The 138082-nt window shown below is 56.4% G+C and overlaps 6 protein-coding genes and 1 non-coding gene across 10 annotated transcripts in view; 2 read left to right on the top strand and 5 right to left on the bottom strand.

Moving 5' to 3' along the window:
- Positions 1–4497: 4497 nt before the first annotated feature.
- Positions 4498–8820, top strand: NMRK2 (nicotinamide riboside kinase 2). 3 transcript variants are annotated; one of them, XM_065874496.1, is made up of 7 exons: positions 4498–4607; positions 6381–6471; positions 7039–7087; positions 7172–7328; positions 7682–7753; positions 8110–8216; positions 8489–8820. In XM_065874496.1, exons 1-7 carry the CDS (start codon positions 4582–4584, stop codon positions 8572–8574), a joined length of 588 nt encoding a protein of 195 aa, XP_065730568.1. In that variant the 5' UTR covers positions 4498–4581; the 3' UTR covers positions 8575–8820. The 3 variants fall into 3 exon arrangements, with proteins under 3 accessions (XP_065730568.1, XP_065730567.1, XP_065730569.1); XM_065874495.1 differs by having other exon boundaries at positions 4582–4607; positions 7012–7087; positions 8489–8574; XM_065874497.1 differs by lacking the exon at positions 7682–7753 and having other exon boundaries at positions 4582–4607; positions 8489–8574.
- A 13451-nt stretch (positions 8821–22271) lies between these two features.
- DAPK3 (death associated protein kinase 3) lies at positions 22272–34064 on the bottom strand. The gene is made up of 8 exons (XM_065874158.1): positions 34003–34064; positions 26906–27266; positions 26491–26620; positions 26195–26243; positions 25522–25548; positions 24262–24414; positions 23283–23328; positions 22272–22808 (listed from the first exon to the last, which is right to left on the bottom strand). Exons 1-8 carry the CDS (start codon positions 34062–34064, stop codon positions 22272–22274), a joined length of 1365 nt encoding a protein of 454 aa, XP_065730230.1.
- A 3884-nt stretch (positions 34065–37948) lies between these two features.
- On the bottom strand, positions 37949–47578 carry EEF2 (eukaryotic translation elongation factor 2). 2 transcript variants are annotated; one of them, XM_065875068.1, is made up of 15 exons: positions 47498–47578; positions 46263–46477; positions 45173–45354; positions 44870–45081; positions 44191–44369; positions 43991–44096; positions 43365–43478; positions 42978–43116; positions 42663–42858; positions 41769–42027; positions 41233–41340; positions 40070–40423; positions 39650–39832; positions 39435–39567; positions 37949–38667 (listed from the first exon to the last, which is right to left on the bottom strand). In XM_065875068.1, the coding sequence occupies exons 1-15, from the start codon at positions 47498–47500 to the stop codon at positions 38474–38476; spliced, it is 2577 nt and encodes an 858-aa protein (XP_065731140.1). In that variant the 5' UTR covers positions 47501–47578; the 3' UTR covers positions 37949–38473. The 2 variants fall into 2 exon arrangements, with proteins under 2 accessions (XP_065731140.1, XP_065731141.1); XM_065875069.1 differs by lacking the exon at positions 47498–47578 and adding an exon at positions 47092–47224.
- LOC136121780 (small nucleolar RNA SNORD37) lies at positions 44447–44511 on the bottom strand. The gene has a single exon (XR_010655791.1). It is a non-coding gene; the product is annotated as a small nucleolar RNA SNORD37 (small nucleolar RNA).
- Positions 47579–63138: 15560 nt separating the features above from the next.
- Positions 63139–87437, top strand: PIAS4 (protein inhibitor of activated STAT 4). The gene is made up of 11 exons (XM_065873558.1): positions 63139–63209; positions 68228–68654; positions 79857–79941; positions 80649–80690; positions 80993–81083; positions 81196–81324; positions 81419–81524; positions 84138–84211; positions 84302–84462; positions 86487–86617; positions 86939–87437. Exons 1-11 carry the CDS (start codon positions 63183–63185, stop codon positions 87205–87207), a joined length of 1542 nt encoding a protein of 513 aa, XP_065729630.1. The 5' UTR covers positions 63139–63182; the 3' UTR covers positions 87208–87437.
- A 7825-nt stretch (positions 87438–95262) lies between these two features.
- ZBTB7A (zinc finger and BTB domain containing 7A) lies at positions 95263–101012 on the bottom strand. Its single transcript, XM_065875234.1, has 2 exons — positions 99748–101012; positions 95263–95838 (listed from the first exon to the last, which is right to left on the bottom strand). The coding sequence occupies exons 1-2, from the start codon at positions 101010–101012 to the stop codon at positions 95337–95339; spliced, it is 1767 nt and encodes a 588-aa protein (XP_065731306.1). The 3' UTR covers positions 95263–95336.
- Positions 101013–134767: 33755 nt separating this feature from the next.
- Positions 134768–138082, bottom strand: part of MAP2K2 (mitogen-activated protein kinase kinase 2) — a 23071-nt gene continuing 19756 nt past the window's right edge. The window contains exons 9-11 of the mRNA XM_065874050.1: positions 137824–137885; positions 136846–136891; positions 134768–135022 (exon numbers count right to left, since the gene is read on the bottom strand). Coding sequence (XP_065730122.1) covers positions 134912–135022; positions 136846–136891; positions 137824–137885 — 219 coding nt within the window. The 3' untranslated portion in view covers positions 134768–134911. The remainder of the gene's footprint in view (positions 135023–136845; positions 136892–137823; positions 137886–138082) is intronic.

Here is a 138082-nt window from a genome sequence, read left to right as displayed (position 1 = left end):
CTTTTTCTTTAGTTGCAGCATGCAGGATCTAGCTCCCTGACTAGGGATCGAACCCGGGGCCCCCCCGCATTGAAAGCGTGGAGTCTTAACCACTGGACCACCAGGGAAGTCCCTGTGCTTCTTTTAAATGCAAATAAGAATGGGGAGGCATGTGGCAAAGGAGAGTTGAAACAGAGGAAAGACAGCCCCTGGTCTGGGTTTTTACAAAGCTCCTCTCCCTGGCCATCATACAGAGGTAGTTGGTTTAAAGAAAAACCAGTGCCAGACAGTTCAAGCTGTAAAACCGGATTGTACTCAGGAGCCACTGCAATGGCTCCACTCCTAACACAGCACAGGCAAGCAGGTTCACAGTGAAGGAGCCGGTGGGGTCGGTGGACAGAGACTCACTAGGAGGAGACGTGAGGGGTAAGGGGGGGGATTCTGGCTACACTGACTTAGCAGATTCTTGCTGAAACACCCTCGTGTTTCACCCGGCGGCTGGATTCAAAGATCTCCTGCCCCTCCCTGTTTCATTCATTCCCTCTGCTACCATTTAGGGAGCCTCTGCCTTTTGTGGACCCACCCTTGTTAGGCACCCGGGACACCTCAGAGAACAAGACACATCTGGCCCTGCCTGCCCCGGAGGGAACTCACAGTGTGGAGGGAGGGAATGGGGATCCAGAAAGGCTTCCTGGAGGAGGGGACTGATGTCCAAGGTGACACAGGATGGCTTAGTCAAAGTTAGCCAAGGGGAGGAGGATTGGGTAAGAGGAGAGGGGTTCCTGGAAGAGAGAACAGCATGTACAAAGGCCCTGTGGCAGCAGCTCTGGGTGCTGAGGGACAGGTAAGTGATGGGTAGGGCAGGGTATCCTCCCTTCATAAAGCCTCCTGGAGGTGGAAGCCCAAAGCCAAAGAGAGCCTCCCTCCCTTGGTTGGGGCCAGCAGCCTCCCTTTATAAAGATAAGAACAGGTGAGGCACAGAGATGCAAGGGTGGGGCCCGAGCTCCCCCAGGTGGCAAGCGGCAGAACCAAGATTCAAATGCAGGATTCTTAACCAGGGCTTCTTAAAGTGTGTCCAGTTTGGCTGAGGGTGGTGGTTGCTGAGACGCTTTCAGGGGGTCTTCAAGGTCAAAATCACACATGAGCAAAAGATGCATTCAAAGTGCAAAGACAGGGACTTCCCTGGCGGACCGATGGTTAAGACTCTGTGCTCCCAATGCAGGGGAGCACGGGTTGGATCCCTGGTCAAGGAACTAAGATTCCACATGCCGCACAGTGCGGCCAAAAATAAAAATTAAAAATTAAAATAAAACAAAATGCAAAGATAGACAAATGGCCTTTAATGGAGCAGAGAATGAAAGAGAACAGGCCACCTTCATAAACCTCTACCTGTCCAGTTCGGGTGTAGGACAAAGAAGACTACCCATGATGACCTAAAAAGGCTAAAAATCCTCCTCTCTCCGTGTGAAGCTGGGTTTTCTTCCTATATATCAACCGAGACAACTATAGAAATGGGCTGAATGACAAGCATATGTGAGAATCCTTCTAAACCAGATATTAAAGAGACTTGCAAAAATGTAGAATATCACTCTTTTACCTAAATTTTTTTTTTTAATTTCAACAAGATGAATTTATTATCTGACATTTCTGGAGGTGAGGAGTCTGACACGGGTCTCACGGGGCTAAGATCAAGATGTGGGCAGGTGGGCTTCCCTGGTGGAGCAGTGGTTGAGAGTCCGCCTGCCGATGCAGGGAACATGGGTTCGTGCCCTGGTCCGGGAAGATCCCACATGCCGCAGAGCGGCTGGGCCCGTGAGCCACGGCCGCTGAGCCTGCGCGTCCGTAGCCTGTGTTCGGCAACGGGAGAGGCCACAACAGTGAAAGGCCCGTGCACCGCAAAAAAAAAAAAAAAGATGTGGGCAGGGCTGGTTCCTTCCGGAGGCTGCACGGGAGCATCAGTTCCCGCCTTTTCCAGCTTCTAGAGGTGCCGCATCCTTGGCTCACAGCCCCATCCTCCATCCTCACAGGCAGCAGAGGGGTATCTTTCTGAACCTTCTGCTGTAGCTACATGTCCCTTCCCTGTGATTGTAGCTGGAAAGGTTCTCAGGTTTTTTTGTTGTTAATTGAGGTGAAATTCACATAATACACAACTAGCCATTATTGTAAAGTATACGATTCAGTGACATTTAGTGCATTCACAATGCTGTGCAACCATCACCTCTAATTCCAGAACATTCTCATCACCCCAGAAGAACACCATATAAGTAATCACTCCCTATTTTCCCTCTCCCAGCCCCTGACAACCAGGAACCCACTCTCTGTGTCTGTGGATCTGCCTGTTCTGAACGTTTCCCGTCAATGGAATCACACCCTGTGTGTCCTTCTGTGTCTGGCTTCTCTCACTGGGCATCGTGTTCTCAAGGTCCATCCATGTTGCAGCGACTGTCAGTGCTTCACCCCTTTTCACGGCTGAATAATATTCCATGTGTGGATGGAACACAGTTTGTGTATCCATCATCTGTGGATGGACACTTGAGTTGTTTCTACCTTTTGGCGCCTGTGAATTATGCTGCTGTAAACATTCATGTACAAGCTTCTGTGGGCACATATGTTTTCATTTCTCTTGGGTAGACACTTTGAAGTGAAATTGGGTCATAAAACCGTTAACTGTTTTCCACAGCGACTGTCCCATTTTCCATCCCCACCAGCAACACACAGGGTCGCCGTATCTCCCCATTCTCACCAACACTCTTTATCGTCCATCTCTTTGACTATGGCCACCCTAGTAGGCGTGAGTGTTCTCTCACTGTGGTTTTGATTTGCATTTCCCTGAGAATCAGTGATGCTGAGCATCTTTTCATGTGTTTGTTGGCCGTGAGTATATCTTCTTTGGAGAAACGTCGAGTCAGATTCTTTGCCCATTTTTAAATTGGGTCGTTTGTCTTTTTGTTGTTGACTTGTAAGAGTTCTTTATATATTCTGGCTAGTAACCCCTTACCATATATCAATATATGACTTGTAAAAATTTTCTTCCACACCCTGCTTTGTCTTTTCACTTCCTTAATAACATCGTTCAATGCACAAGACATTTTTAATTTGATCAAGCCCACTCCCTTTTTTTATTTTAAAAAATGTTATTATTTTTCATTAAAAATATTATATTTGGGGCTTCCCTGGTGGCGCAGTGGTTAAGAATCCGCCTGCCAATGCAGGGGACACAGGTTCGATCCCTGGTCCGCGAAGATCCCACACACCGTGGAGCAACTAAGCCCGTGCGCCACAACTACTGAGCCCTTGTGCCACAACTACTGAAGTCTGCGTGCCTACAGCCCATGCTCTACAACAAGAGAAGCCACCGCAATAAGAAGCACGTGCACTGCAACAAAGAGTAGCCCCCGCTCCGCGCAACTAGAGAAAGCCCGTGTGCAGCGACGAAGACCCAACACAGCCGAACATAAATAAATTAAAAATATATGTATTATGTTTATGTGACCATGTAGTGATCAGTTGTCTTTTTTTTTTTTTAGTTGCAGCATGTGAACTCTTAGTTGCAGCATGCGGGATCTAGTTCCCCCACCAGGGATGGAACCCAGGCCCCCTGCATTGGGAATGTGGAGTCTTACCCACTGGACCACAAGGGAAGACACTGGTTGTCATTTTTTAAAGTTAACAAACCTTTAATTTTTCTCAGTTTTAATGTATAACGTGGTAAGTATTATCCATGACGATAATCCGTTTAAACAAAAGCTCCCCGGGGCTTCAGTCCTTTTCAAGAGTGGAAAAGGGGTCCTGAAACCAAAAGGTCTCCTCTGGTGGGGAGGCGGGGTGGGGCATGTGGTCCCATCTGGTCAGTAAGGGGGCGGGGATCAGCAGGGCCCTGCCTACCCCACCCCCTAGCTGCTGAGAGGCCTGAAGCCAAACGCAGTGACGCTAGCTCCCACGTGGGCGTCCGCTGAACAGCCACTGGTGTCACGCTGAGATTTCCTGGCGGCCAGGGTCACGAGAACAAAGCTTAAGTTCATCTTGGCATCAACCCCCTTGGAAAAGGAAGTCCCCTGTCGTGTGGTACCTCTGGGACTGGCCCGCTGCTGTCGCTGGAGACGGGGAAGGGGGGGTGAGCTCCTTTTTTCAGCCCCCAGAACCGGCCTTAATGTCAGGGTCAGGCGAGGGTACACACCGGGCTGGATATTTTTAGGGAGGGAGGAGGTGTGGCTGGTTATCTGCCCCGTGGGCAGTCTGGCTAGGAGGGGGCAGGCGGGGAGGAGGGGGGAAGAGGCAGCGGGGTGACTTCCACCCGCACCCCCCTGCCCGGCCGACCCGTGACTAATTTAGGCAAAAGACAGCGTGGAGCTATTTCCATCCAGTGGGAACAGGTGCGGCGCCCCCAGCGCTCCCCGCCCAACACTTCATCGCGCCGCCGGCCGCGCTCCCCATAGGCCGTGGGCCGCCTCCCTGGGGGCGGCCTCCGGGCTGCTCCAGCCTATAAAGGCGCAGGGTTTTCTCAATGAAGCCGGGACGCACTGCGGGGTCGGGCCCAGCCGGGTACCAGGGAGTCGGGAGTTGGCCTGCCAACCGCGGTCCCCGCCGCCCCTCCGCGCGGAGATGAAGTACATTGTGGGCATCGGAGGGTGAGCGTCCAGGGCCCCGGGCGGACCGCCCCGCGGGGGCAAAGGTGCCGAGCTCTCGGGAGAGGCCGGCCGGGTGCTCTCCTGTGCGGGCCGAGGTGGCCTGGGCAGGAGGCCGGGGAATGAATGGAGGGCTGCCTGGCGACTGGTGTCTCAGGGACCCGATGCCCAAGGTCGGAGTGCGGGGAGGGGTCTCTGCCTTCTGTTCGGCACAGGGCCGGGCGCGGGGCCCAATAAAAAATTCCAAATGTAAGTCACTTCCCCATGCCGCACCCCTGACTAGATTCAGGGGGGCATAGAAGACTTTATAAAGCCCAGGCCGACCTTCCTTAAGGCGCGCGGGGGAGGGGAGGGCGAAGGGGAGGAAGGTGGGGAAACTCCGACCCCAGGGAGGCACGTGGGCAGGTGCTGCGGGGTCCCCAGAATGGCACTCCCCTGACTGTGTGGCACCTGCCTTTGCAGCCACTTCTGCTGACCCCAGGCAGGGGCCTTGCCTTCCCGGAGATTTATTACCAGTAACCAGGCCTTTTTAAGATGATGCTCGGGAAGCATTTAGCATAAGCAGGGCTGGCTTGGCGCTTCCACCTGAGAGGTCGCCCTGGGTCCTCCCCCTCTTGGTTTAATGCTCCATCACCCTCTTGAAATTCCTAATAGAGACCAGGGCCCTCCATTTCTGCACGTTCTGTAGCCGGCCCTGAGAGCACGGTGTGTCTTTCAGCAACAAGTCAAATTAACATCAGGCATGTTCTAACCTGCTCCCCTTAATGTATGGGGGTCACCTTTCCCATTGGCCCTTTTAAAAGGCTGCAGGTCCCCCCCTTCCACACCCAGCTTTCCACCCCTGATTCCTAGGAGAGGGACAACCAGGTCAAGGGGACACTCATTCCCAGAAAGGCCTGACAGCCAGCCTTCTCTGTCCTTCAGCGGCCCCAGTCCAGAGTCCTTAGGGTGACCATCCGTCCTGCTCTTCCTGGGACTGAAGGGTCCCCAGGATTTGGGACTTTGAGCACTAAAACCAGAGACGTCCCGGGTACACCAGGATGAGGTGGTCACCCGGCTTTGCCCATTCCTTTTTTTAATAATCCTTTCCCTTTGTCATAAGGTGATTATGTCTTCCCGGTTTTGCAGTGAACTGCCGGTTTTCCTATCACAAATATCTTTTTCTCCCCCAGTCTGCACTTGCTTTAACAATTTGGCTTTTTTTAAAGCCCTGCTGAGGCTAAGTCACACGTGGGCCTCAGTTTCCTCGAGCTCCGGACACCACCTCCTGGGTTTGCAGTAACACTGGATGAGTCTGAACACAGAAAACAGTGCTTCCATGACCCCAGCCAAGGCTGTGTTCGCTTTTTTGGTTGTTTGTTTTCATACCCTCTGCCCCCTTTCTCTGTTTCGTCAGGCAGGTGAGCACAGGCCTGTGCCTGGCCCCAGCGGGCAGTGGGCAGTAGTGGGCCAGGCAGCCCAGATCGGCTGATTAGAAAGCCTCCTCTGACCTAACGTGAATAGAAATACCCTCTTAGCTCTACTGTTTTACAGGCCTGTGTTTGTTTTGCTTTGTTTTGTTTTTGGCCACGCAGCTTGGCTTGCGGGATCTTAGTTCCCAACCAGGGATCGAATCACGCCCCCTGCAGTGGAAGTGCAGCGTCCTAACCACTGAACCACCAGGAAAGTCCCTACAGGCCTGTGTTTTAGATTTGAGTCTGATCCTGGGGGCCCCTCAGAGCCAGAGAGATCCAGAGAGGGGACCCAGGCAGCCTCACGTGTATGCTCTCTCCACAGCATGACCAACGGCGGCAAGACCACACTGACCAACAGCCTCCTTAAGTCACTGCCCAACTGCTGTGTGATCCACCAGGATGACTTCTTCAAGGTAGCTGCCCCGGCTGGGGACAGGGGGTGGCTGCCCCGAGAAGGAGACTCAGGGGAGCAGACCCCTCCCGGGGCACCCTGGGCTAACCCGAGTTGGGAGATCGAGGGACTGGCGATCTCGGTTACTGAGCACCTACTGCGTGCCTGGCACGTTCTCACGGCACACCCGTTCCCCATGGGACAGATGGGGAAACTGCGGTTCCCAGAGGGTGCCTGCCACCTGGGTGGTACCCTTTATCCTCTGCAACTCCACTTTCCCATCTGCAGAATGGGCTCTGAGCCTGCCCTTGATGCTTTGTGGAGGGTGAGGGGGTAACTAGATCATAGATGCAAAATCCCCCCGCCCCTGGTCCCAACAGTCACAAGGTTGGGGAGGGGTTCTGAAGGCCAGCCTGGAGCCACCCACCCCCGCCTGGGACCTCGAAGCCTATGACTATCAGCTGCAGGGGGCCGAGGCAGGCAGGGGCACCCAGACCCTCACTGGGGGCTCTCCAGGCGCTGTCACCCCAGGGTGGGGTAAGGTGGGAAGGCGGGCACTGAGCCCGCGGCTTGGGCTCCTCTGTTTCAGCCCCAAGACCAAATAGCAGTTGGGGAGGACGGCTTCAAACAGTGGGACGGTAAGGACGGACGGCAGCCCCGCGCCCCCTGCCCTCACTGCCCCATGGCCCCCACCCCACCAACACTCGCTTTCCCGCCCCCAGTGCTGGAGTCCCTGGACATGGAGGCCATGCTGAGCACCGTGCAGGCCTGGATGATCAGCCCCCGGAAGTTCGCCCGTGCCCACGGGGTCAGTGTCCAGCTGGACGCTTCAGACACCCACATCCTCATTCTGGAAGGCTTCCTTCTCTACAGCTACAAGTGAGCGTCTCCAAGTCTGGACCCCGGACAATCCGGGCCCTCCCAGGTCACCAAGTCTCTATTTTGACAGACAACCTTGCTGGGTGACCCTGGGCAGGACATCGTACCTCTCTGGGCCCATCCAAATTGGGAGAGAGGGAGGATTCCATCCTCAGGGTGGGGGGCTAATGCGGGCATAGTAGGAGGCTGGCCGATGCTGGTCCCCTCACTCATCCCTAACCAAATCAGCCCAGACAAACCGCACCCCCCCCACAACCAGTCCTCATCACCCAGGAATGTCCCTGGAGGCCAAGGCCATGGGGGGTTGTGTCCTTTGACCCACGGGCGCTGACCGGGTCCCCTACCCCTGCCAGGCCCCTGGTGGACTTGTATAGCCGACGGTACTTCCTGACCGTCCCGTACGAAGAGTGCAAGTGGAGGAGAAGGTGAGCCTGGGGGCCCTGTCTGCATTCCCAGGTGGGACCAGGAAACTGGGTAATGCCTGCTGGACATGGCCACCCTGAAGCTGCAGGCTGACGGGCAGTAGGCACCTGGGTGGTCAGTGCTGGGTTCCAGAGGCCCATAGCCTGAGGCCTGGAGAGCGTGGCCCACCCATGCCCTACCCTGGGCATCTCCCAGGCCCACCGGGGAAAATGCTGGAAGTTGGGGCACACAGGCCCCAGCACAGGGCCCCTGAATCAGTGGTGCCACCCCAACCTAGTTCCCTCACCCCAGGCTCTGCTTGTGGCACAACCCTTGGGCGACATGGGTGGTGCTCATTCTTGCCCATCTCCCTCCCCAGTACTCGACGCTACATGGTCCCCGACCCCCCCGGCCTCTTCGATGGCCACGTGTGGCCTATGTTCCAGAAGTATAAGCGGGAGATGGAGGCCAATGGCGTGGAAGTGGGTAAGTCCCTGAGTAAGATGAGGCCAGCTCCTCCCCACTGGGACCATTTGGGAAACCTGAAAGTCCCTCCTCGAGTCTCACCACCAGTCTCTCTCACTTTGGGCCCCAGAGGCTGGTCTGTTCCCGCAGGCTGACTCTGCAGGCCAGCTTCCTCCTGACCTGCAGTCCTCTAGTCCTCTGTGAGCTGGCCACCCGCCTCCTGGCAGCAGCCCCAGTGACCCGGGCCACGGTTGGGCCCCCAGGGCCCCTGAATGTGGCCTTTCTGATTTCAGTGTACCTGGACGGCATGAAGTCCCGCGAGGAGCTCTTCCACCAAGTCCTGGAAGACATTCAGAACTCACTTCTGAACCGCTCCTAGGTGTGGCTGGAGAGGAGGGGCCCAGCCCCCAATGCAGGGACCCAGACACAATTCCGGCCACAGTACGGCCAGGCTGGCGGCATCCCAGCCAGACACTGCGTGACCATTTCCCTTTGGGGAAGTCTGTACATATGAGAGTGGAGGCCCCACTCACAGCCCAGCATCTCAGGGCCCAGGCATTCTGTCCCGAGATGCTTCTGTAACCTCGATGGCGGCTTACGTATTAAACCTGATCCTGTTTTTTAATCATTGGGGTCTAGCCTGTTGTGTTCGAGGTGCTGAGAGGGACCCTCCTGCCCCATCTCCTTGGTGCATTGGTGGCATGTGGGGGGGGAGGCGACACCAAGGGCTCTGGGCAGTTACAGTCTCCACCTGTTGGATCCATGGCAATGTGACCCTGGGTGGCTGCTTGAGGGTCTTTGGGTCTAGCTTCCTCAAAAGGGAAATTTCCTGCCAGCTTTCAGAAAACAGCGCAGCATGGCCCAGAGCAGGGGCTGGGAGGTCAGCCAAGCCTGAGGGTGCCCCTGACTCTTAGCTGAGCCCCGCTGTCACTGCATCCCGGCGCCTCCTCCGTGACTGGAGCTGACACCTACTTCTCATGACCCAGGATGCTCGTAAGGACACACTCCCTGTCCCAGTAACCACATCTCCCTGAGCCTTCCCTAGAATGTTGGTGAGGCAGTTTATCGTATACACCCATTTCACAGATGGGAAGACTGAGGCTCAGATATGGTCAGTGGCTTGGGAGCTAGTATTGGAACTCAGGTCTCCTCAGACCCTGTTCTTTTTGCCCAAGGGAGGTTGGAAGGCTCCCGTGGAGCCTGAAGACAGGGCGGGGAGGGGGAGGGTGGACGGAGTAGGGGCAGACAGGAGGAGGACAGAGTACCCCTTGACCTGAGGGTGATACCCCAGGGCCAGCCGTGGAACTGTAGCCACCCACCCCACTCAGTCCAGAAGGGCAGGAAAAACCTGAAGTGTAGACAGGTTTGGACAAAGCCATTGAACATTTGGAAATTACGGGGGGGAAAAAAAGCAATTACCATATGACCTAGCAATTCCACTCCTAGAGAAGATAACCAAAAGGATTGAAAACAGGTGTTCAAACAAAAACTTGTACATGAATGATTCAAAGTAGCACTATTCACAGTAGCCAAAAGGTGAGAGCAACCTAAAAAGTCCATCAAATGATGGATAGATAAACAAAACGTGGTCCATCCACACACGGCCTTAGGAAGAAGGAAAGTCTGATACTCAGTACAACATGGATGAAACTTGAGGACATGATGCTCAGTAAAATAAGCCAGACACAGAAGGACAAATACTGTCTGATTCCACGTATATGAAATGTCCAGAACCGGCAAATCCACAGAGATAGAAAGTAGACTCATGGTTGCCAGGGGCTGGGCTTCGGGGGAAGGGGTGGGGGTGTGTGGGAGTGACTGATGATAGGGACAAGGTTTCTTTTTGGGGTGATTTTGGGGTGACAACATTGTGAATGCACCAACTGTCACTGAATTGTTCACTTAAAATGATTAATTGTATGTTATGGAAATTTCACTTCAATAAAAAGAAAAGGAAGGGATGCAGGGAGGGAGGATCAGGGCACAGGGGCAGTGAGGGTTCTGTGGGCTTTCATGTTTGTCGGTGGCAAGAAGGCTGTGGGGCGAGGAGTGTGGGTGTCCAGAGCCCTGCCCCTCACTTGCCACACAACACTCCCACTGTCCTCTGAGCTTCCTGCAGTGGCATCCATGGAGTGGGGTCTCCGTGTGCCCCAAGGCTCCCTGCCCTTCACCACAGAACGAGCTGGGCAGCAGGTCGGCGCTACACGTCCTGTCCTGCCCTGGACTCGGGGTCCCAGGCTCCTGGAAAACTGCTCACTTCCTGTGCCCCAGCTGCGGGGAGCCTCCTACTCAGCTGCTATCCCTTCTAAACACAGCCTTCCTGCCAACAGAAATCACCTAGCGGTGCAATCACCACTGCCCTTTGCCCCTGTGGCCTCACAACCCAGCACAGAGCAAAACACAAAGGAGAGAGTGGTAAGCAGATGGACAGATGGATGGCAGCAGAGCCAGGAGGCCCCGCTGGGCCTGGGGCTCATCCCTGGCACTAGCTTCAGCTAAGGCCTCATGCAGCCCTTTCCCCACCAACCTGAAGACCCAGTGCAGATCACTAGTAGGGTGACCAACTGTCCCTATTTTCCAAATACTTTCCCTTTACTTTTTTTTTTTTTTTAATACGTTGCGTGCCTTGTGGTATCTTAGCTCCCCGACCAGGAATTTGAACCTGCGCCCTTGGCAGGGAAAGCGCGGAGTCCTAACCACTGGACTGCCAGGGAATCCCCATCCCTTTACTTTAGCATGGAAAGTCCTGCCTCCCCAGAAATCCCTCAGAACCAACCAACCGAGATGGTTGGTCACCGTACCTGCTAGTCTGCTGGGGGCTGCAGAACAGAGGTGAAAGGGCCCACAGGCCGAGAGTCAGGAGGGGCTGGGTTCCCATCCCTCCCAGGCCATTGACAAGCTGTGTACCTTATGGCTCAGAACACGATGTCCTGGTATGTTTGAGCAGGATTTGAATCTGTTAAGACTCTCCTTGCTTCAAACAAACAAAACCAAAAAGCAAACGACACTATTACGGGCTGAATTGTGTACACTTAAATTCGTATGTTGAATCCCCTGACCCTTAGGACCTCAGAGTGTGACAGCATTTGGAGGTCACTAAGTTAAAGTGGGGTCGTGAGGATGGGCCTTAATCCAGTATGACTGGTGTCCATATAAGAAGAAGTTGGGACACACCGAGGGAAGACCATGTGAGGACACAGGGAGAAGATGCCTACCTGTAAGCCAGGGGGAAAAGAGGCCTCGGGAGGACCAACCCTGCAAATCCAGAGAGACAGAAAGCAGACTCGTGGTTGCCAGGGGCTGGGGAGGGGTGGGGGGTGGCTCCTAGTGGGGATAAAACATTCTCAAGTTTTTTTTTTCTTTTTTCGGCCATGCCACGCAGCTTGTGGGATCTTAGTTCCCGGACCAGGGGTTGAACCTGCGCCCTCGGCAGTGACACTGCAGAGACCTAACCACTGGACCGCCAGGGAATTCCCAAAATATTCACAAGCTGATCGTAGTTGATGGTTGTACAACCCTGTGAATACACCTCCAAAACTGAAGTTTACATATTAAATGGATAAATTGAACGGTATGTTAATTCTATGTCAATAAAGCTGTTTTTTAAAGTCCTCTGGGCCGGGAATTCCCTGGTAGTCCAGAAGGACTCAATGCTTTCTCTGCCGAGGGCCTGGGTTCAATCCCTGGTTGGGGAACTAAGATCCCACAAGCCTCGAAGCCCCCCCCACCAAAAAAAAATCACCCAATGTGACTTTTATTTTATTCGGTGGCATTTCCAACACTTGTGACTTTAATAAAAAATGTACAAAAATAAATGTACAAATGCCCATATGCTCGCTAACAGCACGTAACTGTCACGCTAATAAATTAGTGCCTGCTTTAATGGGGCACTAAACATTACTCACTCAACAAATGTTTATTGGGTGTGTAGTACTTAAAGTATGGCCCATGGGCTAAATCCAGCCCACTGCATGTTTTGGTATAGCCCTCGAGCTAAGAATGGCTTCACATTTTTAAATGGTCATGGGGAAAAATAACAAGAAGAGTTAAATTTCGTGACAGATGCAAGTTACATGGAATTCAAATTTCAGCATCTATAAATAAAGTTGTCCTGGCTGGCAGCCACGCCTACTTGAGTACGTGTCAGCTGTGGCTGCTTTCAAGCTACACGGCTGAGCCGGGGGGCTGGGGTAGAGACCCTCATGTCTGCATGGCTGAAATCACTCATTTCCTGCAGCGTCTGCTTATGGCGGCAGTGTATGCAAGGTCTGGGGTGGAGGGTGGCGGGAAGAGCCCACTGTGTCCTGGAGGGCAGGTGGGAGCTGGTGCAGGGCGCAGAGGGAGCCTCGGACAGCCTGCCAAGGCCTGCCCTTTGTCACAGTCACGGAGCACGGTGAGGCTGATCCTCTGGTCACCAGGCCCGAAATAGTCCAGGATGGGATAGGGACACGGGAGAGGTGGCTCCGGGGCAGCCAGAGCCCTGCCTGGCCACCAGACACCTCGGTCACTATGAGAACAGTAGCGGGACGGGGGACCACCTCATCCTGATTGCACAGCACTTTCCCAGTTTCAGCACTGAAAGTTCCCCATCCTGGGAAAGGCCGGGCCCAGGCAAACTGAGCCAGTTTGTCACCCTGATCGGGGCCGACCACCTTGAGTGGTCGGATTATTCTATGACCCGCCTCTCTAGGGCTTAGAGAGGAAAGGGACCTGCCCAAGGTCACTCAGCGGAGCTGAGATCTGAACACGTCTGTCAAATGCTGACCCAGGACCATCTCCAGCCAAGGGGGTGTGCCAGGCGGCTCACCCTCGCCCCATCCGCCTTCAGTACCCATATCCCGGGAAGATTCTCTCACTCCTCTCACAGCCACCTGATGGGCCCAGTGAATCCGGCCCCACCTGCCCCTGGCTGGGCGGCTCTGGGCACAGTGTGGACTCCAGCTGGGCTAACCTGTGCGTTTCCTGCAGCCCCTGCCCTCCCCAGACAGAACCCCAAGACTAACCTGATGTGCCCCTGTCACATCCACCAAGCACCCCCTAGGTCAGTGCCTGGCAGTCTTCCCAGGCCCCAGGACGGGACACCCTAAGACCGGGCAGCCTAGAGCGTGAGTGGGCGGCTCCAGAACCCGGCCGTCTCAGCCCCTTCCTAGAGAGAGATCCCGGGGCAGGTAACGTGCCACCTGCGCCTCAGCGTCCTCCCCTGGGCTTTGGATGCCCGTTGCTGCTGGGTTTTTGTGGCAGGTGTTGCCACTCACTGGGACAAGGAGCCCAAGGCCCGCCCTCCCCCCCGCCCCAGGCCGGCCCCCAACCCCGGGGAGGGCACTCACACCTGCTGGACCCCTGTCCCGTGTTCAGGATGGGGGCTGGGAATTGTCTCCCATGCTCCTGTGACCAGTACAACCGACTCCTTTTCCGCAGATGAGGAAACTGAGGCTGCCGGAGGTGGAGTCCCTTAGTCGCAGGCCACAAAGGAAGGAGACAGGGTTCCAGGCCAGGCTGGTGCGCCTGGGACGCAGCTGTGCCCACTGTCCTGCCTGGGATGGCGGCAGGACCAGTCACCGCCAGGCTCCCCTGCGACCCCGGGCCCGGAGGAGGCCCCCCAGCTCCCGATGCCCCCAGCGCCTCCCTCCGAGGTCCCTTCTGAGGCCGTTCGTTCTCCTCCCACCCTCGTGACAGGGCTGGGGCCGCAGACTCCTCCATAATTACTATGGTATTTATTAGTTTTCTTTATGAGTCTCCCTCATTTGATGGATTTTAACTAAATTCGTTGGAAGAGGAAACTTCATGGCCTTGCTGTGGATGGGAAACCTTGAATTTCCTGAAAGCACGTTGCTACAAACACTAAGAATGCCTGCCCCCCATCCCTCCCCTAAAATCATCCCTGGGAGGCCCAGGGATAAGCACTCCACCTTCCCGGAATGCTGAAGGCTAAGAACAACCTCAGGTCAGTGCTTCTCAACTGGGGGCGACTCTGCCCCCCGCCCAGGGGACACTGGGCAACGTCTGGGGACATCTATGGTTGTCACACTGGGGGACTCCTGGCATCAAGGGGGTGGGGGCCAGGGATACTGCTCCACACCCCGCAGCGCCCAGGACAGGCCCACAGCCAAGAACAATCCAGCCCGAATGTCAGCGGTGCCGAGGGGAGACACCCTGGACTAAGGGCAGAGAATTGGCTCAAACCCCCATCCCCCCGGGACTCCCCTGGTGGCGCAGTGGTCAAGAATCTTGCAGGGGACACAGGATCGAGCTCTGGTCTGGGAAGATCCCACATGCTGCAGAGCAACTAAGCCCGTGAGCCACAACTATTGAGCCCTCGTGCCACAACTACTGAGGCCTGCGTGCTTAGAGCCCGTGCTGTGCAACAAGAGAAGTCACGGCAAAGAGAAGCCCGCGCACCACAACGAAGAGGAGCCCCCGCTCACCGCAACTAGAGAAAGCCCACGTGAAGCAATGAAGACCTAAGGCAGACAAAAACAAATTAAAAAACAAATTAAAAAAAAAAAAAAACACCCCCTGGAGGCGCCCCGAGTGGGACTCGATGTGCAGAGAAGGCTGAGAGCCCAGGATTGGACAGACCCTGACACACACCCACGTGACACGCACACACTCACGTGCCAGTCATCCTGTGGCTGACACCTTGCTGGGCCAAGTCATTCCCCACCCCTGGGGAAGTGGGCCTGGCCTGCCCGCACCAGGGAGCTCACTCCGTGGGGGAGGAGGTGTGGCCTCGGGACTGCTGGGGGCCCAGGCGGGTAGGCGGGACCCCACGGGCCTCTCACTGGAACCTGGCTCCTCTGAGGCCACCCCAATTCGGAAGCCTTGCCAGGGAGACCCTACCCCACCTCAGCTCACTGCATACAGACAGGCGGCCTTCCATGTGAAACGTCCTCACATGGGCCCCTGCACAGTCCCCCCCACCAGAGCTCTGCCCTGGGGCCCTTCCCCAAATGTCCTAACAGCCATCGGGGGAGAAAGATGGAGGGAGAGGCTCCAGGCGGTGGGGCAAGGCTGCAGAGCCGGCTCCCGGGGCCCTTCTTTCCTCATTCTATTTCAGGACCCCCCCAACCCCAAGCACTTGCCACTCACATCAAGTAGCACTCAGGGGCCATCTTAATCAGCAGTTACTCTGCCTGCCCTACCCACGTCCCAACAGGGCCAGGGCGGTCACCTCCAAAGGCTGCCTCCACCTCAGGTGCCATCTGCCAGGCCCCTGAGGGGGCATCCTTGGGGCAGACTAGGGGGCCAGCCGGTGCCTGGGGGAGGAGCAGGCTGACCGGCACAGACAGGGGCAGCCATATGCCCTCCGCTGCCACTCAGGAGCCCCCCCCCAAGTCCTCCCAGCACATTCTGGAGGGAGCCTGGGGCGCCCAAGAAATGTCCTCATCACCTCCCCATTCCCCTTAAGTTTCTCTTCAACAAGCCCGGGAGGGGAGGGGGCGCAGAGGCAACTTTCAATCATGCAAACAGGGCTCACTTCCGCAGGGGTCTGGAAGTCCTCCCATACAGGGACCCTCAAAAATGCAAAACCCCAAGGGGTGGGGTGGGGGACACCGGGGGAGTCGGGGTGGCAGGGAGAGGAAGCCACACACTCCCCGAGGGGAGCCGGCACCACGGCCATCACTGCAAGACACACATGCATCCTGGGGTCACCTGGCCAGGGCAGGGGTCCCCGGCTCTCTCCCCTCCAGGACAAGGAGAATCAGGGAGGAGAAGTCCCAGCCCCCTCCTCCTCCTCCCCGCCCCTCACTGCCCTCCTCCCACCTGGGCCGGTTAAGTGCCCCCTAGGCTGTGTTTCAGACGTCCTTTGCATGGGGTATGTCTTTCACCACTGTTCTGTGTCTCACTTTTCAGGCCACAGAGTGGGGCCAGGCAGAGGGACAAGGGGATGGTTTCGGTACTTACTTTTCTTTTTCTCTCTGTACAACAGGGGGGCTAAAGGTCTCGGGGGCTGAAGGAGCCTCTCAGGGCTGGTGGGTCTGGCTTTATAGACCACCCCGTGCCCTGGCAGCCCCGCTGGTTATTAATAGCGGCCACCGCCTCTTGCCCAAGTATGGTCATGAGCACAGCAGCTGTGGGTGCGCAGCCCCTGGGCAGGACAGGTGGCGCGAGGACAGCCCTCTGCCCTACGAGAGGCGGGCAGCGCTGCAGGGGACCCAGCATGGCCTGGTGACTCCTGCGCCCGAGCCCCCGAATCTAACAAGACACACTTAGTGAGGGTGCGCCCAGAGTGTGCTAGACCCTGACACACCCTTGCCTCCAACCCTTGCTGCCACCTTAGAAACCACTGTCCCTAAGGACAAAGCTGGCACACACACAGAGGTGCCGTGTCTGCCGAGAGCCAGGAGCCCAACTGGGCTGCTCCAAACCCAGGCCTGTCTGACTCATTTTGCAAACGGCGCGTGACTAATGTGAGCTGTGGTGAAGGCCTCGATTGAGGGTGAATCTCACACGCTAGGACAACACGGAGGGTCCCCCACAGCTGCCGCCAATGAGGTCGGATAGCCCAAGGCCCTCCTTCTCGAGGGACCGAGGGACCGGCTGGGCTCCTGCTGTCACTGCCCTGCCAGCCCACAGAATGATTCAAGCAAGTCAGCGACATCCTCCCACAGAACTGGAGGCCACCTCATCCTCTTGTCACTAAAGTCTGCCTGCACACCCTGCTCCTGACTGCGCCCCAAGTGCCCTACAGGGCCTGCGGCGTCCTTCTCCCCGGGGCTGTCGGTCCTTGTGCCTAGTAAAGAGCCGTCTACTCATCTGTCCGTGTCAGACGTCCTGCATCCAGCCACCCCTTTCCCCACAGTGGGACTCCCGCCCTTTCTAACTGGTGACAAGGAGGCAGTTGAAACACAAGTCACTGAGAATCCTCGGGTGGACCAGTGGTTAGGACTCGGCACTTTCATTGCCGTGGCCCGGGTTCAATCCCTGGTCGGGGAACTAAGATCTCGCATGCCATGCAGTGCGGCCAAAAAAAAAAAAAATACAAGTCACTGACCCAAGAGCCTCTGGCTCAGCAGCCCAACCATGACCAGCAGGTCTGTCCCTGCCCAGCCCAGGAGGGCATTTTGCCACAGCCCCAGGCTGCCTCACCAGTGATGCACCCGGCCTGAGGGAGGGGATGCAAGCAGATATGGTACGGTCCGAGAAACAGAATCAGACGTGGCTTTCTTGACATCAGAGAAGCCATTTTTTGGCCTAAGCCATTTTGGGATCTAAGCCTGGCCACAGTGTTTGTCCTTGAACAGGTCTTAATAACTAATGAGCTTAAGGAAACAAAAGAATGCAGGGATGAAAGACTGTTATCAGACAAGAGAAGTAACAATAGCGAAGATAATAAACCAGTTGTAAAGACTCGCCAGAAGCACTTTCTTGAGCTGTTCTGCCAAATTTATTTATTTACTGCCTACCGCAGCATGCGGGATCTCAGTTCCCTGACCAGGGATGGAACCCGTGCCCCCTGCATTGACAGCATGAAGTCTTAACCACTGGACCGCCAGGGAAGTCCCTGTTTTGCCAAATTTAAGCCCCCACAAGAGCTTAGCCACCAGATCAAGCTGGAACCTAAGCGATAATGATGTTGACCTTCTCTGACCCTCGTGATTTCAATCTAATAAAGCTTGGAATCTGTCGACCGCCCAAAATCTGAGCCCTCCCAGACCCTCTCCCCTCCCCAGCAGCGGGGGTGTAGGGCTGAGTGGCTCTAGAGGCACGATCGTGACCCCTGTGCCTGCTGCTGTCTCTCTCTGCAGCTGGTGTCACAATGTCCACTTGGAGAACTTGACCTACCCGGGGACACGAGCTCTGCTGGTCTGAGGTCTCATCCCTCTGACCTGATCAGCTTCCACAGTGCTCTCCAGGTTCCCGGTTACTCCTCATAGCGTCTCGGGGGGTGGGAGGGACGGGCAGGGGGCACCACCACCGTGCAGCAGACAGGGAGGGGGATCACCAGTTTCGGGGTGGAGCCGGCGGTGGAAACTCAGCCTCCCTCACTCGCCATCCTCTGCGCAAGCTTTGCTCTGAGATAAACACGGGCTTTCAACACCTTCCTTGCAACGAGCTTCATGCACATGGCAGCCAAACCCTAAGCGAACCTCGGGGCAGGTCCAGCCTGACTCTCGCCAGCTGCAGGGACAGGGTTCACAGCTCCCACGGTTCATTGCCCCCTCATCCGTCTCAAGAAGCAGGCAAGAAGACATTTCCATTTTGCATAAGAGCAAAACCAGATGCAGGGGGGATTTCCCTGGTGGTGCAGTGGATAGGACTCCGTCCTCCCAATCCAGGGGGCCCGGGTTCAACCCTGGTCAGGGAACTAGATCCCACATGCATGCTGCAACTAAGACTTCGCATGCCACAACTAAGGAGCCCGTGTGCTGCAACTGAGCCCACGTGCTGCAACTAAGACCTGGTGCAATCAAATAAATATTTAAAAAACAAAAAACAGATGTGGGGAGGCTTCGCTCTGCAGACCTGCTGGGAGCCCTCTCTCCTCAGAGCAGAAGGTGCTAACATGCAGCCCCCCCAATCACACCCCTGAAAGAAAAGGGGCTGAGGGCGTGGCAGAGGGACAGGGTACCAAAAGAGGGGAAGCGAGAGTTGAATTGCTCGGTGAACCTGTAAGTGGATGCAGCACACCTTCATCAGCATGACTCAGCTACTGCTGTGTAACAAAGCACCACAAACCTAGTGCCTTAAAGCAATACACGTTATCATCTCACAGTAGTGGGTCAGGAGTCTTGATTGGCTTACCTGGGTCCTGTGCTCAGGGTCCCTCAGGAGGCTGCAATCCAGGTGTCGGTCCAGGCTGGGTTTTATCCAAAGGCTCGACTAGGGAGGGGCCCACTGTTAGGACCCTTCACGTGGTCGGTGGGCTTCGCTGCTTGCTGGCTGTTCCTTGCCACATGGGCCTGTCCAATATGACGGCTCACTGCATCAAAGCCAGCAAGGGAGTCAGCTGGCAAGATGGAAATCATAGGCTGTGCAGCCTAACCACGGAAGCGACTCCATCACCTTCCCAGAGTTCTGTTGGTCAGAACCTGCCACGAGGCCAGCCTGCTCTCCAGGGGGTGGGGAACAGGAGGCGGGGCTACATGGGGGCCACTCTGGGGCCTGCCTGCCACAGACAAGATTAATAACAGCACGTCAGCCCCAGGGGCTCTACAAAGAGACAGCACTATTTGTAAGTGCTTGCATGGGCCAGATACACTGGGAGGTGCTTTATGACCACAAAGTGGTTCCCTGAGCCCTTAACTGACAGATTGAGGATGCCGAGGCTGCACTGAGCAAGATAACCCGGGTCAGGGGGCAGAGGTAATCTCCAAAGCAAGGACACCTGCTCACGTTACCCACTGAAGACGCTGGGGAATTTGCCCTCAGCACAGAGGTGCTTTGGATACTGAAAGGGCAGGTGTGAGTCCAAAGGGAAACGTGCTTTCTACCCGCAAGTCTCCATCAGAAAGGCTGGATGGGTGAGGGCCCCGCCCCTGCCCCTATCGAGACAGACCATTGTGTCCACCTCCTACTGCCATCTCCCAGGGCCTGATGTGGGGCCCACAGAGCGGCATGACTGGGGAAATGACGGCTGGATGAATGCTATTCACTGGTCCCCTGAGGCCTTCAGGGAGCCTCCGGCTCACACCCCTCGGGGTCTGGAGACCCTCTAGCACTGCACGGAAGCTCCTCCCTTCCCGTTGGAGGCACCCAGACCACAGCCTACTGATGTTATACAACTATCCATGCTGGGTGCCCCTTTCCTGCCGCGGGCCGACCACGCTTTGCAACACACCATCGGGGGATCTGCTGCTCAGAGCCCTGCCTTGAAGGCCTAATAACCAGGTGACAGCTGTGGAGGAATCACAGACCAACTGGAGAAACCTGAGTGGGTCCAATCATTCGACAAACTGAAATTTACTGAGATTTTAAAAGTGGAAGTTGTTGGTCAAAAACAAATGAAAAGGGATGAATTGTACAGTAAGCCTTATCTCAATTTTTCTAAATTTAGTTTTAAAAAACCGGTGCGGGGAGGGATGCATGGAACGAGGCAACAGAAGGTCGAGCAGGCCGCTGGGAAGGAGGAAGAGGGTCAGAAGGGCCCTCTTTGGAACCACGCTCCAGACCCAGAGGCCGAGGCGAGTGGGAGCAGGAGCGGCAAGGACATCTCCTCCGGGAGGGCCCAGCGCGGTGCAGGGCAGCCCACATGTGATCTGGCAGCGTCTCAGGAGGAGCCAAGGGACAGGAAACCCCTCCAAACCCACTCTAGCTGCCTGGACGCCTCCACCTCACAGCAACAACAAGAGGCCCAGTCCACCTGAGCCCCAAGGTTGGAGCAGCCTCCAAGGCCCCCCAGGGCTGTGGGAGCAGGCAGTGACAGAGAGAGGGAGATACAAGAGGGCGGAGAGGCCGTGGCACCAGGTGACTGCCAAGGCTGGCCGCCCCTGCCCGAGCCCAAGCAGAGACGAGCAGGACGCCAGGGAAACCACGCTTCACTTCCTCTGACACACACGCCTCCGAGCAGCACACATACACTTAGAGGCGTGTGTGTCATGCAGTGGAGCTCGCGAGGGGCGTACAGCCGGCCCACCCCCACCCACGCCAAGCCCACATCTAGGTCCCAAGGCCTCCTCGGCCCCGCAGGGTCCTGGGCCTGAGCCCCAGCCAGGGCCACAGGTGGAGTACCCGCCCGCCTGCCCAGCTCCTCCCTGCACTCAGCCTGGGCTGGCCTCTGTCCCGAGGATTCCTCTCGGGCCAAGGGGGGCTGCACAGGGGTCCCTCAATTAACACAACCAGCAGCAGAACACTCCGAGCTCAGAGTGGCCACCAGCCGGAGACCAGACCCACGTTCCACTGAAGCCTGGCTCTCAGGGCACTCTCTCTGGGGCGCAAGGACCCGCTCCAGGGCAGCACCTAGTGGCGCACAGCGGCACTGCCCGCTGAAACCCTCAACCCTGTGGTCCAGGCCAGCACTCGCCAAGGCTCCACCTCCACCGGAGAGGGAGTCCCTGAAAACACCAGGCCAGCAGAGGCAGTCAAATGGGCAGCACGGAGCATGGGGTGGGGTGTTTGTAAGGGGCCCTGGGGCTCTCCAGGGAGGGGACGCTGGGAACACGGGCCTCCAGCAGCTACTCCGTGGGGCCCACCCGAGAGGTGCTGTCCTGAAGGCAGCACTGGGGGAGGGAGTGACACGGGGCAGGGCAGTGGGTGGGACCCCCGCCGAAGAGTCAGCGCTGTGCGTTGACAGGGAGCTGGAGAGGAGGGGATGGTTCCACAGCCTGCGGCTGCGGGAGGCTCCAAGCGGCCACAGCTCTTCCCCCCTTCCCGGCCCCCAGCTGGCCTGCCTCAGGGAGGGAGTGGAGACTCAGCTTTGCAGATGTTTCCTTTACTGCATCCAGGCGCTGTGCCCTGCCACACACTGCCCCCAATACAACCCCTAGACCCACATCTCCTCGAGGGCTGCGTCATCTCCTCAGTTCTGGCCCTGGTGCCCAGCCCCAGGCTGGGGGCCCTGCGAGGGGCTGGGGGATCTGAAGAGCTGGGCTCAGAGACCACCTCCACCACGGACCCTGGAGGAGCAGCCATCCGTCTCCAGAACAGGAGGAGCCAGGGTGTCGAGCAGAGGCCCCTCCAATTCTGAGCCCCAGGGGCAAGGCCGAGGCACTCAGACACCCCCGTCCCCACACCAAGGCTCCACGCACTCAGACCACATGGAGGTCCTGCAGCCGCTGACCCAGGCCCTGCACATGGAGGCTGCCACCCCTACACCCTGCCACGTGTGAGGCATCTATGTCCACCACGGCCAGAGCTGCCTTGGTGGTGTCAACCTCTTGCAGAGTTCCTGTGGTGATGCTGCCCCAGAAGCCCCCAGAGTCGAGTTGCAGGAGGGAGGGGCTGAGCTGGGGCCTGTGGGGGGAAGACTCGGGTTGCACAGAGAAGGCCCACATCAGCCACATCCTCCCGGTGCAGAGCCGGGCCAAAGCCCTCCCCTCAGCCGTGGACTCCTGGGCCATGTGGAGCGCATCCAGGGCCACACCAGGGTGACGGAGGGCTCCCCCCGGGGTGCAGGACACCGTGCCCCGAGCGGCCCTAGCGGAGGCTGCACTCCCCCCCCTGCAGCTTCTCCTGCTCCATGGCACGCACCAAATCCTGCACAAACAGCATCTCGGAGGCCACCTGCTTGGCCAGCGCCTCGTAGCGGTTCTCGAGGCGGCTGAAGCGGCGCCTGAGCCCGCTGGCCCCCAGCAGGGCGCCCTTGGCCTCCTCCTGGGCCTGCCGCTGGAGCGCCTCCGTCTTGTGCAGCTCCTGGCGCAGCCGCCGCAGGTCCTGGCCGATGCTCTCGTTCTCCTCGCGGTACCAGGCCTCCTTCTCCTCGTAGATTGCCGTCAGCGCCTCGATGTCCTCGTGGAACAGGCGCCGGCTGTGCTCAAGCCCACGCAGGCCCTCCTCAGCCACCGCCACCTCCTCTAGCACCTTGGAGAAGCGCTCGAAGTTGACGTAGGTGTTGTTGGGGGGCATGCTTGAGTGCGACTTGATGGTGTACTCCTTGAGGCGGGCTGTCTTCAGGCGCCGCCGCTCCGGCTTGCGGCCACTGTCCTCCCGCCGCACGTTCCGCCGCCGGATCGCCTGCAGCGGGAGGGGAGGGTGCCTTGGACTGGGGGGCCGGCAGGGGGAGACCCCCCCCGGCCCATGCCCGGCCCTCCGCTCACTTTTCATCGGCACTCAGCCCTGCCCATTCACGTACACGTGCTCCTGGTGCTTCCACACTCTGACGGCCGAGCCGAGAATGGATGGCAGACTACCTGGCCGTGCCACAGACCACAGAGCCAAAAGCATTTACTCTCTGGCTCTTTACAGAGGTTGCCAACCCTAACCCGGGCCTGGAGGTGACCCCTTTCTGGGAAGTTCTGGGGAGGGAGCTCTGCTACGTGCAGAGGGGCCGTGGACTCCAGCCGGCGCCTCCGTGAGATGGCTCCAACACCACGTCCATGCACACCCCGCACCCCACACCGTCCGGGTCCGCTCCCCTGGGGACCCTCCCCCATGCCAGGGGCTGCTCACACCTGCCATGCCTACGTGGGGGCAGCCCCACTGCCTCACCTTGATCCAGGAATGCTCCAGGCTCTGGGCGATGGTCATTCTCCTCCTGGAAGAGCCCCCAACCTTAGTTAGTTGCACGTGGGCCACTTTACCATCCTCCCCAACGCAGAGAGCAGGAAGGGGTGAGCCATACTCTCCCTGCTACAGCTCTGGCTCTCAGCCCCACCTGTGGCTGACTCAGGCACCCGCCCCTGGGGACCCTCCCAAGTCCCTAAAGTCACCCTCCAGCCCGGCAGCAAGTCCCTGAAATGACCGTGAAAATACAGGCACCATGAAGAGCTTCCACTCTGCTTGGCCAACCACAAGGAGCCCATCAAGGGGACTCCAAGGTCTCCATGTTTTCTGAGGGGTTTCGTTCACAGTGTTGACACCTAACACTGGGGTCTCACAACTCAGGCACCTAGAGGGGGAGGCTGGGGAGCACTATGGCCCACGGGAGCACCTCTGTGTGAATGAAGGCTCCGTGCTGCCAGCACAATTAGATTTTTTTTCTAGGAAAAAAGACAAACAGTAATCTGGAACCTTATAAAAAAACCTCCTATCTTAAACGTTGGCCACAGATTAAAAGCTTAAGAGACAGCTTCTTAAGAGGGCCGACCGGGCTTCCCTGGTGGTGCAGTGGTTGGGAGTCCGCCTGCCGATGCAGGGGACAAGGGTTCGTGCCCCGGTCTGGGAAGATCCCACGTGCCGTGGAGCGGCTGGGCCCATGAGCCGTGGCCGCCGGGCCTGCACGTCCGGAGCCTGTGCTCTGCAACTGGAGAGGCCGCAACAGTGAGAGGCCCGCGTACCCGCAAAAAAAAAAAAAAAAAAAAAGGGCTGACCTAACTCCTCTGTGCTATCTCCAGCCCAAAGCAGAAGCCACGCCCAATTCCCAATAACAGAAAGGTGGTGGCTTGGACGGATGTGTTACTTGTCCTCGGCCAGAGCGCCCATCCTGGGGGCCTTGCCAGGCCCTCCCTGCCCAGCCCAGCGCTCCTACTTGGGGTCTTTGACGAGCAGCCGGCGGATGAAGTCCTTGGCCAGCTCGCTGGTGTTGCTGAAGTACTCCTCGTCAAAGTCGTAGTTCACGGCCGAGATGTTGGTCAGGGTCTCCTGCTTGGTCTCTCCCAGGAATGGTGACGCACCACTCAAACTGGAAGGCGGACACCGGGCTCAGTGGGGCCGGACATCCCTGCGGTCACCCCACAACCAGGCCACTGCCCAGGCCACCACCCGACTCCGCCATGCCCATAAAGGGGGCAGACGTGGAGGAAGGGCGATGCCGGGCCCCGGGCCACCAACCACAACTGTGCCCAGCCTCCAACCAGAGGCAGTGAAAATCCACTGCCCAGCCAGTGAGGGGTGCTGAAATGAGTGGGCAAAATCTCTGCAGAATCTCTAGGTAGACGCACAGCCTCGAAGCACTTCCCTGAAGCATGTAGTAGTTAGAGGGAAAATGGCTAACTTTGGGGGGAGGTGGCGGGGAGTCCTGGCCGACACTGCAGACGTCATGTGTCTTCCAGACATGCTGCACTGAGGCCACAGCACCACACTGTGAGGTTATGGGTACGTGATGCTGTGACTTAGGGTGACAAATGTATATGTGGTCTTCACTCCAATCCTCAAGTACACAGATCCGAAAACCCTTGTCATTTCCTAAAACCCTAGGTGGCAGCATCTTCTGTTATAATATTTGGTCTTTGTTCCCTTTCCTAAAACAGCTCGGGGTTTGAGACGAAAGGAGTGTTTTTGTTGTTCACAACAAGCCCCCTCCAACCACACCTGAGTTGATGCCATTGAGGTGACTTTGGAACGGCCCTAAGGAGGGGGCCGGTGGCCAGGGAACCAGCAAGTGGGGTTACAGTGATGGAACTTTCATCCTCACCCCTGACCTCCAGGAAGGGGAAGGCCTGGAGGCTGAGTTACTCTCCAACGGGCCCGTGACTGAGTCCACCATGCCTAGGAGCTGCCAGCCGGAGGATGAGGGGGACATGCCGTCCCGGCCCAGGGCCTTGCACGGTTGTTTCACACGATGAGGCCCTGCCTTCTGAACTCTCCTGAACACACCTCTCTCTCCTGCACAAATTCATTCATTCACTCATGCATTCGTCCATCCATCCAGAGTTCCCGAGTGCCGCGACACGTCGGAGAACTGAGGGTGCTGCCTTCCACTCGCTGTCCCCGCACAGAAGCCTCCCTACCCTCCTCTTGACCCAGCAGGGCCCCGGGAAGGGGCAGGAAGCGCCGAGCAGGTACTCACAGGATGTAGGTGATGACGCCAATGCTCCTGGAAGAGAACACACAGAAGAGATGGGGGTCAGCTCAGCCAGGGGCACAGCACCCCAACCCCAGAGCCCCAAGGGGGCTGGGGGGCCCAGAGCCCGGTCGGCAGCAGGCCCATCAGCCCCAGGGACCCTCTCCCTCCAGGGGCTGCACAGCCCCCAGCAAGGCCCTCGCTCTGCTCGGAGGGTCTGAGGACTGGACACGGAAGCGCCTGTGACCACACCTGCCTGTTCAGGCTCAAACTGGCCGGGGTCAGGGCGGTGTGGACAGAGCCCAAAGGCACCACAGACATGCAGACGTGGGGCCCTCGACGGGGCTGCTGTGGCCGAGGGCAGGGCTGGCAAACTCCTTCTCTAAAGGGCGAGACGCTGAGCGGGGCTTTGGGGGCCACAGATGGTCTCTGCCACACATTCGTGTGTTTTTAACAACCCTCCAGAAACGTGAGAACCATTCCGAGCTCATGGGCCTGGGTCGTCGGCCAACCCTGTTCTAAGGCAGCAGTCTGTCCTGCCCCTGCCCCACAGCTCCAAGACAGGAGAACAGGCTACACCCCGGCCTGCGGCTGTGACCGGCAGCTCCTGGGGACAGATGGGGGATGCCCTGAGGAGAAGCGACGAGGGCAGCCCCGGGCCCGCCACCCCCCCACTCACCACATGTCCGCCTCCAGACCCAGGGGCTCGTAGTTGACAATCTCGGGAGCTGCAGAGACAGGGAGACAGGGTCAGGTGCCGGGTATGGCTAAGGGGGAACCAGCGGACAGTGCCCACTCAGGCAAGGCTGGCCCTCGGCAGGGAAGGCCGGGACGGTGACAGCACCAACGCCAGGCCTTGAGTTCCCCGTGTCCAGCGCCAGGGCCAGGAAGGGAAACCTGAGGCCAGTGGGCCTGCCTCACCCCATGCCAGCTGGAAATCCTCCAGTGCCCCCCAAGGCCCACACCGGGCCTTACCCACGAACTCCGGGGTGCCAAAGATGTTCTTGAACTCGTTCCCTGCTTCGATTTTGTGGGCGATGCCGAAGTCGATGAGCTTGATCCGCGGGTTGGGCACATTTTTGTCCAGAAGCATGATGTTCTCTGGCTGGAGGCAGGGCGGGAAGGCAGGGCGCTGGGCGGGAGGCAGTGCTGCTGCCGGCCCGCCACCTCAGGGAACAGCACCAGGTTGTCCCTGAGCACCTCCCAATCCCAGCATGCGGGGTTTGTGCAGGCTGACCCCGCACAGGTCCAGGCCTGAGCCAGTCCGTCTCCCCAGTGCCCCGGGCAAGAACATCCTGTGCCGAGGGGAGGTGGACCCTCTCAGCCCCCATCCTCACCCTCCCCGGTCAGGCTGGTCCCCAGCTTTGTCCTGAGGGCCCAGCGGGGCTACCTTGAGGTCGAAGTGGGCGATACGCTTGGAGTGCAGGTAATGGACGCCGTCCAAGATCTGCTTGAGGAACTGGGTGGCCTCGTCCTCTGTCAGCGACTCCTTCTCCGCCAGGAAATCGAAGAGCTCCCCGCCCGAGACCAGCTCCAGGATGAGCACCACGTCGGTCTTATTCTCAAAGATGTCGTGCAGCGTGATGATGTTGGGGTGCCGGATCTCCCGCAGGATGTTCACCTCCCGCTCGATCTCCTCCCGGCTGACCCCCCGGCGGCTGGACGACAAGCGGCGCTTCTTGATGAACTTGGCCGCGTACTCCTTCCCGGTGCCCTTCTGCCGGCATTTCCGCACAATTGCAAACTGGCCACTGCAGGGACAGAGGGGGAGGGGAGAGTGGGGAGTGGGCGCCGAGAGGGACACAGGACTCTTGGGACCGGACCACGCTCGGATGACGCAACCTCCTGGGACAGTTCGTCCCAGCTCCTGGCGCCATGCTGAGGTGCACCCCACCAGCTGGAGAATGCACCCCACCCAGCAGGGGTGCTCCCACGCAAGTTCAAATTGGTGCATAATACAGTGGCTACCTGGAGTTTCTGCAGCAGTGAAAGAACAGAAACGGCTCCACGTTTATCAAAAGGGAGCTGGACTCCCATCATGGTAAGTCAGGCAGAATTTTCGCAGTCTTGGAAAAGAACGACTCTCCATGTGCTGACCAGAAAGACACCCATGGACTTCCCGGGTGATGCAGTGGTTAAGAATCCACCTGCCAATGCAGGGGCATGGGTTCAAGCCCTGGTCTGGGAAGATCCCAAATGCCGCACAGCAACTACGCCCGTGCGCCACAACTACTAAGCCTGCGCTCTAGAGCCCGCGAGCCACAACTACTGAGCCCGTGTGCCACAACTACTGAAGTCCGCGTGCCTAGAGCCCGTGCTCTGCAACAAGAAGAGCCATGGCAATGTGAAGGCTGTGCACCGCAACGAAGAGTAGCCCCTGCTCGCTGCAACTAGAGAAAGCCCATGCGCAGCAACGAAGACCCAACGCAGCCAAAGATAAATAGTTAAAATAATAAAATAATTTTAAAAAAAGAAAAGACAAGACAGATACCCGTGAAGACCAGCTCAGTGAAGACAACTGCAGGATAACACAAGGAACGAGAATTTTCTAGGTAAAAAAGGTACATGCTGTACCCACCTATACAGGTATGTTTATGTGTGTAGATGCAGGAAAAGAGGTCTGAAGGACACACACCAAGCTGTGAGCAAGAGACATCCCTGAGGAGTGCGACTGAGGGCAGTGAAAAGGGGTTTTTACTTTTTATTTGATATGACTCTACAAGATTCAACTTCTCACAGCATTATTTCATCATTGTTTAAAATCTAAGAAAAGATAAAAAACCACTGAGTTCAAAAGAGCTTCTTATCCAGGGACTTCCCTGGAGTGCAAGTGTTTAAGACTCCATGCTCCCAGTGCAGGGGGCACGGGGCCAATCCCTAGTCAGGGAACTAAGATCCCGCATGCCATGTGGCTCTGCCAAAAAATAAATAAATAAAAGGATGTCTATCACTTTAAAAAAAAAAAGAGCTTCTTATTCAATAGGCAGAGTGAAAGAAGTACACACATTTTCACAACAAGAGAGAAGAGTGAGGATGTGGAGAAACCAGAACCCAGGTGCATGGCTGGTAGGAGTGTGAGACGGGGCAGCCGCAGTGGCAGACAGTCTGGCGGTTCCTCAAAAGGTGAAACATGGAGTTACCATCGGACCCAGGAACATCGCTCCACAGAAGCTTGCACACAAATGTGCACAGCACCATTATTCACAGTAGCCATAAGATGGAAATAACCCAAATGTCCCTCAACGGATGATGGATACACAAAATGTGGTCCCTCCACACACGGGCACATCACTCAGCCATGAAGAGAGAGGCACTGACACTCGCTGCAACGTGGATGGACCCTGAGAACACAATGCTCAGTGAGAGAAACCAGACACAGGACACACAGGGTGTGATTCCATTGATGGGAAACGTCCAGAACAGGCAAATCCACAGACACAGAAGGTGGATTCCTGGTTGTTGGGCTGGGGGAGGGGATGGGGGCGTGCCTGCTCATGGGGATGAGGTTTCCTTTTGGAGTGATAGAAACGTTCTGAAAGTATTTAATAGTGATGGTTGTAAGACCCTGTGAATGTACGAAAGATCATTAAATTGTACACTTTAAATGAGTAAATTGTATGGTGTGTGACTTTTATCTCAAGACCCCTGGTATCTGAAGAGAAAGAGAAACTCTCTTTACTGCACTCCAGGGAGCTGTCCAATGTCCATATTCTTTGGTTATCTAGGAACTTACCTTAACTTGCTTTCACTCAGGAATTGAGTGAAAAAGGCCAAAGGGTAAATATTTTAAGCTTTACGGGCCATGTGGTCTCTGTCACAATTCTTGTGTGTTTTTATAACCTTTTAAACAAGGAAAAAACCATCCTACGTTTGTGGGCGGGCCATACTGAACTAGGTGAGGGCCGGATGTGGCCCAAAGGCCATGGGGTCATGCACCCCAGCCTCCAGAGGATATATGAACACACACGTGAGCAGAGAAACTAATTCTAAGACAGAAGGCACACATTCCAGACAAGAAACATCAACCAGGCACCACTGGGGGTCAAGGGAAAGGAGACTAGGTGACTACGTGACATCTTGTGGAAATGGGGGACGAGCACGCAGAGGAAGGAATTGTGCAGACGGGCCTTGGGGACAGGAGGGGTCTCTTAAGTTGGTGACAGCACAGGGAGGACAGGCCAGACAGAACGAGAAACGAGTGAGGGGCGCCTCTGCCAAGCCAGCAGGGCCCTCAGAAAAGCCAAGGGACCCAACTGGGTGTGTCCCAGTAAGTGGACCTCACTGGGACGCCCAGGACCACCTGTAGCCAGCAAACACCTGAAGCGCTGCCCTCGTGAGCATCGAGACACAAAGGCGCCCACGGCAGACCACTGCAGACATGCTCCGAGCACACTCAGGCAGGTGAGGATCAAGGTGGGGAGTGCAAATTATTACCAACCAGGGTAGGCTAAATAAAGGTCCACATCCGAATCCCCAGAACCTGTGGACACATCATCTCACGGGGCAGAGGGCCTTTGCAGACAGAATTAAGTTAAGGCCCCTGAGATGGGGATGACTCTGGATTCCCTGGGGGGCCCAGTGTCATCACAGGGTCCTTGTAAGAGGGAGGCGGGTCAGAGGCAGAGCGAGATGGGAGATGCTGCGCTGCTGGCTGTGAGGATGCAGGAGGGGCCGCGAGCCAGGGATGCGGCGCCTCTAGAAGCTGGAAAAGGCGGGAACCGATGCTGCCCTGGAGCCTCCGGAAGGACCAGCCCTGCAGGTCCATTTTAGACTCCTGACTCCCAGACCTTTATGATAATAAATGGGTGTTCTTCTAAGCCACTAAGTTCTGGTAATTTGTTACAGCAGCAACAGGACACTCAAACACTAGTCTAAAAGCCAAGAGGACAGGTCAGACGAGAAGTGTCAAGTGTCCCTGATCAGGACTCGCCCCCCGCACGGAAATCCACGCTGTGCTCCTGCCCCCACCTCCACATCTTAGCTAACATTCCCCACACCTGAAAGGCCTTTCCCCCTCCCCTCTGCCGACATCAACCAAGCAAGTTCTTCCAGGTCCACCTTCCATCCCACAATGACGCCTGACAGTAATAACTTCGAGGGCTGAGTGTTCGCCACGTGCCAGGAACACTGCTAAGCACTGGACGTGTGGCCTAATTCTCAAACACAAGGATTTTTCTCCCCTGTAGCTTTATTCCAAGCTGAACTAACAAAAAACTAACAAAGAAAGAGTTCATGGGAAGAGGGACAAAGACACTGTTAGGTGCTGAATTGTGTCCCCCAAAATCCTAACCCCCAGAACCTCAAAATGTGAGGTAATTAAGTACAAATGAGATCACTGGCGTGGGTCCTAATCCAGTATGACTGCTGTCCTTATAAGGAGATTATAATAAGGACAGGAGATTAGGATACAGACATGCACAGAGGAAGAAAATGTGAGGACATGGGGAGAAGGCAGCCATCTCCACACCAAGGAGAGAGGCTTCAGAGGAAACCAAGCCTGCTGACACCTCGACCTTGGACGTCCAGCCTTCAGCACCGTGACAGAATCAACCTCCACTGTTCAGGCCCTCCAGTCTGAGGCACTTTGCTACAGCAGCCCGAGCTGACGAATACAGACACACACAGCTCTCCATTACGTGGAAGCCAGGCTGGAGGTCTACAATGACCAACAGCAGATTCATTTATTTCCCAAGACTGTCCAGGTGACTTGAATTAGGAGGAAAGAACCCTCCATACACATCTGCACAGGCACACAAAGAAACTCACTCCCAGTTCATTCAGCCCGTGACTCTTGGGACAAGGAAACACGACCGTGCTTTGCTCGAGACAGGCAGAAGAAGCTGGATGCCCACCTCTGGTTCCAGCACTGGCTCCAGCACGCCTGGGCTTTGCAGCTGGCAGGGCGTGGCCTCAAGGTCTGAATCCTGCCTGGCCACTTCCAGTCTGTATAGCCTTGGGCAAGACGCTTCCCTGCTCTCAGCCTCAGTTTCTTTATCTATAAAATGAGGATAATAACAGTACCTCCCTGGTAGGGCCTTTCACAGATGAATGGAAATGTAACAAAAAAACAGCCCAGGACTCAGATGTCCAAACAACATCTGTAATTTATACAAATTGCAGCACAGTATGCACAATGTTCTGTGGCATTAATCCTTCACCTCATGTGTCTCCAAGAATGTTCCGGATCATTACATAGGGCAGCACTGTCCAAGATGGCAGCTACTGGCCACATGGAAGCTGTCCAGCCCATTCAAATTGACATGTGCTGTGAGTGTACAAGACACACCAGATTTCAAAGGTGCACATCAATAAAAGGCAGTAAACTATTTCATTAGTAATTTCTATAATGATCACAAGCAAAATGATAACAGTTTGACATATTGGGTTAAGTAAAATACATTATTAAAATCATTAAAATTAGGACTTCCCTGGCGGTCCAGTGGCTAAGACTCCACGCTCCCAATGCAGGGGGCCTGGGTTCGATCTCCAGTCAGGGAACTAGATCCCTCATGCATGCCACAACTAAGAAGTCCACAAGCCACAACTGAAGACCCCGCATGCTGCAACTAAAGACCGCGCATGCGGCAACAAAGATCCCGCGTGCCACAACCAAGACCCAGTGCAGCCAAATAAATTTTAAAAATTTAATTAAAAAAAGTTAATTATAAAAAATATTATTGGGGCTTCCCTGGTGGCGCAGTGGTTGAGAGTCCGCCTGCCGATGCAGGGGACACGGGTTCGTGCCCCGATCCGGGAAGATCCCACATGTCGCAGAGCGGCTGGGCCCGTGAGCCATGGCTGCTGAGCCTGCGTGTCAGGAGCCTGTGCTCCGCAACAGGAGAGGCCACAACAGCGAGAGGCCCCCGTAACGCAAAAAAAAAAAAATTATTAAAATTGACAGAGCTACTAGAAAATTTCAATAAACTTCCTACAAGGCTTTCATTATACAAGTTGCTGGGCTCTTTTTTTTATTTAACATTTTCATTGGAGTATAATTGCTTTACAATGGTATGTTAGTTTCTACTGTATAATAAAGTGAATCAGCTATACATATACATATATCCCCATATCCCCTCCCTCTTGCGTCTCCCTCCCACCCTCCCTATCCCACCGTTCTAGGTGGTCACAAAGCACCAAGCTGATCTCCCTGTGCTATGCGGCTGCTTCCCACTAGCTATCTATTTTACATTCAGTAGTATATATAAGTCCATGCTACTCTCTCACTTCGTCCCAGCTTCCCCTTCCCCCTCCCTGTGTCCTCAAGTCCATTCTCTATGTCTGCGTCTTTATTCCTGTCCTGCCCCTAGGTTCTTCAGAACCATTTTTTTTTCTTAGATTCCATATATCCGTGTTAGCGTACAGCATTTGTTTTTCTCTTTCTGACTTACTTCACTCTATGACAGACTCTAGGTCCATCCACCTCACTACAGATAACTCAGTTTTGTTTCTTTTCAGGCTCTTTTTAATGGCTGCATTATATTCCATCGATGAGCCTATGGTGCTGTGACGGGCACTGAAGAGGCTTCTCGTCTTTTGCTCACAGAAAGTCCTTATAGCAACTCTCCCTGTCCCTAGATCCTTACGTCCATGTACGTACTACTTCCACGGAATTAACTCCTAGCAGCAGAATCAGTGGTTTAAAGGGAACATACATGGTATTTTTGCTGACTTTTGCCAAACTACTCTCAGCAGCAGGTCCTAATACATTTTCAACAACAGAGTCTGAGACTTTTTTGGGGGTGGGGAGACGGCCTGCATTCTCTACCACTCTACCGGAGGAAATTCCTAAAGGAGGGACTTCAGAATCCTAAATGAGCCCCATACACTCTCTCAGCAAAGGCCTGATGAACAGCTCAGTTATGGCTCAGTTATTTACATTCCATTCTGGTGACATCATGGGGCTGGCCAGCAACAAACTCACCAAATAAGGTCTGAAGCTCTGTGGGTGTGGGGGGGGAGGATGGTGCCTGGCAGGTCTTGGGGGGGGAGGGGGCGCTCCCAGGGGACGCTCCAAGGCCCAGCCCAGCAGGAAATCAGCTGCTGGCTGGATCGGGAAACCTCTGCTCTTTCCCACAAGAATGCCAACCATTGGCAAGGGTGTAGGCCCAGACGGGAGGCCTTCCCTGGAAACGTACGAGAGCCGAGGAGACTCAACTGCCCTCCCACAAGAGAGGATTAAAGAGAGGGACAGACCCTCACCAACAAAACCTGCCAACATCTACTGCTCTCACGCCCATGCCAAGCACCGTATTAGGTGCCATTTGTGCTCAGTTATGTTTCTCCCCAAATGAAATGCACAGAGGATGTCAGAGCAAGAATTCCTGGCCCAGACTGGCTGACTCCAAAGCCCAAACTCGTTCCACAGCACATGATATCGACTCATCCCTTCTTGGAGAGTGGGATAAAGGACAGGAGACGAGATACACCCAGAAAACCCCACAGCGGGTCTCTCCCCTGGTCGGAGCCCCATCAGAGGGGAGAACTCACCTGCCCAGCTCCTCCCCCATCTCATAGTGGTCTTCCACATCTTCCTGCCTGAATGTGGACATAGCGGCCGGTCTGCCTTCCAGCGCCTTCCACTCCAGTGCAAACCCAGTCACAGTGGCCCGGGGGACAGGACCTCAGGGAGTCCTCTAGCCGTGACCCTGGAGGAGGAGACAGGGAAATAAGAAAGGAGTGAGATGCCAGCCATTACTTCTAGGTCAATGGAGTGACCTGCTCCCCCAAAAGAGGTTTCACATCACACCATGCTGAAATTCCACGGTCCTTGTAGAAAGCACTTGCAATTGGTGGGCGGGGCACGTCCATGTTTCGGCTCATTTAGATACCACACCGCCCCGAGGTCAGTGTTAGCCCCGCTGTGCCACCTCCACCCCCATAGCTCCCAGCCACAGACCTCTGCTTCCACAAACAGCACCGCAGTCTTCTTCTGCCTCTCCCTCCTAGGCTTCTCCCAACCTGCTTGTCCAGAGCCCCACACACTCCTGCAAGTTCCCCACACTCTTCACACCCCCAAACTCTGGGGCTCCCTGATTCCCTGCCAGACCTCCAACACGCTTCCATCTCCCTACCCATCAGCGGCCTCAACCCCTCTTTCCCTTACCCACTAACCCCTCCTCCTCGGCTGGTCTCTTAAGACCCTCTGCAGCGCTGTGGGTAATCTCTTGCTCCCCCCAATCCTGAATTCCCCAGGAACTGGACAATGGCTTCCAAGCTCCTCCGAAGGCCCCGACCCGCTCTTGCTTCCCCTGACCTCCACCGTCCTAGCAAAGATAACTTCTTCCTCCCCCCGTCCCCGAAGACACCCCTCCAGGTTTCAAAGGCCCCCATCCCGGTCTCCACACTCCCAAGGGGCCTCCTCAAAGGGCTACAGCTAAGAGTCTTCTCCATCGTCCTTCTCCCCCGACCTTCTCCCAAGCTCCAAGGCAGACCCCGACGGCTTCCTTCAGAGACGCCTCAAAGATCTCCCCAGCCTCTGACGTCCCTGCTCCAGCGTCCCAGAGACCGCCACGCCCCTCACAGGCGCCGGCCCAGCTTCTCTCCCGCCCAGTCATCCCACGGGTCCCCAAACGTCACCCCCGCTAAGACCCCCCAAGGGCCCCCCAACCCGCCAGCCTCGGACCGAGCCCGCTCCGCACCCTCCGTGGCCCCGCGCCGCGAACCGACCCCTCAGCCGCGCTGCCCGCCGCCGCGTCCTCAGGCCCCGCAGCCTTGGCTGCCTCGACGCGCCGACCCGTGCGACGTCACCGCGCCCTCCAGGGCCCGCCCCCAAGAGGTGGACCCCACCACCCATTGGTCAGTGCGCCCGCCGCTCGTGAAGCCCGCCCACCGCCGCCTTCCAGGCCCAGGCCCTCGCGCGTCCCGCCCTCCTCACCAAAATGCTGCCTCGCCTTTGGCACAGGCTAGGCTTCCCGCAGGTGATTGGCTGTAAAGAACGCCTGTCAAACTTACGGAAGTCGGCCTTCCGACTTCCGGCCCCTGGACCGCCCCGCCCGTTCTCCTCTGACCGGGGTCCTGAAGCTGGGAGGCGGGATGCTGAAATCCTGCATCCCTATTCCTGCCTACCTTGGGCATGAGATAACGCGAATCCAAGGCCCAGCTCCGGCATGACAGCCCGTGAGGTGAACCCTTGGGCTGCTTTAGTCCCTGAGTGGCAGTTTGCTTCTCTGTAAAATGCTAACCATATTCCAAATACATAAAGATGCAAATTAGAAAATTGGTCTGGTGTTGCCACTAATGCTTGAGAATTTTTAAATTTTTATTTATGTATTATATTTTGCTGTGTTGGGTCTTCGTTACTAAGTGCGGACTTCCTCTAGTTGTGGCGAGCAGGGGCTACTCTTCGTTGCGGTGCGCGGGCTTCTCATTGCGGTGGCTTCTCTTGTTGCGGAGCACGGGCTCTAAGCGCGCGGGCTTCAGTGGTTGTGGCACGCAGGCTCAGTAGTTTTGGCGCAAGAGCTTAGTTGCTCCGCGGCATGTGGGATCTTCCCAGACCAGGGCTCGAACCCGTGCCCTCTGCATTGGCAGGCGGATTCTTTTTTGTTTTCTTTTGTCTTTTTGCGGTACGCGGGCCTCTCACTGTCGTGGCCTCTCCCGTTGCGGAGCACAGGCTCCGGACGCACAGGCTCAGCGGCCATGGCTCACGGGCCCAGCCGCTTCGCAGCATGTGGGGTCTTCCCAGACCTGGGCACGAACCCGTGTGCCCTGCATCAGCAGGCACTCTCAACCACTGCACCACCAGGGAAGCCCTGGCAGGTGGATTTTTAACCACTGAGCCAACCAGGGAAGCCCCTTGAGGATTGTTTTGTGACTCCTTTTAAGCTCAAGATACATGATAACAACTAGCATTGATCGAGCCTTACTGAGTACCAATCAACAACCCGAGGAGGTAAAATACATTAATATTTTACCCATTCTATAGTTGGGGAAACAAGACCCCAGAGAGGTTAGGTAACCCACCCGGAGTCACACAGCCGGCAAAGGCGTAACTGAGATTTATTCCCAGAGAGGCCCGAACCCAAAGCCCACGCTAAACTAGCTCAGATACCATCTGACACGGACCTGTGTCTTTTGGTCCTTGCTGGCCACCATAACCTCGTGCAACCGCCCTCCCCCCCAGGCCCTTTTTCACTACAACACCATTTGCCTTCTCGCCTCAAGCATCTCATTGAGATGGCACCAACTCTTTCCTCCTCCTGCCTGGGAACCACCTTCCTCCACTCTTTAACTCCTAAGCACACTTCAGTGCACAGCTAAAGCAGCACTTTCTCCCATATCCAGTTTCCCCTATTACATCTTGTATTTGTCACCATTAATGAACCAAGAGTGATACGTTATTAACCAGTCTGTACTTTATTCAGAGTTCCTTGTTTTTCCCTAATGTCCTTTTCCTGTTCGAGGATCCCGCGTCACATTTAGTTATGTCTCCTTAGGTTCCTCTGGGCTTTGAGCTTCTCACACTTTCCAGTTTTTGATGACTTAGACAGTTTTGAGGATTGGTCTACTCCCTCAATTGGGATTCGTCTTTCTTGTGGTTAAAGAGGGGTGACGGGTTTTAGGAAGACCATACAGTGCCATTTTCATCACTCCTTATCAAGGGTCCATAGTATCATCCTGACTTATCACTGATGTTGACCTTGGTCATCTGGCTCTAGGCAACGTTCATCAGGTTTCTACAGCTCTTTTCCTCCCCTTTCCATACCTTAACAAGACACATATTAGTGGAGGTATAGGTCTGGGCAGTCTGGGAGTACAATGGCCACCCTCCTGGCCTGGAACCCCACACCAGCACCTCATTGTCCCCATCCGCCTTCCTGAGGACAGGCATGTAGAGTGATAACCCACGCATAACGTTACAAATCTTTAGGGTAAAGTTTGAATGGACAAATCCAGAGAATCCTACAAAGGAATCCTTGCTGTTTGTTCAAAGAGCTGCTCCTAGCATGAAAGTTAGACTGAGGCTCCTCCCACAACCCAGGCACAAATCAGCCCCCAGGGTGCTAGTCAGCACTGCAGTAACCACAGGGAAGTTTTGATGGGACAAAGCTGAGCACATGGCCAATTTTCCCAGCCTGCACTGACTGCTAAGACAGCACCAGCGCCATCAGACTATGGAAATATGTTTACAGCTAAAAGTAACGGTCCTGGGCTGCACTGCCCCCATTTCAAATGCTCAGTAGACACATGACGCCAGTGGCTGCCCCTGCAAACAGCACAGATGTAGGACAGTTCCACCGGCTGGCCCCACGTGACAGTTGGACAACTGGACTCGCCTGGATCACGTGAAGTCTCACGGACTTCTGCCTCAGCCCTGGACATTTGGAGGTGATACTGAACACTGTGTATTGGAGCGTAAACAATGGCCTTGCTCACCGGCACAGGGAGTCCATTCTAGCTGAGCGGATGGAGAAAGACCATGGACATGCATGCACGATCACCACCATATCAAATTTATTATTCCAATGGCACTAATACAGCTGGAGGTGCTCATGGTGACACTGCACAGGATTTCCTGCCTTCTAGCTTCTGTCCAAAGAGAACATCTACCCGCTTGTTCCTTCCCCCTTTCCGGAGGAAAATCCACTACGGGCCATTTACCCAAATAAACCTCTTAATGCGTTTATTTTTAACTTTTTTTGGACATGTGAATTTCCCTCTTAACAAAAAAACTTTGGGTGTCCCATCTCCTCCCCCATCCCTACCAGCCAGATAAGTCCCTGCTATGAGGGCACTTCTGTTGCCTCTGAAATCTAGAAATAAATATCAAAAGAAACGGCATCAAGTGTTCATGTTGAGCGATGGCACGGAGCGGGCCCCAGAAACTTGTCAGGCAGAGCGTTACTGGGTCTGGACAGCCTCAAGGTGTCGTGGAGAATGTGGGGCTGTTGCTGTGGTCACCTGTCCCTGGGCGCAGGGGCTGCGCCGAGTCCCACCAGGCAGCGGGCTGCGGGGAGGCTGCCTACAACTTGTCCAGGAAGTTGTCCAGGGCCGGGATGCCTTCCTTCAGACCTTTGCGCTTGCGCGTCTCTGCCACCACCTGGCTGGGGCGGCTGGTGCTGTCGAAGGGGTCACCGGGCAGGATCTGCCAGTGGTCGAACACACACTGGGGAAAGGCCTGGCCGCCCGTGTTGGACCTCAGGTCAGCGGTGAAGCCTGTAGGAGGCACAGAAACGGCACTCACCGGGCAGCCCAGGCAGCCTCACGGCTCCCTGGCAGAGGCCAGGAGGGGAAGGTGGGAACACAGGCCCACACCAGAGGATCACTGAGTCCAGACTACCTGGCTCATGTCAGATGTCAGGCCCATTATCCTATCCCTCACCCAAAGGCTCCCTCTCAAAGGCTACTGATTAATAAGTGGGGCAAGGCTGGTCCTTCCTGGGCCTCTGGTCTCCACCTGCTCCTTCTCAGGATGAACCAGGGCTCCAGCACAGCTTCTCTGCAGGCTTTGCTCTTAGATTTACAGGCCCAAGGACCTTCCCCCTAATTCAACAGTCCAGAGGCCCAAATGAGAAACAGGGCACCTCCATCTCCACAATTGTGATGCAGAAAGCAACAGCTCCCATCAGACCCACCCTGTGCCATGCACAACAAGAAAGAACTGGGCCCCTGGGACTTCCCTGGTGGCGCAGTGGTTAAGACTCTGCGCTCCCAATGCAGCGGGCCCAGGTTCAATCCCTGGTCAGGGAACTAGAGAGCCCACATGAATGCCGCAACTACAAGTTTGCATACCACAACTAAGGAGCCCGTGAGCCGCAACTAAGGAGCAAACCTACTGCAACTAAGATCCAGCCCGAGCAAATAAATACTAAAAAAGGTAAGAGAAGAAATGGGTCCCGTCCTAGACCAGATGGGCTGAATGTCTGCTGGGCTCTACCCCAAAGGCAGCAGGCATCTGAGGACCACACCAGACTGGCACTTACCAAAGGACTCATTGACAGGCAAGTAGGCCTTCACAACAAACATGGGGGTGCCGGCCACCTGGGTCTCCTCAAAGACGTGGCCCCGCTTCCTATTCAGGACACCATAGATACCACCAACCACTTGTTCTGGACACTGTCAGGCAAAGAAAGGCTATTAGCAGCTGTTGGGCAGGGTGGGACCGGGAGCAGCAGCTGGGGGGGCCAGGCTTCCCCACCTGGATCTCCACAAGGTAGATGGGCTCCATGAGCCGGGGCTGGGCAGTCAGCACGCTGGCGTACAGGCAGCGCCGGGCCGTGGGGATGATCTGGCCGCCCCCGCGGTGAATGGCGTCCGCGTGCAGTGTCACATCGTGTACGTCGAAGCGCACGCCCCGCATGTTCTCCTCACACAGCGCCCCCTATGGAGGAAGGGGAACACCATCAAGAAACCGCCTCTACTGCAGCTCCTGAGAACTGGTCTGCCAGAACTGTCTGTGCCAGCTCCTCCAGATCTCACCGACAGGGACCATCTCGGCCTCCCTAGGGTCCCCTTCCCAGGAGGCAGGACCACAGCCCCACCCTGCCAACAGGGAAACAAGGACAGGAGGACGCCCCAGTGACAAACCCACCAGAGCTGTGCCTGAGCAGCCCCTCACCTCCTTGGTGGCCCACTGGAAGCCGGCCACCACACTGTCCTTGATCTCGTTGAGGTACTGCACGCCCTTGGTGATGTCAGTGAGGATGTTGGGGCCGGTGCCATCAGGGCCAAAGCACCAGATCTTGCGGGCCTCGGCCACGTCCCACTCGTACTTCTCGGCTAGGTAGCGGGCCCGCTGCTTGAGCTCCTGGCGGGAAGACACCTCGCCCTTGTCGATGTCCTCAGCCAGGCCGTCGGGGAAGGGCCGTGCCTTCATGTACAGCCTGTTGTGCTTATTGGGGGACTTGGACAGGCAGAGCACGTTAGACTCCTCACTGACGGTCTCTCGGTACGAGACAACTGGGTCGGATTTCTGCAAAAGGAGCACGCGGGTCAGGTCAGGTCTGCCACAGGAACCAGACACCTGAGAGGCATCTTAACAGACGGTCTTCCTAATAACGAGGCCCACTTAACAGTGGCAGTGGCACAAAAAACAGAGGAGTTTGATCTGATGGCACAGAGCCATGCATGTCTTCTGTGTAAACATGAGGTGTGCAGCTACTCCCTTGTAGGAGGAAGCCCACTGCCAAGAGGGCTGGTGAAACAGTGAAACTCCACATATACGGTATTAACTGGGGAAAAAAATCTCAAAAGATCCAAGTACTAAGCCTAACCCCACACCCCAGCATATTAGTTTTCTAACATAGAGAACAATGGGGAAAAGCTGTCACCGTGCCTGAAAAAAGAAAATTTCATTCCTGTAAGTAGAGAGAAACGAAAAGACAGAAGCTTAACAAAGAGAACCATACGTAAAGAAACCAAATCCACGTCTGAGAACAGACACAGATCTGCGCTCAGTTCTGTGGGGAAAAAAAAGGAGGATGGAAACCAGAACGCACCAGCTGGGCGTGGGGCCGGCTACGTAAGCCTCAGTGTATGCACTTCCCAAGAGCTTTTTAAAAAATTTGTTAAGAAGCAGACTGCTCACACACCAGCCTTGCCAACGCATCTAAGCTGGTGTCACGACAGCACATATCACCTGGCAGTAACGGATGGAAGGACAGAGAACTGAGTGGCCCAGTCAATGGGTCCCTCAGAGCCCAGCCTGGACCCAGGGCCCTGCCTTGCCCTCCGTCCTGGGGACAGCGGGCCTCCGGCCACCAGAGCAGCACCAGGCCTCACCTTGATGGGAATGCAGGCGTGATCCTCCTCCAGGTCCTTGAGGCAGATCTCCAGATGCAGCTCCCCGGCACCCGCGATAATGTGCTCCCCGGACTCCTCAATGATGCACTGAAAAGGGCCACGTGTCAGCCTGAGCACAGACCCCGGGACAAATGCGGGAAACCCAAGGGATTCTAGGGACAGGTAGAAAGCCGGCTCCAAGCTTTCCTCCAGATGGAAAAGGCAGACTCCCAAAATGGGGTTTTGGGGGGAAGACAGCAGGGTCCTCTTTACTCGTTTTCAACATTAACCTTCTCTAAGGACCCTCCGTACACAACCAGCCTGTCAAGACCCAAGGAGCCTACGAAAGAAATCGGGTTCCTGGGTGGAAAACCACCATTTAAATTAAGGGCAGCACCTCTACCAGGGCAGGTGTACCCAGCACAGCTGGTTTTCTCAAAACAGAATCTCTACTTGTGTGAGAAGCCAGCAGAATCTTTCGGCTCAGCCACACCGCATAAGCCAACAAACCACCGCCGCCGCCGGGGCCCACCCACCTGCACCATGGGGTCCGACTTGGCCAGCCGCTTCAGGCCTTCCACCAGCTTGGGCAGGTCGGCCGGGTTCTTGGCCTCCACAGCCACCCTGACGACAGGGCTCACGCTGAACTTCATCACCCGCATGTTGTGGGCATGCTCGAAGGTGGTGATGGTGCCTGTCTTCACCAGGAACTGGTCCACGCCCACCAGGCCCACGATGTTGCCACAAGGCACGTCCTCGATGGGCTCGACGTAGCGGCCCATCATCAGGATTGTCCTGGGGGAGACACAAAAGGCCACAATGCATCGGCACTGGGGTGGCAGATCCCCAAATGACCAAAGACAAGCCTCCTTTGTCTTGGAGCCTGCGGCTGTCTTCCTGTCTGAAGAGGCAGTGCCACCCCACCCTGGGCCAAGCCCTGAATCTATCTTGCAACCCAGGTCTCAATGAGAGTTTTGGCTCCTGGACACTGGGACAGAGCCACCTGCTCATTAACACGTGCCCTGTGCAGGACTCTGCACCCTGACCCAGGCCAGACATGCGTGCCACAGGGAAACCGGTGGCACTCGCAGGTCGCAATACAGTCAGGGCCCCGAGGAACTAGCAGGAATGGAGGCTCTTCCCACTACCCACACCTGGACTGGGTGGCCACCCGCCATACATCTCTGGGGTCAGAGCCTGCTCTCTGGGTATTTTAAAATGTATGCTGCCACCGTAATTTCAGCCTAACTGCTTCCCAACTCCGGGCTGTGCCTCACTGTGAATCCCTAGTGGGGAGGAGGAGACACTATTTCCTGGTGGGCCTCCCCTGGCCAAGTCTACATTCAGATAACTATCACCCTTCCCCCTTCACTGGCTTGAGGGACGAAAGGGAGGCTGCTGGGCACCCTCTGCCTCACGGAGCACCTCACCTCTGGATTGGCTTCAGGTATAGGTCTTCCTTCTTCCCGGGCGTGTAGTTGGGCCCCATGATCCTGACCTTCAGGCCGGTGGACACCAGCCCTGAGAAGACCCGGCCGAAGGCATAGAACCGACCTTTGTCAGAGGTCGGCACCATTTTGGAAATGTACATCATAAGAGGGCCTTTGGGGTCACAGCTTTTAATGCCTGAGGAGAGAGAAAGGAACCCCCCACAGGGGAAACTGATTCCCTGGCAGCTCAGCTTTCCAGAATTCTGCAACTCTGCCCGGCGTTCTAACCCCAGGATGCAGGCACACCCCACGTACCCATGGCGGCCTCGTCGTCTGGGGGCCCCTCGTACAGGAGCTCACAGCGGTACTTCTGGGCCGTCACGGGGGAGGGCAGGTGGATGGTAATCATCTGCAGCAGGGCATCCCCGGCAGGTAGCCAGCGGCGCATCACTGCCTAAAGTAGGGGATGTGAGAGAGGAACAAAAGAAATGACTTGAGAAAGAATCTACAAGAGCAGTGTAAAACACCTGGTGTCTCCTACCCACCCCTGCTGGTGACAGAGCTCCTGCTGGTGATACTTCTAACATAAGCCTGGGCCCAGCGTGGAGCCCTGACTGAGACCCTTACAGCCAGCTGTCTGATTACCTGAGAAAATGGCACTCAAGCTGGGATGGGGACTCACAGGATGGCCGCTCCACTCACCTTCAGAAGTGGTTTGCCTTCTTTGTCTTTATCTTCACTGTCCAACTTGATGTCCAGTTTTTCAATTAGTTTTGCCGTCTCCTCTTTCTTGAAATTCATGATTGCATCAAACACCTGACACCCAAGAAACATGGCAAAGTGGGTTTGGGAACATACTGGAAGCCTGAAGCTACCTGCTTCCTGCTCTGGAGCTTTAAAGGCCATCTTCACTTACCGCCAAAGGCCTGACCCAATTAAGCAAATCACGGGGACACTTCTCGACAGATTGTTAGAAGAAAAAAAAAAAAACCTTTCTATTTTCAGATATTGAACGTGCACTCCCTAAACTCACAGGCTCGCAAACCCTAGACCCTCCTACCTCATCTCACTTGCTGCCCAGTCAGGGAGGCTGATGGTCCCCCTGATGATGAAGCCCAGGGGTCGGGCAGACTTCCCTGTCAGGGTGGAACCCTGAGGGCGTTCTGACCTCATGCAGCCTCATCCTTGTCCCAGGAGCTGCCTCTGCAGCCTGGCCCTGCCTTGCCCCATGGCATCTTGCTACTGGCTGCAGCAGGTTGGGTACCAGATTCTCAGGGAGCCCCACGGCCCTGGGGACGCCTACCTATATCAAGCACACGCCAGCTCACCTTGAAGATGGGGTCCAGGATGAGCTGGCAGAATGTCCGCGGCAGCTTCTTGCCATCTGGGCTGTTGGCTGACTTGCTGAATTTGCCGTTGGCTGGATCAAAGTACCTGTCAGACAAGACTCAACCCAGGTTAGGGGAATCTGGGGGGTTGCAGGTGTGAAGGACCCCACGGACACTTGGACTATGTCTCCAGCACTCACCGGTCTCCCCACAGCTTCTTCATCATGTCCTCCACCTTCCTGGCCCGCTCGGCAGGCCCCAGCTGACCCTCGCCCTTGGCAGCAAACTTGGCCACGTACATCTCTGCAAACTGCTTCAGAGTGAAGGCCCAGCCGTGGAGACCAGACCCGAAGCCAACAGTACCGAGGACAGGGTCAATCTGAGAGAGCAGGAGAAAGCTGTGAGTTGGGACAGTTGGACACAAACCACATCAATGAAGCCCCCAAGCACCCCGGCCCTCAGACACTGGATTTCTTCAACAGCCGTCAGGTCAAAGTGAAGAAATTTTAGTCATCATGTACAGGGTGCCCAGCTCTGCCCCCATCACGAGGGGGTGTGCGATGATGCCACAGGCACTGCCCCATGCCCCTCTGTTAGCAGGCTGAGCTGCTACCCCACAGCCTCCACCGAAGTCCAGCCTTCTTGCCATTCCAAGGTTCCTGGCAACCTCACCTTCCAACCTCCCAAGAATCCCCAGGAGGCCATGGCTTCACAACAGTGGTATCCCAAGGGCAGCCCCGAAGGAGAAGACCACAACCCTTCCAGTCTGCATGAGGAATGCTGCCCACCCGGTGGGAGAAGTGGGAGGGGGTACTAGGAACACAGCAGGAAACGGCGATCTGCCAAGGGACCCCGACTTCAGCAGTCAGGCAATCTTACCATGATGTTGCCCATGGGGCCGCTCTCGCCCTCCCCGTAGGTGGAAATGATGACGTTTACATTCTCCACGATGCGCTGGAAGGTCTGGTAGAGCTCCTCGGGCTCCAGCTGCAGCTCAAGCAGGGCCCGGTCCATCTTGTTCATCATCAGCACAGGCTTGATGCGCTCGGCAATGGCCTGGCGCAGCACCGTCTCTGTCTGCACGCACACGCCTGTGGACCAGCAGGGGATGAGGCGTCTCCGTCGGCCAAAGAGGGGACAGCCCCAGATTCCCCGCCATCCGTGGGGAAGCCTGCTGCTTACCCGACACGCAGTCCACCACCACCAAGGCACCATCGGTGACACGGAGGGCGGCTGTCACCTCTGAGGAGAAGTCCACGTGCCCAGGGGAGTCAATGAGGTTGATGAGGAAGCCAGAGCCATCCTTGCTCTGCTTGATGAAGTTCAAGTCATTCTCTGAGAGCTCGTAGAAGAGGGAAATGGCCCTGAGAGATTGGGACAGGTTACCCGGATGGAGGCACACCTCAGCCTGGCTCCTAACCTGCTCCCACTAGCCCTGTGGTCCATCAGGTTCCTGCCCACGGGAGTCGGGGTGGATGCTCTTGATTCTGAAGTGAGGCTGTAATCCAGTAAAAAGCCAGACAGATGCTGCAACCTGTCTCCTCCCCCCGCATTACTCATCCCTAGAGATGAACTGCAGACTTCCCACACAAGAGCTATCCTATCCAGGGACATTTACCTCTGCAGCACCCTCTGCTGGGAACCACCACCTCCCTGGTACAGATGCAATGGTACCAGAGTCCACCTGCTTCCTCTCAGGCTCAACACACCTGATTTCAAAGAGCTGCTACACAATCAGGCAAGATCCAGAAACCCCAAAGACTACCTTTCACTCTTCCCTCCCCAGCTGAAATGAGTCTCAGAGCCAATGACCAAGGAGATGTTACCAGACAGCTGTTGTTACAGCCTCTTTTTTTTCTTTTTTTGCGGGGGGAGGGGGGGTTTTCTCACCCTCTTAACATCTGGGGCCAGAAAACTCACAGGGGGCCACCATAGGTAAGGCAAGACCTTTAGCAGTATCCTTGGATGCCAGCAGCACCCACCCAGACTTCTCCAGACAATGCCAAGAGCCCCTCGGCCCCCCTCCTCTCAAAATCCCCTTAATACCACCCATCACTGTGCCTCTCCCACAGGAGACAAAGGTTCCCATCTCACTAGCTGAAGCCCCATTGTCCCTCACAGTCCAAAAATCCAGCACCGATGTGCTCATCTCCCCAGAAACCTGTCAGGAAAGAGTTGGCTATTGTCTGTCCTCCCTACCCACCGCCCAAGGACTCTGCTGAGTAAGCACCTCCCCCCCTCCCTGTCCAGAGGGTGCCAAGGCTTTGCTCACGTCGACTTGATGGTGATGCAACGCTCCTGCTCGTCCTTCCGGGTGTCAGTGAAGCGGGTCTCCCCAGCCCGGGCGGAGGCTATGATACCCGCCTTGCACACCAGGGAGTCCGTCAGAGTGGACTTGCCATGGTCCACATGGGCGATGACGGACATGTTTCGGATGTTGGCCTTCTTGTCCATGATGGCCCGGATCTGGTCTACTGTGAAGTTCACCTGGGCGGGGGCGGGGGGGGGGGGGGAAGCAGGGGGACGACTCAGGATGGCCCGGCACTCCAGGAATGAGGCTTGGCACTGAGACCTTGATCAATAGAGGCTGCTAGGCCATGGCCAGAGAGAGCTGGTCCTGGCACTGCCTCAACTCCCACCCAGATCCCCCTTTCTCTGTTGACACCCCTTTAAAAGTGCAATTCACCCCGTCCCTGAAAAGCCAGACGCTGGTTGTCACAACCCAGAATGAGTACTGGAGAGTAAGTCTCAAAGAGTGACAACAGATTTCCTTTATAGTATATTGGCGTATCTGGGGTCCAGCCGAAGTTCCCCCCACTGTGTTGCCACTGGTTCTACCCCCAGCCTTCCCCCAACCAAAGGGCCTCTTTAAAATCCAAGGTCACCTCTCGCTGTGCAGGGTGGGGGTCAATCAGGTAGAGCCACGCACCCTGCCCCTGATTCTTAAATATGCCACCCCCAGTCGGGTGGGAGGCTGGCGCAGCCCTAACAGGCACGAGCCTCCACCTCGTAGTTCTGGAATCAGGTGTTCACAAATGGGAGGTACAGGGAGGACCAAGGTTACACAACGTCAGGAGACGAGACACTTCTAAAGGTCTTACTCTTCTCTTCTTTTGCCATTTCCTTGCCTCCCCCGGCTCCCGACAGAAAATCGGCTCAAACTCCCAGCCCACGGGTTACATAAGGCGGCTCCCCTCTCCCCGCTCGCACCGCGGCGCCCGCCATTACAGCGTCTGCCACATCATCATACCCCCGCCCCGCCTCCGCCCCAGCTCCAGCCGGGCCCGGGGTCCTAGAGGCGGCGGCGCCCCCGGAAGCGGAGCTCGGCTAGCAGTGCATCGCGCAGACATGGCGGCAGCCGCTTCCCCAGCCCCGGGCCCGCCGGCCCCGCCGCCGCCGCCATGTCTCCTCTCAGTCAGCGAGGCCACAGCTCTCCAGGCATGGTAGGGCCGGCCCTACGGAGGCCCCGCCGCCGATTCAGGGCGCCCGTTGAACAGCGTTGCTCACCATGGTGGCGGATGGCGGTGGATTCTCCCAGGCAGATCCGAGTGTGGATAGCCGCGCCGAGGATGGCGGCGACGACGGCGGAAGAGAACGCTGACGTCAACACCCGAGCTTTTATAGGCCGACGCCGGTTGGGCGGGTCATCTGACCCCGCTTCTGGGGCGGGGCGAAGCGACGCCCCGCGCAGGCGCATGGACGGCCTCCCACAGGGTAACCCTTGTGCGTCGGCGCCGCTGCTCTAATATAGAGGGTCTGCTTTCCACACTTGGATTTTCCCTGGGGCGTGGTCCGCCCGGTGCAGGGTGCACGCCTCCCGGATGCAATACTTAGGTGCAAAAAGCCGTTTTAGCTGAGAATGTTAACCATATCATAGCAACTACATCAGTCTGCAAAGTGCCAAGCACTCCTATTAAAAGCAGATTACAATATTAATGGGGTCTGTAGATTGCACCAAGGTTAATTTCCTCGGTTTGATGTTAGGTAAGATGACAGTACAGGGGTAAGAGTACTAGGAACCTCTCAGTACCATTTTTGCAACTACCTGTCTATTTACAAGAAAAAAAAAGCTTTTTTAAAGTCAAGTATTAATCACTCATTTATTCCACAAAGACAGATCGAGCGTCTACTATACCAGGCACTGCTATAGGTGTTGTGGATATAGCAGTGAACAAAACACCTTATTAGCTCCACCACTTTAAGTGTTCTTACAGTAGATACTCGTATTTTTCTATTCTTCAGTTTCCTTATCTGCGCAATGGGGTCATCAGTACGACCTCACTGTGGGAGAGTAAAATTCACTAAGTATATGTACAGGGATTAGCGCCGTGCCTGACACAGTTCTCAATACACGTCAGCTATTTTTAATTAGCTATCATTACTATTAATAAAACACATTTCAGGTACTGGTTTGCCCTGTCGCAAGCACGGGGGCTAAGCGCTTTTCTACATGCGCAATCTCATTTTCTACTTCATTTTCTCTCCAGGGGGAGGCGCAGGAAGACTATTTTGCATTTGTGTCCTAATATGACCCTAAGAAACAGCTGTATTTCAGATCTCTGGCTCAAGAGAACGAATTGGCATTCAATTCAGTATTTTTATTCTTGGTAAAGAGCCCAGCTCAATGCCTGGTGCACAGTAGGCGCTCATAAGTATTTCTTGCACCAATTAATGATATTCTCATTAGCGTAAATAAACCCCTTTCAGTAAATCTTCCCCTAAATTCACTCTGTCAAAAAGAGGGGGACTACAGTGCTTTCCCTGCGCTGGGAGCAGGGGAGATGTGCGTCTGTAAAAAGCCATGCAAGTTCGGGTCTGGACTCTAAGCCTATGCACTCCTCCCTCCGCAAAGGCTGCGCGTTTTGCTTTGTAAAGCGCTATCACAGCCCTGATTTCGTTTAATCAAAGACTGCCATCACTATCCCGCGTTTAACCCAGGGGGAAACTGAGGCAGGAAGGAGCTGCTCCAGAAATATCTACCGAACGACCGAGGATCGGAGCCGCAGAGTGGCAGGCAGCAGACGTCAATGCCCGAGCTCAATCCCGTATCTTTAACAGCTGCGCCTGTGTTCCTGACACGTTATGTTAATTTTACATGGCAAGCGCATGCGCCGTCGGGGGGACGCGATTTCAGCAGATGGGTATCCAGTTTCCCATTCTTAATAAATGATTTATCTTAATTTTTTTTTTTTTTTTTTTTTTTTTTTTGCGGTACGCGGGTCTTTCACTGTTGTGGCCTCTTCCGTTGCGGAGCACAGGCTCCGGACGCGCAGGCTCAGCGGCCATGGCTCACGGGCCCAGCCGCTCCGCGGCATGTGGGATCTTCGCGGACCGGGGCACGAACCCGCGTCCCCTATATCGGCAGGCGGACTCGCAACCACTACGCCACCAGGGAAGCCCCTATCTTAATTTTTAAAAACTGTTTAAGTGCACTCAGCACTAACTGTATGCTGGGCTCCGTCTTAGGCACTTCACAGCACTTCCTTGCAAATTGGAACATTTCAGAGATTAAAAGTAAAAGTTTTCTCGTTAAGAGGGTTGAATTTGCTCCCAAGTGAATAGATTGCTTATTGAGAAATTTTAACTTAATGTAAATTAAAGAGGCCGGGGAGAGTTTAAGGGGAATGGGGAAATTTAAGACATTCCCTCCCCTCTGTAACCCTCCATGCAGAGGTGTTCCACCCCCCCCAGCTGCAGGGATGGGGCCAGATGTTGGCAGGGGACAACTCCCCACCGCCATCCCCAGACCCAGAAGCCTGGGGAGGAGCAGGGCTTCAGCACAGAGCAAAAGCAGACAGCCAGGCTCAGGGTCTGCAGTAATAAATACAGCTGAGGGTAAAGGGCGGGGAAGAAGCACGAAAAAAAGCAACCGCTGCAGAAAAGCTCTGCTGCGCGTGCGCTCGCTGCGGCGCGGGGCGGACACGGAGGTCCCGGCAGCGGCTCCTGCTGACCAGAGGCCGCCACTGCACGCCCCTTGCATCTGCCTTTTGATGCTGTTGAGCGCGTATTGGATACCCATCACTACCCTTTAAATCAATTAATTCACGGGACTTCCCTGGTGGTCCAGTGGGTAGGACTCCGTGCTCCCAATGCAGGGGAGCCGGGTTCGACCCCTGGTCGCGGAGCTGGATCCCGCATGCATGCCACAACTAAGAGTCCACATGCTGCAACTAAAGATCCTGCATGCTGCAATGAAGATCCCATGGGCCGCAACTAAGACACAGTGCAGCCTAAATATTAAAATATAATAATAATAAACCAATTAATTCACGTAATCCTCTCCACACCCTGGACTTTGTGTGGGCTCATTTATGCAGGAGCAAATTGAGGCTCAGAGAAGTTAAGTGATTTCCCCAAGGTCACACAGCTAATAAGGGCAGAACCAAGTGACTTTAAAAGGCATGGTTTAGTGGTCCACCCATACGCTGGAATATTACTCAGCCTTAAAAAGGAAGGAAATTCTTCTCTCTTTTTTGAGGCACTTTTATTTTTTTTTTTTGAATTTTATTGTATTTATTTTTTTATACAACAGGTTCTTATTAGTTATACATTTTATACATATTAGTGTATATATGTCAACCCCAATCTCCCAATTCATCCCACCACCACCACCACCCCCACTACTTTCCCCCCTTGGTGTCCATATGTTTGTTCTCTACATCTGTGTCTCTATTTCTGCCCTGCAAACCGGTTCATCTGTACCATTTTTCTAGGTTCCACATATATGCATTAATATACGATATTTGTTTTTCTCTTTCTGACTTAGTTCACTCTGTATGACAGTCTCTAGATCCATCCACATGTCTACAAATAACCTAATTTCTTTCCAAAAAGGAAGGAAATTCTGACACAGGCTACAACATGGATAAAATGGTATGCTCAGTGAAATAAGCTGGACACAGAAGCACAAATATTGGGGAATTCCCTTGCGGTCTAGTGGTTAGGACTCTGTGCTTTCACCACTGAGGGCCCAGGTTTCATCCTTGGTCAGGGAACTAAGATCCCACGAGCTGCATGGTGTAGCCAAAAAAAAAAAAAAGGACAAATATTGTATAATTCTACCTATATAAGGTCCCTAAAGGAGTCAAATCCAAGGGACAGAAAGTAAAGTGGTGGAGGCCAGGGGCTGGGGGAGGGGGAGTCAGTGTTTCATGGGGACAGAGTTTCCGTTTGGAAAAATGGAAAAGTCCTGGAGATAGATGGTGGGGATGGCTGCACGACAACGTGAGTGTACTTAATACACTAAACTGTATACTCAAAAACGATTTAAAAGGTCAATTTTACGTTATGTATATTTTACCACAATTTAAAAGAAAAAATGCATGGTTTAGTCAGGGAGCAACTCTGCTCCACTACTACTTTCCTAGATGGATTCCAGATTTGGTTGATCTGAAACCAGAAATCCTGAGTTTAGATTCTGCCCTCGCAGCCTGTGTGAACTTAGGCAAGTTACATAATCTCTCTGAGCCTCAGGATCCTTCATGTAAAACGTTGAATGATAACAGAACCTATTCTATTCTGGGGCTCTTGTGAGACTTAAAGAAGTTAATATAAAGTACCTAGCACAGTGCCTGGCATACATTAAGCCCCGTTGAAGAATTTGCTCCTGTTATGGGCTAAATTGGGCCCCTCCCCCAAACATATATATTAAAGTCTTAACCCCCCGGTACCTCAGAATGTAACTTTATTTAGAGACAGGGTTTTTATGTTTGTTTGGGGGTTTTTTTTGGCAGTACGCAGGTCTCTCACTGCTGTGGCCTCTCCCGTTGCGGAGCACAGGCTCCCGACGCGCAGGCTCAGCGGCCATGGCTCACAGGCCCAGCCACTCCGCGGCACGTGGGATCTTTCCGCACCGGGGGCACGAACCCGCGTCCCCTGCATCGGCAGGCGCACTCTCAACCACCGCGCCACCAGGGAAGCCCTAGAGACAGGGTTTGAAAGAAGCAATTAAGTTAAAGTGAGGTCTTTAGGGTGGGCCCTAATTTAATATGACACCAGTCATATTGGTGAGATTGGGAAAAGACAGGCCCAGAGGGGAGACCACACAGGGACACAGGAAGAAGGCAGCCATCTGCAGGCCAAGGAGAGAGGCCTCAGCAGAAATCAACCCTGCCAACACCTGGATCTGGGGCTTCTGACCTCCAGAGCTGTGAGACAATAAATTTGATGTTTATTTACCCATTTTGTTGTGGCCTCCCCAACAAATTAAAACAGCCCCCATTGTGAGATAGAAACACCAGATTTTATATATTGCAACCATTCCTTCTAGGAGCATTTATTAGCACTTACTACCTGCTGCATTGAGGAGAGCGAGGTACTCTCCTCGGGCACAAAATTTAAGGGGGGGGAGCTCCAAAAAACTCAGTCCTGATGGTTTTTGTTTTTTTTTTTTTTGACTGCACCACAAGGTATGTGGGGTCTTAGTTCCCCAACCAGGATAGAACGTGTGCCCCCTGTAGTGGAAGTGCAGAGTCTTAACCACTGGACTGACGGGGAAGTCCCCGATGATTATATTTTAGCATCACTTTTTAAACTTCAAATAAATGCAAAAACAGTCCATGATGAGCAAAGCATCCAAATTTTAAAGAAAGATAGGACCAGGGACTTCCCTGGTGGCACAGTGGTTAAGAATCCGCCTGCCAATACAGGGGACACGGGTTCGAGCCCTGGTCCGGGAAGATATCACATGCCATGGAGCAACTAAGCCTGCGCGCCTAGAGCCCCTGCACCGCAACAAGAGAAGCCACCGCAATGAGAAGCCCACGCACCACGTTCGCGGCAACTAGAGAAAGCCCGCGCAGCTACAAGGACCCCAAAAATAATTAATAATTATTAAAATAATTAATAATTATTAAAATAATTAATTAATTAATTAAAATAATTAATTAATTTTAAAAAAGAAAGATAGGACCAGTATTATTGATTTCTCCTCTTCTCTCAGGGTCCAGGATAACTGCACACATCTCAGGGTTAGGTAGTCCCACTACATGCTCTAGGGGTGTTCTGTAGCATGGAATGTTCTGGAATAGTCTTAGGAAGGGGTGTACTGCTTCTCTGGATGGTTGAACAGCTGAGTTTAGGGAGGTCTGGTGGGGCTGCATGGTGGGAATGGGTGGTCCAGTGCTGGTTCCCAAGATCACTGAACTGTGCAGAGGTCTCACGGAGGAGACGGATTTGCTGGCCCTTTCAGAAGGTTCTCACTGTACAGATGCAGTTTACAGAGGCTAAAACTGAGACTCTTAGAGGGTAAGTGAAGGTGGATCTGTTCCCGACTCCGCCTCCTGTGAGGGCTCCCAGCAGGTCCACAGGGACTCACTGAGAGCCCTAGGCAAACTGTTTTGCATTTCTTTGTAAATCTGACCCTGGGACCTCAGGCTGAGGGACTTTCCACCCGCCCCGCCCTTCCCCGCCTGCAAACACACCCATCAGTTTTGCAGCCCAGCTCAACCTTTTTGCTTGGAATTCCTCACATCCCTCCAGTCTCGGCACTCATTCGTCTAGCAAATGTTTTCCTGGGAGCCTGTCAGAGGAAAAAAAGAATCCCTGCCCACGAGGAGTTGACCCTCTGGTGAAGGAAATAGTCAATCGAATATCTGCACAAATGGAAGCTTTCAAATTGTGCCAGGAAGGAGAAAGAGAACAGGCAAAGGAGAGGATAGAATAGGGAGGGCTATGACCTAGCCTGGGGGATCCCAGAGGGCTGCCTGGAGGAGGTGATTCCTTAACTGTTACCTGAAAGATGACCAAAGTGGAGATGGCATTCCAGGGAGAGGGAGCAGCAGATACAAAGACCCTGAGGTGGGAGGCACAGTGAAGAAACAGTGTGACTCTGAGTGTAAAAAGAGCAGAAGGGGTACTTCCCTGATGGTCCAGTGGTTAAGAGTCTGTGCTTCCACTACAGGGCGTGCAGGTTCGATCCCTGATCAGGGAACTAAGATCTGGCTTGCCGTGCAGCACCATCAGAAAAAAAAAAAAAAAAAAAGCAGAGCGGGCAGCTTTAGATGGACCAGTCAAGGCATGACTCTGAGACAAATGTTGGCTCATTTTTTCAAAAAGGGCCAAGTAGAAAACATCTTGGCTTTTCCGGCCACACGGTTTCGATCACAGCTACACAACTCTGCACGTAAGCAGCCATAGATGACACATACTCAAATGGGCATGGCTGTGCTCCAATAAAACTTTATTTATGGGCTCTAAAATTTGAATTTCATACAATTTTCACGTGACATGAACTATGATTCTTCTTTTGATTCCCCTCTGGGACTTCCCTGGTGGTGCAGTGGTTAAGAATCCGCCTGCCAATGCAGGGGACAGGGGTTCGATCCCTGCTCCGAGAAGATCTCACATGCCGCGGAGCAACTAAGCCCGTGTGCTACAACTACTGAGCCTGCACTCTAGAGCCCGCGTGCCACAACTACTGAGCCCGTGTGCCACAACTACTGAAGCCCGCACGCCTAGAGCCTGTGCTCCACAGCAAGAGAAGCCACCGCAATGAGAAGCCCGCACACCGCAACAAACAGTAACCCCTGCTCGCCGCAACTAGAGAAAGCCTGCGCGCAGCAATGAAGACCCAACGCAGCCAAAAAAATAAATAAATAACAAATAAATAATTTTTTTGAAAATGTAAAAACCATTCTTAGCTCACTGGGGCACACAAACAGGCAGTAGAGGGGGATACGGCCCCTGGGCCTTAGTTTCAGACCACCCCACCACCCTGCCCGGCTCTGGGAGAAGGGTGGCCCTATAATTTATCATCTAAATAAGAACAGTTTACATTTGCAAAGTTGCGATTGAATTTTTTTTATATATATATACATATATATATATGTATGTATTCTTTTTCAGATTCTTTTCCACTAAAGGTTATTATAAGATATTGCATATAATTCCCTGTGCTCTACAATAGGTCCTTATTGTTCGTCTCTTTCGTATATAGTACTGTGTAACTGTTAATCCCAAACTCCTAATTTATCCCTCCCCTCCCCCTTTCCCCTTTGGTAACCCTAAATTTGTTTTCTCAGTCTGAAGCTGTGATCGAAGTTTTAACCAAAATACAGAAATGGCATAAATCAAACGTATAAAATCTGATGCCTTTCACAAAGTAAACGCATGCCAGTAGCCAATATGAAAATCAAGATACAGAATGACCAGCCCTCAGAAACCCCAGAAATCCCCTGTGTCTCTTCCAGTCACTACCCAAAGATACCCAGCATCCTGTCTTCCAACAACACAAACTGGGGAGGGGGGGGCTATTTTTGAATTTCATACACCTTGAATCACGCAGCATCGCCTTTTCTTGTTTTTAACTCTTATTCCTTATTTTTTTGGCTGCGTTGGGTCTTAGCTGCGGCATGCGGGATCTTTCATTGCAGCATGTGGGCTTCTCTCTAGTTGTGGTGTGTGGGCTCAGTAGTTACTGCACACGGGGCTTAGTTGCTCTGCAGCATGTGGGATCTTAGTTCCCTGACCAGGGAGTGAACCTGTGTCCCCTGCATTGCAAGATGGATTCTTAACCACTGGACCACCAGGGAAGTCACAGCAGCATGGTCTCTTTTCAGTCCAGCTTCTTGCAGTCAACATTCATACGAAGGTTTACCCATGTTGGGGATGACTGTACTTCACCTGTTCTCACTGCTCCATTCTCTTTCTGAGACCCTGGCACAATTTACTTATCCGTTTCACTGTTGGTGCGCATTTGGGCTGTTTCCAGCTTGGGCCGGTTATGACTAATGCGGCTATGGAACATTCTAGCACGTGTCCTGGCAGCATTTCTGTTGGGTACATACATAGGAGTGGGAATGCTGAGTCATACACTGTGCCTGATTCCAGCTTGAGTGGATGTAGGCATTCACCAAATTGCAATTCAGGACGGGTTTGAAAGCAGAAGGGACTCGAACTGATTTACACCAGAATGATGGTTGTAAACCAGGCTTATCTCAGGCCCCTGGGATGTGTGGTCCCCCAGGGTATAGGGGAGCATATGAGTGAAGAACCCCAATGAGCCGAACTCTGATACCTCCTGTGCCTGATGTAAGCCTCATTTGTAAAATGGAACGGGTAATCCTCACCCTACAGCACAGGGTCACACCCAGGAGTGATTTTGCCCTCAGGGTACGCTGGGCCATGTCTGGGGACCTTGGTAATTATCACAGCTAGGGAGGGGGGCTCCTGGCATCAAGTGGGTGGGGGCCAGGGAGGCTGCTCCATACCCCACAGTGCCCAGGACGGCCCCCCAGATAATGATCTGGCCACAATGTCCACAGTGCCAAGGTTGAGAAAAACCCTATATTTGATCATTTACAACATGGTCTAAATTTTTTGAGTGCAGATAGTATTCATTCATCCAACACATACTTAGCACCTCCTGTCTTCCCGACATTGAGTGAGGTTCTGGGGACACAGAACAAGCATCCCTGTCCTGGGGGGCTTATAGTTTAGTGAGAGATGGCAGGGAGGACAGTAAACAAGTATGTCAGATGGTGAGAAGTGCCATGGAGAGAAGTGAAATAGCATTAGGGAACGCTGTACTGGGGGCGGATGGTAGCAAACACTTTATATGCATAAGGAGATATCAGAGCAGAGCCCTGAAGAAGATCAGGGAGGGGGCAATTGTGGGTGTCTGGGGGAAGGGCATTCCAGGTGGGAGAAACAGCTTGGGCAAAGGCCCTGGGGCAACACCATGCTTGGCATATTGAAGGAACAGCTAGGAGTTGACTGAAGCAGAGTGAGTGAAGGGGAGAGAGAGAGGAGGGAGGTGAAGATGGGGGGTGGGCAGGGCCTTGTGGTTCACAGGGAAGATTTGGGCTTTTACCCTGAGGGAAGTAGGATCCCAGAAAGGCTGGAGGGCTGTGGGCAGAGGAGGGGCAGGACCTGACTCAGGTACTCGGGGGCGCCCTCTAGTGGCTTCTGTGGGGAGGACAGACCACGGTGGGGGAGGAGCTGCAGGGGGGAGGCATGGCCTTGGGGATTGTGCTGGTCCAGGAGAAAGATGGTGGGGGTGGGCTTCCTTGGTGGCGCAGTGGTTGAGAATCTGCCTGCCAATGCAGGGAACACAGGTTCGAGCCCTGGTCTGGGAAGACCCCCACATGCAGCTGAGCAACTAGGCCTGTGAGCCACAACTACTGAGCCTGCAATGAAGAGTGGCCCCCGCTCCCACAGAAAGGAAGACCCAACACAGCCAAAAAAAATATATATATATACATAAATAAAAAAAGATGGTGGGGGTGGGTGGGAGGGAGGGAGACGCAAGAGAGAAGAGATATGGGAACATATGTATATGTATAACTGATTCACTTTGTTATAAAGCAGAAACTAACACACCATTGTAAAGCAATTATACCACAATAAAGATGTTAAAAAAAGTAAAAAAATAAAATTAAAAAAAGATGGTGGGGGCTGAGGAATGGAAAAATAAAATGTGGTCCATTCACACAGTGGGATATTATTAAGCCATAAAAAGGAGTGAAGCACTGACACACGCTACAACGTGGATGACCCGAGAGAAGCCAGACACAAAAAGCCACGTAGTGTGTGATCCCATTTATATGAAATGTCCAGAACAGGCCAATCCACAGAGACAGAAAGTGGGTTAGTGGCTGTCAGGGCCTAGGGGACAGGGGAGTGACTGCTAATGGGGATGGGGTTTCTTTTTGGGGTGATAGAAATGCTTTAAAATTAGAGCACAGTGATATTAAAACTCATTAAATTCTACATTTAAAACAAACCCGGTGGACTTCCCTGGTGGCGCAGTAGTTAAGAATCCGCCTGCCAATGCAGGGGACACGTGTTTGAGCCCTGGTCCAGGAAGATCCCACATGCTGCAGAGCAACTAAGCCCGTGCACCATAACTACTGAGCCTGTGCACCACAACTACTGAAGCCCACGCGCCCTAGAGCCCGTGCTCGGCAACAAGAGAAGCCACTGCAATGAGAAGCCTGCGTACCACAAAGAAGAGTAGCCCTCACTCGCCACAACTAGAGAAAGCCCGCGCAGCAACGAAGACCCAACGCAACCAAAAAATAAATAAAATTATGAAATAAATAAATAAAATTTGTTTATTTAAATAAATAAAATAAAACAAACCTGTTGACTCTGTCCATTTCACCCCATCCCCCCTGGCCCCCACCCTGGTCCAGGACCCCATCATCAGTTGCCTGGGTGACTGCACCAGCCTCCTCCCTGGCCTCCTGCCTCTGCTATTATTCCCCACCAGCCATTTTCCACAGCTGCCAGGGGGATCTTTGTAAATACAAATCATATCTTACCCTGGGTTAATTAATTTTAATTTGGTTAATTTTAATTTTTTTTTTTTTTTTTGGCCGTGCTGCATGGCATGCGGGATCTTAGTTCCCCAACCACGGATTTAACCTGTGCCCCCTGCGGTGGAAGCATGGAGCCTTAACCACTGGACCACCAGGGAAGTCCCACTGGTTAATTTCATGTGTCTGCTTGGTTGAGCCATGGTGCCCAGATATTTGGTCAAACATTATTCTGGCTGTTTCTGTGAGGTGTTTTCAGATGAGATTGATATTTTAAGTCAGTGGACTATTAAGTAAAGCAGATTCCCCTCCCTCATGTGGGTAGGCCTTATCCAATCAGTTGAAGGCCTGACTAGTACAAAAAGACTGATCTTACTAAGCAGGAATTCTGCCAGGAGACAGCCTTCAGACTTGAGCTGTGACTTCAGCTCTTCCCTGGGTCTGAATATTCAAGGGCAATTCCAATGTACTTGTTTCCCTAGGTGACACTGGCAAGTTACATAACCACTCAAGACCTCAGTTTTCTCATCTGTAAATTGGACCTAATAATGGTACCTATTTCATGGGGTTGGTGTGAGGATGAAATGGTAGCACATGTTAAGTGCTTAAAACAAGGCTTGGGACTCCTCTGGCAGTCCAGTGGTTAAGACCCATGCTTCCAATGCAAGGGATCGAACCCTGGTCGGGGAACGCGGCCAAGAAAACACAACAACAACAAAAAAAAAACACACGAGGCTTGACAGCAAGTATTAACTGGTACTGTTACCATCAGCAGATTACAGTGATTTCCGTGGAAAGTGGCATTGGTGGGTCAAAGGTTAATTGACCTCCTTTTTCTGAAAGGCAGTCAACCCAGCCATTTTCCACACTGGCTCTTTTAAATATTCTCAGCTTCTCTTTCTCCTCATATTTTGAAAAATAAAATACTAAACACCTGGTAGAAAGGCCTCAGGTAAAGCAATCAAAAATATCAATTTGCGGGCTTCCCTGGTGGCTCAGTGGTTGAGAGTCTGCCTGCCGATGCAGGGGACAGGGGTTCGTGCCCCGGTCCGGGAGGATCCCACATGCCGCAGAGCAGCTAGGCCCGTGAGCCATGGCCACTGAGCCTGCGCGTCCGGAGCCTGTGCTCCACAACAGTGAGAGGCCCGCGTACCGCAAAAAAAAAAAAAAAAAAAGCAGTTTGGAAGGAAAGAGGAAAGGGAGGGAGGAAGGAAGGAAGGGCCAAATCTAGCCTGACAACTGTTTCTGTACAGCCTTTGAGCTAAAAATGTTTCTTTTTCTCTTTTCACTGTTTGAACCAAAGAATAATATTTCATAATATGTAAAAATTATATAAAACTCAAATTCAATGTTTAGAAATGAAGTTTTACCGGCCCACAGCCATGCCCATTGAGTTAAGTCGTTGCTACAGATGCTGTAGCCCACAAAGCTGAAAATATTTATTATCTGGGCCTTCACAGAAAATGTTTTCCCACCTCTAATTCAAAACAGTGTCTAGCATGTAGTAAGTGTCTGATATTTGGAGAAATTATTACTGAATATCTGATGGAAGAATCTGATGCAGTTTACCACTTGACTCTGCTCTTTGGAGAGGGTCAGGCCTGGATTAAGATTCTGGCTCTGGGGGACTTCCCTGGCGGTCCAGGGGTAAAGAATCTGCCTTACAATGCAGGGGACACAGGTTTGATCCCTGGTTAAGGAACTAAGATCCCACATGCCCCGGGGCAACTAAGCCAGTACGTCTCAACTAGAGCCCAAGTCCTGCAATCTACAGAGCCCACGCACCCTGGAGCCTGCGCACCGCAACTAGAGAAGAGAAAACCCTCACGCCACAACGAAGAGCCTTTGTGCCACAACGAAAGATCCTGCATGCTTCAACAAAAGAACCCCCATGCGGCATCTAAGACCCGATGCAGCCAAAAATAAATAAATTAATTAATTAATTAAATCTTAAAAAAATAAAACGATTCTGGCTCTGCCTATGTCTGGGCAGGTTGCTTCCCATGTCTGAGCCTGGGTTTCATCATCAAAAACCAGGGGTCAACAAGAATGCTGATCACACGGAAAGAGCTTGATCTGGTAGTTCTGTGAGAGCTCAGCAGCCTTAGCTACTGAATATCATGACTCCCTCATGAGTCCATAACCCTGGCCTCAACGATAAACAACTTACAGTCCATTTTGTTTCATCCACCTTTCCCCATGCCCTCCTCATTCTTTTTTTATTTTTTTTCCAGGCCAGGCCACACAGCCTGTGGCTTGTGGGATCTTAGTTCCCTGACCCGGACGCTCAGCAGTGAAAGCAGAGTCCTAACTACTGGACTGCCAGGGAATTCCCTCCTCATTAGTTTAAAGCAAATCCTATATCATTTCTTCTGTACATATGCCCTCATGTATTCTTTATTTTTTATTTTTTTTATTTTTATTTTTTTTTGCGGTACGCAGGCCTCTCACTGTCGTGGCCTCTCCCGTTGCGGAGCGCAGGCTCCGGACGCGCAGGCTCAGCGGCCATGGCTCACGGGCCCAGCCGCTCCGTGGCATGTGGGATCTTCCCGGACCAGGGCACGAACCTGCGTCCCCTGCATCGGCAGGCAGACGCTCAACCACTGCACCACCAGGGAAGCCCTGCCCTCATGTATTCTTCACAAAGACTCTTTTTATTTTTTTCTCTTGTATTTTATTTATTTATTTAATTTTGTACTGAAGTATAGTTGATTTACAGTGTTGTGTTAATTTCTGGTGTACAGCAAAGTGACTCAGTTACACATATATACATATGTATATTCTTTTTCAGATTCTTTTCCATTATGGTTTATTACAGGATATTGAATATAGTTCCCTGTGTTATACAGCAGGACCTTGTTCTGTATCTATTTTACATATGGTAGTGTGTATCCGTTCATCCCAAACTCCTAATTTATCCTCCCCACCCTCCCAACCAGTGCCTTTCCCCTTTGGTAACCATAAATTTGTTTTCTATGTCTGTGAATCTATTTGTTTTGCAAATAAGTTCATTTGTATCATATTTTAGATTCCACATACAAGTGATATCATAGGTATTTCCCTTTCTCTGTGACTTACTTCACTTAGTGTGATAACCTCTAGATCCATCCATGTTGCTGCAAATGGCATTATTTCATTCTTTTTTTTATAGCTGAGTAATACTCCATTGTATGTATAAACCACATCTTCTCTATCCATTCATCTGACAAATGCTCTTTCCATAACATAGTCGTAGCACCATTATCACACCTTCAGCTGTTCCAACCGTGATGGTTGCAAGAATCTATAAGTGATCAAAGTTCATAAAACTATACATGACCACCACCACCAGCAACGAAAACATGCATGTAAAAACCGGTGAAATCGGGCTTCCCTGGTGGCGCAGTGGTTAAGAATCTGCCTGCCAATGCAGGGGACACAGGTTCGAGCCCTGGTCCGGTACGATCCCACATGCTGCAGAGCAACTAAGCCCGTGCGCCACAACTACTGAGCCTACGCTCTAGAGCCCACAAGCCACAACTACTGAAGCCCGCACACCTAGAGCTTGTGCTCCGCAACAAGAGGAGCCACCTCAATGAGAAGCCCGCGCACCGCAACGAGGAGCAGCCCCTGCTCGCAGCAACTAGAGAAAGCTCGCGTGCAGCAACGAAGGCCCAACACAGCCAAAAATAAATAAATAAAATAAAAATTCAAAAAAAACCCCCCAAAACCGGTGAAATCCAAATATCTGTACCTGAGTTGATTGTATGGTACCAACATCAATTTCCTGGTTTTGACAACACACTGTGGGAATGTGAGATATTATCATTGGGGGAAGCTGGGTGAAGGGTACATAAGTGTGAAGGGTGCTAGTTCTGCACCCTTTTCAAAATAAAAGAAGTGTAGGAAAAGTAAAACAAAACCCTGCAGAGTCAGAGTTTGTGTGAGGTGAGGGAGGTCACCTGTACAATTGCGGAGTTGGATTCCCTCTTTACTTAAATTTTAGTATTTTCTTCATCATGGATTTTTTTGCATTAATTTTATTTTTAAAAATACCGCACAAACATACTTATCTTGATAACTGAGTCATTTGGGGCGCTGTCTTAATTTTGCCTAATTCTTGCCCTGAGATTGATCATCTCAAGGGATGGGCCCTGAAATACACGTTTTTGTCCTCTTGCTTCCAGGTTTTGACACACGAAAGTTTGAGTACAGCGGCCCGTTGGCACTGGGGAGCCACGGAGAGCTCTTGAGCAGGGGAGTTTCCGGTTAGTGCAGATTCCAAAGGTTTACTGTGGGTGGGGAGGCGGAACTAGGGGGGCGGGGTGGGGAGGGGCGGTTCGCCGCAACCCGGGAATTGGGCAGGGGGTCTGGCATTTCTCCTCCAGGGGCCAACCAACGAGGTGTAGCGCCCGCGCTCCTTCGGCCGCGCTGGGACCCGGATGTACAGTGCGCGGGTCGCCCGGCCAGCCAAGGCTGTCCCGCGCTGCGCTCCAAGGCGGCTCACTGCACGCACTGGCGGTCGCTGCGCGGGCCAACCGTCTCCTCCCCCCACGTCGCCGGGCGCCCAGTCACGCACCTGGAGGCCGCCTCGCGCCGGGGGCCGCGGCACCTGGCTGCATTGTTGTCGCCTCCGCTGTCTACTCCCTTCCCAGACAGGACTCAGCACCCACCCCCACCTATGCCGGGCTCGTGCCCCTTTAAGAAGCCAGACGCGGCCAGGGGTGGGCGTGGTCGCCGCGAGCGAAGGGGGGGGGGCGGTGTCGGGCCGCCCTGATTGGCCCGAGGCCCGGGCGGTGGCCGCGCGCGCCTGCGCAGTGCGCGGTCGCGCGCGCCCCGGGGAGGAGGGAGCGCGGGTGCTAATTGGCCGCGGTGGCGGCCCCGCCCGCGAGTGGAGGGTGATCACGTGACGAGACGGCTGGGGGCTCCCGGCGCGGGGGACGCTGGTGGCCAAGATGGCGGCGGAGCTGGTGGAGGCCAAAGTGAGTGAGCGGCGGCAGCGCCGGCCAGGGCGGGCGGGGGGGCGGGGGCCGGGCGGCCGGCCGAAGTCTGCGCCTTCCGCTCGGGGCCCCACAGTGCGGCCCGCCTGCGGCTCGGCGTCCGGCTCCCTCGCCAGCCCCTGGCCCCGGGGCTCCGGTTGCGGGCGGGGCGCGGGGAGGCCGGGGGCGGGGCCCCCCAAACCTCACCCCAGTTTTCGCGCCAGGGGTTCGGCCCCCAGGTGGGAGGTTGGGTTCTCCTACCTCCAGCTCAAGCGGTTGGGGTCTGGACCTTCCTAAGAATGGGCACAGGGCCGCGCCTCCCAGCTTGAGGTACAGTCCCCCCGGACAGCATGACTGACTGGACTGCTCGTCCACTCCTCGAGTTCGGCGCTCTTTGGCCTGGGGGAGTGTCTGCGCCTCCCAGCCCCCCATGGTACAGTGGGCTGGTTACATCTGGGTCTCAGCCTCCTCGCCTAGCTGACCAGGCTGGGGTTGGCGACTCCTGCCCAGAAGGCTCCCCTGACTTTTCTGCCACCGTTTCCACCATCCGGGGTGATGAGCTGGGGTCCTGAACTGCCCCCAAACACAGTGTGTCTCTTGGGGTCTCTACCCCAGGCTAGGGTTTGGAGCCAATATTCAGCTCCCGCTCTGGTCCCAGAGCCCCGCCCCCCTCCCGACACCCTCTTCACCCCGGAGTGCGCGCGACGATAACAGCTTGCCCTCCCCAATGGGACTGAGCCCTGGCCCCTGTGTCGGCGCCTTCCTAATAACTCTCCTCTCAGCCTTGGGTCTTGGGCTCTGCCTTCCTCCTCCCTCTTTACCCTCAGGACAGCATCTGTGCTGCTTTGGACTGTTCCTGGGGTCTCTGGACCCCACACTCGCAGGATCAGACTCCCATTTCCAAACCTTGTCTGCTTCCCTTATACTCTACCCCATCGTGAGTCTACTGCTCAGATCACACTCCCTTCCCACACAGCCCCCAGAACCCCTGCTTTAGATCTGTTTATGCACCCCAGCTCTGGCATCTGAGGCACCCCTCTCTTTTTGCCGGTCTCTTACGTCGGTCCTTGGAGAGTCCCTGGCTGGTTGCAGGGTAGGGTATTTAGGAGGGCGATCACGTGACGGGACAGCTGGGGGCTCCCGGCGCTGTGGGACGCTGGTGGTTAGTTTCTAGTCTTTCTCCCCCGTATTCCTGTTTGGGGTCCACATTCCACATCCCATAGATGCCACCTCTTCAAGCTTGGGGCCCCTTTTAATCCTCTTGGGACTAAGCTGGGAGCATCCCTCTCCCGGGGATGTATCTTCTCCCAGATGCCTCCCCGAGGTGAGGCTCCAGAACCCTTGCCCCTGACTAGGCTAGGGTTCTTCCCGGAGAAGTTTACTCAAGGCCGCTGATCCCAGGGAGGTGGGGGACCGGACCTTGCAGGACCGAGGCACCGCCCCCTCCCCCTGCTGCTCTCCCCTCCCCAGGGTCCTGACCTGTAAATGTTTTCTTTCTCTTGCTCCTCCCTCTCCTTACATCTCCCTTCCCTTCCCACTGGGATCTGAAATGCGGCCCTCAGGGTTCTGTGATTATAGAGTATTAGCTCCATTCACCCCTGAGTGCCCTCTCCATATACCTGCATCACACACATGGCTACCCCTCTCCGGAGTTTTGAGAAATTGAGACTTGCCCTAGAGATGCAGAGGTCTGAACTCTGCCAGCCCAAGGCAACAACCTGCGGCCTGAAGTCCCCTGGAGCCCTGAAATTTAACCTCCTCGGGCTGCTGTGGGGCTGTGGCTCTGGGTGCCCGCCCCCACTCCAGCCAGAGAGTAGGATCTGAACTCTTATATCATCCAGGGCCTTGAAATATGATCTGATGAACTCTACTTCACCTTCCAGTGGCTGGGGCCCCCCTCCCCAATTAGATCAAGTTGACCCTTTTTCAAGTGCTCTAAAACATGAGCCTCGTGAGCCCAGCCTGCTCCCATCCTAGGGAGCCTTCTTTCTCCTTCAGTCCCTTGCTGTCACTGTGGAGTGCCTACCTGTCATTGAAATGTCTCCCTCTTTTAGGTGCTTTCCCAGCCTTTTGTAGCGAGAGCAGGAGACTTTGTCTTTTGGGGTGCAGAATGGGCTGGTCCGAGGGGAGAGCGAGGGGCTTGTTGATAAGCTTGGAAATCTGAGACTCTCAACCTGAGGCCCCTGGGAGGGGCTTGGAGGTGGGGGTGGGGGTGGGGAGTGGTCTGGGAACTCCCTGAGAGGGTGTGTAGCATTCTGCACGGAGCTCTTAGTTCCTGGAGAGGCAGCCCTGTTAAGTTCAGCGCAGCTGCTGTTTCTCCACACGGCTCCGAAGGAGCCCAGAGTTGAGGCTCTGGAAGCCGTTGGGGCCTGGCGCTGTTTATAAACACAGATCTGAGGGGCAGGCAGGTCAGGATGAATCCACGGCAGGAAGTGGTCTGCGCAGCACTTGGGGCTTCTTCCTGAACGTTTGCACCCTGCTTGCGCGGCCCCCCCTCCCTTCCAGTGTCAAGGGCAGGCTCCTCGGTGGTGGCAGCTGCTGAGAAATCCGAGTCATGAACATATGGCAGCTCAAGGGGTGTGCCCCGGGATGTGCGTGCATGAGGCGGCTCCGGATGGCCCCAACCTGGTGGAAGGGGTAGGTAGGGGCAGGGGCTCCCAGGGGCAGGAAGATGTGCTGTGGTCAGACTCCGAAAGGCCAGGCCCACCTGCCTTTGGCTCCATGGTGGGCGGTCAGCTTCCATATGACATTGCCTCTCCCCTGGAGCGCCTTGGGGCTCTTCCAGAAGAAACATCTTGTCTGCAAGCCTTTCTTCTCTGTTCAAGGTAGGAAGTCAGGCCGAGGGAGGCGAAGCCTCTTTGTTTTCAAAAGTGTTCAGACTCTTGGAGGGCCAGCAGACTGCTAGGCCCCCAAGCAGCGGGTGTGCTGGGGAGTGAGGGGCTCCCAGGCAGCTGGGTGTGAGTGGAAGTAAGCAGCCTCAGGAGCCCGATGGCCCCGAGTCCAAATACCGCTAGCCCTGCCACGGATGCACGGGGAGGCCTTGGGCCAGCTGCTTGCCTCTCAGAGCCTCAGTTTTCTCACCTGTGTAATGGGCACCAGTCCTTGTGAGATTAGTGACCATGAAGGCCCTTGTGCTTGGCATTGGTGGGCGCTCTCCGTCTGCAGTGCAGGAGTAGGAGAAAGACCCTGCAGCAGGAAAAGCCTCCCCCTCTAAGCTTTGCAGGCAGGATGGGGCCTCCCCGCACCTTTGTCTGTGTCATGTTGGGCCCGTCAGACCCCTCTGCCATCAGCAGGAGCCTGGCGCCGTACAGCTGGAAAGAACGTTAGAGTTCCCATCTTGTCCAAAATGCAGAGAAGCCTGACAGCAGACCCAGGGTCATCTGGAAACCTAGGGCAGGGTCTGGGCTTGAACCTAGGGCTCCTGACTCCTGGAGCCACCATCAGATTCCACAGCTCACTCTTTGACAGCCCGGAAACAGCAGCGCCTTGTGGCACGTAACCAGCCTGGCAGGGGGTCCCGCCCACCTCTGACCATCAGACTCTTTCTAGTTGAGTTTAAGTGATTTATTGGTTTCTTTGGGTGCTGTCCTGTCCCAGGCTCACCAGCTTTCCATGTCCACTGTCATCGCTTGTACTTTCTCTTTCTCCATCCCCCCCCAAAGTGTCTTTTTCCCACCACATTTCACTCATCACAGGTCAGCTTCAGGGTTTGGCACGGGTGGCCCCCATACCCCGCTGGCCCATCCCTCCGGGATGCTTTGCTTATGTAGCTTATCGGGGAGCCCAGAGGGTCACGGGATGCTTTGCTTATGTAGCTTATCGGGGAGCCCAGAGGGTCACGGAGGGCAGGCCACTGCCGGCCAGTCCCACAGAAAACACTGGGCTCCACTGCTCTCTTGTATTTGGTCTGATTTCGTTGGAGGGGCCCTGCCAGGTAATAGTGGCCAGTCATCACTTTGCCACGGGTCAGTTCATAGCCTCTGTGGCTGCTGGATCCCCGCGCTCCTCTGTTGGGGCTGATCCTGCCCCCCAGGGGACATTTGGTGATGTCTGTGGGACGTTTGTGGTCGTCACGACTGGGGTTTGGGGGAGCTCTGGCATCGAGTGCGTGGGGCTAGGGATGCTGCTCCACACCCCACCGTGCCCGGGATGGCCCCAGTGTCCACAGCACCAAGGGGAGGACGCCTGTGGGGGGGACCAGCAGACGCTTTGACAGCCTCGGCAGCGCTCAGCTGAAATAAGTCGGTGCTGGGGCAGCCTGGTAGAGAGGAGCCACCCCAGCTTCAGAGTATGGTTTGGATCTTGTCTGTAACTGGAGCTCACCCCAGCCTGGTAGGGGTGTTTGAAGGATCACAGTTAAGTGCATAGTCACACGCCCAGCTCAGTTCCCGGCAGGTGAGTCAGTACTAAGCAAGCGGTGGCTACCGTGCTCCAGACCAAAGGGAAAATGTGTTTGTGGCCGACCTTGGTTGAGCGCTCACTCTGCTTTACGTGCATCGCTTCATCTGGTCCTTCCCACATCCCGATGAGGTGGACCCGCCGTCCTCCCTGACGAAGAGGCCTAGGGTCAGAGAGGCCATCAGTGTTCTCAGCTGGAGAGCGACTGAGGCTGTTTATGGAGAAGCAAGATTCCCAGTTCCTGCCCTGGGGATGCTTTCAGGCTTGAAGATGGGAAAAGAGGACCTAAAATAGAAGCAGCTGGGGGTGGGGGGGGTCAGTCAGACGAGCTTTTGCTGCGTTGGTGATGCTGAGGAAGGTTGGAGGGGGAGGACGGGAGCAGGGCTGAGCGGGGAGGGGGCCCCTCAGGGGAGGGCAAGGTGGCAGCCTGAGCTGCCTGGAGGTGGGACCAAGCCTGGCCGGTGGGACTGGGGCAGAAGCTGCCGCCGCCTCCTCCTGGGGGCCCCAGGCCAGCCAGCTGCTAGCAGGGTCTCACTTCACTGTCCCCCCAGCTGGCCCAGGCAGTCCCTCACCCTGGCAGCGTGTCCCTCTGAACCTGTGTGTTTGTGGTTGCTCTTCCCCAGAACATGGTGATGAGTTTCCGAGTCTCTGATCTTCAGATGCTCCTGGGTTTTGTCGGCCGGAGTAAGAGCGGACTTAAACACGAACTTGTCACCCGGGCTCTCCAGCTGGTCCAGTTTGACTGTAGTCCCGAGCTGTTCAAGAAGATCAAGGAGCTCTACGAGACACGCTACGCCAAGAAGAGCTCGGAGCCCGTGCCGCAGCCCCACCGGCCCTTGGACCCCCTGACCATGCACTCCACCTACGACCGGGCCAGCTCGGTGCCCAGGACTCCCCTCACGGGCCCCAACATTGACTACCCCGTGCTCTACGGGAAGTACTTAAACGGACTCGGACGGTTGCCTGCCAAGACCCTCAAGCCAGAAGTGCGCCTGGTGAAGTTGCCCTTCTTTAACATGTTGGATGAATTGCTGAAGCCCACCGAGTTGGGTGAGTCCCCGCCGCCCCTGGGGGTGGCCCCACCTTCTGAGTTCTTCCAGCGCCCAAGGCCAGCCAAGCAGCCAACCCAGAGCATTTTCTGGGGAGCAGCAAGGGCCGAGGGGCTGAGGGGGGCTTGTCCCTCCCAGGAAGCACAGGGGCCACCTTGGGGTCCTTGAATTAGTAACCTGTTGCCATGTAACAAGTTACCCCAGATCCCAGTGGCTCGAAACAGCCGACACCTCAGTTTCTGAAGGTCAGAACTCGGGAACGGCCTGGCTGGGTGGTTCTGGCTTGGGGTCGCTTAGGGGGGTCACAGTCCACCTGTCGGCTGGGGGGCTGCCTAATCAGTAGGCTTGACTGGGGCTGGGGGCAGGGCGCTTACTCACGTGGTTGCCAGCTGCTGGCTGGAAACCCCACTTCTTGCCGCCTGGGCCTCTGGGGGCTGATTGAGTGTCCTCCCAGCATGGTGTGGTGGCTTGCTTCCCCCGGAACCATGATTGGGGCAGGGGGGGCTGCGGTGGAAAGAGGGAGAGAGAAAGCATGTGCACCTGTGTGAGTGCATGACCCCACTGGAAGCTGAGGGCTCTCTCGCAGCCTCAGCTTGGAAGTGGCATATCTTCGCTTCTGCCACATTCCACTGGTCAGAGGAACCAACCATGGTGCAACGTGGGCGAGGGCTCCACCATGCTGGACCACCAGGAGGCGGGGGCACTGGAGGCCACCCGCAAGGCTGGCTTCTGTGGTCTTACTCCTGGTGGCGAAGGGGCTGGAGGTTCGACCTTCCCTCCCGCCCCCTGCGGAAGGCTGTTTCCTAGTAGGTAGCCTGCGGGAGTGACCTCGGTCAGCAGGTTCAGGCCTGTCAATACAGGCCGGCCCGTCAGCACATGGCCAGGTGTGCCTCTGAGAGGCGGGGTGCCGCGCGGATGGAGGAGATGATGCTGGGGAACCTTGTCCTCGTTTCTTTGTCCCTTACGTTGACTGAGGGACAGGCCTGCTGTGTATCAGGCCTGTAGCAGCCCCCTCCCACCCTGATGACAGGGCTGGGAGGGGGTGTCAGCCTGGACTCAGCCTCAGATGCTGCCCTGAGCTCTGGGGCCAGGACACCAACCAGCCACAGCTTCCTGGGCCTCCAGGGCTCCAGAGAGCGAGTGGAATGCGGTGGGGCTCCTGTCACCCCTCAGGTTTTACCAGGTGCCTGAGTGTTCCTGGAGACCCCTCCTGCGACTCATCACCCACCCAGTCACACAGCATATACCTGAGCACCTGCTGGGTGGGCAGCCATCAGGGGGTGCAGCAGGGAGCAGACAGAGCCCCCCACCCTTGTGGAGGTTCACTTCTAGCACCCCTTGTTCAGAGCCTCGGGGTGCCCCCAGCCTACCCACGCTGTGGGTCCTGCCGCCCGTCACAGTAGGCCCTGGTTGTGAGTCGGTCCCTGTGTGCTGTGGCCGAGGTCACGGTCCCTCCACGCCCCCACCCACCGTGCCCTTGGCCACGCGGCTCAGTCCCTCCCAACCGTGCTGACCCAGCAGCCTGCCTTGATCGTCCAGGGGGCCCTTGTCTGCACACAGGCTTTAGCTCCAGCCCCGGGTGCTCCTACTGGCCCCCTCTGTCCTGCCCCGGGTGGGGGGTGGGGGAGGGATGGCGGCTCTCTCTGAGGGCCTGTGGCTCCAGGTGAGGCTGTAGGAGGTGGAGGAACGCGCTTCAAGTGCTCCTGGCCCTGGGGTCTGAGGCCCCACACTCTGGCCTGGGGCTCCGCCCTCCCCTGCCTTCTCTCTGACCCCAGGAGGGGTTTCTCGCCAGCCCCCAGGTGGGAGGCAGGTTGGCTCACCAGCACCTATCGTGGGGGTGACGTGGCAGCACTGGGGACCCAGGGCCCCTTCCCGAGTTTCTCCAAGATGACCTTCCCTGTCTCTGCTCCCGCAACCTCTCTCTAGATGCCAGGACCCATCCCCCTGCCCCCTCCCAACCTCCCCAGACCTCCCACCCCGCCTGCAGGCTTTGGAGTCTCAGGCCTGGCTGGCTGGCTGGTTCTGGAGGTCGAGCTGAAGATTCAGACTCCTTCCTAAGGACTCGAGCACGATCTTTATATCAGGGAGGCTGCAAGGTGGGCTTGGGAGACTACAAGGCGGCCTTGGCGCTGGGCGGGGGCCTGGGACTGGAGGTGACTTTGAACTCAGGGCCGGCAGCCTCCCTCCCCTGCCTGGACCATGGGCTTCCTTCCTGCCTGCAAACATGCAACCATTCCCGCCCCACAATGCATCACTTTGCCCTGAGCCCCCAGGGACCCCAGTCACCTGATCTCCGGGAGAGTCTGCTCCCCTGTCTACACCAGGAATCACTTTGCTCTTGGCTCAGAACAAAGAGGCCAACCCCACCCTGCCTTTGCTCCCACCCACTCCCCTGCCCCTCTCCCAGGATGTACCCTTTTCCTGAGACTCCCATCTCCTCAGGGACTCCCCGGGGGCTGCCCGGGTTCCTGGGGGAGGCCTCATCGAGCGCTGGTGGTGGCCCTGAAGCCATCTGGTCCCTGCTGTTCCAGCACCGGCAGTTCTGTCCGCCCACCCCTCACCCTGGGCGCCTCCCCACAGGGAGTTCTGCAGCACTGGCATTGCCAGGAGCCACCTCAGGAGGCTCTAGCCAGCTTCCCCTCCCCCTCCCCCCTGGTCATGCCCTGCTGACCAAAACGAGGCCCAAACAGTCTGGTCCTATTTCCCCGGAAGAGCCGCAGGCAGGCTCTGGGATGGAGACCGCGCCAGGCAGACAGGAGACATAAATCACGTGGAGGGGAATGTTCTGGTTGGGGGAGGGGAGGGGAATAATAGAGCCACAGACAGGGAGCTGGAAGGACCTTGGGAGAAAGATGATCCACTCCAGCGGGGCCTGGGGGTTGGCACCCAGAAAGGTCAGGAGACTAGCCCAAGGTCACACGGCATCCTGAGGGAAGGGACTCGGGCCGCGTGCTCAGCCATCTTCCCTCCTCTGACCCCCTCTCTGCGCCATTGGCACCTTGCTTCCCTATGGGAAAGCCCTGGTACTGAACCACATGAAGGTTCTGGACCTCAGGCCTCTTCTCAGAACAGGGAGCCCAGCCATCTGGGCCAGGCACCCCGGGGGCAGAGGCACTTGCTGCTCACCCACAGCAGAACTCAGAGGGACCGGGGATGCAGTCTCGGGTCCAGCACTGCTGCTTGGGGCTCAACCCTCTTATGGCCGGAGGATCCCCTAAGCCTGGCCACTTGGGGTGTCAGCAGGCAGAGGCTGAGTGTCCGCTCTGGGAGGCCCAGACCTCAGGGCCAGGGAGCGTGGGGGAGACGAGGTACCATCATGAGACTCACCACGGGCAGAAGGAAGGAGATGCGACCTGTCCCACCGCTGCTCCCCGAGGCTCCCGGCGTCCTGTGGCCAGCGCCTTGCGGGCTGGGACCACTCCCGTGGCCCAGCAGGGTGAGCAAGCTGCCCCCCAGTTCTCCTTATGCTCCAGGACGTAGTCGGCGCTGACGCTGGTGGAGAGCCACTGGTCGAGCCCTGTCCCCACTGGGCAGGGCCAGTGTATCAATACGTCCCTCATTCAGGCTCCGAGCCCTTTGGCTCGTATTGCCCAAGCAAGGTAGTGGGGTCCCTGGCCTGGCGAGTTTTGCCAGGAAGGTGCCCTAGAGGTGATTAAACGGTGACGGGCGAGGAATGCTCCGGTCAGGGAGTGCAGGGTTCCCCCGGGGCGGGGGGGGGGGGGGGGGGCAGGGCGCTGTCAGTACCAGGAGCCCCTTATTGTGCATTTGTGGGGAGGTGGCAGTCAGGAAACCTTCCTGGAGGAGGTCACAATCCCATTGAGACCCAAGGGATAAGTAGCAATCAAGCCGGACAAAGGGGGTGGGTGGGTGAGTGTGTTCCAGGCAGAGGCCCGGTGGTGAGAGAGCTCATGAATGGAGGCCATTGTGACCAGAGTGTGGTGTGCCGCAGGCTGGGGAAGGGAGAGTGGCCTGGACGTGGGTGGCAGAGGCCAGAAAAACCAAGATCGGTGGGGCATGGGGAACGGTGGTGGCCGACTGGGCTGTCCTGAGGGCTTCCCAGGTCTTGTTCTTTCGCGTCCTTTGTGAGGTGGATAATACCCCTGCGGCAGGCCTGCCTGCCGCCCCACAGCCCAGCGTGGTACCCACCAGGCCCATGGGCTGTCTGTAGCATCCAGGGGCAGGTGGCCTGACCCACTGGGCTGGCTGGGCCTCCCCTGCCCATGGTGGTGGGAGGGGCTCCATCAGCTCTGCAGCAGGTGGGTGCCTTGGGGAGCACCCAGCATTACCTGTGAGGGGACCCTCAGGTGGGCGTGTAGGTTGTCCCAGGTGAGGCCTCCAGCCCACCCCAAGTCCTGCCAGAGGTGGCTCACCTCCACCTGCTGTGATCCCCCGACTTTGTGCCCGCCCCTGGCTTTAATCTGCCCAACCTCCTTCCTGGTGTCTTCCCCACACACTTTACCCCCAGCAGCCAGAGGAAGCTTTTATTTTTCTTAATTTAAAAAATTTTTTTGAAGCTTTTAGAATAGCAGGCTGGTAACGTTCCTCCTCCCTCCCCCTCACCTCCTCTCTCTTCTCTCTCTCTCTCTCTCTCTCTCCTTCTCTCTCTGTCTCTCTCTCTCTCTCTCTCTCTCTCTCTCTCTCTCTCTCTCTCTCTTTCTTCTTCTCTCTCTCTCTCTCTCTCTCTCTCTCCTCTCTCTCTCTCTCTCTCTCTCTCTCTCTCTCTCTCTCTCTCTCTCTCTCTCTCTCTCTCTCTCTCTCTCTCTCTCTCTCTCTCTCTCTCTCTCTCTCTCTCTCTCCTCTCTCTCTGTCTCTCTCTCTCTCTCTCTCTCTCTCTCTCTCTCTCTCTCTCTCTCTCTCTCTCTCTCTCTCTCTCGCCTGGCCTAACCCTAACCCTAACCCTTGCTTACTCTGCTCCAGCTTTCTCCAGCACTCCGGGCTTGGTCCCTGCCCAGGACTTTGCATGTGCTGTTCCTTCTGTCTGTCACACTCTTCCCCAGACACCCACATGGCCCTCCCTACCCCATCATCGCCTGATCTACAGCTCATCTCCCTCACCTCCTTACCACTCTCTCCTCCTCTGGGGCCTTGCTCCCAGCCCTGGCATTGTTGATCGCCTGAACTGGCTTGTTCCCACTGCATCCAGAGGACAGAGTGAGGTGGAGGTAGGTGAGCAAAGTCTTGGAGATGAGGAGCAGCCTGAAGGCTGCAGTGAGAAAGACATTGAGTCATTCCTTCAGTGCTTGTTCCTCCCATAACCCAAGAGCAGGAAGTCCGGGTTCCTCGCCCCGTGAGTGGAGGAGCTGGGATTCGAACCCAGAGCCCTTATTTGGGGCTTGTACCCGTCCGCCCACTCCTGTTGTGAGGCCCCTGCGCCCAGCCTGGGGCACCTGTTTTCCTGCCTCCTCCAGGACGCCCCCGCCATCACCACTGGGGCCAGGCCTCCAGCCTGGGAGGAGGGGGCCTCGGGGGCCCAGGGGCAGGAGCTGCCCGCCGAAGGCTTCAGGCCAATGGGAGGAAGTCCCTGCTGATCAAATTCTCTTATTTTTTTAAATTAGAAAAAAATTATTTTTTATTTATTTATTTGGTTGCGCCGGGTCTCAGTTGCGGCAGGCAGGGGCTCCTGAGTTGCGGCATGCATACTCGTAGTTGCAGCGTGTATGTGGGATATAGTCCCTGACCAGGGACCGAACCCTGGCCCCCTGCATTGGGAACACAGAATCTTAACCACCGCGCCACCAGAAGTCCCCCGATCGAATTCTTAAAATGTCCTTTTCTTTCTATTTAAACATTTTGTAAAAATATGTGTTCATCATAGAACACACTGGTTAACAGCGATGAAGTCACACGCTGGTTCTTGCCGCTGCTGCCTTCTGTCTGCGTGTGCAACCTCGGATGTGTGGTGTGTCCTGACTTCTGGGTTTGTCAGAATACCCCGCCCCCCACCCAGTATGTGGTGAGCACTGCTGAGGTCATTAAATACTCGTCCCTGGTGACAGTTGCAAGGCTGCCTGGCAGCCGCCTGCGTGTAGCCAGGCCCTCTTTCGGGGTCTCGGATTGAGCCTGTGGGCTGAGTCCCTGGTCCACTGGCTCCTCCTGGGATTCCAGCTCCCTGAGGACCTTGGGGCAGTGGTCTCCCTTTAGTCCCGGAGAGGCATTGAGGCTGAGGCCTTTGGGTGTGCTTGGGGCTGGGAGGGCGTGTACCTCATCCCAGCCGCCAAGCCGCCTGGTGGGGGACCCCCATGGCCACCCTGCTGTGCAGCATGGGTGACAGGAGAGGTAGTTTTGGTTCTGTGTCCACGATGAACCAAAGACATGGGAAAATTGTGTTAATTCTTAGGAGGTGAGGGTTTGGGAGAAAAATGGAGCCTGGAAGGAGGTTGGGAGTGCCCGTGTCGCTGGTGGGTTGGGGTGGAGGGTGCAGTTTTTAGATACAAGCACTCGGGGAAGGCTTCATTCCAGTGGCATTTGCACAGGCTTAAAACACACCAGGGCTGTGTAGATGGTTGGGGGAGGAATGTTCTGGAAGAGGAGATGGCGAGTGCAAAGGCCCCGAGGTATGTTTCTTGGCAGGTGGGGAGCACAAGGAGGCGCCCAGGGTGGCTGCGGTGAAATCAAGGCTACCAGGGCTGGGGACAGAGCTTCCCCCGAAGCCCAGAGCTGGGGGGAGCCAGGAGACCGCAAGGGGTCTTCCTACTGATCAGATGAGCACTGGGGGCGAAGGGACCTCCCTGGGCGCGTTCGGAAATCCTCAACAACGGGATTGGCCAAGGAGCTGATAGTGGGGGTGAGGGTGAGGGTCACGGACTCCGCCCGAATCTCAGCCCTGAAAGCTGGAAGGGTGGGGCTGCCACTGGTGGTAGATGGCCCAGGTCCGGGTTTGGGGGACCCCTGCCCGCTGTGTCCCAGCTGAGCTGGCAGCTGGCCTCCCACCGGCCACTTGGCTTCTGGGGGAACAGTCGGCCGCCCCAGGCTGATGGCACAGCAGAAAATCGGATTCGGAATGCATCCCCTGCCTCTGCAGCAGGCTCACCTAGAAATAGGAGTCCTTCCGGGAAAGGGACTCCGCAGCCTGTTCTACGGCAACGCCTCTCGCGGTTTCTGCAGGAAGAGCTCCTTGGCTGGCGGTGCACCGTCCCCTCCCCTGCCTCCCAGGGGACTCTGTGGTGTGGGGAGTATTTTTTTGGGGGGGTGAGTATTTTTGACATGCCCCCCCCCAGGCTTGGAGGCCCAGCTCAGATGTTGTGAGACCCCCTCCCCCCTAAATAATTGCCCGGGGCTCTTCGGGCAGGTATGGGCGCATCTGCAGGTAGCCTACGTTCACCCCAGCCCTCCAGTTAGCCGGCCCTTCTCAAGGGCCCCAACCGGGTCTCCGGAGGGACCAGCCCTCCCTCCACAACGAGCAGGAACTGGCGGCAGCAGCGTGGCGGTTTCAGCAGCCACCTCTTCCTGAGCGCCAGCTCCGGCCCGGCACTGTGAACCCGAGAAACTGGTCCCTTGTGTGGAGGGCGCACAGGCTTGGGTGGGGATGGGGGCGTGGCTGAGCAGAGCTAGGGTATGAACCCCGGCCTGGGAGCTCTGGTTTCTGAGCCCGAGCTGCTTTTAAATTCAAATTGTGTTTGCTTTTTAAATAGCCTACCCGAGGCTGCGCTTTGGAATTCAGAAGGTTGTGAAGCAGGGGTGGCCGACCAGGCCTGGGCCCAGCCCCAGGGCTCCCTATTGTCAGCCCCCAACCCGGGCCGCGCCAGGCAGGCGTGTGCTCGCCCTCACTGGCCGCTTTCATGGTACAAGGCAGAGTGGGGACGTAGAGGCAGGAAACAGTGTGGCTTGCCGAGCTGAAAATATTTACACTCCAGCCCTTTGTAGGGACAGTTTGCCCACCGTTGTCCTAAAGGGTTTGTAGTATAAAAAGAGCAGACGCCTTACCTCTCCCGGCTCCAGGGCTGCGGTAGTGGCCACTTCTGGCACCGCCCCCCAGAGGCGGCTCTTGCACAGACCCCCTCCTTGGTTTTGGTTACACAAGTAGCAGCCTGAGGTACACACTGCTCTGCACCTGCTCTTTCCACTTAAAACCATCTTGGGGATTAGTCTCTGTCGGAGCACAAAGAGCTGCTTAATTCGTGACTCCCTGTGTTCGTGGGAGCATAGTATTCCTCCACATGGAGCCTGGAGCCGATCTTCCTTTTTGCTGCGCCAGGTCTTAGTTCAGCACACAGGATCTTTGTTGCGTCATGTGGACTCTTAGTTGCGGCATCCGGGGTCTAGTTCCCTGACCAGGGATCGAACCCGGACCCCCTGCATTGGGAGCACGGAGGCTTAACCACTGGACTGCCAGGGAAGTCCCTTGTTTAGTTTTGGTAGGGACTTTTTTTTGGTTTTGGTTTTGGTTTTTTTTTTGGCTTCATCAAATTTATTTTTAAGTTGAAGTATGATTGCTTACAATCCAATATTAATTCCGGGTACAACACAGTGACTTGATATTTTTATTTGTTACAGAATGATCACCACTTCTCAGTGTAGTTTTAAAATTTTAAACATTGAGGTATAGTTTACATACAACGAAATCCACAGATATTTAGTGCGTAACTTGAGTTTTAGAGAATGCATGTGACCGAGTAACCCCAATGCCACCAAATACAGAACATTTCCATCACCGTTAAGTTCCCAAGGGGCCCCCCTCCCAGGCAGTCCTTGCCTTCCCCCGACCCCCAGAGGCCGCCTCTCTTCTGAGTTCTATCACCATAGATTAGTTTTGCCTGTTCAGGAAGGTGGTATAATGCACACGCAGCATGTACTTCTCTGTGTCTGCCTTCTTTGGCTCAGCTTTGGGGCTTCAGATTCGTTCGTGTCGATGCATGGAGTACAAGCTTTACTGTATGAATGTACCACAGCTTGTCCATTTGTTCTTCCGTTGTGGGGCACTTGGGTTGTTTCCAGTTTAGAGCTGCCAGGAATAAATTAGCCAGGCGTTCTTGCACAGGTCTTTTTGTAGACATACTTCCATTTAATTGGGAAATAGCTACCAGCAGATTGCTGGTTACAGGGTAAGTGTATGTTTAACTTTACTAGTCATTGCCCAACGGTTTTCCAAAGTGTCTGTACCATGTTACAACCACCCCTACCCCCAGCAGAGAGTCCTGGTTGCTCCAGGTCCTTGTCAACACTTGGAATTGTTGGTCTTGTCATTTTAGCCACTTTAAGTGGACGTGTGGAGGTTTTCACCCAATCTTGCATTCCAGTGCCAGATCCCAGGGGCCCTGGCTGTTTGCTAAAATTTTGTTAAGGATTTTTTACATCCACGTTCATGAGGGATATTCAGCTATGTTTTTCCTTTCTTGATGCATTTTTGTCAGGTTTTGGAAGCAGGGTTATGCTGGCCTCATTAAAATGAGTTGAGGGGCTTCCCTGGTGGCACAGCGGTTGAGAGTCTGCCTGCTGATGCAGGGGACACGGGTTCGTGCCCCGGTCCGGGAAGATCCCACATGCCATGGAGCGGCTGGGCCCGTGAGCCATGGCCGCTGAGCCTGCGCGTCTGGAGCCTGTGCTCTGCAACGGGAGAGGCCACAACAGTGAGAGGCCCGCGTACCGGGGTGGGGGGAAAGAAAATGAGTTGAGACGTGTCCTTCCTCCTCTAGTTTCTGGAAGAGTTTATTTATTTATTTGTTTTTGGCCATGCCGCACATCTTGCAGGATCTCAGTTCCCTGACCGGGGATTGAACCTGGGCCCCAGTAGTGAAAGCCCAGAATCCTAACCACTAGGCCACCAGGGGACTCCCTGGAAGAGTTTATATAAAGCTTATATGGTTTCTTCCTTAAACATCTGATTGAATCCACCAAGCTGGACCTGCAGTTTCCTTTGTGGAAAGGTTTTTAATTATGAGTTCAGTTTTTTTAACTGATAAAAAGCTTTTCAAACTTTCTATATGTTTTGGTGCCAGTTTTGATAGTTGGCATCTTTGGAAGAGTTTGTTCATTTCATCTAAATTTTCAAATTCATTGGCATGAAGTTACAGCCCCCTATTGAAGGCTTTAGGATCTGTACTGATGTCCACCTTTCATTCATGATAGTTTCTGTTCTCACGATCTTATCATTCAGTCTAGCTAGGTATGTATCAAAGAACTTTGGCTTTGTTGGTTTTCTCTGTTGTTGGCTTTTTGGTTCATTGACTTCCATCTTTATCTTTAATTTTCTCCCTTCTAATGGCTTTGGCTTTTAGTTTGGGCTTCTTTTTCTAGCTTCTTGTGGAGGAAGCATACATCATTCATTTCAAACACTTTTCATTCTTTTTTAATAGAAGCATTTAAAGCTATAGCTTTCCCTCTCACAACTGCTTTAGCTGCCTCTCACAAGTTTTGGAGTATTGTATTTTCTCGTTCAGTTCAGAGTGCTTTCTGATCTCACCTGGGGTTCTCAGTACAGTTATGACTGAGAGTGAAGAGCCAGCTCTTCACTGCCAAGGTCTCCATGCCCGGCAGACTCTCTCCCGACTTCTGCACCCAGTGCTCCATGATGGCGAGCAGGGCTCTGTGCTGTCCCTGCTGCCCTCCTCACACCTCCCGCTGTGAGCCAGGCCAGGCTGCTCTGTGACTCTTATTTTGTGCACTTGGAGGTTCACTGCCGTTTCACTTCCGTATCTCCTTGGCCAACCCGTGAGTGCCAGAGGCAGGACCTTGTTCAACTTGTCCCCATTCCCTCTGGCAGTGCCGTGCTGAGAACTCATTACGTGCGGGGCCTGGGCTGAGTGCTGCATGGTTGGGTACATGGCTCACCAGATGCCCGGAACAGCCCTGGGAGTTGGGGACAGAGTTGTTACTGGCGTCTCACAGACCTGGATAAAGTGGCTGGCCCGAGGGCACGCGGCCTGGTGTGCTGCATCCTGCTGGCCCAGCAAAGCTCTTCTGCACCCGCCGAGCAGTTCTCGGTCCTCTTGAGTAGATGCCTGAGTCCCAGAGGGCTGAAGAGGCTGCTGCTCCCCGAGTGGCCCTCAGTGGGGGACATGGGGGGACGTGAGTGCTCCCTGAACCATGGGCTGTGGTTCTCCTTACCCAGGAAGGGGCAGGATCCCCCAAATACATCCCACCTGGGTGGGGCTCAGCTTCCCGTTTCCTACTTCCCAGTCTGAAGAGGGCCAGGCCTGTAGGAATGACTGTGGTCGGTGCCCTCGCCAGGGAACAGACGTGACCCTGACCCCAGATTTGTCTCCAGTTCCACAGAATAACGAGAAGCTTCAGGAGAGCCCGTGCATCTTTGCCTTGACGCCCAGACAGGTGGAGCTGATCCGGAACTCCAGGTGCGCTGTGCCCGCCCCCTGCCCGCCTCTGTGGCAGCCCAGGGCAGCCTTCGCCAGGCCCGCAGCAGACCCTGGGCTCAGCATGGCGGGAAGGGTGGCCCCCACCCCGTGCTCATGGCCCGCGCGTTCTCACCACCTTTGACCCACAGCCCCAAGGTGGGCCAATCGTCCCCCTTTAACAGGGTCCCCCCCTCACTGCTCCGGACATCAGGGTCGGGGCACGTTCTCTGTGGAGTGTGGAGCAGCATCCCTGCCCCTACCCCCTTGACGCCAGGAGCACCCCAGTCGTGGCCACCACAGATGTCCCCAGACATCCCCAGTGTCCCCTGGGGGCAGAGCTGCACCCGGTGAGCAGATGAGGGATGCAGGCTGGTTGCAGGGCTCTGACTCTGCTCTCTGAGGCCTTCAATCTCCAGCTGAGATAGAAGTCACCATTAGGGTTGCCATTCCTCGGGCACAAGGCCCACACCCACCAACCCTCTTACTACCCGTACCAGCCCCCCATTTTCCAGAGAGAGGCGGTCATTTGCCCAAATCACCCATGAGTAAATGTCAGGAGAGAACGCTCTAGGTAGTACCCTTGGCCTTCGGTCGCCATGGGAAGGAAGTAGTGGGTTAGTCCGTCTGGCTGGTCCCCCCAGTGAAGGGTCAGAGGTGGCTGCTGGGTGCTGTCCTGCTATTGACCCTCCCCTCCTCCCCCCGCACAGAGAACTGCAGCCCGGTGTCAAGGCCGTGCAGGTCGTCCTAAGGTAAGCCCAGGTGTGCCCAGGCCCGGGGGTGGGTGGGGACACGACCCTTGCCCACCTTCCCTTCCTGTGAGAGAGAGAGAGAGAGAGAGAGACACACACACACACACACACACACACACACACCCCAACACACCTCTGCTGTCTGGCCTTGTCCGTGGGTACACCAGCACGCAGCCCCACTCAGGCCAGATATGGGTCCTGTCACCTCCACCCTCGCCCCCCATCTGTCCTCCCCGCCCCTCCCAGCGTGCCCTCCTCTGCCCGAGGTGCCTGTGGCCCTATGGTCCCTGGTGTCCTTTCAGAATCTGCTATTCAGACACCAGCAGCCCTCAGGAAGACCAGTACCCACCCAACATCGCCGTGAAGGTCAACCACAGCTACTGCTCGGTCCCGGTGAGTGGGCCCCCCAGATCTGCTGCGGGGAGTGAGGCAGAGAGTGCAGAGTGGGGTGGGTGGGACACATGGAACACCTTGTGATGGGCGCAGCTGTGGTGTCTGCTTCCAGGGCTACTACCCCTCGAACAAGCCAGGAGTGGAACCCAAGAGGCCGTGCCGCCCCATTAACCTCACCCACCTCATGTACCTGTCCTCGGCCACCAACCGCATCACCGTCACCTGGGGGAACTACGGCAAGGTGAGCAGGCCCTGGAACTCCCTCCCTCTGCCCTCCCTCCCCTACCCACCCTGCCTCCATTGGCGCAGCCCTGACTCCCCTCCCCCACCGCCAGAGTTACTCCGTGGCCTTGTACTTGGTGCGGCAACTGACCTCCTCGGAGCTGCTGCAGAGGTTGAAGACCATCGGGGTCAAGCACCCGGAGCTGTGCAAGGCACTGGGTGAGCCCCGGGGCTTTCTGCACTGCTGGGTGGGGCTCCCCACAGTCCCTGGGGGTGGCCATGGCTCCATCACTGCTGACCCAATTTGCTGGGCACAAGGCACAGGCCTGGTCCTCAGGAGCTTGTTGCCTGTCGGGGACCTGGACCTCCCCGGGTCTGGCCATCACCCTGGTGGTTGGGGAGCTCTGGGAGGTCTCTGGAGGATACAGAAGGAGGAGGGGGAGCCAGGCAGCGAACCATCAGTGCAAAGGCCCTGAGGCAGGGATGGGCTCAGTGTGCCGAAAGCCCCCCAGTGAGCTCCGTGAATGGGGCAAGGAGAGCCGGGGTTGGTGGGCGAGGAGCCTTGGAGGGCTTGCGGGGGTGGGGAGAAGACCCCAGGTGATCAGCTTTCCAGGCAGGTGCTTCTGGCGGCTGTGTGGGACCGGGAGGGGGCGGGGGCCAGCGCTCAGCGGGAGTGGAGGATGGATTCCCAGTTGGAGGCACACGTGATGAAGAGGGTCCGCCCCAGAATGCTGAGACCATTGGTTTTTTTTCTTTTTTGTACTTTTAAGAACCAGAAAAAAAGGGGGTGGGGATACGCAGAGCATTAAAAAACCCCAGAAGAGCCACACAGACGGGCAGATAGAACCTTCCTGTGTCCTGCCCCCGGGGCTGCCCACCACACAGCGGGGGCTCAGGAGTTCCCTCTCTGGTCGCCTGGAGGCCCTTGCGGGGTGCCTTCTGACTCCATCCTCACTGCGGATCCAAGCAGTGGGGCCTGGCCACGTCCCAGTCTGACCAGTGGGGACACTGAGGCCAGTGTAGCAGAGTTAGGGCTCTGTGACCCCAGGACCTCAGCCTAGGCACCCTGCCCTGCCGCCTGCCTGTTTGCTCAAATGGCCCTTTCTTCGATCCCCAACCCCCACACCTGCCCGCTTGGCAGGTTCAGGCATTGGCGCAGGGCTGGGCAGGGCTCATCCAGGCACCCGTGGGCCCCAGGGTGGGGACGGGCATGGGGAGGCCTGGCTTAACTCCTCCGTGACCGGCCTGGAGCCAAGGCCTGGGGCAGTGCAGGGGCCGCGGCAGCATATGTCGCGGCTCATGGGAAGCCCGGGCCCCTGCTGGGGTGGGCAGGGCCTCCCCTCTGAAGCAAGCCCCCAGCTTCCTTCCCACAGCAGGCTCAGGCTGGGCATCGTGCCTGCTGGGTTGCTGTCTGATTGCAGCTGGGAAGTCCTGTTCTCTGTCTCACTTGAACCCTTCCTGCTGCGCGTGCCCTCCCTCTATTAGGTAGAGGAGGACTGAGGCCCTGCTTTGAAGCATGATATGCACTGCACCCGTCCTCAGCTGCCCAGGGTCTTTTTGAGGGGCCAGGGTCTCTGGGTCTACCATTTATCTGCACCTGTTAGCCAGAGATGGGAGCCACAGGGTGACTGAGGACAGTAGGGGTGTTGAGGGGGTGGGAGGACAAGCTGGCAGGTCACCCTCAACCCCGTGTGGGAGGCGAAGGAAGGCTCTCTGGAGGAGGGGACGCAGGCGTTGTATCAAGGAGGGAAGGGCAGTCCCATCATCCAAGACGAGTGCCCTCCACTCTGCAGGGCCTGGGCATAGTCCCGAGCCATCTGGGGATGGAGCTGAACCGCTGCCCCTCTCAGGTTGGTTGGCCAGCCTCCCTGCGCCCCCTGCAGGCCCATCCCCAGGGCTGCAGTGGGCCAGTTTCCTTCCAGGCTTTTTTCCTCCACCTCGTGGGCTCAGCGTGCCGTGGTTTTATGGTGGGTGCCCGCTGTCTTCTGATCTGTTAGAGAAGCAAACTCGGACAGTGCAAGGGAGCTGTGCTCGTGGGCTCACTCCGCCCTCTGAGGGTCCCTGGTGGGGCTCTCCTGGCCTTGGGACGTCCCAGCCCTTGGAGTGGTGCGGGAGGTCCTGGCGGTTTTCATCAGAGCTAACAGTCACAGCAGGTGGCCGACGACAGCTCTTTGTTGCCTGGATCTTTCCAGAAAAGGGTGGTCTTGTTGGGGGGCTGGCCCCCCTCGTTGTGCACCCAGGTTATTGTCAAAAATAAATGTCTGCTGCCGAGGGCTTTTTTTCTTTTTTTGGCTGCTTTGGGTCTTCGTTGCTGCGGGCAGGCTTTCTCTAGTTGCGGAGAGTGGGGGGCTACTCTTCGTTGCGGTGCGCAGGCTTCTTATTGCGGTGGCTTCTCTTTGCAGAGCATGGACTCTAGGCACACGGGCTTCAGTAGTTGTGGCACACGGCTCAGTAGTTATGGCTCGCGGGCTCTAGAGCGCAGGCTCAGTAGTTGTGGCGCGTGGGCTTAATTGCTCCGCGGCACGTGGGATCTTCCCGGACCAGGGCTTGAACCTGTGTCCCCTGCACTGGCAGGCGGATTCTTAACCAGTGCGCCACCAGGGGAAGTCCCTGCCCAGGGCTTTTTTTTTAACATAGATTCTCCTCGTAGTCCTGGGTCCTGGAGCTAAAGCATGTGCCTCATGGTCCTAGGAGGTGAATATGGGGGTGCTCACCGTGTCTAGCTGAGGCGAGGGGTGCTGAGGGTGTTCACTGCTGCCCTCCCGAGCATCTCTGGCTGCTGGGAAAACCTGCCCCTCGGCCCCGCTGACACCGGCCGCCCCTTCCCCACAGTCAAAGAGAAGCTGCGCCTGGACCCCGACAGTGAGATTGCCACCACTGGCGTGCGGGTCTCCCTCATCTGCCCGGTGAGTCGGGGCGCGCGGGTTTGTGGGTGCGGCTGGGTGGACAGTGCTCGTTGCGTGGCTGCTCACACCCATCACCTCCCACCCCCACAGCTGGTGAAGATGCGGCTGTCGGTGCCCTGCCGCGCGGAGACCTGCGCACACCTGCAGTGCTTCGACGCCGTCTTCTACCTCCAGATGAACGAGAAGAAGCCCACCTGGATGTGCCCGGTGTGTGACAAGCCAGCCCCCTACGACCAGCTCATCATCGATGGGTGAGTCGCTGGGGCGCACGGGGGCCCCGCCGCCTGCCAGGCTGTGCTGGGCTTGGCCCCTTGCCTGTCTGGGCCTCTGGAAGGAGGAGAGGGGCCATGCAGCTTCTGAGGCCTCCTGGGGCCTCCGGGCTACCCAGCAGCACCCTGTGGCAGCTCTGCAAGCCCTGGGCTACAGAGGGAGGCGAGTGTCAGCCCTGTGGGACTTGTCAGGGCCTTTGCTGTTTGTGTGGCAATGGCGTAGCTTAGGGTTCAGAAGTGGGGCTCCAGATCCACGAGGTCCACTGTTGCTCCCCACGTCACCTTGCGTTTTGTGAGTCTGTTCCTCCCCCATGTAAAACAGGGACCCGAGAACCCCTAGCTTCCACCCTATTGCACAATTTGGGGAGCTGCTTCTCAAATGGCATTCAGCAAAGGCTTGGTCACGCCCTCCACATAGGGAGGTGAAGGGGACGCACGTCTTCCCAGAACGCTGACCACCTTCTGTTGGGCCCTTTCCTAGGTGACACCAGCGTGCGGCCAGGCTGTCCCCTGAGCCTAACCAGCAGGCCCTCCCTATGCCGCAGGGGGGACAAGGGGAAAAAGGCCATTCTCCCTAAAAGGGAAACTTTGCTCTGGTCTTAAGTTTCCAGAAACTGAGCCCAGCACCTGACTGACTGGCTCCTGCCAGGCGCCAGCCACACCCACTTCTGTCCCCAGAGCCGGGGCTGGGGTAGGGAACCTGGTGGCCCAGGCAGGAGCGGACCATGGGGCAGCCCTAGACCGCTGACTGCATGGCCCCTGCCCACACACAATGGCTGAGGCGCGGCTGCGGTGTGTGCCACGGGGGAGGGGGTAGCCCTGACCTGCAGTGGCCACGTATGAACTGTCCCCACGATCGGGCACTCGTCTCCCTCTGGTCACTGCGCTCGAGGTCTCAGAAGCCCTCCTTCCCAGCCGTCCAGGGAGGTGGACCTTGATCATCCTCTCCTTACAGATGAGGAGACAGATTCAGAAGGGGTGGCCACCAGCCCAGGCCCCCAGCTCACAGGTAGCCAGGCAAGGACTTCAAACCCAGTCTGACCAGCTCTGAGCCTGGGTCCCCTCCCTGGAGGAGCTGAGCAGCCACCCCAACGCTGTCCAGCCTTGGGGTGGAGTGAGGAGGCCCCTGGGGCCGGGCACAAGGGCTGGGCCTGAATGGCAGCTCTGTTCCCAGCCTGGCAGCTGTGCAGCCCAGGGCCCGCCTTCCCCCCCACAGGCCTAGAGCAGGTCACTCAGGCCCGGGTGGTGGTAACTGACAGCTCTAGGGACAGATGGGGCTGGGGCTGGGTAGTGTGACTGTGCCCCACATGGACTGCCATTCCATCAGCCCATGCGGCCTGGGTATAGCCAGGGAGGCTTCCTGGGGGAAGGGTCCTTGGGTCGTACATTTATTCCACAAGGCCCTGCCACTTGGTTTCTGGCCCTTAGCTAGGTGGCTTCGGGGTCAAAAGGACTCCATCCCAGACCCTGCCTTCAGGGAACTCCCAGCTGGACGTGTGGGATGGGAGGACCGAGCCAGAGACAAACATTCCTATTGCTTGTGCTCTGCTTGGAGAAGAGGAGCCATAGAGTAGGGCTTTGGAGGGTGAGTAGGAGTTTTCCAGGTGCAAAGTATGTTTCAGGCAGAGCTGTAGTCATACTGTGGTGACCCTCTGCCGTACTATGGCAGAGCTGTATTCATACTATGGTGATGAGGCTGGGAGGGGCCCCGTCTGCCACAGAGGGTGTCCTGGAGAAGGCCTCCCTCCTGTGTGATCATGACTGAGGTGGTCAGAGTCACCTGGAGGCAGGTGCAGTGTTGATGCTGAATGAACGCTGGGGGCTCTGGTGTGTCCCTGCTCCCGGCCTGGCATGGGCCCCCGCCCCGAACCTCAGGTCAGCAGGTGCGGCCAGTGCTGTCCTGAAGCCACTTTTGGAGAGCAGGAAGTGGCTCAGCGAGCATCCCACCCCCAGCCAGGGGAGCAGGGTGGGGCCCAGGAGTCAGCAGGCCCTCCTCCCGCCCCCAGGCTCCTCTCCAAGATCCTGAGCGAGTGCGAGGATGCCGATGAGATCGAGTACCTGGTGGACGGCTCGTGGTGCCCAATCCGTGCCGAGAAGGAGCGCAGCTGCAGCCCCCAGTGCCCCATCCTTGTGCTTGGTGAGGCCTCAGCCGGGCTTTGCCCGAGTTTCTGTTCCCGGAGTTTGCCAATTGCTGAGTTTGACTCTATCCCACCTCGTGGCCTTTTTATCTGAAACGTGACCGTCCCGGTGGAGTTGATCCCCCTGGAGCGGGGCGTCTGAGGTGGTTAGTGAGCACCTGCTGTGTGCCGGGCCTCATCCAGAGCTTGGGGGAGCTCCGTCCTCCGTCCTCCGAGGTGTGCTGCTGCGCAAGGCTGTCCCCGCCCCTCGCCGGCCTTGATTTCCTTGCTCTGCGGGTCACCTGCCATCCTGAGCATCTGTCCCTGTCTCTCTTCCGCAGGCACCTCGGATGCTAATGGGCTCCCAACCACCCCCAACGTCAACGGTGGGGGTGGCAGCGCGCTTGGGGGCGCGGGCGGCGGGGGCAGCGCGGCGGGAGGCGTGGAGAACGGGAAGCCAGGAGCTGATGTGGTGGACCTCACGCTGGACAGCTCGTCGTCCTCGGAGGAGGACGAGGACGAGGACGAGGACGAGGAGGACGAGGACGAGGATGGCCCCCGGCCCAAGCGTCGCTGCCCCTTCCAGAAGGGCCTGGTGTCGGCCTGCTGACCGCTGGCCACCGCCGCGACCAGCCGGACACTCGACTTTCCTGGTGCTCACCACGCAGAGGGGCGCAGGCGGGCCTCGGGCACAGCGGGAGGAGTGATTTTTTTTTTTTTTCTTTTTATTGTTGTTCATTTTGTTTTTCCACCCCTTTCCCTGGCTCCTGGCACCTGTACCTCTGGACTCTCCTATCGGAGGATTAAAAAAAAAAAAAAAAGTAAAACGACAAAAAAAAAAAAAAGTCAAAAAAAAAAAAAACAAAAATCAAACTTAAAAACAAGACAAGCCACCCACACAGCCGCTTCCCTGGCCGGAGTTGGAGCCCGAAGTCAGAGCCAACCCTGGGAAGGGCGGGTGGGCCCAGGTCGCCGCGCCCCCCGGACGACCATTCCAGCTGGTGCGAGGGACCGGGCGGTGGGGATGCGGGGAGGACAGCCTCTCCCCCGGCAGCAGCCCCCGACTCTGACGTTCGTCTGTTCCTTTGCTTTCTCTCTCTCTGCAAGCGTGTCCTCTCCTGAGAGCCGGGAGCAGGGAGCGTTTTTTTTTTTTTTTTAGCCAAGAAGCCATGGAGGGGGGGGCGGGGCCGGGCAGTGGGGGGCGGGGCGGGGGGGGGGCCAGGGAGGGTTTAGCCACAGATGTGTTGTATTTTTTGAAAGTGCAATAACTTGGTATTTTGAAGACCCGGCGTGTGGCCAGGACCCCCGGCGGAAGGCGGGGGCCCCAGAGCGCGGCACCGTGTGGCGTGGGGGGGGGTCTCAGTTTTCTAGCCAGCTACCTCGGTAACTCCAATTCAGGTTAACTTCCCTACGGAACAGCGCAGGTGTCCACGGACGCCGACGCCGCCGTCGCCAGCCCCCTCCTCAGCGGGGCAGGGGGGCGTGGCCACTTCCGAGGGGTCGGCAAGGACCTGCCCTGGCCTCTCCATTCTGGGCGGTTCCTTCCCCCTCTCCTTGCTCTTGGGTTTTCCGACGGGTACGAGGCCTGCCCGGCACCCGCTCCCCTGGGAGCCTCACTCTTGTCTTCCAACAGGACTGGGCCTCAGCTCCCTGCCCAGACCCAGGTGGCTCCTGGCCGGTGGGGGGGTGGGGCAATCCAGCGACCACGGGGGCCCAGAGCGGCCCCAGACGCCTCCAGGGACCCGCAGCTGGGTGCCCGGCCCCCCGCCCAGCACCCTTGTCCCCCGGAGGCCACACCTGGTTCTCCAGATCTCCTGTGCCCGCCATTCTTTCTGCTTTTTCTTTTCTTCCCCGCCACAGCCCTCACCCCCAAGACCCGGAATATTTTTTCTTTGTATAAACAGAACTCTCCTAGTCAGGAAGCAATATCATTTCAGGTCTAAAGAAGAAAGGGACATGAATCTGGTCGAGGGCAAATTCAGTTTTACTGTATAAACTCGGTTGTGCGGTTCAGCCCTCCCTCCGTCTGCACTGGCAGCCGAGGGCCGCTGTTTTCTAATATTTGTATTCTAATTTAATTGTTTTTTAAAAACGCAAATAAAAAAGTCAAGGTGAAGCTACTGCAGCGTCCACTTCTCTGTGCGTCGGGGCCATGGCTGGGAGCAAAGGACAAAACCTGTGCCCTATCCACGCTTCTCCTGGCCTTGTGCTGCATGGCCTTCCGGATTCAGAAGTCACACCATTTGGTCAAATGAGAAAGATTCCACCTTGAACTGCCAGGTCCAGTGTGTGTCTCCTGGACCGGGCAAGGAATTCAGACTGAGCCACTGAATCCCAGGATGGCCCCTGCCCCCCTGGGTGGCCAAGAAGATACACAAATGGCCAATAAGCTCCTTAGATGCTCGACATCATCAGTCAACAAGGAAAGGCACGTCACAACTGCCACCTCACCCCTCACCCCCACTAGGACGGCTAGACGGCGAGGACGGGGATTAAGTGAGGACCTCGAGCTCGCCGGCGGGAATGTGAGATGGGGCAGCTGTGGTGGGAGAGTCCTGGGCTGGAGTTGTCATCTGACCCAGCAACTCCGCTCTTAGGTGTCTACCCCAAGGTCAACGAAAACAGGCTCACGTAAACACTCGTACACACCTGTTCACAGCAGCATGCTTCACAACAGCGAAAGGGTCATTGTGAGACAACCCTTTCATCTGGGGAAAACCCAGATGTCCACTGACAGGTGAATGGACACACCACGTGTTCCATCCACCCAGTGGAATACGATTCAGCCTTAAAAAGGAGCGGAGCACTGATGCTTGCTACAGTGTGGATGAACCTTGAGGACATGATGGTCCGTGAGAGAAACCAGACAGAAGACCACATAGTATGTGATTCCATTTATATGACATGTCCGGAACAGGCCAATCCACAGAGACGGGTTAGAGGTCACCAGGGGCTGGGAGAGGGGGATATGGAGTGACTGCTAGCGGGGAAGGGGTTTCTTTGTGGGGTGATGAGGGTGTTCTAGAACTAGATGGAGGTGATGGTTGCACAATTCTCCGAATATGCAAGAATTCTCTTAGCGGGGGAGGCATGGGAGCCTAACCGAAGTTGCCCTCGTGGGCCGAGTGGCTGCAGAACCAACCTTCACCATCATCCAAGGCCTCCAGTCTCCCTCTCGGCTGGCTCAGGTCCCCTCGGGGTCTGGCTGTGGAAGCCCTGGTCCCCTACCCACCCTGGCCCGAGTTGGAGACCTGGGTCCGTGTAAGCACAGACAGGCAAGTGACCTTGCTGCTGATGGAGGACCCCCAGAGCCGCCACTCTGCATCCTCCCCAAGCTCCTGGCAAAGGCTGGCTGGCCCTCCTCTCCCAGGCCGCGGCGTGGCCATTGTGTCCCCTCGGGGCCCCTCCATCACCCCACCCCCACCCCAACCCGCTGGCCCCAGTCTGACGGAGACAGACAGGAGGAGGGCTCTTCCAGGGCCCTGAAAGTGGCTGTGTATGATGACCCCAAACCAGAGGTGGGGCTGCAGCCTAAGACCCCTGTCCCCGGTGAGGGGACCCCGGCCTGACTTCCCCCAGGAAGCGTGGGTGGAAGCAGCCAGCTTGGATCCTGGGTCATGTCAGTGGGGCCCAGCGTGGGCTGGCACCTTGGGGCCCTCTGGCAGACTTGATGTTCCCAGACTGAGGCCACCCCAACCCAGGGCCTCCAGAAACCCTGCAGGAGGCTGCCCAGCCGGCTCTCCCTGCCCACCCCCATCCTCGCCCTCACCGGCCCTCAGACCCCTTCCTGGTGCCACCCACCCATGCCCCGGGGTGTGGGTCACCTCCTCTGTAGGGGCCCCAGGCCTGGTACTGCTGGCGACACCCACCCCACCCTGGAAGCCCAGAGGCAGGGTCACTGCATCCACGCCCCTGCCTCCCAGGCCTGGCAGGAAGGGTCCGACTGAGTTTGAAGTCCTCTCCCTGGAACCCAAGTAGGGGGGCCCGGAGTGGTGTTGACAAGGGGCCCAGCCCACAGGGAAGGGGCCCCCCAAACCCTCCGTCCCCGCTCCCCAGCCTCCCCCCCCGCCCTCGTCGCCCCAACAAAACACAAAGAACATCAAAATCAGGCAAATGAGGCAGCAGCGGTCGTAACAGGCTGCGTTTAGTGGTTTTTTTATGTACAAGAAAAATGATTTTTTTGTCTGGTTTTTCATCATCTTTTGTCTTTTTGTTTTTGTTTTTTTGTTTCTTTTATTACTTTTAAAGCTTCTCCCTCCCCACCCCCCAAAAGTGCATTTTTATCAATTTTTTTTTTTTTAAATCTCCCACACTTTATAAAGACTCTCAAATACAGTCTATGGAATGTCTGCTCTGTGCTCTGTGCCCCCGGTGGGCGCCACCCCTGCCCCCCTCCACCAGGCCTGGCCCCCCAAAGTCCAAGGCACCTCATGTCTGGGCCCGGGTGGGGCAGGGGGGACCCTGGGCGTTGGGACCCCTGGCCACAGCTTTCAGGCAGCCCCAGCCAGGGGATGGAGGTCTCCCCAGCCCCCTCCATCTCCTGCCCTGCCCCCCCCACCCCCCGTGTAAATCTATATATTTAGTGCGAGCTAGTCTTACTCTGAGGTTATGGCTCCTGGGGTGCCCGAGCCCCAGGCCCTGACCCGTCCTGCGCCAGCCAACATCCCCACTCCAGGAAGGCTGCTTCCTCAGCTTAAATAACTTTTTTAAAATAAAACTGCAAATATAAATATCTTTCTTTCTCAAAAAATAGGATTTTTGCTTTTTTTTTTTATTGATTTTTACGTTTTTTCTCCTGCTTTTCCTTTCACTCTCTCATTTCTTGCCGCCTACAATCCTGGCTGCCTGGACTGCCTTGGTCCTGGAGGAGCCCCTGCCTCTTCTGTCCCATCACATGCCACGAGGCCGTTCCCTCCACGGACAATGGGTCTCAGTAGTGCAAAGACTCCCCAGAACACTCTTGAAGGGGCTGGGGGACCCCTCCCCCCTACCTAAGACCCTCTCCCCCTTGGAAGGAAGCAAAGGGACAGCCACGTACAAACAGGCTGACAAGACAGGATAGCCATGAGGGGTCTCCTGGGCGAGTCGCCCACGGGGGGGCAGACTTTGGTATGGCCCAGGGGAGCCCAGCTGGGCACAGGTCCAGACTCATACTCTTGTCAGGCTGGGCCTGGTCCGGCACTTTACATTCACTGGTTTTTAAGGTTTGTATTTTTTTGCCTTTTTTTTTTTTTCTCCTAATCTCAAAAGGCGGGGTGGGGATCAAGGTGGGGGGCTAGCCAGGGGGCAGCAGCAAGGGTGCTAATCTCTCTCTCCCGGGTCCTGTAGGCTGGCGACCGCTCCAGGTGAGGGCTCCGGCCCCCACCATCCTGCTGGCCCACTGCCGTCGTCCCAGGACGCCCTCCCCCCCACCCCTGCCGGAGCCCCCTCCTGGAGTTCCCCCCGCCTGGACCTCACTCATACACAAGCGCACACACACATTCACGCAGCTTCACCAAGATGATGGAAATAACAATTTCGCTGTTTTTCTTTTTTTCTTTTTTTTTTTTGTACCAGGCAGTTAAAAAAAAAAAAAACACCCCAAAAAAAGAAACCACAAAAAAAAAACCCAAACAACCAAACAAAAAAACTTTTTGCTCTGTCCTTTCTGACCAGTCAGCACGTTCCCCCTCAAAATTTTTTTTTTGTTTGTTTGTTTCCTGAAACGCGAGAATTCAGCAGTATCTTTGGCAACACTTTATCACGACCTTAATTTAAAGAATAAAAATAAAATTGATCCACGTCTATATACAGTATGTGATTGCGCGGAGTTGGGGGGCAGGGCCTGGGCTGGGAGGGCGGGGGTCCCGGCTCTGGGCCCATGCAGACGCTGCGGCCCCCGGGGATGGGCTGGTGGGCAGCAGGAGAGGGGTTAAGGCGGAGTGGGTGGGCAAGGCTGGCGGAAGCTGAGCGCAGAGCTAGGGGTAGGGGTTTAGTGCAATTCCCGAGGAGGTTTGTGTTAAAGTGTGCTCGGCGGGGGTTCAGCCCTTGCCCCCGCTGTAGTCCCAGAGGCCTTAATCCCCCAAGCCTGGTCTCCCCCCACCCGGCCAGGACGACAGCTGTGATTTTTCAGTTGGTTTTATTGCGAGGGGGTGTGTGGGTAGTGGGGGAGAGGGCTGTCCCTTCAGGGAACCTCTCTGGGAGCTGGGGTGGGGTAGGGGTGCAGGTCCCTAGCCTGGGCACTCGAGCTCCCTGTTCAGCTTGCACGGGTGGTTTTCTGAGAGAGCTCGCCCCACGATGCTGGGGTGTGGGCGGGGCCACCCGGCCCTGGGCTCCCCTGCCACCCCCCTCAGGAGGGGGGGTCCTGAGACATCTGGGGGGCTGACGGGCTCAGGGGTGGGGGGAGCAGGAGGAAACAAAAAACTGTCCTGTAGAAACAATGATGAAAGTTGCCTTCTTTAAAAGCTTCCCTTTAAAAACAAGAAAGAGATGGGGTCTGTCACAGAACCAAGGGGCACGGGGTGACGGGCCAGCAGCTAGAGGCGGGGAGCGGGGACACCCCCTGCACCTCCGGCTTTTGACGAGGAAGGGTCTCCGCTCAGCAGAGCGTCTATTTACAGGGCCCCACGCTAGGGTTGCATATGCGACGGGGGATGGGTGGGGGGGAGGAGGGTGCCCCGGCCTCTGGCGACACGGCCTCCCCAGCCCTGGCCCCAGTCCGTGGCCTGTGGCTCGGTCAACGCCGGGCCTTTGGGGAGCCAGAGGCTGGGGGGAGGCGGGTGCCAGCCCCCAGGTTACAGTCAGTGCCTTTGAGTAAAAAGAGGGGTGCAGTGGGGGGTGGAGTAAGGCCCTGGAGGTGAGGCCCCCTGTCACCCACCTCGGTGGGGATGGTGTATCCAAGATGGCAGCTCCTCGGTGGCCACAAGGAAGGGCGGCCATGTTGGAGGGTGGGGGGGACAGCAAGGGTCGGGGGACAAGGGCAGGGAGACGGGATTGCTCCGGCTGGTTGGAAGGCCAGCCCTCTCTCGGGCCCATCCCTGAGCTGGGGAGTCGGTAAGGAGGGTCCCCGCGGACACGGGTGGCCACTGTATGGCTAGCAGGTGAGGAGACGTCTCCAAATCAGAACCCAAAAAGGGACAGAATGGGGCGGGGAGGTGCTGGGCGAGGGTGGGGGGGGACACGGCAGAAACACAAAAACCCCGCAGTCCTGCCTGCAAGGCGAGCCCCCATGGTAAAGCACAAATACCTCAGAAGGCTTCGCCCTCACCCGTGACTTCCTGACCCCCTTCTCACCTCGGGGAACAGAAGTGGATTCTACGTCTGTGGTGGGTTTCTTTTTTTATTATTTTGTACAAAAATAAATCGACTTTTAGGAATTTCTGTTTGCTCTCTCTCGCTCTCTCTCTCGCTCTCTCTCTCTCGCTCTTATTTTTTTTTTTTGTCTTTTTGACTTTTCATAGAAGTTGGTTGCAACTTGTAAACATGTTTTTAAATTAAGAATTAAGATAAAGTGTAGTACCCGTTCTGTTACAAAGTGCCAAGACTTCTATTTGTGGTTGGTTGTCTTGTTGTTTTTTTTTTTTTTTCCTTTCATTTTTGTAAAATCTTGTTTTTATTGCTTTTGTGACATTGGAACTTCTGGACACTCTCGCTCCCCACATCCCTGCCACCGTGAGACCCTGCGTTCCCTCTGCTCTTGGCTCTCTCACCCCACAGTCGCCTGCTCCTCTGAGGAAAAGTATATTTTATATATATATATATATCTATATATAAATTTTGTTTTTAAGGAGGAAAAGAGGAAAAAAAAATCTAAAAAGTGCTTTTAAAAATCGGGACAGGGCTAGGGGAAAGGGAGAGGGTGAAGACAAAAAGTTTCGAATCTCCAAACGTCTCATGGGGTCTGGGGTGGGCCTGGGTCGGGGGACCAAGACGGGGGTGGCAGGGGCGCCCTGAGTGGCGGCCCGTAGGTCCCGCCGGGTTGTAAGTGCCGTGAAGGAAGGCGGCGGGGGCCCTTGGGGAGTCACCCTGGTGCCCTCCCCCCCCTTCCCCGTCTTCTCCCCTTTCTCCACGCCTGGAAATAAATAGATTTGTGTCGCGGTGGCCAGGAGATCCGGGGGACCACAGGCAGGGACGGGAGGCGGGGAGGCAGGCGGGGAGACGGAGGGGGAGACCCCCACTTCGGAAGTGCCCTGAGGAAGGAGGGTGGGGGTGCGGATGGGGCCGTTTTAACGTCCGCTCACAGCGGACACAAATCATTTTTAAGGTCTTATCTCAAAAGACTCTAGAAATCAGCGGGGGCGGGGCAGGGTGAGGAAAAGAAAAGCCCCCCCCTCCCCCGCCATCCCCGGCCCACGCCCCCGTGACCACCCTCACCCCTGCCGGGACCTGGGGCCCTGATTGGGCCTCCGATGGGACCCCAGACCCCGAACCGCGGGGCGCCCGGGGAGCTCAGAACCCTCGTATCCCACAAAAACCCCAAGCTGAGCCCCGAAAGCCATCGACGGGGTGGGGGGCAAGCGGGGCTGGGGGGGGGCGAGGGTCCCCGTGGAGGGAGAGAACATCATGAAGGAGAAAAATCTGAGAAAAGCACTACCCTAGATTCTGTGACGCTTCATATATATATATCTGTATATATATATATATATAGATATAGATATCTGTATATAGATAGATTTCTTTTTTTGTGTTTTTTGGGGGTGGTGGGTGATTTGCTCTCTCTCTCTCTCTTTCTCGGGTTTCTGTTTTCTCTTTTTTTGGTTTTCAAGCGAGTCCGGCCGCGAAGCTGCCATCGGCGGTGGCCCCGGCGCCCCCGTCGCCTCCCCCAGCGGCACCCGCTACATTCAACCTGCCCAGGCCGTCGGGGCTGGCCTCGTCCTCATCCTCGTCCTCGTCCTTAAAGTGCTTCTCCTGGCCATTGCGCCGCGCGTCCGGCGAGCCGGGCGGGGCAGGGGCGCCGGGCGGCACAGGGGCCCCCGGGGCGGGGGCGGGGTCGGGCCCCCCAAGCCCGCCACCCCGCACCCGGGGCTTGCGGCCGCGGCGTGAGGGCACGCCGTTGCAGCCGTCCTTCTTGAGGTGTCTGTGCAGGTGGTCGGAGCGCACGAACGTCTTGCAGCAGCTGTCGCACTGGTAGGGGCGCAGGCCAGTGTGGACGCGCATGTGGTTCTTCAGGTCGTAGTTGTGCGCGAATGCCGCCCCGCACTGCTGGCACAGGTACGGCTTCTCGCCCGTGTGCTTCCTCATGTGCACCTTGAGCTTGTCCTGCCTGTGGACGGGCCGAGGGTCAGCTGGCGCCCGGCCGGGCCCATGCCCAGGATGGAAGCCCCCCGTCCCCGCCAGCCTCGGCGCGGGGAAACCGGGACCCTCGCGGAAAGGTGGGCTGCGGCAGGGGGCGCCCCCGTTTTGCGGGGAAAGGGGGTGCGGGTCCCCATTCTGAGAACAGCACCAAGGAACCCACGAAGGTGTGAAAAGGGCCTTGGACCCCGCTCGCTGTGTGGCCACGGGGAAATGGCTGAACCTCTCTGAAACCCAGTTTTTTTTTGGCCGCACTGCGGGATCTTAGTTCCCCAACCAGGGAATCAAATCCACGCCCCCTGCAGTGGAAGCGCAGAGTCTTAACCACTGGACCACCAGGGAAGTCCCACTGAAACCCTTTTCTTATGCATAGGAGGAAGAAGATAACAGGCCTCCCTCCCACCTGGGGCTCTGCCCAGTGGCAGGTGCATGGCTTCACACTACAGGCATTTACTGAGCACCTGCTGCATAGCAGACCCCATTCCAGGTGCTGAAAATGCTACAAGGAACAAGGAGGAATGCCGGAGTATTTGGTAACAGAGAGGGTTAAGCTGTCCTGGCTTTAGCACTGAAAGTTCTGTGTCCTGGGAAACCCCTCAGTCACTGAAAATCCAGGGCAGCTGGTCACAGTAGTAACCAAGTCCCCACCCCAGGGACCCCACCCCCTACCCCCAGTTCCTGCCAGATCTCCCCTCACCTCTGCCTCACTCTGCTCTGGCCACACTGGCTTCCTGGCTGTCACCCCAACACGCTGATAACAAGGAACCTACCTCAGGGCCTTTAAATATGCTGTTCTGGCTACCTGGAGCACTTTTTTCCCTCCCAGATCTTCACAGTTGAATTTCAGCCCAAACGTGATCTCCTCAGAGAGGCCCTCCCAGACTCCCTCAACCCCGGTCCCTCATGCCACTGCCTTTGTTTCTCATCTGTCTCCCTGACTGGACTGTGAGCCCTGAAAACAGGGACTGGGTGTGATTCCAGGGCCCCTCCATGCCCATCTCACCCACAGGGAACTGTGTGGACCTGGCTCAGCCTGGGGCCTTTGGCCCACAAAGCTGGTCACCATATCAGCTCTGGGGAGACTATGGCCCAGGTGTTGCTCTGTCCCCTTGAGCCCTTGAAATGTGGCTGGTCCAAGGTGAGATGCGTAAGAAGTGCAAAAGGCACCCCAGATTCTGAAGACTTCATTTGTTCAATGTACTGTACAATATCTCATTTATAATTTTGCTTATTGATCACATATTGAAATAGAACTAATGGACTATGTAAAAATATGATTAAAATTACTTTCACCTGTTTCTTTCACTTGTTAAAAATGTGGCTGCCAGAAAATTTAGAGTCACGGAGGTGGCTCACATGATATTTCTATTGTACTATGCTGGTCCATAGTGATGGGGGTGGATTCCTGCCTGGAATCCACAAGGCAGGGGCAGGGACCTGGGTCTCCAGAGCTCTGGGTAGAATCTGACCTGCATCTTGCTGCAGACTCTTATGCTCCACTGAGTCACTCAGGGTCTCTCCCTTCTGATGCCCACCAGACTGAGAGCTCCTTCAGTGCCAGGACTAATAAACTCCTACTCATCCTTCAAAGCCCCACTGGAAATGCCCCTCCTCCTCCAGGAAATCTTTCCCAACCCCGAGACAAAGGCCTGCACCCTCCTCTCCCCAGGCTCTTTCAGTCCCAAGTCCCTCCCTCTGGCACCTCCCACAGAGCTGGTGTCCCTGCTTGGCCTAACTTCTATGGCTTCTTACTGTTCTGAGGATCAAGACCTGGCCCTTTGCAACCAGACCCCCTGCCTGTTCTCTGGCCTCGTTACAACCCCACGTGAGCCAGCAGAACCTGGGCCACAACAAACTCATCGCTCCCTGGATTAACTCGAGCTGTTACCAGAAAGAGGATGGCAATGGCCAGGCACTTCCCGCCACCCCCTACCCCGCCTCCTAGGAGCCGGCTAACATGGTCTCCCAGTTGTCCCGCTCAGACCCTGGGGCCAGGTCACGGAGGGAACAGGAGCGACTCGGATTGTTCTAGCACTGTACAGAGATGTCCCTAGCTGAGGCTTGGAGGCTCAGAGAGGGGAAGTGACTTGCCCTGAGTTGCACAGAGGGTTGGGGGCTGTCCCAATGTGGGGTGGGGGTGGAGGAAGCCCCAGTTTCATCACTTCAAGCCCCGGCCTGGGTAATTATAGCCCCGGCCGCCACAGGCCCTGCTTACTCAACTCTCTAGTGTGACTCAGAGGGGCCCCTGGGCTCCCCAGCCTGGAGGGAGGGGCGGGGGCTGGGGCCCTGGGGGGCAGAGAGGAGCCAGGTGGGCACCTGGGAGGAAGAGGCCTGGCCTGGTGGCCCTCTCTATGCCTCAGTTTCCTAGAACGGCAAACAGGATCAGCCCTGGGTTGAGGGTGGGGTGGCCAAGAGAGCTCCAGGCCAGAAGGTGAAACTGAGCCTGGCTGAGGGTGGGGGCGTGGGGGAAGGTGTCACCTCTCCAGGCTCTGGCTTGCTGGGCCTCTACCAGGCTGCTCCTCCCAGGCTCTAAGACCCCTGAGGGCAGGACCCACAGCCAGCCCAGTCCACCATCTCCACATCTGGAGAAAGAGGGAGGCCCCTAAGAACAGTGGCACCCCAATCTCACCAAAGCGGGGGAGCCAGGCCACCCACCAGGCTGCCTGCCTCCCGGCCAGTGCCCTTTACCCCTGCCTGGCACTCCTGGGCCCTGGAGTCCCAGCCACACCCTCCTCTCCTGGCTTGCTGGGGAGGGGGCCCAGGTGCTGGTCCGGGGGTCAGCTCCCAGATCCTGTCCCCACAGGGCAGGGCCGGGAAGCTGGGACAATGGCCTCTTTCTTCGGCCTGGGTGGGTGTGGCTTGGGGAACCCCGGGGCTGGTGAGGGTAGGGGGTGATGCTGAGTCACCCAGCCTGGCTAGGCCCCCACACACCAGCCCCCCGCTCCCACTGGGCTGGCCCACAAGGCCCAGCCTGCCACCTCGGTACTCTTAAGACCAGATCGCAAAATCCCCCCAGCCTGGCCTCAAACTCCTCCTGTCCAGGGACCAAGCCCAACGGCTCCCGTGCCCTTTTCCCTCCACTGGCTGTGGCGAGTCCCTAAGCTGAACTGGCCTCAGGGCCTTTGCACTGGCTCTTCCCTCTGCCTCTCCCTTTCCCGCTCCCCACGGCTCCCTCCTTCTCCTTCAGCTCTCAGTCCTCGGGGAAGCCTCCCTGTTTAAGGCAGCACCTACAGCCACACCCCGACCCTGTTCTCTGCTCTTTTCCTCCCTGGCACTTTCCACCAACTAGTGTTATCAGCTCTGTGGTTTTATCTCGCACATGCTCCGTCGCCCCCATGGGGATTTTGGCTTGTCCCTCCACTTTTAGAACAGGGCCTGGCACCCAGCAGGCACTCCATAAATGTTGGCTGAATGAAGCAAGTCCCCCGGGCTCACGGAAGACTTCAAAGTTACCTAACGACCAGAACTCCCTGCTCCCAGTGGGGCTGTCACCCTCTCTCAAGGCCCAAATGCTCCAGTCGGGATGAGAAGAACCACCCAGGGAAAAGGAAGAAAAGCAACTCCTTGGGCCCTTCCTTCCAGCCTCACGCAGGTCGGCACCTCCTGGCACGCTTTATGTTCTTGTGGTCACCTTGTTTAGGGCCTGCGCGGCACCGCCCACCCAGGCTCTCTCGACAGGCGCATGGGGGTCGGGGGTGCCCCGATGGACAAGGCACCCTTGCAGGGCAGGGCGCGGTGTTGTTTTCGCACGCAGAGGCAGGGTGTGAGCGTGCTCGTGCAGGCGGGGCAGGGGGTCCCCGTGTGGCTGCTTTTGGGGCAAAGGGCCCCCAGGAAGCAACCCCCCTCCCCCACACCCCCCACCGCGGTGGCGCCGGCTCACCTGGTGAATCGGACCTTGCAGATGTTACACTCGTAGGGCTTCTCGCCTGTGTGGGTCCGGATGTGCCGCGGCAGCTTGCCGGCGCCCTGGATGACCTTCTCGCAGATGGGGCACTTCTGGAAGGCCTTAGCCCGGATCTTCTTCTCTACCTTCTGCGACCAGGCCGGGTAGACGTCGCCGTCGTGGGCACCGCTGAAGTACTTCAGGTAGTAGTCCACGACGCCCTTGTCATCCGCCCGTGACTCCTCGTCGCTGTCCCCCGCCGTCGCCGCTCCCGCCCGGCCCACCGACGACATCATCTGCTGCAGCAGCGTGCTGGCCGCCAGCCCGTCCGTGTCGGCCCCGTCCCCGTCCTCGCCCTCGGCCGTGCCTGACAGGAAGCCCGGAGAGTCGCCCGGCTCCGGGGCCGCCTCTGACAGCGAGGCTGCCTCCTCCTCCCCGCCCCGGCCGTAGTGGCCGTTCTGTGTGGCGGTGGACGGCTGGGCCACAGGGGGTGGGAAGAGGCCCCCAGCGGGGGCGTCGTCATCCCGCTCCGGCCACAGACCTGGGTTGCTATCTCCCTCATCCCCGTCCCCGGCCGGGGGCCGCTCGGCTGGGGGGCCGGGCCCGTAGAAGTCCAAGCCATTGCAGTCGCCGGCAGCCACGGCGGCCACGGCAGCGGCCACGGCCTCCTTGGTGGCGTCCAGGTCATCGTCGGATGCGCCAAAGGCAGACCATGGGAACGAGGCGGCGGCGGCGGCGGCGGCGGGCAGGCTGTTCATGGGGTTGCTCTGGAAGAACTCGAGGTACTCCTTGGCGCGAAGGAGGTTTCGCTGATCAATTTGATCTACGAGGTCCAGCTGGCCGGCATCGGCACCCGCATCGGCCGCCAGGATCTGCCGGTCGAGGAGGTCGGCGCAGACGTGGCTCACGGCGGGGATCTCGAGCAGGCGGGCGGCGCTGAGGATGTCGCCCACGTTGGCTGTGCTGACGGTGAGCGTGGCCGTGTAGGCGAAATCCATGAGGGCCGTGAGTGCCTCGGCGCTGACGAAGTCGATCTCGTACACGTTCTGCTGGTCCACCACGGCACCCGACGTGAACAGCTTCTTGAAGTACTGGCTGCAGGCAGCCAGCACCGAGCGGTGCGTGGGGAACTCACGGCCCTCCACCAGGATCACCACGTCGCACAGCAGGCCCTGCGTCCGCTGCTCGTTGAGTCCGCTCAGAATGTCGCTGCTGTGGTCGGGGAACGGGATCCCGATGGGGCCGTCCACGCCGCCGGCCATCTTCCGCGCCGAGACCTGCAGCGCCGGGGAGGAAGGGGCGGTCATGAGGGACAGGGAGGGCCGGGCCAACTGGCCGGGCTGCGAGGCCCTCAGAAAGTAGTGCCCTCCCCCCCCAGCCTCGGTTTCCCCAGCTCTGCATCAGGATGGTCCATGGCTGGTTCTGCATCATCAAAGTGAGAGGACGTTGGCGAAACCCAACTGGGTGCTTCAGAGATGAACACCGGCCCCCCTCCCCGCTTTACGAGAGAGGGGAGTGCCTGTCCAAAGGACAATTTTAAGTGGCGTGGGAGCACACAGAAAGTGCTCAATAAATGCCCAACACAAGTTGTTTCCTAATGAATCTGAGCACGGGATTCTGCCCATGCCCTCTCTAGGAGGCCACAGCGGTGACATAAGGCACCCATCGTGCGCTGCCCTGGCTGAGCGCCCAGCAGTCCCAGAGGCAGCACCATCTCCACCGCAGAGGTGAGAAAACGAGGCTCAGGCTCAGGGAGTCCCAGGGCCCCATGGCTGCACCTCAACTCAAACCCAGGGCAACTGACCCAAGAGCCAATATCCAACCAGCATGGCCGTCCATCCCTGCCTAGCCCCTCGGCCTCCCTAACCTTCTCTCCTGCCTCCTGGTTGGGCCCAGTTCTCTTGGGGGGCTCTGAGTCAGGAAGGGGTAAGGCCAAGACCCAGGGACCTGGCCAGGGTCATCAGGGCCGTGGGCGTGCCCTGGTGGGGTGGGGCGGTGACTCTGCAGGACAGACCCCTTCCTGCTCTGTGGAACCCCTAGGATGTGGCTCAACCCTCGCAGTGAGTAACTGGGGGAAACCAGGCCACTGCCTGATGCTCCTCCCTGCCCACTCAAGCTGACCCTGTCAAGGAGGAGTGGGGGGCCAGGGGGCCTCCTGCCCACCTCCTGCCTGGCCAGCCCCTCTCCTTTTGGCCACCCTGTTTGCACTGTTCAGCCCGGGACAAGGCCCTGCCACTCTCTGGGCCTCAGTCTCCCCATCTGTCAAATGGGCAGAAGCCTTTGGAAAAGCAGGGCCATGGGGGGGACTCTGTCCCGCCCCTCTCCCCTGCCTCCTATTTTCCGCCTTCCCCTGGGCTGTGACTCATCCACCCACTTGGGCGCTTGTGCAACCCTCTGGCTCTGTCCCCACCGCTCCACCCTCTCCGGGGAGCCCCCGGCTGCCCCAAGCCACCCAACAAAACCCACATTCCTCCAGGCCCAGCCAGCCTGCTTTCAGGCCAGAGCCTCTGCATGTCTCTGGGGAGAGGGCCTGAACCGGGCCTTCCTCAGCCTCCTAAAGACCCCAGGACCCCCAGCTGGGTGACCCAGCTCAGCTCTAACACAGATCCCTCCCACTATGCCTCTAGTGGGATACAGGCGGCTGGCCCGGCAAGGGAGCTGGGCTTGGTCTGGTCAGTCCTAAGGCCAGGGCCGCCCTGCGAATGGGGTCCAGGCCTTGGGGCCGACACAGAGGCCTTTGTGTGGCGTGCAGGCGGCCAGTACACTTCCCGGGACGCCTCTCTCCGCCGCCCGCCCTCTTTCCCGCCGACCGCACCAGCTGCTCAGCTCCCGCCTCTGTTCCGCCAGCCCGCGGTGGGCGGCGGGGCAGGCTCAGATGTGGCTGCTGGAAGCAGGAGGAAGGGGATGGGGGCGCGACCCCCCCCCCAGGCTCGGCCACGGGAAGCCTCGGCAGAGCCCCCTGTGGCGGCTTCCACCCCCTTCCACCATCTGCCGTCTGGCCCCGGGCCCCAGGGAGCGAGTGGGCAGATGGGACTCCGGATCAGACCGGCCTCGGCCCCTCCTCGCCCCTCCTCTGATCCGGGCCACCAACGTTCCAAGATGGCCACCCTGGCCCTGCTTGCCAGTGTCCCCTCAGGGGTCCTCCTGGGGCCTCTAGGTCGAGACCTGAATTGGTCCAGGTGACTCACCCCTCGCCACGGCCCCTCCACCCCCGCCTTCCCACCGGCACCAAGCCCACCGGGCCAGGCGCTGGCACATCCTTACTTCAAGCGTGAAGCTGCCCAGGCTCCCACTTGCTGGAAGCCACCCGGCTGGGAAGGAGCAAGCTCCGGCCTTGAACCTGGCCGGGGGCAATGTACCCAGCCCTGGGCCTGGATCTCCACCAGCTGGAGGAGCCGGGCCACATGCTAAGAGCCTGTTGTGTGGGGCAGCCCTTGGGTCTGGGCTGGGTCTGAGGGTCCGCGCCCCTGTCCTTTCCCAGCTGGGGCCTCTATTTTCTGCACATAATCATCTGAGACCCTCCCCCAAAGGGCAGGGCCTGGGGCAATACCAGCCAAGGAAAGCCCCAGGGAAGTAGCATGACCCCCATTTACAGATGAGAACACCAAGGCCCAGAGACAGCTAGAATCCAGGCCAAGGGCACCCAGCAAGGCTGATCCAGGAGCTGACAGAGGCGAGAGGCTGGGGGTCCCCCAACCCTCCCTCCCCGACACCTCCCAGCCAGCCACAGCCCCTTCCCTGGCCCTGGAAACTAAACTGACCCAGCCCTCTCTCCAGGAACATACGCCACCTGCCTGCCACACCCGGGGCCACTGCCCTCCCCCTACCCGGGGCCTCTCAGGGCCCTCCCTCTAAGAAAGCAGAGGAAGACCCTGCCAGGTGGGAGAAGGAAGTCACGTGGGGTCCAGGCAGCAAAAAGCACCTATTACTGAGCACCCACTGTGCGCCACAGCACCGTCTCACCAGGAGAGCCCTGTGGCTCCCTTCCTGGCTCTAAGAGGCCCTGCTGGCACCTGACACCTAGTAGGTGCCCCGACACGTGGCGGTTTCCCCGGTGATGATGAGCCAACGAAAATTCTCTCCTCCAGGAATCCTCACCCCCTCAACGACCAGGGTCCCCTGAGCCCAGGCCCGCACCCACCCAGGGCCCCGTGTTTCATCACAGCTCCACCCCGACACTCGCCCCCATGGGATTTCCGGGGCCGTTCGATGCTGACTCGGCGGCCGGCCGAGGGGCAGGTCTCAGCAGGCTCTTCCTGGGCTGGAGGTGGGGCGCCCTCCTCCCTCTGGGCTGCTCCCAAGCCACCCTCCACCCCCCGCCCCCGGCCTCCCCTGGGCAGTGCACGGTAGGGGCGCAGCAAAGGACAGGAGGAACCAAAGACCAAAGAGCTATGTGCTGGAGAGCCCACACCCAGCCCCGCCCACCTGGCTGGCAGGCACACCCGGTACCAGGGGACCGTGCCAGTCCCACCTCCAATCTAACCTAGGGTCACTTGCTGCAGCAGGCAGTAAGGACCCGGGCCTGCTTTTTGCCCTCCCAGGGGGCTTCCTCTGTGCCCTGGAACCTTCAAGAACTAACTGGACCCTGGGCTTTAGAGATGAGGAGAGGCTCAGGGAGGGGATAAGGCCAGGGCAAGGTCACACAACAGACCGGCAGCCAGGCTGGGACTCAGATGCTCTGACTTGAGCCGGCCTGAGCTGACACCTCTCAACTACTGGGGATGCAGGGAGAGGTCAGGAGCGTCCTGACTTGGTCCCAGGAACAGCAGGTGTCACCCAGGAAGGACCCTAGGATTGTGGGAAAGGTGTCCCAAGCATGGGAAACAGCAGGGACAAAGGCTCAGCGGTGGGCACCTGGGAGAGGGGCAGGGGAAGGAGGCTAGAGACCCCCCAAGGTCAGGTGCAGGGTGAGGGTTGGGGCCGGGCCTCTTCCTCGCCTCCACACTCCTCAGGGGGTGGCCAGCAGTGGATAGGTAGGTAATTGCCATCTGACGCCTTCCTGGAGGAGTGTCCAGGGATGCGGGCAGCTTAACAGGGGGTTAAGGCCTCCCTCCCTACAACTCAGGGAGAGAATGAAAGGAAACTATATAAGGGACCTCTAACACCTACTACCTGCCACAGCAGCCCGCGTCCATATCCTGGCTCCTCCATTTCCAAGCTGGGTGAACCTGGGCCAAGAAAAGCACCTCTCTGTGCCTCATTTTCCTTGGGGGTTGTGACAGTGGCAAAGGGTTCCACTCTCATCCTCTTAGCAAACTTTGGCCTAGGACCTACTGTGTGCCAGGGACAATCCCCAAAGGCCCAATGAGGCTGTTTACCCCCTCCCTTGTGGATTGGGGGCTTTGAACTTCACCTCTGAACGTCATTCCAGGAATCCAGCCCCCTCCCCAACTACTGTGTACCAAGGAAGTATGTGGTGAGCCCCAGGAGGAAGCTGAGCCATCACGTGTGTGTGGGGGAAACCAGGCCCAGAGAGGGTGGGCGGCCGCCCCAAGGTCACACAGTAAGTCTGGCGCCCAGGTGCGGCTGCCAGGCCAGTGCCCAGCCGCCCCCGCCCCCTCCCAGCCTGGCAGCCTGTGTTGCAAGGTTGGTCCTGACGGGTTACCCCGCCCCGACCTGGTGCCAATCCCCGCCTGGCCCAGTACCGAGGCCGGGGTTTAATGGGACAGGAATGCAACGTCCTGATCAGGAGGTGGGGGGCACCAACAGCTTAGGGTGACTGCTGGCTGCCAGCTGTCAGCCTGCCCCCTGCCCGCCTGTCCTCGCAGGCCTCCCTCCAGGCCAGACACCAGCAGACAGGCCCTCGGCCATTTTATGTGTCCATTTATTGCCCTAAATGGGGAGGGGCTTCCTGCCCGGGGCCTTAAAGGGCCAGAGGCAGGAAGGTTGCAGGCCCAGTGGGAAGTGTGTGTGTGGAGGCTGGTGGGGGTGGGGACTAGGAGGTCATGGGTATCCCATCTGAGCCCCAACTCATGGGTGGGGCTGAGGCCCACCCTGTTCCTACGCTCTGAGTGCTGTCGTGGGCCAGGAAGTACAGCCCAGACACCAAGACCAGCTTCCAAGAGGAAGCCCTGTGAAGAAAGAGCCATTTTCAGTGGAAGTGGAAGGAATAAGCTTCCTGTCACCGGGAGTAACCAAAGCCAGGCTTCACAGAATCCCATCCGTGTCTACACTGCCCTCAACTCAGGCTGCACCTGCTTATCCAAGATGCCCAGGAGAGGCCTGGGTGACTTCCATCCAGACTGCTCCCTCCCTCCCCTGAGACCAGCTTGTCACCTGGAGGTGCCTGTACCACCCCCAACCCCACCCACAGCCTGAGCAGGTGGACTGCTCGGCCTGGAAACCCCAAAGGGGTGTTGGCCCACTGGGGCCCCAGTATCCTATGCCTACAAATTCAGCCAGTTCCCTGCTATCACATCCTGATGGGATGTAGGACCGAGCCTTGTTTTCCAGTCAAACCAGAAAGGCGTGGGTGAGGACACTTCCACCAAGTGGCCGTCCACAGCCTGCTGGGGGGACAGATGGAGGGGCTGGTGCTTTGGCCAGATTCTCCACAGGGCGCCTTCCGCGCTTTGGTGCTCCAAAGACTCGGGACTCAGGCCGCAAGGGCAGGGGCTGTTCCTCAACGGGGCTTGACGGGGGCCTGGTCTGGATCACCTCAGCAGCAATCCTCATAGCTCTGGGAGGAAGGGTCTGTAACCACTGCCCCACTTCACAGGCCAGGAAACTGAGGCAACTTGCCCAGAGTCACACAGCAGAGCTGCATTTGAACACGGGTCATCTGTCTGGCTCCATCTGGCCAAACTAACTAGTCCTCCCAGGGCTCCACCCTCCTCTCCCACCACACACACTGCCCCCAGGTACCAGCAGGGGACTAACTCCCCCCACCCTGGGGGCCTCGGTGGGGGGAGGACAGCTTATTCTCACGCCCCCTCAGAGCTGCCCTGTGATAGCCCAGAAAAGGGAGAGGTTTGCCTGAGGTCACACAGGGAGCCTGGGGCAGGGCTGGAGTCCAGCTGACACCTGTGAACTCAGGGCATCAGAAAAGAGATGCAGGAGGGGCTCCCCCAGGCCCTGACACCACACAGCAGTCACTCAACAAACATTCCTGGGGAATCACTGAGTAAATCCTCACTTTTGGCCTAAAGGTAATCTCCTCATTGTATCGATGGCAAAACTGAGGTTGGCAGAAGGGAGGTGACCTCCCTAGGTGGACCTCAGGTGGAGCGGAGGGCTGGCCTGAGATTGGCCCACGGTGGCCCCCACCCAAGCCTGTTCCTCTGGTCTCCACTGCCCAGGGCTGTTGCAGGGTGGTTTATGGTCTATCAGGTGCCTGGAGCACAAGATGACAGGTGGGGGGGTGTCTCAGACAGACACACACACACACACACACACACACACACACACACACCCTCCAGCAGAATCCCTGCTGTGTCCTGAGCTGACCCAGGTGCTTCCTCCATGAGGGAGGCAAGGAAAGGGAACACAGGTGGATCTGCAGGCAGTACCTGGGGGGAACCCACAACCACCTCATTTTACAGAGAAGGATGCTCAGGCTCCAAAAGGCCATGGGGCTTGTCCAAGGTCACAGAGCAAGTGGGCCAGCATTTGAAACCCCTGTGGACTCCCTCCTCGGGCCAGCTCTACTTCAGAGGGGCTGGCCCTGACTCTTGGCTCTGGGAGGTGACCTGGGTCTCCTCGGAAATAATGGGTTGTAAAAACACAGAGCCCTGCCAGTCTCCAGGGGCCAAGGTGCCAAGGGGCGGGGCTGCAGCTCAGATGGGGTGGGAAGGGCCTGCCTCAGAAGGCTGGGAGGCAGGGAGGCTAAGGCCCCTGCTGTGTGACCTTGGACACCTTGCTGCCCCTCTCTGAGCCTCACTGTCCTCTTGGGGCAAAGGCTCCATTTGGCAGACAGGTGCCTGCTGTCAACCTCCAGGACCTCTGGAAGACAGGTGGGCTGGCGCCCCTCGGCTGTGACACACAAAGGACTTTGGACGCGTCCTAAACTAGGAGGCAGGACCACAAGGGTCAGATCCAGCTCTGGCTGGGTGACCTTGGGCTGCTCTCTGCTTCCCCCAGGGCCTCAGTCTTCCCTGCCCCACAGGGCACCACTCTGAGCCTTGCTCTAAGCCCCTGAGGCCCCACGCTAGCGTCTGGCCTCCCCTCCTGGTCTCAGTTTCCTCACACAGCATCGGGGACCTCCACCAGCCCAACCAGCTTATGGGTCAGAGGGTTCCAAGGAAAAGAAGGGAAGGAAAAACGCCAGCACAAGGTATAGCTATTGCCTCGAGAACCTTCCCCACTGGACGAAGGCTGAGCACTGCCGGGCCTCAGTCTCTCACACAGAGAAAAGGGTGCATGGGCTCCCCGCAGCCACCCACTGCCGAGGGCCTCTGCTGAGAGTTGCGTGGCTCCCCGCCCGGGCCAGGGTGCTGACTGGCCACCACGCAGCCAGTCAGCCAATCAGAACTGAATAATAAATACCCCCCCAAAGTGACCCACGAATTAAAATTTCAGTGTCCCCGTTGGCTCCTCTTTCCTTCATTAGGCATGCGGATCCCAGGGCTTCGCTCTTCCAGCCACTGGCTCCTGCCCCCCCTTCTCCCCCAGGCTCCCGTCTCCACAGCGATGGCTGGCGGTAAACAGAGCCCCGAGCCCAACCGATAAGTGCCAGGCCCCACCCGGGGTGGCCCTCGGGGGAGAATGCCCCCCTACCTGGAGCCTCCGGGGCCTGGGCAGCAGCAGGGCCTAGCCTGGACTCCCCGGACCTCTCCCAAGACCAGCTCTGCCAGTAGGAAGTGATCGGCTGGTCCTGGGGAGGGCCCCCCAGTGTGGGAGCGGCACACTCAGGGTTACGCCCTGGCCCTGTTGGGGTGGGGGTGGGGGGCTGACATGGAATCCTGGACGCCCTCTCCAGCCGGGCCTGCTCCGGCCCTGGTCCGGGAGGCAGCTGGCAGGGTGGGGGGGTGGGGGAAGCCAAGCAAGCCCGCCACCCATGGGTGAGCCAGGTGGGCACACCCGGTGGAGGGGCACCAACACCTCTCTCACTTCCGCCGCCTGGCTAGGGGGAGAGAGGAGTTGCCTACCTCCCCCTGCCACCCCGCCAACTGCTGGCTACATTCCCCAAACATTTAGTGGGTGCCCACAGGGTGCCCGGGCCTGGTTGGACAGCAGTCTCTTGCTGCGGTCCACCGGACTCCCTCGCCGCCGGCCAGCCAGCGCGGACAGTGCCTCCCAGGACCCGCAAAGGCCTGGGCCCCGGGGGGTGCACCGGCCCCAGCCTGGTTCCCAGGCCCGGGGCTGGGGGAGGGGGCCGGTTCCCAGGCCGGGGAGGGAGGCAGAGCGAGGGAGGGGGCCGGATCCCACCAGTTCACCCCCTCCTCTGCCCGGGCTCAGGGTTCGCACGTGGTGGTGGCGTCAAGGGGAAGGAGGGGTGTCCGGGCCAGAGGAGACGGGGTCACGCGCTTTGGGGGCGCGGGCGGGGGAGAGGGGTGCTCTCTGCTCCCTACCCCGGGGCCGGGGCCGGACGGCCGCGCGGGCAGGGCGAGGGGCCAGGCCGGTCCCCCCGCCCAGGGCTGAGTCAGGCCCGGGCGGGGGCAGGAAGCGGCCCCCTCCCCCGCCCCGGCCGCAGTGCGCGGCCCCCGCCCCGGCCCGCGGGCCCCCACCGCGCCGCCCGCGCGGGGGGCTCCTACCTCCTTCCCGGGGCAGCGGCGAGGGGGCCCGGCCCCGGCGGCGGCGGTGGCGGCGGCTGCGGCTGGGCTGGCTCCCTCCGAGGGGCCGGGAGGCGGCAGTGAGCCTGGCCCCGCGCCACCCCCCGCCGCCGGCGGCCAATCCCCACCCGGGCTGGGGGGAGGGCGATGCAAATTACCCCGGATCTGGGTCCGCCCGCCCGCCTCCCCCACGCCCGGGCCCAGCCTGCACTAGGCCGCGCATCCTCGGGCTCGCCTGCGCCGCGCGGCCGCCCGGGCCGCCGCCCTCCCCGGGGAGCGCCGGGTGGGTGACCCCCCCCCCGGGGCGGGGGGCTGAGGGGAGGGGGGCTGGGGACGGTTACACAACCAGGCGGGGAGGGGCCCCGGGGCGGGGAGGGGGCCGGCCCGCGGGCCGCGCAGCCGGAAGCCGGGGACCGCCACCGGCCCCCGGCAAGGGGAGCCCGGCTCCAGGCCCCGCCCTCTGGCCGGCAGGGCCCGCCCTCGAGCCGCGCCGCGCGATCGGCCCGCGCCCATTGGCTCTCCAGCCCGCCGCTCACCGCCCCTCCTCCGCACCGCCCCTACCCGCGGGCCGCGGCGGACCGCCAGCGCAGGGCACCCTGGGACTTGTAGTCCTACCCGCCTGCCACCTGCCAGCCGCAAGCGCGGGGGAACTACGATACCCAGAGGCCCGAGCGGCCGCGCCCGCCCACCCGGACACCCCACCCCTTCCCCCTCCTTTGCAAAGCCCCCCTCCCTGTTTTTTCAGCCCCCTCCCCCCCCCCCATGGAGCTCAATCCTGGCCAACTCCAACGTATGCACGCAGCACCGAATAGGCCCCCGGGGGGCGAGAGCGCCCCCAGTACCCAGCTGCAAACTTAGCACGCGACGCGCCCCCCTATCTCCCCACGCCGGCTCCCCCCACCCTCAATGCAGCCCCGCTTCCCCTCCCCCTCTCCCCGCGCGCCTGGGAGCCCCGAAAAACCATGCACGGAGGGGGGGGCTGGCGCACAAGCCCATGCACTTCGCCCCCAATACCCACTCTCGGGCGGCGCCCCCTCCCCGCCCTCGGGATCCAGGGCGCCTCCCGCCTCCGGGCAGCTGCCAACCACCCCCTCCTCTGAAACTTGCGGGACGTCCCCGGCTCCCGGGATCGCCCCTTCCCGAGAGGGCAGGGGTGGGCGCAGCGCCCCCGGCCCGTCCCCGCCCTGCACCCCGCGCTGGGGGCTACGCCGGGCGCTGACTTACCTCGCGGGGCCGGGCCGGGGCCGGGCCGGGCCGGGGCGCGCGGGGCCGGGGCCCGGAGTTGGGACTGGGCTCCTCGGCCGCTCGCCTCTGGGGTCCGCGTCTCGCTCTCCCCTCGCTGGCTCTCCCCTCGTCGCTCCCTCGCTCCGGCGGCGGCGTCACTGCCCCTACAGTAACTGTACAGTACAGCCAAAGCCCCGTATGATGCTCGCGACTCCCTTCCTGGTTTCTCCGAGGGCAAGAGGGGTCCTCCCTTGTCTTAAAGGTGCCGCAGCCGCCGGCCCCCCCCACGCCCAGCCCGCCCCCCCCCCCACCCCGGCCTCAGAGGCCAGAACAGGCTCGGCAGGTCCCCTCTTGCCACGTCTCTGCCCTCCCGTGGGGCTTCGCCCGCTGCGCCGGGGAGACCGGGCTGTTATTAGGTTTTGTCAAGTTGGTGGGGGGGTCCAGCCCGCCCCCGGCGCGCCCCCCCCTCCTCTGACCTCTCCGCCCCGCTGCGCGGCGCCGTGCCAGCCTGCCAGCTTATCTGGCCCCAGAGCTCCCCGGGGCGCGGGGGGAGCGGGCCCCCCGGGGTGGAGGGGGTGGGGGCCTCCAGATAAACAGGCCCCCAGCCTCTGCGCAGAGGCGGGTGCGGGGGGGCGCGGGCTTTGCCCCCGACGCCTGGGGCGTGGCAGGATGGCAGCGGGGGCGGGGAGGGCTGTGCGCACTGCGAGGAGAGACGCGGGCGTGGGTCGCGGCCGCCCGGGCTGCTGGGGGTAGGGGGGGCGCGAGGGAGTGGGGGCCTCGGGCCTGGCGCCGGCCCTCCCCGGGCCTCAGTTTGCCCAGCCGCGGAAGGGACCCGGGGGCAGGCTTTCAGCTGACTGCTTGCGTCCGCTGGGCTCCCGGGTCCCTCAATGAAACAGCCAACCTGCCCGCCCGAGATTATATAAAGGAGTCGCCTCCGCCCGCTGCGCCAGGGGCGTAGCGGGGGAAGGGGTTGGCGAGGGGCGGGCTGGGCTGTTGTTTTCCCGGCTGTCCAAGTTCCCCCACCCATCTGCGGGCCACTGGGCGGGACGGGGTCCCGGCCCCGGACGCCTGGGTTCTGCGGTCCTCTCCCGCAAGGGTCTGCGTGGCTCGGGAGGGGCGGAGGTGGGGAGTGGGGAGGCGTTGGCTCAGCCCAACTTTTTTTCCCTGTCCATTTCTCCCACTTCCTCCCCGGTCGTGGGAGAGGTCCGGCGGGGGACGGGGGAGGGGGAGGAGGGGACGAGGGGTGAGAACAGCCTGACCCGGCCCGGCCGGCTGCCCGTTGCACACAGTAGGCGTCCAGAGAGGGCTGGCTGGTGCGATCAGCCGCCTGGGGAGCTCTGAGCCTCAGTTTCCCCTTCCTTATTCCCTTGGTCGGAGAGGGCTGGCACCTGCTTCGTAGCTGTCGTTTACTGAACGCTTCTCTGGTGGCTGGCTCTGTCCGGGGTCCTGTTTACCTTCATTCTAACATCTAATGCCATTATCATGATCATTATTTATTGTTATTATCATTTTTACCACCATTACCTTACAGGCAGGAAACTTCCACTGCCGTGGGTGAAATGCACCCCGTTTGTCCTTCTCCGACTTCAACGCTTTCCTCCCCCCAACCCCAACCTCCTGCACTTTACTGCCTCTTCACACACGTATTAAAAGTGCCTTTAAACGCCCAAATGGGTTGAATTGGCCTTTGTAATAATAATTGGGCTTCAAGGGGAAACCCGGGAGGCCCCCAGAAAGGAAGCGACAGCCCCAGGACTTGCAGCCTGAAACCAGCCCCGGGGTAGGTGGAAAGGGACTGAGGGAGGGGCCGCATGCGTCTAGCGTGAGGGCGGAGCCCAGGGACTTTGTTCTAACGACCCTGCCTGGGATATAAGCCCTCTTCCTTCCAACGTGCAGGTCCCAGGGCAGTGCTTGGTCTCTGTAGATACCTGAACCTCAAGCCTTAGTCCTCAATGGTCTCTTTTGCCATCCCGCTCAAGCTCCACCCACTCAGCCAGAGCAGGGGTGACTCAGGGTCCCCTCTGTACCACCCAGCCTCAGATATCTGGCACCCTTCTCTGCAGTTAATAACCTGACTCAGAAGGGGCAGGGAACTCGTATGTAGGATTGGCGTTGAATCTAATCCTTATCAGGCCCTGGGAAAAAACAGGGATCATATGATTTCCAGCTTACATTTGAGGAAATTGAGACCCAGAGAGGGACAGTGGCCAAGGATGTTGAACCCAGCTTCACCTGGCTCTGGACCCTGCCGGAAGGGCTGTGGGCAGGTCCTTCAGAAAATAAATGCTGGGATGGCGTACCCCTACCCTGTGCCCACTCCTGTCCCTGCAGTGCAAAGAGAGGGAAGGGAGCAAAGCTTTGTCCTGACCCCCACTCCTCAGTCCCACCCCCTCCCCTCCCCAAAAAAAGATACCCAAGTAGATACTATTTGAAAACCTAATAAAGTATAAAAGATTGAGTTGCTGTGTGACCTTGGGCAGCTTACTTAACTTCTCTGACCCTCAGAGTCCTCTGTAAAGAATAATGGTAGAGGGACTTCCCTGACGGTCCAGTAGTTAAGACACTGCACTTCCACTGCAGGGGGCATGGGTTCCATCCCTGGTCCTGCAACTAAGATCCCCACATGCCGCAGCGTGGCCAAAAAATTAAAATTAAAAAAAAGTTTTAATTAAAAAATTAAAAAAGAATGATGGTAGAGATTTCCTAGGGTTGTGACAAAGGAGAAACAAGATGGTACATGTAACATACTTAAACAGAACAGTGCCTGCTGGTGGGAAGTCCTCAACACAGGATAGATGTGACCATGCTGTTATTGCTGTCATTATTATTATTATTTGAGCCATACCCTTCTCCCCACCCTGTTCCTGGCCAGTGTAGAGTTGAAACCCACATCTCCAAAGGTGAAAAATTCGCGCACACACTCAAGGCATTTTTTTTTTACCTCATTGGCAGACCCCACCCCCGCCAATGTGCTTGGCTAAAGGGTTCTTGGAATGTATCAGAACCAACTCCATCATAGCCATAAAACAATACAAAAGTTGATAAATACTTGAAACTTGCCTCAGAACAGATTTGTTCTAGAGTGAGTAGTAACACCAGCTCTCATTTTCTGAGTTCCACCTTTGTGTGTTATTTTAGTCTATCTGTGGAGCAGGGGTTATCATCCCTGATGTACGTGATAAAGACACCGAGACCAAGAGGGGGTAAGAAGTTTGCCAAAGGCACACAGCATGCCAGTGGGGTGACTTGAATTCGAGTTATATGGGCTAGGCTGCAAAGCTGTATAATATTTTGAACCGATAATTCTTGTCACCATAAACAGGTGTTGCTTCTGGGAGCAGAGTGAGAGAGCTTCTGTTTACTCTCTTTGATCTTTTGAATTTTGTATCATGCATTTATTACTTATAATAAAATAAAAAATACTTCTAAAGTAGCACATTACTTAACCTATGTGCTTCAAAGAACACCATCAAGAAAGTGAAAGAAAAACCTACAGAATGGGAGAAAATATTTGCAAGTCATAGATCTGATAAGGGTCTACTACCCAGGATATATAAAGAAATCTTTAACTCAATAATAAAAACACTACCAATTTTTTTTAAGGGGCAAAGGATTTGAATAGACATTTCTCAAAAAAGATATATAAATAACCAATCAAGCTCATGAAAATTTACCCAACATCATTAGTCATCAGGGAAATGCAAATCAAAACCACGAGGAGACACCACTTCACCCCTGCTAGGTTGGCTAGAATCAAAAAAAGACAGACTGTAACAAGTGTTGGTGAGGATGGAGAGAAACTGAAATCCTCATATGTGGCTGGTGGGAATGCAAAATGTTATAGCTGCTGTGGAAAACAGTGTGGCGCTTTCTCAAATGGTGAAGCAGAGAGTAACCATATGATCCCTCAATTCCACTCCTAGGTGTCTCTACCCAAGCGAAATGACAACATGAATATCCATAACAGCATTATTCCTAAGAGCCAAAAGTAGAAACAGTCCAGGTGTCCATCGACTGATTAGTGGATAAATAAAATGTGGTCCATCCATACAATAGAATATTATTCAGCCTTAAAAAGGAGTGAAGCACATACACGCTACAATGTGAATGAATCTTGAAAACATGATGCTCAGTGAAACAAACCAGACACAAAAGGCCACATAGTGTATGATTCCATGTATATGGAATGTCCAGAACAGGCAAATCCAGAGACAGAAAGTGGGTTAGTGGATGCCTGGAGCTGGGAGGTGTTGGAGAGAATGGGGTGGGGGGAGTGCACCAATAGACGTGAAGTTTCTTTTTAGGGTGATGAAAATGTTCTGGGATTAGATAGTGGCCATGGTTGTACAACTCTACTACTAGGCTAGAAACCACTGAATTACACACTTTAAAGGGTGAATTGTATAGCATGTGAATTATATCTCAATAGAAATTATATAGAGAGAGTTACTTTTTTTTAAAATAAATTTATTTATTTATTTGTTTTTGGCTGCATTGGGTCTTCGTTGCTGTGCGCGGGCTTTCTCTAGTTAGGGCGAGCAGGGGCTACTCTTTGTTGCAGTGTGCAGGCTTCTCATTGCAGTGGCTTCTCTTTTGCAGAGCATGGGCTCTAGGCACACAAGCTTCAGTAGTTGTGGCATGCAGGCTCAGTAGTTGTGGTTCGCGGGCTTAGTTGCTCCGCGGCATGTAGGATCTTCCCAGACCAGGGCTCGAACCTGTGTCCCCTGCATTGGCAGGTGGATTCTTAACCACTGCACCACCGGGGAAGTCCCTAGAGTTACTTTTTTATTGAAGTATAGTTGGTTTACAATAGCTTTACTTTTTGGTTGAGGAACATTTTGCAGTTGACAAAGTTCTTACATCATTGTGATCTCATTTAAGCTTCCAAATACCTGAGATATTTTAAAAGAGGGTATCTCAGTTACTACAGAAGGTCATACAGGTGCTGAGCTTGGAAGGGGGACTGGAGTTCAGGTTTCCTGAGTCATAAAGGTTTTCAAGTAGGGATGTTAGCTGTCATCTAGGGAACTTCTTGGATGAGACAGGTTGAGTTCCTGAGAGCTCGCTCCCTCCGGGGGGAAGACGTGGAGGAGAATCTCAGGGCCAAGTGAGCTCTGGGCAAGAGGGAGCCCGCCATCTCTCCATCCCAGACCCCAGCTCCTCTACAACCTAGGGGGGTGGCTGTCTGAACCCCTAAGGCTCCCATGCATGAAGCTGGCATTTCTTGAGACCAATCTTCTTGTTCTGATTCTGCAGCCCAGGTGACCCTCCCACTCTGGGCCTCAGCTTACCAATGGCAGCGAGCGCCATACCTCTTTCACAGGCTTACAAAGCAGCCACCAAACAAGGCAAGGTGCCTTTGGGAACTTGGATCAGATGTCTTTAGGTTTTGCTTGTTTGTTTGTTTTGTTTTGTTTTGTTTTTAAATTTTATATTGGGGCACAGTTGATGAACAATGTTGGACTAGTTTCAGGTGTACAGCAAAGTGATTCCATTATACATACACATGTATCTATTCTTTTTCAAATTCTTTTCCCATTTACATTATGTCTTTAGGTTTTTCAACAGGTATTGACTGTTCTCTCAACCACGACCCAAGAGGGAGTGGATGAGGGGCCTTCCCTGACTGCTGTGGGTGAATTAGGGGCTGTAGCTGGACCCAGGGGCCTCACAGCTCGAGGTGTTAAAACAGTTTCTGCCGTGGACCCGGGTTTGATCCCTGGTCGGGGAACTAAGATCCCACAAGCCGCGTGGCGCAGTCGAAACAAAAGGAAACAAACAAAAACACAGTTTGTACATGGGCCTTGGGAATCCTAGCTGATATTCCTGGAGGAACTTCTGGGAAAGGGAGCTGCGGGGTAAGTGTTCCACTTTTGAAAAAGGCAGGGACATAGGCAGGTTCTAAAACCCGGGGTGGGGAGGTGGGAGGAATTGAGAGATTGGGATTGACATATATACACTATTGATACTATGTATAAAATAGATAACTAATGAGAACCTACTGTATAGCACAGGGAACTCTACTCAGAGCTCTGCGGTGAACTAAATGGGAAGGAAATCCAAAAAAGAGGGGATATATACCTGATTCATTTTGCCATACAGCAGAAACTAATACAATATTGTAAAGAGCTATACTCCAATAAAAAAATTTTTTTAAATCTGCCTATAATTTGCATAATGTAGTTTATGAAATAGAGTCACTGCAACCACCTTGAAAAAATTAATAAATCAAATAAAACCTAGGAGGGGATCACTGAGCTTGATGTTGACACCATGACGATTTTAGAACATTCTGCTCAGTGTTTGGTCTGCCTGGAAGCCCACTTAGCCAGCCCTTAGTGCCTCCCATGGACGAGACGAAGTCCCTGGTCTCCAGCTCACATTTTAGTGGCAAATACTGACAATAAGCAAACAGATAAAATCATTTCAGACAATTAGCGGCGAGTAACTGAATAGACAGTGATGGGGGCCTGGGGGCTATTTTTTTTAAATGAACACATGTCAAAAGATTTTATTTCGTTCATTAATTAATGAGGGAACCAGCAAGATGTTACAATGGGTTCAAAGGAAAATCCAAAGAACATTCCTATAGAGACAGGTGAGCAATGCTGGAATGAATTACAGACAGAAGAAAACAGGACTGTGTATGATTCATTTGTATTTGTCTGGACAAGAATCATTGCCAGCGAGTTCCCTGGAGGTCCACTGGTCCACTGGAGGACCACAGCGAGTTCCCTGGAGGTCCACAGTTCCCTGGAGGTCCACAGTTCCCTGGAGGACCACAGCGAGTTCCCTGGAGGTCCACAGTTCCCTGGAGGTCCACTGAGCCATACTGGCTCAGAGCTTTCACTGCCATGGTCCCAGGTTCAATACCTGGTCGGGGAGCTAAGATCCCGCAAGCAGCGCCGCGTGGCCTAAATAAGTAAACAAATAAACAAAAGAAAACAAAAAAGGGATCATTGCCATAAGTATCAGTTTTCTACACGTACACAGTTGTAGAATAGCCCAAAGATGGCAAAAGGTGAGAGACCTCATAGAATCAGACCATGGGTAGGTTTGTCTAGGGGCTAGTTCTGTTACTGAAATGATTGTCAGGGAGAATTCTTCAAAGGAAGTGATACTGAGCAGAGATCTGAATGAGGATATGGGAGCAGCTTCCCAGGCCTGAGGGTAAAGGGTACAACGTGGGACCGCTCCTCATGATGGAGGATCAGCCAGGAGGCCAGTATGGCTGGAGCAGCAGATTCAGAGGGCAGTAAACGGGCACCTGCAGGCCAGGCAAGTGCTTTGGACTAAAGTGTCATGGATTCAGTCATAAAAAGGAGTGAAGCACTGACACTCGCTACAACATGGATGCGTCTTGAGAACACGATGCTCAGTGAGAGAAGCCAGACACAGAAGGACTCATAATGTGTGATTCCATTGATGGGAAACGTCCAGAACAGGCAAATCCACAGACACAGAGAGTAGGTTTGTGGTTGCCAGGGCCTAGGGGAGGGGGAGGGGAGTGACTGCTAAGGGGGATGGGGTAGTTTTTGGGGGTGATGGAAATGTTCAAAAATTAGATAGTAGTGACGGTTGCACAGTTCCGTGAAAACCACTGAATTGTCCACATTAAAGAGTGAATATTCTGGTAGTGAATAATATCTCAATTTTTAAAAAGCAAAGAAACACCCATGTTTAATAACAGCCGTATTCACAATAGCTAAAATATGGAAACAACCCAAATGTACATTGACCGATGAATGAAAAAGCAAAATGTAGTCCATCCACACAATGAAATATTACTCAGTCTTAAAAAGGAAGGAGATTCTGACACCTGCTAATACATGGATGAAACTTGAGGACATGATCCTCAGTGAAATTAGCCAGACACAAAAGACAAATACTGTCTGATCCCACTCACAGGAGGTCCCTAGAGGATTCACATCCACAGAGAAAAGAAGTAGATGGTGGGGGCCAGGGGTTGGGGGAGGGGGTGGGGAGTCAGTGTTTCATGGGGGCAGAGTTTCAGTTTGGGGAGATGGGAAAGCTCTGGAGATGGATAGTGGTAATTTTTGCACAACAATGTGAGTATACTTAAACGTCACTGAATTGTACATTTAAAAATGGCTAAATTGGTAAATTTTATGTCATATATATGTTGCCAAAAAATTTTGTTTTAAGTTCAAAAGGGAAGTTGGCCTGGAACAGGATGTGAGGGTGGCCAGGCGCCATCTCATTCCAAAGTCTGGGAACTCCTGCAGTGCCTAATGGATTCGCACATCCCATTAGTATGAAGCGTGGTCATTTGTGAGTAAAATTAAATGTTTTTCCTTTCCAAAAAATTAAAATTAAAAAATTGAAAGGTACCCCCCAAAAAGTATTGATGGAAAGACATCAGTAAGAATAGAATTACCATATGACTCAGCAATCCCACTCCTGGGCATATACCCAAAGAAAACCATAATTCAAAAAGACACATGTACCCCAATGTTCACTGCAGCTCTATTTACAATAGCCAGGTCACGGAAGCAACCTAAATGTCTATCAACAGATGAATGGATAAAGAAGATGTGGTACATATATACAATGGAATATTACTCAGCCATAAAAAGGAACGAAACTGGGTCATTTGTAGAGATGTGGATGGATCTAGACACTGTCATACAGAGTGAAGTAAGTCAGAAAGAGAAAAACAAATACTGTATATTAAGGCATATATGTGGAACCTAGAAAAATGGTACAGATGAACCAGGTTGCAGGGCAGAAACAGAGACACAGATGTAGAGAACAAAGGTATGGACACCAAGGGGGGAAAGTGGCGGGGGAGTGGTGGTGATGGGATGAATTGGGAGATTGGGATTGACATAAATACACTAATATGTATAAAATGGATAATTAATAAGAAACTGCTGTATAAAAAAATAAATAAAATAAAATTCAAAAAAAAGAAAGACATCAGCCTGGGTTCGAGCAGACATGTGCCCTGCTTTATGTTTTGTTAATCTTTCCGATAACTGTGTAAGAGCCCTGAGCAGGGCAAGACCAGTTGGGACGCTGGTGTGGGCAGCTCGGTCAGCATAGATGGAGACAATAGTGGGGGAAGGTGGACAGGGTCCTTTTTTCTTTGGTCGCACAGCACTCGGGATCTTAGTTCCCCAACCAGGGATCGAACCTGCTACGGAAGCGCTCAGTCCCAAACACTGGACCGCCAAGGAAGTCCCTCCTTACACTTATTTTTATTTATTTATTAAAGTCTTTATTGAATTTGTTACAATATTGCTTCTGTCTTATGTTTTGGTTTTTTGGTCCCTGAGGCATGTGGGAGCTTAGCTCCCCGACCAGGGATCGAACCCACACCCCCTGCATTGGAAGGCGAAGTCTTAACCACTGGACCACCAGGGAAGTCCCTCCCTACACTTATTTTTAAAAGGCTCATGATCTGCTTTGCCATCTTCAAAACCTGCAGCTTGACATCCTCCCATTTCTCTCTAACTCTGACCCTCCTAACTCCCTCTTATAAGGACCCTGTGAAATATGTATATAAATTAGTTTCCTAGGGCCTCTGTAACAAAGTACCACAAACTGGGTGCCTGGGGACAGCAGAAATGTATTCCCTTTCAGTTCGGAAAGCCGGAAGTCCAAAGTCAAAGTATTGGCAGGGCCATTCTCCTTCCAAAGGCTCTGGGGAAGGGTCTGTCCCCGGCCTTTTGCCTGGCTTCCTTCCAGTGGCCTCAGGCCTCCCTTGGCTTGCAGGTGGCCAGCTTCCCCAGGTCCCTTTAGGTCATCTTCCCTCTGTGCTCATCTGTCTCTGTGTCCAAATGCCCCCTTCTTATAAGGACAGCAGTCACATTGGATTAGGGGCCCACTCTGCTCCAGCATGAACTCGTTTTAACTAATTACATCTTCAACAACCCTATTCACAAATAAAGTCACCTTCTAAGGTACTGGAGGTTAGTACTTCAACAAGTCATACATACATATGTGTATATGTTTATCTATCTATCTATCTAATCTTTTTCACCAGTGACTTTGAATAAAGATGCCAAGATGCTGAAGGCTAGCTTATCAGTTCTGGGAGAACGGAGATAAATTTGGATTCAAGGCATATCACAGCAAACACACAAAGAAACACTAACCTTCCTGGGAGAGCTATAAAGTTCTATGCACACTCTCAAAAGCCAACTGAGGGGACTTCCCTGGCGGTCCAATAGTTAAGACCCTGTGCTTCCACTGCAGGGGGCAAGGTTTGGATCCCTAGTCGGGGCAACAAAGATCCCGAAAGCCACGTGCTGTGGCCAAAAAGAAAAAAAAAAAAAAAAGAAAGCCATTGAGTAAAAGGGGACAGAGTTTCAGTTTGGGAAGATGAGACAGTCCTGGAGATGGATAGTGGGGATGGTTGCCCAACAATGTGAATGTACTTAATGCCACTGAGCTGTGCACTTAGAAAGGGTTAAAATGCTCAATGTGATGTATGTATATTTTACTACAATTATTATTTTTTTAAGGTGGGGAGTCAGTTGATTCAGTGCAGTACGGGCTCCTGGATGGGATCCTGAAACAGAAAAAGGGCATTTGTGGAAAAACTGGTGAAATGTAAAGACAGTGTGGAGTTTTGTTCGTGGTGATTTACGGGTGTTCGTTCCTTAGTTGTGACAAAGATAGCGTGGTGATGTATGACAGCATTAGGGGAAGGTGAGTGAAGGGGTATATGGGAAGCCTTTCTGGAATCTTTGCAAGTTTTCTGTAAATCTAAAATATTTCTGAAACAAAACATGTATTTAACAACAAAAAAAAAGCAAAAATTGAGTCTACATGGGTGTATATATTTGTCAGATTCATCCAACTCTATATGTAATATCTGTACATTTTATTGTATATAGCCTATACCTTAATTTCATAAAAACACACAGAAATTAAAACACCCGAAAAAAAGTTGCTTGACCAAAAATGCCTAAAAATATGCACCGCCTTTGGCCCAGAGATTCTGTATCTAGAAATTTATCCAAAGGAAATATTTTGAGACGGTCAAGCTATAGTAACTAGAAAAGCGGGTTACAAACCAGTACATTTAAAAGGTCCCATTATTCTGGCATAGGGACTTCCCTGGCGGTCCAGTGGTTAGGACTCTGCACTTCCACTGTGGTTTTGATCCCTGTCTGGGGAACTAAGATCCCACATGCTGTGCTACATGGCCCCCCCAAATTTTTTAAAATAAATGAAAATAAAAGGTCCCATTATTCTTAAAAATATACACATGTATACGCTTTGTACACACACTGAGGTATCAACAGGACTTATCTCTAGGTGGTGGGATAAGGGTGACTTTACTGCTTCTCTGACTATTTGCATTTTTCTTCAATTAATATATATTTCTTTTCTAAAATAAAAAAAAATTTTTTTAAGAGGTAATTGCACCAGATAGAATATCCTGTGAGGGTTTTGTATGAGTTTCCTTGGGCGACTGTAACAGGTTACCCTAAATGTAGTGACTGAAAACAACACAGATTAATTTTCTTACATTTCTAGAGGTCAGATAGTCCAAAATGGGTCTTGGGCTGATCCTTCTGGAGGCTCCAGGGCAGCATCGGTTTCTGCCTTTTCTAGCTTCCAGCGGCGCCGCATGCCTGGCTCGTGGCCCCGTCCTCCATCCTCACAGCCAGCAGCGCAGCATCTCCCGTCAATCTCTGTCTCTGACCCTCCCATCACAGGGTCTTATAAGGACCCTGTGATGACGCTGGGCCCCTAGAGAATCCAGGATAATCTCCTTTGTCAAGAGCCTCAACTTAATACCATCTGCAGAGTCCCTCTGACCACGTAAGGGACACAGGCGTCTCTGGGAGACCATTATTCTGCCCATCACAGGTTTGTACGGACAAACCAGGCAATTAATAGTGCGGCTGAGATTCTGAAAAAGCTAATGTGATTTCAGGCCGCATTAATAGAGGTCTAGCACTCAGCTCGAGGGAGATGGTGTTCTTACCAAACCATTCTGGGGACGAGACCAGCATGCTGAAAGGAGACAAGGAGCCATGGCCCACGAGGAAAAGACAGACAGACAGACTGATAGCTGGGCCTCGCTCCCAGGAGTTCTCTGCAGGGCTTACGGGTGGAAGGCGGAAATGATTCTGGGGTGTTCCCGAGGGAAGGAGGGATGTCAGACCTGGTCCCAGTCCTATCTGAGTCTCCTCTTACTGCCTGGCACCCAGCACTGGGCTCAGTAATGGGTGGTCCACTCTACTCTTGGGGGGTGGACCAGCCCAATATCAGGAGAAACTCCTGGAAGCCTTGTCGGGGGCGGGGGGGTGTCTTTCCACCAGACTCATTCGGTCGAAATGCTGACAGGGCTGCCGAGGCCTAAGTCAGAGAATCCAGAGCAAAGTTCAATTCCTAAAACCATGCAGGTGTTTGCACATCTGTATTTATAAGAGCATTATTCACAGAAGCCAAATCGACAGATGATGGATAAACAAGTTGCGGTCCATCCACACAGTGGAATATTATTCATCTTTAAAAAGGAAGGAGATTCTGACACCTGCTACAACATGGATGGACCCTGGGGACATGATGCTCAGTGAGAGAAGCCAGATACAGGACAAATACTGTCGGATTCCACTCACAGGAGGCCCCTAGAGGACTCAAATCCATAGAGACAGAAAGTAGATGGTGGGGGCCAGGGCCTGGGGGAGGGGGCTGGGGAGTTAGTGTTTAATGCGGACCGAGTTTCAGTTTGGGAAGATGAGAAAGTTCTGGAGATGTTTGCACAACAATGTGAACGTATTTAAAACCGCTGAGCTATGCACTTAAAAATGATCAAGATGGTAACTTTTGTGTATATTTTACTACAATAAAAAAAATCAGGGTCTGTTTTTAAAAACAGGACTAAAAAAAAATAAAAATAAAAAAAAAAAACAGGACTAAAAAAAAAACCCAAAAGAAACTATTTTGGGGTCCAACTTAACAGAGCGCAGCCTTTTTATTTTCACAAGTGACGACATTGGAAAGAAAAGAACGTGAGAGCCACCAGCCACAAGTACAGAGTCAAATGGCTCCCAGCTCGGCTTCTGGACGCTTCAAGCCCTGCCGTGACCACTCACAGGCACATTGCTGGTTTGGTGGGCAGGGACTTTGTCTGCCCTGGGTGCCCCATAAACCCGGAACTGGTGCCTGGGTGCAGGGAAAGCCAGGTGAGGCGCCGGAAGCCCCTGGTTCCCCAGTGGGTGGATGCCTCCTCCCATCCAGGCTCCTCCCAGGTCCCCAGAGCCCCACCCAGACGAGCTAACATTTAACCAGTACACCCCGGGGTGGCCAAACCAGGTGTGCAAGTATCGAAATACTTCAGCAGCTTCACGGAGGGCCCCCAGCATCACGGAGAAACATTTTCTAAGCAGCAGAGGGTGGGGCAATAATGGCTGGTCCATGGGTACCTGGGGGGCTAGGGAGCCTCACTTAAGAGGTGGCTTAGACTGCTCCAAAGGTGGAAAAGGCAGGACCGATCTGGTGCTGCTGTCCCTCCCTCCTTCCACCCACCCCCAGGATCCCCGTCTGTGCAATGGGCCCTGCCAGTCTGTGCAATGGGTCCTGCCAGCTGGAAGCTCCCAGTCTCCTGAGCGCCACTTTCCTGGATGCCCCCTCACATTCAGGCTGGATGACAGCTCCCAGGGGCCTCTCAGAACCTCGAAGGAGTGCTCCAAAGCCGGGGGGGCCAGCCTGTCTGCCTTTGGGGTCCAGCCCAGAGTTCTGTCTCTGTCACTCTTTCCGCAGCCGGGTCCCCCCCCCCCCCCCCGCCGCCCCCGGACAGGAGTTGGCTTAGGGCAGGGGATCACATTGGGGGTGGAAGGGGTGTGATTCCCCTACCCCCTGCGGACAACTATGGCTGTCATATTGGGGGAGCTCCAGACATGGAGCTGGTGGAGGCCAGGGATGCCACTCAACACCCCACAGTGCCCAGGACAGCTCCACCCCAGGGAATGACCGGTCCCAAATGTCCACAGTGCCCAGGGGGAGAAACTGTGGCCTGGATCTAACGCGCCTGCTTGCTTTTTCCTCTCCGGGCTCTGCGGAGAAGGAAAACCACTGCGCGGGGGCCTCTGCTTGACCGGTGGCCAGGTCCCAGCCCTTGAGCCATCCCGCTGCCCTTCCCCCATCCCCTGGCAAAGCCTCCATTCCACCCACACCCCTACACTGCCCCAGGCAGCCTGTCTCCACGCTGGGGGGTCCTTGGCTTTTTATCTGTGCGAGGGGCCTGAGGCTGGTCCCTCAGTAGAGACGGTCTCCGTGGGTCAGCTTCATCTGAGGGACCCCGGGTGAACCAGGCCAGTCCTGTCCTCCCCCACCCCAGCCCCTGCCCACTCAGGGCCTTCTACAAGATGGCACCCCTGGGGGAGCCTGCAGAGCGGAGGGGACCACAGCTAGGGAAGGAGCAGAAGAGGAGAACGTGGCAGCCTTTCGGGTCGGCCAGACCTCCCCCTCGGATCTTTCTTTTTTTAAAATCACCACAATTTAAGGAGGGACTCCTCCCTCCATCCTGCCGCCTGCCACGTGGGCCAGCCAGGGGAGTCACCCGCTGGCCCTCTCGCTCCCTTGGCTGGTTTGGCTGCGAGGCAGTAGCTTCAGTTTCACTTTGGTGTCACCGGTTTCACTTTCCGGGAGAGAAAGAAGAGAGACAGAGAGAGACAGGGAAGAGAAGAGGGACAGAGAGGGAGGGCAGCTGTGTCAGGTGCAAGGTCAGCCGCCGCCCTGTCCTGCGGGGCCACCGTCTTGCCGCCGCTCCCTCTCCTGACCTTCCTCTGGCCTGTGGATTCTCAGAGTCAAGGTCAAGGGGTCAAAGGGCAAGTTCTCTCTGCATGACCTTGGGCAAGGCAAGCCACCTTCTTATCCTGGGCTCCTTCCCCACACCGCCCGACCTCCTGTAAAAGTGGGGCAGGGGATCAGGTCCACCCCATGGGGTGCTGGGAAGATCAAAGCTCTGCTGACCGCTGACTTGGGCCACAACATCCCCTTTGGGAGGGGGCGGAGCTAGGTCCAAGGCAGGACAGGATGTCGGCTGCCTTTACCCAGCAGGGACCCTTGGCCCAGAAACCACCAGAAAGGAGGATCCATGTGGCCTGAGTCGGGGCTGGGTGGGGAGTGGCGGGGGGGTGGGGTGGGGTGGATAGTGTCCCCTGAGGCCACCTGCTGTGGCTTGGGGCTCATGGTCTGGCAGATGGGGCTACAGGCCCAGGTGCCCCACTTGCTTACTGGCAGGCCTGCCTGTCTCCAGGCAATGGCGTGGCCTTGTCCCCCTCACCCCTGCTGTTCTTCCTGCAGGGTGTGGGTCCACAGCCTGGGGCATGGATTCACTGTCTTCTGGGCCTGGTTGAGAGCCACTTGATGTCAGGAGATGGGCCCCATTTTCCAGGACTGGACGGGCCCCATTCTCCAGACTGGACGGGAAGCGGGGAGGGGGGAGAGTCACCTGGGGATGTCAAGAACGTAGCTCAGGGAATTCCCTGGTGGTCCAGTGGTCAGGACGTGGACTTTCACTGCCGTGGGCTTTCACTCCCATGGGCCCGGGGTTCGATCCCTTGTCGGGGAACACAAGCTGTGTGGCGTGGACAAAAAACAAAAAACCCTCACAGCTCAGGGAGACGGGAAGTGTGGGAGCCAATGGGAGAGGGCAGTTCATTTTTTATTTATTTATTTTTATTTTGAATTCTATTTATTTTTTATACAGCAGGTTCATATTAGTTGTCTATTATATATATATTACATTTTAGTGTATACATGTCAATCCCAATCTCCCAATTCATCCCACCATCCCCCCACCCTGCCACTTTCCCCCCTTCGTGTCCATACGTTTGTTCTCTACATCTATCGTTTTTTAGTATAACAGCTTTATTGAGATATAATTCAAATACCATACAGTTCACACACTTAAAGTGTGCGATTCACTGGTTTTCAGGACATTCACAGTGTTGTGCAACCGTCACCACTATCTTATCTTAGAACATTCTCATCCCCCCAAAAGGAAACCCCGTCCCCATTAGCATCACCCCCATCCCCTCCCCCAGCCCCTGACAACCAGGAACCCACTCCCTGTGTCTGTGGATCGGCCTGTTCTAGACGTTTCCCATCAATGGAATCACACCCTGTGTGTCCTTCTGTGTCTGGCTTCTCTCACTGAGCATCGTGTTCTCAGGGTCCGTCCACGGTGTAGCGAGTGTCGGGGCTTCACCCCTTTTCACGGCTGAGCGACGCTCCAGTGTGTGGATGTGCCTTATTCCGCTTATGCATTCCTCAGCCGATGGACGTTTGGGGTGTCTCCAGTTTGGGCTGCTGTGAATGAGGGCAGGTGTTAACCGAAGTAGGTGTTGGTTGGTGCATGTCCACGCACCATAAGTGATGTCTGGGGACCCCACGTTTTCTGGGGGGTAAGAAGCACACCCTAAAAGGCACAGAGAGAAGGAGCACCCCCAGGGGCGGCCCGGCACCCAGTCTCCCTGGATCTTTGCCGGATGCTGAGGAAACACCTTCCCCATCCCCACCCCCGCCCAGGTTGGCTCCAATTGTGAACCCAGAACTTCAAAAGGGAGAGTTTGAGAAGCTCCCAGAACCTCAGGGGCCAGCACGGAGCAGCAGGGCAGGCAGGCTGGGAGCAAGGCCCCGGAAGATGGCCCCTCCCTTTTAATGAGGAGTAGAGCCGGGCTGGGGGTGGGCCGGCCGAGGCGGGGGAGGGGAGAGCAGAGGAGAGGCAGGAAGAGGAGGGAGGCAGGGGCGGGGCTTCCTCAGAGGGCAGGTAGGCAGGCGGCTTCTTCGCACCTGTGCTGGGCTTTGCGCCGCCCCTTTGGCGGGGAGCCCCTGGGCAGGTGAGGAGGAGGGGGAGAGGGAGTCACACAGGATTCCGTTCCTGTCACTCCGGAGCCACTTCCTGCTCTTTAATGTGGGGTGAAAGCAGGAGACAGCGTACCTCCGGCTTCACGCATCCCGGGGAGACCCCACCCCTCTGCGTAGAAGCTGATCCCACTCGCCCCGCCCCCTCCTCCAGCCCAAGTCCAGGTGTGGGGAGACCCGGTCCAGCAGCTCCTCACGTGCTCACTGGGCACCTGTACAACGTCTTTGGGGAAATACCCGCCTTTTTAATTGGGGCGACTCTTTTGGTTGTTAAGTTTTGAGGATTTTTTCTTTTTCTTTGTTGTAAGAATTCTTTATTTCCCCTGAGTACTAGGCCCGTCTCCCCTACAGGATTTGCAAATACTTTTTTCCCACTCTGTGAGCTTTCTCTTCACTCTCCTGAGGGCGTCCTTTGATGCACCCAAGTTTTCAATTTTGATCAAAGTCCAAGTTCATCTATATTTTCTTTTGCTGCTTGTGCCTGTGTGTCATGTTGAAGAATCCACTGCCAAGTTCAAGGCCATGAAGGTGGGTGATGGGAAAGTCAAAGGAGCAATTTTGCTGAGGGTTTTACATGGGTCGGGGTCTGGCGGCCCTCGGCAGGGGGAAGGGAAAGGCTGCCTGAAGTTTGAGCAGGAGCTGAGGGTGGGGAGGGGGGAATGGAAGAGGAATTCCAGAACAGGGAACAGCAGGTGCAAAGACAGGGAGCCAAGAGTGAGTGAAAGGCTTGCACTGCCTCCCGCTCCCCCCTCCTCTTTCCCCTCCCCCTTCCCCTCCCCTCCTCTTCCCCCTCCCCTCCCCCTCCTCTTCCCCTCCCCCTTCCCCTCCCCCTCCCCTTCCTCTTCTCTCTCTCCTCCCCACTCCTCCTCCCTGACACTCTGACCCCTGGGAGGCCCCTACCGCTGTACACTGGGTCCCCCCCAGAGACATCAGGGGTTGGGGGGTGATGTGTCTGTGCTTAGAAACCTCACTGGTCCCCACCTCAAAATCCAAGGCTGTTATAGAAGAAAGGAGATGGGTGGCCCGGCAGGGGAGCTGTGTGTGAACTTTCAGGTGAGTGTAGTGGGGCGGTCATCCCAGCCACACGGGAGGGCGGAGGGTTATGGGGGCTCAGAGAAGGCAGAGAGCCCTCCCCAAGAGACACCCACAAGTGAAGGACCAGGAGATAGGCAGGTGCAGATGGAAGGGAGTGAAAAGGCTCACAGGTGAGCAGAGTAGGAAGTGCAACAGGACAGACAGCAATGCCAGTGGTGGGGACAGGTGGGCTTGGTCTTCTGGGAGGGAGAGGGGACATGGGGACAGGAGGTAAGGGGCCAGCCTTTACCTCCACCCAGGGCAGGCCACCAGGATGAGGGTATTTGTGGAGCGATAGGTCTAAGGGGAAGGTATAGGGGGGTCTCCAGTCCAAGGCCTTGCCCTGCCCCACGGCCCAGCTCTCTCTGTGACTTTTTTCTTTTTATATTTATTATTATGATCATTATTATTTTTATTTTGGCTGCACCGGGTCTTAGTTGCGGCACACGGGATCTTCGTTGCGGCATGTGGGATCTTTGGTTGCAGCATGTGGACTTTTTTTTTTTTAATAAATTTATGTATTTTTATTTATTTATTTTTGGCTACGTTGGGTCTTTGTTGCTGCATGTGGGCTTTCTCTAGTTGTGGCGAGCGGGGGCTACTCTTCGTTGCAGTGCACGGATTGTCATTGCAGTGGCTTCTCTTGTTGCGGAGCACAGGCTCTAGGAGTGCGGGCTTCAGTTGCAGCATGCGGGCTCAGTAGTTGCAGCTCGTGGGCTCTGGAGTGCAGGCTCGGTAGTTGTGGCACACAGGCTTAGTTGCTCCGCAGCATGTGGGATCTCCCTGGACCAGGGCTCGAACCCGTGTCCCCTGCATTGGCAGGCGGATTCCTAACCACTGCACCACCAGGAGAGCCCAGCATGTGGACTTCTTAGTTGCAGCATGCATGCGGGATCTAGTTCCCTGACCAGAGATTGAACCCGGGCCCCCTGAATTGGGAGCATGGAGTCTTACCCGCTGGACCACCAGGGAAGTCCCTCTCTGTGACTTTTTGCAGGAGAATCTGTAACCTGAGGCCGGCTTCCCTGGATGTCCATGCCCTCCTAGCTGGTGTGACCCGCAAGAGGACGGCCACAGTGGGGATTGGCCTGGACCCCTATGGTGGTATTTCCGAGCATCCTGCTCCTTTGCTAATTCATCTTCCCAAACCTGCTTGTCTGAGTTCACTGCCCAGCTTGCAGTCGGCCATCGTCCCGGCCATAAAGTTCCGGTTTCTTAGCCAGACATCCAAGTGACCTGGCTTCCCACTCAACCACCATGTTGTCCTGCACCCAAAGCCAGTGGGGGCTGGAATGTCGACAGGCTTCCGTTCGTTCACCTGGTAGGCACCCAACACCCCAGCCCCTATGTCCCCCCACCCCCAGAAACTAAACAGTCAACACGAGGTCCAGTAGAGGCAGACCTGACCCCTTTCTGAGTCCAGGCGCCCTTGTGGGCCCAGTAGGAATGGGCACTACTCTGCTGGATGGTTGTTAAAGATCTTGCACCCTGGCCCCGCTGCCACACCCTTGCTCACGCGGGTTCCCCTGCCCCCGATGCCCTCTCCGGTCCAAGGGTTCTCAGCGTGGACACCCAGTCCACGGCCTTCTGCCTGGTGCTGCCGCTAGGGCTGTGAACTCTCCAGCACACAGGGTGTGGAGATGGGGGGCGCCCGGCATCTGTCGGAGGAGCTCGGAGCCTCTGGACGGGTCCCGCGTCGCCAGGGCTCAGTGGGGGACGATGGGGTTAGCTATTCTGGACAGTTCACGGGGTGTAGCCAGGGTGAAGGGAAAAGGGATTCGGGATGCTCAGGAGGAGAGGGTCTGCTCCTTCCTGGGGGGTCAGCAGTAGCCATCTCATTTGGTCCGGGATGACCCCCTTGCAGGGGGCGTGGCCTCCCCCAGGGGTGGGGGTCAGGCGAGGGCCGGGGGTGGGGAAGAGACTCAGCTGCGGGGCCTCGGTGCCTCCCTCACCTGAGGCTTCTCTCTGATTCTCCAGGTGCTTCTCTGCGGGGCTCCCTCGGTCCCCAGGGAAGCCTGGGCAGAAACCCGAGCCTCGGTTCAGGCTGCCATGGGGCCTGGCCTCCCCCTCCGCCCTCCTTCCTCCTCCAGAGCCTCCGTGTCGTTGCCACGGGGACTGCAGACCGGGCAGGTCCTCCAGCCACTGGCCTGAAGTTCAAGGTGTGACCTCCAGCCCCGGGTGGGTGGCTCGGGGCCCTGCACACCTGGTCAGCTGGGAGCCCCAGCCCCGGGAGGCGGGGCGAGACCCGCAGGGCCCCTGCTGGTTTCATTTTGAGGCCGTCCCTTCCCCTTCCTCACTCCCACTCTGCCCGCCTGATCCCCACTTTCTGGGAAATGCTGTGGCAGCTTCTTCTGAACTGAACTCGGTTAACCCGGAGTCCACTGAGTCCCGCCTCCCGGACCTGAGGCTTCCTGCCCCGGCACACACCTCCACCCCTGGGGCTGGCTGAGCGCCCTTCTCCAGACTCCCTGCCTTCCAGAAGGTTCTGGGCCGCCCCTGCCCACACGCCCCCTGCCACACCGTGTCCCAGGCTCTGGACACAGGAAACCTGGGGGCTTCAGGCAGGGCTGCCTTGGACATAGAAGACCCAGGGTCTGACTTCTGCTACAGGGGAACTGTGGCCTTCTACACTGTTGGATCCCGGGAGGGGCGTGGGCTAAACCAGCTTCCTCCCCTCACTGCTGACAGGGGGCCGGGTTACTCTCTAGGAGGGGGACACCGCAGGCTTGGTGGGCGGAACAGCATCCCCGGCCCCACCCGCTGGATGCCAGGAGCCCCCAAGTCGTGATGACCACAGATGCCCCCAGACATCAGTGTCCCCTGGGTTGAGGGGGGCAAGAGTGTCCCCACTGAGACCCAGTAGGCATGATGACAGCTGGGAGAGGACAGAGCAGCCTCTGGCCACGTGGGGCATCGAGCACTGGAGACGTGGGCCGTCCGAATCGAGACGCACGGTGAGGGCAAAACACACGGTATCACAACTCCGTACCAAAAAAAAAAAGGAAAACACCAGACTAATTTTCATATTGATTGCAAAGTGCAAGGGTAATATTTTGACTACATTGGGTTAAATAAAACATACCATCCAATTACCTTCACCAGGGACTTCCCTGGCGGTTCCATGCTTCCACCGCAGGGGGCACAGGTTCGATCCCTGATTGGGGAACTAAAAATCCTGCCTGTCACGTGCCACGCGGTGAGGCCCAAACAAGAAACAAACAAGAACAAGGAACCGGGAGGGTTAACTCTTTTTCCTGTTTTAAATGTGGCCACGAGGAAATTTAGGTTGCGCCTGCAGCTGAATGATGCACGTGTGTCCCAGTGGCATCTGAGGGCGCAGGGGGCTGAGACCCGCCTGGAATCTCCCTGCCGGTTCTGAGTTCTGCACACCTTCTTTCCTTCCATTTCCCCCCTGCCCCATCCCCGGAACGTCTGTTACACTCAGAGAAGGGAATGCGATGGTCCTGGGGCCGGGGCTGTTCCAACCTGAGAATTCCACTGGATCAGGCGGGCACCCGTGACCCCGAGCTTTTAGATGGCTTCTGGCCCATGGCCAGGGCTGGGGGTAAAAACCTGTGGCACTCTGATTGAGCTGGGCCACCTTTCCCGGCTCATCACTTATTCCAAGGTCACTTATGAGATGCTCAGGGCTCAGAACCAGGCAGGGAGAGTCTGCTCTCTGGGGACACAGGGGTCAACACACGTGGTGTTGTAAAGTGCTGTTTAATATGATGAAAACTTGGACCTGAGGAGAAACTTGCATCGACAAGACGCTGGATACCTTCTTCTTCCAAACCAAGCGCAAAAGAAACCAAAGAAACAAAACAAAAAAAAAACCCCAGAAGCGAAGAAAACTCAAAACCCAAGTAAGAAAACACCCAACGGGTGAGATTCTGAAGCTCTTGGATTCATTTCCTGATTGATTTGTTTTTGGACAAAGAGGTCAGACAGAGGGACGCTGGGGGTCCCAGGGGCCCGAACAGGGCGGCTGCATCATCTCACGCACTTGGCCGTCTCGGGGTTTAAGGAAGAGCCACGGGGAACCTTGACACAGAACACAGTCTCTCACAAGAAGCTCGGGAGGGGCCAGCAGCCTGGCTGCCTGACCCCACCTTCTGCCTGGACCCCTACACGTCGGGAGACCCCAAAACCAACAGATGTTACATGTTTCGGGAAGAAGAGCCTGCCCCCTTGCAAGAGAGGACCTCGACAGGGCAGGGATCAGCGTTCCCAGGCCGGCCTGTGGTCACCTTCGGCCAGATCGTTGGATGGGAGCAGCCAGGCAGGGACCACTGTGAACCGGGGAGAGACGGGGTGTCGGGGTGTGGGGGCAGAGGGGGCCAAGTCTAGCGACGTTTGCAGGAAGCGGGTGGGGGGCGGGGGAGGGAGGGAGACCCCTGGCTGTTAAAGTCGGACACTTTCATCACGGTCTCCAAGGCTCTGGCGTGTTCCTGGCTGACTCGGAGTGGGAAGGGTAAGCGCCAAGTGTCTCTCTGGTCCTTTCCTGAGGCGCCTCGGGGTCCTGGCAAAGCAACACAGCAGACGGTGGGCGGCTGGAGCCGATGGGCTGGGGGAGGCGCCTACTTTCGATCCATCCTCCCCCAGCAACCCTGGAGGCCTTACCCCACCGACCCGATTCACCAGCACCCCTAGGAACCCCGTCAATGTGGTCTCACTCCTTGCAAACGGCAGTCGGCTCTGTTAACAGACATTGGTCAGGCCCACAGCCTGACGTGTACAGGACTGGCCCAACGATGGGGCTGCCTGTGACTGCCAGCGCCGGGCGCCCACGGGCCAAGACGCTGAGTCACAGTTCACCCGTTAGGCCCCCTTCCCCCTCTGAAGCTCTGGAGGGAGCTGGGGTACCCACAGAGCGACACCTCCATCACTTTTAGTTATCTTTTTTATTCTTTTCTAAATCAGGAAAGACTTTGGGGGCAACTACGAGGTGGCAGAAATCTGGAAAGCTGGTTGGAACAGCTACCAACTTGTCTTCTCTTTGGTGACCACAGGAAAAAACAGAGGAGACTTGAAGGGTCTCCCTAGGAAGAAAAGGACCCAGCAGTTCCCAGAGGGCCACAATCCCCCACCTTCAGCTGTACCTTCTCCAGAAACGCGGGGCTGGTGTGGCTTGCACCAGGACCGCTGCTCTACGAGAACCCTTCCTCTGCGATTTATCACACATAAATATCGGCTTGTTTCAAGCCTTCAGGAAGTATTGGGGTTGTGGGGAGACTCACAGCTTCATCTTCAGAGAGCCTGCAGGAGGGGAAGCCTTAGAAGCAGCCCTGCCCTCCACCACTTCCTACTGCCCGATGGCCCAGAGGCGGCCTTCTCCGTTGGAGGTGGTACAGCCCTGAAGGCAGAAAGGCTGGGTCTCGGGCCTCGGACCTCATGCAGACCCCTGCAGGGGGCCTGGCTGGACACCCCAATGGCCACCAGGAGTCAGGACAGCCTCACCCCCACCATCTCATTTCCGATCAGCTGTGGTCGAACGGTTCAAGGCCCGAGACAGTGACGTGCCTTGGGTGGTCACTTCTGATTTGCTGGGCGAGCAGAGGTGACACAGAGCCACCCGCCCACATCTGTCGGCCTGCAGGCATAGGCGAGCGGGCCTTATTTGCAGGATCTGCTGGGGCTTCAACCACAGGACAGCTTGGAAACCCAAGGCTTCCTTTCTGCCGAGCGAGTGGCAGCTCAGGCTGCTGCGAGCTGTCAGAAGTCTCTGTTCCCCGAAGCACAGAAGAGGACTTGGGGGTCCCTCCCAGGGGGCAGGTCACGCACTGCTGAGGACAGGCTGCATGGCCCGAGGCTGGAGCCACCGGGGCGGGGACCCCACGAGAGCCACTGGGCCCAATAGCTCTTGCGGGCCGGGCCGGCCACCTGCAAGGGGCAGATGCCAGGCTGGGGGCACACACGCACCCCAAGGGGGCAGCCCCCTTCTCTTCTGGTGAAAGTCACCCACGGCTGGGGGTCCCTCTGAGGGCCTCGGAAAGGAGCAAAGCCAGTGCCCGACACCACGCCCGTCTCTCGGGGGTTGGGCCGCCCTCACAGAGGCGCCCACCCCGGGCTGGATCAAGGCTGACACCCCAAGGACAAGGCACAAGAAGCACAACTGGCACGTTTGCATTTTCTTTCCCTGTTTTGTTTCGGTATTTTCTTTAAACCTAAGGAAGCAGGTTCTGAGAAGACAGCGCAGCGGCATCGGCCTCCCCGGGCCCAAGGGCCACGCGCGCATCCCCACGGAGGGGGCAGCCGGAGGGGTGGGATGGGGAGCGGGTCTGTCGGTGGCGGGACCGTCAGACGGCAGTGCGCGTGGGCGTGCTGGGCTGGTTCAGCCTCAGCGTTTTACACAACCAGCCGGCAAAATCCACTTCTTCCACCTCGGACCGCTTGATGAAGGCGTGGTTCTGAAAGGGAAGGAACGAAGTGAGGGGCCCCGCCCTAGCTGGCCGGCCGGGTCCCCACCCCAGAGCAGGGAGGCCCGGGCCCGGGGCCACGCGGCCTGGGACGGGGTCTCAGGCGACGGGGGAGGCCACTCTATGCCCCCTGGAGCTCAGGGTGACGTGGGGTCGGCTCACCCTCTGTGGGGCATCCCGGGCGCTGTGGGGTGTGGAGCAGCATCCCTGCCCCGACCCGCTTGACGCCAGGATCCCCCCGCAGGTGTGACAACCACACATGTCCCCAGACGTGGCCCAGGGACCCATGGGGGCAGAGTCACCTGGGTGAGAACATCTGATCTGGAACCACAGAACTCTGTGAGGATAGCAAGTGCCCTACATGTCCTGTCCAGGCGGCAGCCACCGGCCGCTTGAGGCTCCTGAGCCCTTGAAACAGGGCCCATGTGGCTGGAGAGCAGGATCGCGCCTCGTCCGTCAGTTTAAGTAACTTTAACAGTCACCCTGACAGCGGTTCCCGTTCGGAAGGGCGGGGGTCTAGGCCTCCCACGTGACATCCACCTGTTATGCCAGCTGGGGAGGCGAGACCACCCCTACCTCCCTAAAGGTGGGCGTAGGCTTGGGTGAAACACCAAAGCAAGGGAACAGGACTCGTGGTCGGGAAGACAGTCAGCCCCACACGGCCCACAGTGTCACGCAGGCAGAGACGTGGACGTCGTCCCGCACTGTGTGAACTGCGTGGAGCTGGGCGGGGTGGCGGCGGGGTGGGGGGAAGACAATGGCAGGTATCAAAGTTCACTCCCCTGTTCCGTGGGTCTGCATGTTCCACAATGAACACGTGCTTCTTATGTCGTGCGTGCCCTGAACACACGTCACTGGACTCAGTAAGGAGCTTCTAGAAAGAGGCAGATGGACGCAGACCCCTTCCCACAAGGCACTCCAGGCCAGGCTCACTCTTGAGGCCACAGAAAACTGACTACAGCTGGGACACACAGGCTGCAGCCACAGCTAACAGAGGGGTGGGCTAGACAGGGTGCCTTCCTGGAGGCGGTGCCGAAGCAGAGGCCCACAGCTGGGGGGAGAGCAACAGGACACGTCCCAGAAGGAGAAGGGCCATCCTGTGCAAAGGTCCTGAGGTGGAAAGCAGGAGGGAGGCCCGGTGGAGGACATGGTGGGGAGGGGGGAGCGTGGTCCTGCAGGCAGGGGCACAGGAGCCCACCGGAGGGCGTGGCTCGGTTATTCAAACTACCGCATCGTGACCACCCTAAGAGGCTTCTTCTCTGCCTCGTGGACACCTGAGGTTGACAACCAACGTCTCACGCCTGTAGCTGGCAGTGTTTTCTCTCTTCGAGCCACAAGACGCATAAACAAGGGGCTGACTCAGCATTGGGGGTGACTCAGGTGGTCAGGCCTGGTGATGGAGGAAGAAGGCCTAACGTCCACAGTGGACATGGGCGGAAGGCACTGTGACGGTCACCCTGAGGCTGGCAGGCAGCCCTGCCGGGGGAAGGCCAATGCCGGAGACCACCTTGGTTTTCAAGGACGTTGGACAGTATGGGTTTAGAGGAAGGCAAACACCCCAGTGGTGCCCCCAACGCCTTGGAGGCCGGCCATTCTGAGACACAGCCCTAGCCCCAGGCACACGGGCCCTTCTGTACCCCGGGGAGCTGAGAGGACCATGGCCGCTCTGCATGGTCCCCTCCAGCAAGCCAGGGCGACCCACAGGGGTTCTCCAGCTTGGCCAAGAGATATCAGAGCCAGCTCAGGTGTTCACTCAAGGCGAGGAGGGCCTGCCAGGGACCTCTGGAAGTCCAAAATCTGTGGGTATTACTCACCATGAGCATCTTCAGATCTGCTCGCTCTGCTGGGTTCTTAATTAGGCTGTGGGTTCCAGAGGGTGGGAGAGAGAAGACAGGCGGGCAGTCAGTGGCCTTGGGGGAAGAGGCCTGCATCCTGCTGCCCTTTCCTGCCTGGCCCCCATGGGTGAGGGGCTCCACCGCCACCCTTGGGTGTGAGAGCAGGATGCCCCGGGAGGGCAGGGCAAGAATCTGAGACCAGGACAGGAGGGAAAGGGGAAGAGGGTGGGAAACCCCCCCACGCTGCTCCATCAGAGGCCCAGCAGCAACCGCAGCTAAGTTTCTAATAAAAACCCCAAGTCTGGGAGTCCAAGGGTCAAAGTGGAAGTTTTCCCTTCACGAAAGAGGAACGGTCTAAAAGGCTGCTGCTCAAAGCAGTTCAGGGCTGAGTGGCAGTTCTTCAAACTGGCAACCTCACAGGGCACAGATAGGTTTACGGGGAGCGCTGGACGCACAGTCACAGGCTGGCTGCGAGGTACGCAACCCTGGGCCGCAGCGTCGCATCCTGACGTGCAGGGCGCTCAACGGGCCGGCCCTCCGGGTCCACAGCCCGCTCGCCCGAGGCCGCGTCACCCAGACGCTTCAGAGGGTGGGAGGGCCACCCCCCAGAAACCGGCTCCGAAGGCCTGCCTAGGAGCCACGGGTTACGGGCTTGAGGGGTTAGGACACCGGGCTGCCTGCTGGCAGAAGGCAAGGCGGGAATAGCGTTATTTCCAGAGAGCCTGCCATCCTGGCTTGCACTGGGTTTCGGGGACAAGCTGGGGGTGGCAGCTGGACGCCGTGACTCAGCAGCCTTGGTGGGGGGTTGGCGGGGGGATCTGGGTTCTCAGGCGAGCTCCAGTCCCGCCAGACGCCGCCACTGCCTGGCATCCCCGAGGCCCTGGTCGTCCCAGGAAGCAGGCCAGGCCACCTGGCCCCTGCCCCACCCGCCCCGAGCTGGCGGCCATGGCGTCTTACCATTTATTTACAAACTCCTGGAAGTCCTGGGTGAAGATGCCATTGGGCAGCTTGGGAGGAGGCTGCGGGGCAGGACAGAAAGGCGGGGGTGAGAGCTCAAGGATGCTTCTGGAATCAGGGAGAAAAGGCGCTTCCCAGCCTGTGCCTCTGAGAACAGCTCGGCACTTGTTGGGGACCCTCAGGATGCACCCTTCCTGGAGGCAGAGGGCGCCCACCACCCCCCTTCCAGCAGCTTCCCCAGGCAGCCCTGCCAACTGGG

The sequence above is a fragment of the Phocoena phocoena genome, chromosome 3, assembly GCF_963924675.1.
Source record: "Phocoena phocoena chromosome 3, mPhoPho1.1, whole genome shotgun sequence".
Classification (NCBI taxonomy): domain Eukaryota; kingdom Metazoa; phylum Chordata; class Mammalia; order Artiodactyla; family Phocoenidae; genus Phocoena; species Phocoena phocoena.
The sequence above is the reverse complement of the archived record's forward strand: the minus strand, read 5'-3'. Positions and strand labels throughout refer to the sequence as shown.

Excerpts from the sequence above, each read along its gene's own strand:
- NMRK2 (XM_065874495.1), top strand. The coding sequence starts at position 4,582 with ATGAAGTACATTGTGGGCATCGGAGG. Across the intron at positions 7,754-8,109 it reads GAGTGCAAGTGGAGGAGAAG|TACTCGACGCTACATGGTCC; the intron begins GTGAGCCTGGGG and ends CTCCCTCCCCAG. Across the intron at positions 8,217-8,488 it reads GGCCAATGGCGTGGAAGTGG|TGTACCTGGACGGCATGAAG; the intron begins GTAAGTCCCTGA and ends TTCTGATTTCAG.
- DAPK3 (XM_065874158.1), bottom strand. The coding sequence starts at position 34,064 with ATGTCCACATTCAGGCAGGAAGATGTGGAAGACCACTATGAGATGGGG. Across the intron at positions 24,415-25,521 it reads GGCGTCATCACCTACATCCT|TTTGAGTGGTGCGTCACCAT; the intron begins GTGAGTACCTGC and ends TCCGCCTTCCAG. Across the intron at positions 22,809-23,282 it reads TGGAGCATTCCTGGATCAAG|GCGATCCGGCGGCGGAACGT; the intron begins GTGAGGCAGTGG and ends CTCCCGCTGCAG.
- EEF2 (XM_065875068.1), bottom strand. Across the intron at positions 41,341-41,768 it reads AGTCGGACCCCATGGTGCAG|TGCATCATTGAGGAGTCCGG; the intron begins GTGGGTGGGCCC and ends GGCCCTTTTCAG. Across the intron at positions 40,424-41,232 it reads ACGCCTGCATTCCCATCAAG|AAATCCGACCCAGTTGTCTC; the intron begins GTGAGGCCTGGT and ends CTCCTTTTGCAG.
- PIAS4 (XM_065873558.1), top strand. The coding sequence starts at position 63,183 with ATGGCGGCGGAGCTGGTGGAGGCCAAA. Across the intron at positions 79,942-80,648 it reads GAGCTGATCCGGAACTCCAG|AGAACTGCAGCCCGGTGTCA; the intron begins GTGCGCTGTGCC and ends CCCCCCGCACAG. Across the intron at positions 80,691-80,992 it reads GCCGTGCAGGTCGTCCTAAG|AATCTGCTATTCAGACACCA; the intron begins GTAAGCCCAGGT and ends GTGTCCTTTCAG.
- ZBTB7A (XM_065875234.1), bottom strand. The coding sequence starts at position 101,012 with ATGGCCGGCGGCGTGGACGGCCCCATCGGGATCCCGTTCCCCGACCAC. Across the intron at positions 95,839-99,747 it reads TGCAAGGTCCGATTCACCAG|GCAGGACAAGCTCAAGGTGC; the intron begins GTGAGCCGGCGC and ends GCCCGTCCACAG.